The 144,179-nt window shown below is 53.1% G+C and overlaps 1 protein-coding gene across 1 annotated transcript; it reads right to left on the reverse strand.

Moving 5' to 3' along the window:
* Positions 1 to 31,439: 31,439 nt before the first annotated feature.
* On the reverse strand, positions 31,440 to 99,514 carry LOC147095447 (uncharacterized). The gene is made up of 9 exons (XM_085973639.1): positions 99,409 to 99,514; positions 47,150 to 47,252; positions 43,910 to 44,021; positions 42,784 to 42,865; positions 39,538 to 39,604; positions 38,833 to 38,923; positions 38,722 to 38,728; positions 37,634 to 37,770; positions 31,440 to 31,448 (listed from the first exon to the last, which is right to left on the reverse strand). The coding sequence occupies exons 1-9, from the start codon at positions 99,512 to 99,514 to the stop codon at positions 31,440 to 31,442; spliced, it is 714 nt and encodes a 237-aa protein (XP_085829765.1).
* Between the last annotated feature and the right edge of the window lie 44,665 nt (positions 99,515 to 144,179).

Raw genomic sequence — 144,179 nt, forward strand, 5'->3', positions numbered from 1 at the left:
TTCAATTCAATTCAAATCGCTTTATTGGCATGACAAGTTACATCTTATGTTGCCAAAGCATCAGAAAACATTCATGTTTGTTCACAAAAATACAGATCTATCCATACAGTGTATAAACAGATATATCCCTGAGTGTATAAATATATACTTTCATATAATTTATATATACTCTTTTCTTATATTTACTGGTTGTCCCTCTGTTTATGGCAAGCTGTAACATAGTGTGCTCGCTGACCTCTCACCCCGCCGCCCTCGCAGGCTCCTGCACGGGCAGGCGCTCTGTCTGAGAATGCAGACATCTGTCTCGCTCCTCCAGACAGCCCAGTACCTTGACCCCAAGCGGCTGACTGAGACGGGAGCAGGAAAGGGGGTTGTGTGACGGTTTCACCTGCTGACAGGAGATCGTTGCTTCTCAGCCCAGAGAAGGCTGAGGCAGGGGGAGGAGAGAGAAAAACAGAGAGTGAAACGGACAGACAGTAAGAGAGAGACAGACAGAGAGTGAGAGAGGCAGAGAGAGACAGAGTGAGAGAGACACAGAGTGAGAGAGACACAGAGACAGCAAGAGAGACACAGAGACAGTGAGAGTGACACAGAGAGAGAGAGCAACAGAGAGAGCGAGGGAGAGAGTGGAGACAGAGAGGGAGACAGAGAGGGAGACAGAGAGGGAGACAGAGAGAGAGACAGAGAGAGAGACAGAGAGCGAGACAGAGAGCAAGACAGGGAGAGAGACAGAGAGAGAGACAGAGAGAGACACAGAGAGCGAGACAGGGAGAGAGACAGAGAGAGAGACAGAGAGAGAGACAGAGAGCGAGACAGGGAGAGACAGACAGTGAGAGAGACAGAGAGGTAGAGAGAGAAAGGAGAGACAAACAGAGAGAGAGAGAGAGAGAGAAAGACAGAGAGAGAGAGAGAGAGAGAGAGCATGATGGCATAGTGGTTAGCACTGTTGCCTCACAGCGCCAGGGACCCGGGTTCAAATCCGGCCTCGGGTGACTGTCTGTGTGGAGTTTGCACATTCTCCCTGTGTTTGCGTGGGTTTTCTCCGGGTGCTCCGGTTTCCTCCCACAGTCCAAAGATGTATGGGTTAGGTTGATTGGCCATGATAAAAATTGGCCCTTAGATTTAGGGGGGATTAAATACGCGGGGTTACGGGGCTTGGGTGGGATGGCTGTCGGTGTAGGGACCGGGTGCTAGGGTTTGGATGATCAGCCATGATCTCGTTGAATGGCGAAGCAGGCTCGAAGGGCCGAATGGCCTACTCCTGCTCCTATCTTCTATGTTTCTATGTAAGAGAGACAGCGAGAGTGAGAGACAGAGAGAGACAGCGAGAGTGCGAGACAGACAGAGAGCGAGCGAGACAGACAGAGAGCGAGCGAGACAGACAGAGAGCGAGCGAGACAGAGAGCGAGCGAGACAGACAGAGAGCAAGCGCGAAAGACAGAGAGCGAGCGAGACAGAGAGCAAGCGAGACAGACAGTCAGAGAGCGAGCGAGACAAAGAGTGAGATAAGGGAGCGAGAGACAGAGAGAGACAGACAGAGAGAGAGACTGAGACAGAGAGAGAGATTCAGTGGCCGATACTGAGATGCCACCTCAGGCTCATGTTTAGCACCCACAGGTCCCAGCATGCACCAGCACCGCCCACTCGGTATTCGGCTTCGAGCAGACGTCAGAGTCCACAGATATCATCATCCAGCTATAAATAAACCCTAACGCTCCCTCAGTACTGCCCCTCCGACAGTGCAGCGCTCCCTCAGTACTGCCCCTCCGACAGTGCAGTGCTCCCTCAGTACTGCCCCTCCGACAGTGCATCGCTCCCGCAGTACTGCCCCTCCGACAGTGAAGCGCTCCCTCAGTACAGCCCCTCCGACAGTGCAGCGCTCCCTCAGTACTGCCCCTCCGACAGTGAAGCGCTCCCTCAGTACAGCCCCTCCGACAGTGCAGCGTTCCCTCAGTACTGCCCCTCCGCCCCTCCGACAGTGCAGTGATCCGTCAGTATTGCCCCTCTGACAGTGCAGCGCTCCCGCTGTACTGCCCCTCCGACAGTGCAGTGCTCCCTCAGCACTGCCCCTCCGACAGTGCAGGGCTCCATCAGCACTGCCCCTCCGACAGTGCAGTGCTCGCTCGTTATTGCCCCTCCGACAGTGCAGTGCTCCCTCAGTCCTGCCCCTCCGACAGTGCAGCGCTCCCTCAGTACTGCCCCTCCGACAGTGCAGCGCTCCCTCAGTACTGCCCCTCCGACAGTGCAGTGCTCCCTCAGTACTGCCCCTCCGACAGTGCATCGCTCCCGCAGTACTGCCCCTCCGACAGTGAAGCGCTCCCTCAGTACAGCCCCTCCGACAGTGCAGCGCTCCCTCAGTACTGCCCCTCTGACAGTGAAGCGCTCCCTCAGTACAGCCCCTCCGACAGTGCAGCGTTCCCTCAGTACTGCCCCTCCGCCCCTCCGACAGTGCAGTGATCCATCAGTATTGCTCCTCCGACAGTGCAGTGCTCCCTCAGTACTGCCCCTCCGACAGCGCAGTGCTCCCTCAGTACTGCCCCTCCGACAGTGCAGTGCTCGCTCGTTATTGCCCCTCCGACAGTGCAGTGCTCCCTCAGTCCTGCCCCTCCGACAGTGCAGCGCTCACTCAGTACTGCCCCTCCGACAGTGCAGCGCTCCCTCAGTACTGCCCCTCCGACAGTGCATTGCTCCCTCAGCACTGCCCCTCCGACAGTGCAGCGCTACCTCAGTAATACCCCTCCGACAGTGCGGCGCTCCCTCAGTACTGCCCCTCTGACGGAGCGACGCTCCTTCAGTACTGACCCTCCGATAGTGCGGCGCTCCCTCGGTACTGCCCCTCCAACAGTGCAGTGCTGCCTTAATACTGACCCTCCGAAATTGCAGAGCTCCTTCAGTACTGACCCTCCGACAGTGCAGCGGTCCCTCAGTACTGACCCTCCGACAGTGCAGCGGTCCCTCAGTACTGCCCCTCCGACAGTGCAGCGCTCCCTCAGTACTGACCCACTGACATTGCAGCACTCCCTCAGTACTGCCCCACTGACATTGCAGCACTCCCTCAGTGCTGACCCACTGACAGTGCAGCAGTCCCTCAGTACTGCCCCTTCGACATTGTAGCTCTCTCTCAGAACTGACCCTCTGACAGTGCAGCGCTCCCTCAATACTGCCCCTCCGACAGTGCTGCATTCCCTCAGTACTGCCCCATCGACAGTGCAGCGCTCCCTCAGTGCTGACCCTCCGACAGTGCAGCGCTCCCTCAGTACTGCCCCTCCGACAGTGCAGCATTCCCTCTGTACTGCCCCTCCGACAGTGCAGCATTCCCTCTGTACTGCCCCTCTGACAGTGCAGCGCTCCCTCAGTACTGACCCTCCAACAGTGCAGCATTCCCTCAATACTGCCCCTCCGACAGTGCAGCATTCCCTCAGTACTGACCCTCCGACAGTGCAGCATTCCCTCAGTACTGCCAATCCGGCAGTGCGGAGCTCCCTCAGCACTGACCCTCTGACAGTGCGGCGCTCCCTCAGTGCTGACCCTCCGACAGTGCAGCACTCCCTCTTTACTGCCCCGCCGACATTGCAGCAGTCCCTCAGTATGCCCCGTCCGGCAGTGAGGCGCTCCCTCAGTATGGTAACCGTGGCGTGTCGGTGTGAATTATCGGGCGCGAGTCTTTGGAGTGTGTGTGGGGCTCGAACCCACATCCTTCTGACCCTGAAGCGAGAGAGACTGAGACCCACTGAGCCACTGCTGTCACAGGGTTAATCCAACAATAGCTCATCTGCAGTCATTCGGTAGAATTCTATTTTAAATTGTCGATTTTATTTTAATTTGCCGTTCAGCCCCTCGAGCCTGTTACACAGGAACAGGAAGAGGAGATTTCGCCCCTCGAACCTGTTACACAGGAACAGGACGAGGCCGTTCAGCCCCTCGAGCCTGTTACACAGGAACAGGAGGAGGCGATTCAGCCCCTCGAGCCTGTTACACAGGAACAGGAGGAGGCGCTTCCGCCCCTCGAGCCTGTTACACAGGAACAGGAGGAGGCCGTTCAGCCCCTCGAGCCTGTTACACAGGAACAGGAGGAGGCCGTTCAGCCCCTCGAGCCTGTTACACAGGAACAGAAGGAGGCCGTTCAGCCCCTCGAGCCTGTTAGACAGGATCAGGAGGAGGCCGTTCAGCCCCTCGAATCTGTGACACATGAACAGGAGGAGGCCGTTCAGCCCCTCGAGCCGGTTACACAGGCACAGGAGGCCGTTCAGTCCCTCGAGCCTGTTTCACAGGAACAGGAGGAGGCCGTTCAGCTCCTCAAGCCCGTTACACAGGAACAGAAGGAGACCGTTCAGCCCCTCGAGCCTGTGACACATGAACAGGAGGAGGCCGTTTAGCCCCTCGAGTCCATTACACATGAACAGGAGGAGGCCGTTCAGCCCCTCGAGCCTGTTACACAGGAACAGGAGGAGGCCGTTCAGCCCCTCGAGCCTGTTACACAGGAACAGGAGGAGGCCGTTCAGCCCCTCGAGCCTGTTGCACAGGAACAGGAGGAGGCCGTTCAGCCCCTCGAGCCTGTTACACAGGAACAGGAGCAGGCCGTTCAGCCCCTCGAGCCTGTTACACAGGAACAGGAGGAGGCCGTTCAGCCCCTCGAGCCTGTTGCACAGGAACAGGAGGAGGCTGTTCAGCCTCTCGAGCCTGTTACACAGGAACAGGAGGAGGCCGTTCAGCCCCTCGAGCCTGTTACATTAGGAACAGGAGGAAGCAATTCAGCCTCTCCAGCCCATTCGACACTGAGGTGATCCGGGGTTGATTCTCTCCTAGGCGGACCAATTCAGAGCTATAACCTGGGGCTGCTGTCAGTCCGTCACCTCCCACTCGCTGACCTCTCACCCCGCCGCCCTCGCAGTCTCCTGCATGGGCAGGCGTGCTGTCTGAGAATGCAGACGTCTGCCTCGCTCCTCCAGACAGCCCAGTACCTTGACCCCAAGCGACTGACTGAGGCGGGAGCAGGAAATGGGGTTGTGTGACGGTTTCACCTGCTGACAGGAGCTCGTTGCTTCTCAGCCCAGAGATGGGCTGAGGCAGGGGGAGGTGTCAGACATGCAGCTATCTCCCCTACCCCCGCCCAACTGTTTCCAAAGTCCAGACCCGTCGAACAGACAACACAAAACCCCAGGGTTCAAGAGTAACTTCCTCTCCTTAAAATCAGCAAGAGGTGTATATGATACTCCAGATAGGATCTCAGCATAAACAGGTTTATTCCCTTACTTTAAGACCAAGCGATAATAAGCCAATCCACATACATACTAACACCAGCGAGTGGTCAGTTCGCCAATGCCCAGACACCCGCCTTTAACTCCCCAAAACCTGTCCACCATCTACAAGGCACAAGTCAGGAGTGCGATGGAATACTCTCCACTTGCCTGGATGAGTGCAGCTCCAACAACACTCAAGAAGCTCGACACCATCCAGGACAAAGCAGCCCGCTTGATCAGCACCCCGTCCACCACCTTAAACATTCCCTCCCTCCACCACCGGCGTACCGTGGCTGCAGTGTGTACCATCTACAAGATGCACTGCAGCAACTCACCAAGGCTTCTTCGGCAACACCTCCCAAACCCGCGACCTCTTCCACCTAGAAGGACAAGGGCAGCAGGCGCATGGGAACACCACCACCTCCAAGTTCCCCTCCAAGTCACACACCATCCTGACTTGGAAGTATATCATCAATCCTTCATCGTCGCTGGGTCAAAATCCTGGAACTCCCTCCCTAACAGCACTGTGGGAGCTCCTTCACCACACGGACTGCAGTGGTTCAAGGAGGTGGCTCACCACCACCTTCTCAAGGGCAATTCGGGATGGGCAATAAATGCCGGCCTTGCCAGCGACGCCCACATCCCAGGAATGAGAACTGGTAGCTGACCATAAGAACATAAGAAACAGGAGCAGGAGTCGGCCAATCGGCCCCTCGAGCCTGCTCCGCCATTCAATCCGATCATGGCTGATCCAATCTCGGCCTCAACACCACTTTCCCGCTCTCTCCCCAAACCCCTCGACTCCCCTGTAGTTCAAATGTCTGTCAATCTCCGCCTTGAATATATCCACTGACCGTCCGCCTCCACACCTCTCTGGGGCAGAGAATTCCAAAGATTCACGACCCTCTGAGACAAGAAATTCCTCCTCATCTCCGTCTTAAATGGGCAACCCCTTATTCTGAAACTATGCCCCCTAGTTCTAGATACCCCCACTAGGGGAAACATCCTCTCAGCATCTACCCTGTCAATCCCCCTCAGAATCTTATGGCCTAGAAATTCAGTTGCTTGCGCCACCAGTTTGCGCCCAAAGAGGCCACTCAGAGGCTTTAGCGCCACTGGCCGCAACCACCGCGATATTTAGCGGGGCGCTAATGCCGGCGTTAGCCTGTAGCGCTGCGCCGCCACCGATGACGTCATAGGTGTGCGCAACGCCCCGCTACCGCCCCGAACGCCATATTAGGTCCCGGCCGCCTCTTCCGCGCGAGACGCAAATAGCGACCGGTACACGGGGCCAACCTGTGGCGGTAGTGGGGCAAGTTAAGGTGGAGGTGCGGCCGGCCGCTTTTTCGGCGGCCGCCTGCCCGCACCTCCGTCACCGGCCTCCTACACCCCCCCACCCCCGCGGCATTGCCGGCTGTTTCCCGAGAGCCCGGCACTTCTCCTTGGTGCCGGGCTCATTTGCCGGCACTCGCGAGCGGGGATCGTGCTGTTGCAGGCACCTCCCCCTTAACAGTGGGAGGAAGGCCTGCAGTACCGCAGTGTGCCATGCTGCAGCGGGTGGCACTGCGGCACTTTGCGCGCCGATATTCAGTTTCAGCGCCCCAAGCGGGGCGCGGGAAGCCTTGTATAGCGGCCGGCTTCCATTTGGGGCGCAGAAACTGAATATCCCGCTGGCGCAAGTGGCTCCGCGCGCAGCGGTAATTCCGGCGCCCAGGCGAGCTTGGCGCCCCAAGTGAATTTTTAGCCCGAAATGTTTCAATAAGATCACTTCTCATTCTTCTAATCTCCTATGAGTATAGGCCCAACCTGCTCAACCTTTCGTCTTACGTCAACCCCTTCATCTCCGGAATCAACCTTTTCTGAACTGCCTCCAATGCAAGTATATCCTTCCTTAAATATGGAGACCAAAACTGTGCGCAGTACTCCAGGTGCGGTCTCACCAACGCCCTGTACAGTTGCAGCAAGACTTCCCTACTCCTATACTCCATCCCCCTTTGCAATAAAGGCCAATGTTCCATTCGCCTTCCTAATTACTTGCTGTACCTACATGCTAACTTTGTCTTTCATGTACTGGGACCCCCAGATCCCTCTGTACCGCAGCATTCTGTAGTCTCTCTCCATTTAAATAATAATTTGCTTTTTCATTCTTCCTACCAAAGTCGATAATCTCTCATTTTCCCACATTATACTTCATCTGCCAAATTTTGGCCCACTCACTTAGCCTGTCTATATCAATTTGCAAACTGCAGCCCCGAGTGTCTTCAAACAGCACCTTATATACCCAACACCTGGCCACCCTCCCACTGCAGACGTGTCCAAAACTATGTGAGCAATGGTCAGTAGTTGTTTTCTCGTCACCTTATCAGTAGTCAGTCAGTCAGTGGGCTGCAAGGTCTGAGGATGTTCCTGTTTTTGCGATGGTTCCACAGTTCAATAGCTCGTCTTTACCGGAAGAGAGAGTGAGAGAGAGACAGAGACAGACAGGGAGAGGGAGAGAGTGAGAGAGAGACAGAGGGAGAGAGACAGAGCGAAAGAGAGAGAGAGACAGAGAGAGAGAGAGACAGGGAGAGACAGAGACAGACAGGGGAAGAGAGAGTGAGAGTGAGAGAGACAGAGTGAGAGAGAGACAGAGACAGCGTGTGAGAGAGAGTGAGAGAGAGACAGAGACAGACAGGGAGAGAGAGAGTGAGAGAGAGAGACAGAGAGAAGAGAGACAGAGACAGAGAGAGAGAGAGAGTGAGAGAGAGACAGGGAGAGACAGAGACAGACAGGGGAAGAGAGAGTGAGAGTGAGAGAGAGACAGAGACAGCGTGAGAGAGAGGGACAGAGTGAGAGAGACAGACAGGGAGAGAGAAAGAGACAGTGATAGAGAGATACAGAAAGAGAGAGAGAGATAGTGAGACAGAGAGAGAGAGAGAGAGAGACAGAGTGAGAGAGAGAGATAGAGAGAGAGAGACAGATAGGGGGAGAGAGAGAGAGTGAGAGAGAGAGAGACAGAGTGAGAGAGAGAGACAGATAGGGGGAGAGAGAGTGAGTGAGAGAGAGAGAGACAGAGTGAGAGAGAGAGACAGATAGGGGAGAGAGAGTGAGTGAGAGAGAGAGAGACAGAGTGAGAGAGAGAGACAGAGAGAGAGACAGATAGGGGGAGAGAGGGGGAGTGAGAGAGAGAAAGACAGAGTGAGAGAGAGAGACAGAGACAGACAGGGAGAAAGAGAGAGACAGACAGAGAGACAGCGAGAGAGAGAGAGAGACAGAGAGAGACAGAAAGAGAGAGAGAGAGAGTGACAGGGAGAGAGACACAGAGAGACAGACAGACAGAGAGAGACAGAGACAGAGAGAGAGAGAGAGAGAGACAGAGCGAAAGAGAGAGAGAGACAGAGGGAGAGAGAGAGAAAGAGAGAGACTGAGGGAGAGAGACAGAGAGAGAGAGAGAGAGACTGAGGGAGAGAGACAGAGAGAGTGAGACAGAGGGAGAAAGACACTGAGGGAGAGAGACAGAGAGAGAGAGACAGAGACAGAGACAGAGAGACACACAGAGAGACAGACAGAGAGAGAGAGACAGAGACAGACAGAGAGAGAGAGAGAGAGACAGAGAGGGAGAGAGAGATAGAGACAGAGAGGGAGAGAGACAGAGAGAGAGAGAGAGAGATTCAGTGGCCAATACTGAGACGCCACCTCAGGCTCCTGTTTAGCACCCACAGGTCCCAGCATGCACCAGCCCGCCCACTCAGCATTCGGCTTCGAGCAGACGTCAGAGTCCACAGACACTATCGCCCAGCTATAAATAAACTCCAGCGCTTCCTCAGTATTGCCCCTCCGACAGTGCAAAGCTACCTCAGTACTGCCACTCCGACAGTGCAGTGCTCCCTCGGTACTGCCCCGCCAACAGTGCTGCACTCCCTCAGGACTGCCCCTCCTACAGTGCAGTGCTCCCTCAGTACGGCCCCTCTGACAGTGCGGCGCTCCCTCAGTATTGCCCCTATGGCAGTGCAGCTCTCCCTCAGTACTACCCCTTCGACAGTGCGGCGCTCCCTCGCTACTGCACCTCCGACAGTGCGGCGCTCCGTCAGTACTGCCCCTCCAACAGTGCAGCGTACCCTCAGTACTGACCCTCCGACACTGCAGCGCTCCCTCAGTACTGCTCGTCTGACAGTGCGGCGCACCCTCAGTACTTCCCCTCTGACAGAGCGGGGCTCCTTCAGTACTGACCCTCCGAGAGTGCAGCACTCCCTCATTACTGCCCCTCCGACAGTGCAGCATTCACTCAGTACTGCCTCTTCGACAGTGCAGCGCTCCCTCAGTACTGCTCCTCCGACAGTACAGGGCTCCCTCAGCACTGCCCCTCCGACAGTGTAGCGCTCCCTCAGTACTGCCCCTCGACAGTGCAGCGCTCCCTCAGTACAGCCCCTCCGACAATGTGGCGCTCCCTCAGTACTGACCCTTCGACAGTGCAGTGCTCCCTCAGTACTGACCCTCCGACAGTGCAGTGCTCCCTCAGTACTGCCCCTTTGAGAGTGCAGCGCTCCCTCAGTACTGCCCCTCCGACAGAGCGGCGCTCCCTCAGTTCTGACCCTCCAACAGTGCAGCGCTCCCTCAGTGCTGCCCCTCAGACAGAGCAGCACTCCCTCAGTACTGCCCCTCCGACAGTGCAGCGCTCCCTCAGTACTGACCCTCCGACAGTGCAGCATTCCCTCGGTACTGCCCCTCTGACAGTGCAGCGCTCCCTCAGTCATAACCCTCCGACAGTGCGGCGCTCCCTCAGTACTGCCCCTCCGACAGAGCGACGCTCCTTCAGTACTGACCCTCCGAAAGTGCAGCGCTCCCTCGGTACTGCCCCTCCAACAGTGCAGTGCTTCCTTAATACTGACCCTCCGAAATTGCAGAGCTCCTTCAGTACTGCCCCTCCAACAGTGCAGCGGTCCCACAGTACTGCCCCTCCAACAGTGCAGCGCTCCCTCAGTACTGACCCACTGACATTGCAGCACTCCCTCAGTACTGCCCCACTGACATTGCAGCACTCCCTCAGTACTGACCCACTGACAGTGCAGCACTCCCTCAGTACTGCTCCTTCGACGTTGTAGCTCTCCCTCAGAACTGACCCTCTGACAGTGCAGCGCTCCCTCAATAATGCCCCTCCGACAGTGCAGCATTCCCTCAGAACTGACCCTCCAACAGTGCAGCGCTCCCTCAGTACTGCCCCTCCGACAGTGCAGCATTCCCTTAGTACTGCCCCTCCGACAGTGCAGCGCTCCCTCAGTACTGACCCTCCGACAGTGCGGCCCTCCCTCAGTACTGACCTTCCGACAGTGCAGCATTCCCTCTGTACTGCCCCTCCGACAGTGCGGCGCTCCCTCAGTACTGACCCTCCAACAGTGCAGCATTCCCTCAATACTGCCCCTCCGACAGTGCAGCATTCCCTCAGTACTGCCCCTCCGACAGTGCGGCGCTCCCTCAGTACTGACCCTCCGACAGTGCAGCACTCCCTCTTTACTGCCCCGCCGACATTGCGGCAGTCCCTCAGTATGCACCGACCGACAGTGAGGCGCTCCCTCAGTACTGCCCCGCCGACAGTGCGGCGCTCCCTCAGTATGCACCGTCCGACAGTGAGGCGCTCCCTCAGTATGGTAACCGTGGCGTGTCGGTGTGAATTATAGGGCGCGAGTCTTTGGAGTGTGTGTGGGGCTCGAACCCACATCCTTCTGACCCTGAAGCGAGAGAGACTGAGACCCACTGTGCCACTGCTGACACAGGGTTAATCCAACAATAGCTCATCTGCAGTCATTAGGTAGAATTCTATTTTAAATTGTCGATTCTCTTCCAACACCTTCTCGCTAAACCGAGGCAAATAATTTTGACCATATCTCCATCGGGCTATTTTGGTTCGAGCCTGCTCCGCCATTCAGCTCCTCGAGCCTGTTACACAGGAACAGGAGGAGGCCGTTCAGCCCCTCGAGCCTGTTACACAGGAACAGGAGGAGGCGATTCCGCCCCTCGAGCCTGTTACACAGGAACAGGAGGAGGCCGTTCAGCCCCTCGAGCCTGTTACACAGGAACAGGAGGAGGCAATTCAGCCCCTCGAGCCTGTTACACAGGAACAGGAGGAGGCGATTCAACCCCTCGAGCCTGTTACACAGGAACAGGAGGAGGCCGTTCAGTCCCTCGAGCCTGTTACACAGGAACAGAAGGAGGCCGTTCAGCCCCTCGAGCCTGTTACACAGGAACAGAAGGAGGCCGTTCAGCCCCTCGAGCCTGTTAGACAGGAACAGGAGGAGGCCTTTCAGCCCCTCGAATCTGTGACACATGAACAGGAGGAGGCCGTTCAGCCCCTCGAGCCGGTTACACAGGCACAGGAGGCCGTTCAGTCCCTCGAGCCTGTTTCACAGGAACAGGAGGAGGCCGTTCAGCTCCTCAAGCCCGTTACACAGGAACAGAAGGAGACCGTTCAGCCCCTCGAGCCTGTGACACATGAACAGGAGGAGGCCGTTTAGCCCCTCGAGTCCATTACACATGAACAGGAGGAGGCCGTTCAGCCCCTCGAGCCTGTTACACAGGAACAGGAGGAGGCCGTTCAGCCCCTCGAGCCTGTTACACAGGAACAGGAGGAGGCCGTTCAGCCCCTCGAGCCTGTTACACAGGAACAGGAGGAGGCCGTTCAGCCCCTCGAGCCTGTTGCACAGGAACAGGAGGAGGCTGTTCAGCCCCTCGAGCCTGTTACACAGGAACAGGAGGAGGCCGTTCAGCCCCTCGAGCCTGTTACATTAGGAACAGGAGGAAGCAATTCAGCCTCTCCAGCCCATTCGACACTGAGGTGATCCGGGGTTGATTCTCTCCTAGGCGGACCAATTCAGAGCTATAACCTGGGGCTGCTGTCAGTCCGTCACCTCCCGCTCGCTGACCTCTCACCCCGCCGCCCTCGCAGGCTCCTGCATGGGCAGGCGTGCTGTCTGAGAATGCAGACGTCTGCCTCGCTCCTCCAGACAGCCCAGTACCTTGACCCCAAGCGACTGACTGAGGCGGGAGCAGGAAATGGGGTTGTGTGACGGTTTCACCTGCTGACAGGAGCTCGTTGCTTCTCAGCCCAGAGACGGGCTGAGGCAGGGGGAGGTGTCAGACATGCAGCTATCTCCCCTACCCCCGCCCAACTGTTTCCAAAGTCCAGACCCGTCGAACAGACAACACAAAACCCCAGGGTTCAAGAGTAACTTCCTCTCCTTAAAATCAGCAAGAGGTGTATATGATACTCCAGATAGGATCTCAGCATAAACAGGTTTATTCCCTTACTTTAAGACCAAGCGATAATAAGCCAATCCACATACATACTAACACCAGCGAGTGGTCAGTTCGCCAATGCCCAGACACCCGCCTTTAACTCCCCAAAACCTGTCCACCATCTACACGGCACAAGTCAGGAGTTTGCTGGAATACTCTCCACTTGCCTGGATGAGTGCAGCTCCAACAACACTCAAGAAGCTCGACACCACCCAGGACAAAGCAGCCCGCTTGATCAGCACCCCGTCCACCACCTTAAACATTCACTCCCTCCACCACCGGCGTACTGTGGCTGCAGTGTGTACCATCTACAAGATACACTGCAGCAACTCGCCAAGGCTTCTTCAGCAGCACCTCCCAAACCCGCGACCTCTTCCACCTAGAAGGACAAGGGCAGCAGGCGCATGGGAACACCACCACCTCCAAGTTCCCCTCCAAGTCACACACCATCCTGACTTGGGAGTATATCGCCAATCCTTCATCGTCGCTGGGTCAAAATCCTGGAACTCCCTCCCTAACAGCACCGTGGGAGCACCTTCACCACACGGACTGCAGTGGTTCAAGGAGGTGGCTCACCACCACCTTCTCAAGGGCAATTCGGGATGGGCAATAAATGCCGGCCTTGCCAGCGACGCCCACATCCCAGGAATGAGAACTGGTAGCTGACCATAAGAACATAAGAAATAGGAGCAGGAGTCGGCCAATCGGCCCCTCGAGCCTGCTCCGCCATTCAATCCGATCATGGCTGATCCAATCGTGGCCTCAACACCACTTTCCCGCTCTCTCCCCACACCCCTCGACTCCCCTGTCGCTCAAATGTCTGTCAATCTCCGCCTTGAATATATTCAATGACTCCGCCTCCACACCTCTCTGGGGCAGAGAATTCCAAAGATTCACGACCCTCTGAGGGAAGAAATTCCTCCTCATCTCCGTCTTAAATGGGTGCCCCCTTATTCTGAGACTATGCCCCCTAGTTCTAGATACCCCCACTAGGGGAAACAACCTCTCTGCATCTACCCTGTCAATCCCCCTCAGAATCTTATGTTTCAATAAGATCACCTCTCATTCTTCTAAACTCCAATGAGTATAGGCCCAACCTGCTCAACCTTTCATCATACGTCAACCCCTTCATCCCAGGAATCAACCTCGTGAACCTTCTCTGAACTGCCTCCAATGCAAGTATGTCCCTCCTTAAATAAGGAGACTAAAACTGTACGCAATACTCCAGGTGTGCTCTCACTTGCAGTTGCATCAAAACTTCCCTACTCCTATACTCCATCCCCCTTTGCAATAAAGGCCAATGTTCCATTCGCCTTCCTAATTACTTGCTGTACCTGCATGCTAACTTTGTGTTTCATGTACTGGGACCCCCAGATCCCTCTGTACCGCAGCATTCTGTAGTCTCACACAGAAATCACAGAAACCCCACAGTGCAGATAGAGGCCATTTCGGCCCATCGAGCCTGCACCGACACACATCCCACCCTATCCCCGTAGCCCCACGTATTTAATCCCCTAACACTAAGGGTCAATTTATCATAGCCAATCAACCTAACCCGCACATCTTTGGACTATGGGAGGAAACCGGAGCACCCGGAGAAAACCCACGCAAACACGGGGAGAATGTGCAAACTCCACACAGACAGTCGCCCGAGGCCGGATTCGAACCCCGGTCTCTGGCGCTGTGAGGCAACAGTGCTAACCACTATGCCACCGTGCTGCCCACCGTCTCTCTCCACTTAGATAATAATTTGCTTTTTCATTCTTCCTTCCAAAATGGATAACCTCACATTTTCCCACATTATACTTCATCTGCCAAATTTTGGCCCACTCACTTAGCCTGTCTATATCAATTTGCAAACTGCAGCCCCGAGTGTCTTCAAACAGCACCTTATATACCCAACACCTGGCCACCCTCCCACTGCAGACGTGTCCAAAACTATGTGAGCAATGGTCAGTAGTTGTTTTCTCGTCATCTTATCAGTAGTCAGTCAGTCAGTGGGCCGCAAGGTCTGAGGATGTTCCTGTTTTTGCGATGGTTCCACAGTTCAATAGCTCATCTTTACAGGGAGAGAGAGTGAGAGAGAGACAGAGACAGACAGAGACAGAGACAGACAGGGAGAGAGAGAGAGTGAGAGAGAGACAGAGGGAGAGAGAGACAGGGAGAGACAGAGACAGACAGGGGAAGAGAGAGTGAGAGTGAGAGAGACAGAGTGAGAGAGAGACAGAGACAGCGTGTGAGAGAGAGTGAGAGAGAGACAGATACAGACAGGGAGAGAGAGAGTGAGAGAGAGACAGAGGGAGAGAGACAGAGACAGACAGGGAGAAAGAGAGAGTGAGAGAGAGACAGAGAGAAGAGAGACAGAGACAGAGAGAGAGAGAGAGTGATAGCGTGTGAGAGAGAGTGAGAGAGAGACAGAGACAGCGTGAGAGAGAGGGACAGAGTGACAGAGACAGACAGGGAGAGAGAAAGACACAGTGATAGAGAGATACAGAAAGAGAGAGAGAGAGAGACAGTGAGACAGAGAGAGAGAGAGAGAGACAGAGTGAGAGAGAGAGACAGAGAGAGAGAGAGAGAGATAGGGGGAGAGAGAGTGAGTGAGAGAGAGAGAGACAGAGTGAGAGAGAGAGACAGATAGGGGGAGAGAGAGTGAGTGAGAGAGAGAGAGACAGAGTGAGAGAGAGAAACAGAGAGAGAGTGACAGATAGGGGGAGAGAGAGTGAGTGAGAGAGAGAAAGACAGAGTGAGAGAGACAGACAGAGAGACAGTGAGAGAGAGAGAGAGACAGAGAGAGACAGAGAGAGAGAGAGAGAGAGTGACAGGGAGAGAGACAGAGAGAGACAGACAGACAGAGAGAGACAGAGACAGAGAGAGAGAAAGAGAGAGAGAGACAGAGAGAAAGAGAGAGAGAGACAGAGGGAGAGAGAGAGAAAGAGAGAGACTGAGGGAGAGAGACAGAGAGAGAGAGAGAGGGAGACTGAGGGAGAGAGACAGAGAGAGAGACAGAGAGAGAGAGAGAGAGACACTGAGGGAGAGAGACAGAGAGAGAGAGACAGAGAGAGAGAGAGAGACACTGAGGGAGAGAGACAGAGAGAGAGAGAGAGACAGAGACAGAGAGAGAGAGACAGAGAGAGAGACAGAGTGAGAGAGAGAGAGAGGGATAGACAGAGAGAGAGAGAGACAGAAAGAGAGAGACAGACAGAGAGAGAGAGAGACAGAGACAGACAGACAGAGAGAGAGAGAGACAGAGAGGGAGTGAGAGATAGAGACAGAGAGGGAGAGAGACAGAGAGTGAGAGAGAGAGATTCAGTGGCCGATACTGAGACGCCACCTCAGGCTCCTGTTTAGCACCCACAGGTCCCAGCATGCACCAGCCCGCCCACTCAGCATTCGGCTTCGAGCAGACGTCAGAGTCCACAGACACTATCGCCCAGCTATAAATAAACCCCAGCGCTCCCTCAGTACGGCCCCTCCGACAGTGCCAAACTACCTCAGTACTGCCCCTCTGACAGTGCAGAGTTTCCTCAGTGTTGCCCATCCGACAGTGCAGCGCTCCCTCAGTACTGCCCCTCCGACAGTGCAGTGCTCCCTCGGTACTGCCCCACCAACAGTGCTGCACTCCCTCAGGACTGACCCTCCTACAGTGCAGCGCTCCCTTAGTATGGCCCCTCTGACAGTGCGGCGCTCCCTCAGTATTGCCCCTATGGCAGTGCAGCTCTCCCTCAGTACTGCCCCTCCGACAGTGCAGCGCTCCCTCATTACTGCTCCTCTGACAGTGCGGCGCACCCTCAGTACTGCCCCTCCGACAGTGCAGAACTCCCTCAGTACTGCCCCTCCGACAGTGCAGCACTCCCTCAGTACTAACCCTGTGACAGTGCGGTGCTCCCTCAGTACAGCCCCTCCGACAGTGCAGCACTCCCTCAGTACTGCTCCTCTGACAGTGCGGCGTTCACTCAGTACTGCCGCTCCGACACTGCAGCGCTCCCTCAGTGCTGCCCCTCCAACAGGGCAGCGCTGCCTCAGTATTGCCCCTAGGGCAGTGCAGGGCTCCCTAAGTACTGCCCCTAAGGCAGTGCAGGGCTCCCTCAGTACTGCCCCTCCGACAGTGCAGCTCTCCCTCAGTTCTGCCCCTCCGACAGTGCAGCGCTCCCTCAGTACTGCCCCTCCGACAGTGCAGCACTTCCTCAGTACTGCCCCTCTGACAGTGCAGCACCCCCTCAGTACTGCCCCTCCGACAGTGCAGTGTTCCCTCAGTACTGACCCTCCGACACTGCAGCGCTCCCTCAGTACAGCCCCTCCGACAGTGCAGCGCTCCCTCAGTACAGCCCCTCCGACAGTGCAGTGCTCCCTAATTGCTGCTCCTCTAGCGCTGCGGCGCACCCTCAGTACTACCCCTCCGACAGTGCAGAACTCCGTCAGTACTGCCCCTCCGACAGTGCAGAACTCCGTCAGTACTGCCCCTCCGACAGTGCAGTACTCCCTCCGTACTGACCCTCTGACAGTGCGGCGCTCCCTCAGTTCTGCCCCTCCGACATTGCCGAGCTCCCTCATTACTGCCCCTCCGACAGTGCAGCACTCCTTCAGTACTGCCCCTCCGACAGTGCAGCGCTCCCTCAGTACTGCCCCTCTGACAGTGCAGCGCTCCCTCAGAACGGCCCCTCCGAGAGTGCTGCGCTCCCTCAGTACTGCCCTTCCCACAGTGCAGCGTGCCCTCAGTACGGCCCTTCTGACAGTGCAGCATTCCCTCAGTACGGCCCCTCTGACAGTACAGCATTCCCTCACTACTGCCACTCCGACAGTTCAGCACTCCCTCAGAACTGCCCCTCCGACACTGCGGCGCTCCCTCAGTACTGTCCCTCCGACATTGCCGCACTCCCTCAGTACTGCTCCTCTGACATTGCGGTTCACCCACAGTACTGCCCCTCCGACAGTGCAGCACTCCCTCATTACTGCCCCTCCGACAGTGCAGAACTCCCTCAGTACTGCCCCTCCAACAGTGCAGCACACCCTCAGTACTAACCCTGTGACAGTGCGGTGCTCCCTCAGTACTGCCCCTCCGACAGAGCGGCGTTCACTCAGTACTGCCCCTAAGGCAGTGTGGCGTTCCTTCAGTAAAGCCCCTCCGACTGTGCAACTCTCCCTCAGTTCTGCCCCTCTGACAGTGCAGCGCTCCCTCAGTACTGCCCCTCAGAGAGTGCAGCGCTCCCTCAGTACTGCCCCTGCATCAGTGCAGCGCTCCCTCAGTACTGCCCCTAAGGCAGTGTGGCGCTCCCTCAGTAAAACCCCTCTGACTCTGCAGCTCTCCCTCAGTTCTGCCCCTCCAACAGTGCAGCGCTCCCTCAGTACTGCCCCTCTGACTGTGCAGCGCTCCCTCAGTATTGCAACACCGACAGTGCAGCGCTCCCTCAGTACTGACCCACTGACAGTGTGGCGCTCCCTCAGTACTGACCCTCAGACAATGCAGCGCTCCATCAGTACTGCCCCTCCGAGAGTGCTGCGCTCCCTCAGTACTGCCCCTCTGACAGTGCAGAACTCCCTCGGTACTAACCCTGTGACAGTGCAGTGCTCCCTCAGCACTACACATCCGACAGTGCAGCGCTCCCTCAGTACTGCCTCTCCGACAGTGCAGCGCTCCCTCAGTACTGCTCCTCTGACAGTGCAGCACTCCCTCAGTGCTGCCCTTCCGACAGTGCAGTACTCCCTCCAAACTGACCCTCTGACAGTGCGGCGCTCCCTCAGTTCTGCCCCTCCGACATTGCTGAGCTCCCTCATTACTGCCCCTCTGACAGTGCAGCACTCCTTCAGTACTGCCCCTCCGACAGTGCAGCACTCCTTCAGTACTGCCCCTCCGACACTGCAGCGTTCCCTCAGTGCTGCCCCTCTAACAGGGTTGGGCTCCCTCAGTATTGTCCCTGCGGTAGTGCAGGGCTCCCTCAGTACTGCCCCTAATACAGTGCGGCGCTCCCTCAGTAGTGCCCCTCCGACAGTGCAGCTCTCCCTCAGTTCTGCCCCTCCAACAGTGCGGCGTTCCCTCAGTACTGCTCCTCCGACAGTGCAGCTCTCCCTCAGTACTGACCCTCTGACAGTGCAGCGCTCCCTCAGTACGGCCCCGAGAGTGCTGCGCTCCCTCAGTACTGCCCTTCCCACAGTGCAGCGTTCCCTCAGTACTGCCCCTCTGACAGTACAGCATTCCCTCAGTACTGCCCCTCCGACAGTTCAGCACTCCCTCAGTACTGACCCTCCGACACTGCGACGCTCCCTCAGTACAGCCCCTCCGACAGTGCAGCGCTCACTCATTACTGCTCCTCTGACATTGAGGCACTCCCACAGTACTGTCCCTCCGAGAGTGCAGCGCTCCCTCAGTACTGCCCCTCCGTCAGTGCAGCGCTCCCTCAGTACGGCCCCTCCGACAGTGCAGCACTTCCTCAGTACTGCCCCTCCGACAGTGCGGCGTTCACTCAGTACTGTCCCTAAGGCAGTGCCGCGCTCCCTCAGTAAAGTCCCTCTGACTGTGCAGCGCTCCCTCAGTTCTGCCCCGCCGACAGTGCAGCGCTCCCTCAGGACTGCCCCTCCGAGAGTGTAGCGCTCTCTCAGTACTGCCCCTCCGAGATTGCAGCGCTCCCTTAGTACTGCCCCTCTGACTGTGCAGCACTCCCTCAGTACTGCAACACCAACAGTGCAGCGCTCTGTCAGTACTGACCCACTGACAGTGTGGCGCTCCCTCAGTACTGACCCACTGACAGTGTGGCGCTCCCTCAGTTCTGCCCCGCCGACAGTGCAGCGCTCCCTCAGTACTGCCCCTCCGAGATTGCAGCGCTCCCTCAGTACTGCCCCTCTGACTGTGCAGCGCTCTCTCAATACTGCAACACCAACAGTGCAGCGCTCCCTCAGTACTGACCCACTGACAGTGTGGCGCTCCCTCAGTACTGACCCTCAGACAGTGCGGTGTTCCCTCAGTACTGCGCCTCCGAGAGTGCAGCGCTCCCTCAGTACTGCCCCTCCGACAGTGCAGAACTCCGTCAGTACTGCCCCTCCGACAGTGCAGCGCTCCCTCAGTACAGCACCTCCGACAGTGCAGGGCTCCCTCAGTACTGCCCCTCCGACAGTGCAGAACTCCGTCAGTACTGCCCCTCCGACAGTGCAGCGCTCCCTCAGTACAGCACCTCCGACAGTGCAGGGCTCCCTCAGTACAGCACCTCCGACAGTGCAGCGCTCCCTCAGTACAGCACCTCCGACAGTGCAGCGCTCCGTCAGTACTGCCCCTCCGACATTACGGCGTTCACTCAGCCGCTCCGACACTGCAGCCTTTCCTCAGTGCTGCCCCTCCAACAGGGCAGGGCTCCCTCAGTACTGCCCCTCCGACAGTGCAGCGCTCATCAGTACTGACCCACTGACATTGTGGCGCTCCCTCAGTACTGATCCTCAGACAGTGCGGTGTTCCCTCAGTACTGCCACTCCGAGAGTGCCGCGCTCCCTCAGTACTGCCCTTCCGACAGGCAGAACTCCGTCAGTACTGCCCCTCCGAGAGTGCAGCGCTCCCTCAGTACTAACCCTGTGACAGTGCGGCGCTCCCTCAGTACAGCCCCTCTGACAGTGCAGTGCTCCCTCAGTACTACACATCCGACAGTGCAGCGCTCCCTCAGTACTGCCTCTCCGACAGTGCAGCGCTCCCTCAGTACTGCTCCTCTGACAGTGCAGCACTCCCTCAGTGCTGCCCTTCCGACAGTGCAGTACTCCCTCCAAACTGACCCTCTGACAGTACAGCACCTCCGACAGTGCAGCGCTCCCTCAGTACAGCACCTCCGACAGTGCAGCGCTCCGTCAGTACTGCCCCTCCGACATTACGGCGTTCACTCAGCCGCTCCGACACTGCAGCCTTCCCTCTAACAGGGCCGGGCTCCCTCAGTATTGTCCCTGCGGTAGTGCAGGGCTCCCTCAGTACTGCCCCTAATACAGTGCGGCGCTCCCTCAGTAGTGCCCCTCCGACAGTGCAGCTCTCCCTCAGTTCTGCCCCTCCAACAGTGCGGCGTTCCCTCAGTACTGCTCCTCCGACAGTGCAGCTCTCCCTCAGTACTGACCCTCTGACAGTGCAGCGCTCCCTCAGTACGGCCCCGAGAGTGCTGTGCTCCCTCAGCACTGCCCTTCCCACAGTGCAGCGTTCCCTCAGTACTGCCCTTCCCACAGTGCAGCGTTCCCTCAGTACTGCCCCTCTGACAGTACAGCATTCCCTCAGTACTGCCCCTCCGACAGTTCAGCACTCCCTCAGTACTAACCCTGTGACAGTGCGGCGCTTGCTCAGTACAGCACCTCCGACAGTGCAGCGCTCCCTCAGTACTGCTCCTCTGACAGTGCAGCACTCCCTCCATACTGACCCTATGACAGTGCGGCGCTCCCTCACTTCTGCCCCTCCGACATTGCCGAGCTCCCTCAATACTGCCCCTCCGACAGTGCAGCACTCCCTCAGTACTGCCCCTCCGACAGTGTAGCTCTCCCTCAGTACTGCCCCTCCGAAAGTGCAGCACTCCCTCAGTACTATCCCTCTGACAGTGCAGCGCTCCCTCAGTACGGCCCCTCCGAGAGTGCTGCGCTCCCTCAGTACTGCCCTTCCCACAGTGCAGCGTTCCCTCAGTACTGCCCCTCTGACAGTGCAGCGCTCCCTCAGTACTGCCCCTCCGAGAGTGCAGCGCTCCCTCAGTACAGCACCTCCGACAGTGCAGCGCTCCGTCAGTACTGCCCCTCCGACATTGCGGCGTTCACTCAGCCGCTCCGACACTGCAGCCTTTCCTCAGTGCTGCCCCTCCAACAGGGCAGGGCTCCCTTAGTACTGCCCCTCCGACAGTGCAGCGCTCATCAGTACTGACACACTGACATTGTGGCGCTCCCTCAGTACTGATCCTCAGACAGTGCGGTGTTCCCTCAGTACTGCCACTCCGAGAGTGCCGCGCTCCCTCAGTACTGCCCTTCCGACAGGCAGAACTCCCTCAGTACTGCCCCTCCGAGAGTGCAGCACTCCCTCAGTACTAACCCTGTGACAGTGCGGCGCTTGCTCAGTACAGCACCTCCGACAGTGCAGCGCTCCCTCAGTACTGACCCTATGACAGTGCGGCGCTCCCTCAGTTCTGCCCCTCCGACATTGCCGAGCTCCCTCAATACTGCCCCTCCGACAGTGGAGCACTCCCTCAGTACTGCCCCTCCGACAGTGTAGCTCTCCCTCAGTACTGCCCCTCCGAAAGTGCAGCGCTCCCTCAGTACTGCCCCTCTGACAGTGCAGCGCTCCCTCAGTACGGCCCCTCCGAGAGTGCTGCGCTCCCTCAGTACTGCCCTTCCCACAGTGCAGCATTCCCTCAGTACTGCCCCTCCGACAGTGCAGCACTTCCTCAGTACTGCCCCTCCGACAGTGCGACCTTCACTCAGTACTGCCCCTAAGGCAGTGCGGCGCTACCTCAGTAAAGCCCCTCCGACTGTGCAGCACTCCCTCAGTTCTGCCACTCCGACAGTGCAGCGCTCCCTCAGTACTGCCCCTCCGAGAGTGTAGCGCTCCCTCAGTACTGCCCATCTGACAGTGCAGCGCTCCCTCAGTACGAACCCTCCGATAGTGCTGCGCTCCCTCAGCACTGCCCTTCCCACAGTGCAGTGTTCCTTCAGTACTGCCCCTCTGACAGTGCAGCGTTCCCTCAGTACTGTCCCTCCAACTGTGCAGCACTCCCTCAGTACTGCCCCTCTGACAGTGCAGCGCTCCCTCAGTACAGCCCCTTCGACATTGCGGCATTCACTCTGTACTGCCGCTCCGACAGTGCAGCGCTCCCTCAGTACAGCCCCTCCAACAGTGCAGCGCTCCCTCAGAACTAAACCTCCAACAGTGCAGCGCTCCCTCAGTACTGCTCCTCCGTCTTTGCGGCGCTGCCTCATTACTGCCCCTCTGACAGTGCAGCGCTCCCTCAGTACTGCCTCTCCGACAGTGCAGCACTCCCTCAGTACTGACCCTCCGACAGTGCGGCGCCCCCTCAGTACTGACCCTCCGACAGTAAAGCACTCCCTCAGTACTGCACCTCTGACAGTGCAGCACTCCCTCAGTACTGACCCCCCGACAGTGCGGCGCTCCCTCAGTACTGACCCTCCGACAGTGCAGCGCTCCCTCAGTAGTGACCCTCCGACAGTGCAGCGCTCCCTCATTACTGCCCCTCTGACAGTGCAGCGCTCCCTCTGTACTGCTGCTGTGACATTGCAGCGCTCCCTCAATTCTGCCCCTCCAACAGTGCGGCGTTGACTCAGTACTGACCCTCTGACAGTGAGGCGCCCCCACAGTACTGACCCTCCGACAGTAAAGCACTCCCTCAGTACTGCACCTCTGACAGGGCAGCGCTCCCTCAGTACTGCCCCTCCGATAGTGCGGCGCTCCCTAAATACTGCCCCACGGACAGTGCTGCGCTCTCTCAGTACTGCCCCTCCGACAGTGCAGCGCTCCCTCAGTTCTGCCCCTCCGACAGTGCAGCGCTCCCTCAGTTCTCCCCCTCGGACAGTGCGGCGTTCACTCAGTACTGACCCTCCGACAGTGCAGTGCTTCCTAAATACTGCCCCTCCGACAGTGATGCGTTCCCTCAGTACTGCCCCACTGACAGTGCAGCGCTCCCTCAGTACTGCCCCTCCGACAGTGCGGCACTCCCTCAGTACTGCCCCTCCAACTGTGCGGCGCTCCCTGAGTACCGCCCCTCCGACAGTGCAGCGCACCCTCAGTAGCGACACTCCGATAGTGCAGAGCTCCCTCTGTACTACCCCTTCGACAGTGCAGCGCTCCCTCAGTAGTGCCCCTCCGACAGTGCGGCGCTCCCTCAGTACTGCCCCTCCGACAGAGCAGTGCTCCCTCTGTACTGCCCCTCCGACAGAGCAGCACTCCCTCAGTACTGACCCTGTGACAGGGCGGCGCTCCCTCAGTACAGTTCCCCCGACAGTGTGGCACTCCCTCAGTACCACCCCCTCCAACAGTGCAGCGCTCCCTCAGTACAGCCCCTCCGACGGTGCGGCGTTCACTCCGTACTGCCGCTCCGACAATGCAGCGTTCCCTCAGTACTGACCCTCTGACAGTGCAGTGCTCCCTCAATTCTGCCCCTCCGACAGTGCGGCATTCACTCAGTACTGCCCCTCCGACAGTGCAGTGCTCCCACAGTACTGCTCCTCTGACAGGGCAGTGCTCCCTCAGTACATCCCCTCCGACAGTGCGGCGCTCCCTAAATACTGCCCCTCCGACAGTGCTGCGCTCTCTTAGTAAAGCACCTCCGACAGTGCGGTGCTCCATCAGTACTGCCACTCTGACAGTGTACTGCTCCCTCAGTACTGACACTCCGACCGTGTAGCGCTCCCTCGGTACTGCCCCTCCGACAGTGCTGCGCTCTCTCAGTAATGCACCTCCGACAGTGCGGCGCTCCATCAGTACTGCCTCTCCGACAGTTTACTGCTCCCTCAGTACTGACCCTCGGACCGTGTAGTTCTCCCTCGGTACTGCCCGTCCGACAGTGCGGTACTCCCTCAATACTGCCCCTTTGACAGTGCGGCTTTCACTCAGTACTGCCCATCTGACAGTGCAGTGCTCCCTCAGTACTGCCCCTCCGACACTGCAGCGCTCCCTCAGTACTGCCCCTCCAACAGTGCGGTGCTCCCTCAGTACTGCCCCTCCAACAGTGCAGTGCTCCCTCTGTACTGCACCTCCGACACTGCAGCGCTCCCTCAGTACTGCCCCTCCAACAGTGCAGTGCTCCCTCTGTACTGCACCTCCGACACTGCAGCGCTCCCTCAGTACTGCACCTCCGACAGTGCGGCGCTCCCACAGTACTGCCCCACTGACAGTGCAGCGTGAGCTCAGTACTGACCATCCAACAATGCAGCGTTCCCTCAGTAATGACCCACTGACAATGTGGCGCTCCCTCAGTACTGACCCTCAGACAGTGCGATGCTCCCTCAGTACTGCCACTCCGACAGTGCAGCGCTCCCTCAGTTCTGCACTTCCGACAGTGCGGTGCTCCCGCTGTACTGCCCCTCCGACAGTGCAGCGCTCCCTCAGTACTAACCATCCGACAGTGCGGCGCTCCCTCATTACTGCCCCTCGGACAGCGCAGTGATCCCTTAGTACTGCCACTCCGACAGTGAGGCGTTCCATTAGTACTGCCCCTCCGACAGTGCAGCACTCCCTCAGTACCTACCCTCCGACAGTGCAGTGCTCCCTCAGTACTGCCCCTCCGACACTGCGGTGCTCCCTCAGTACTGCCCCTCCAAAAGTGCAGTACTCCCTCAGTACTCCCCCTCCGACAGTGCAGCGCTCCCTATGTACTGCCCCTCCGACAGTGCGGCGTTCGCTCAGTACTGCTCCTCCGACAGTGCAGCACTCCCTCAGTCCCGTCCTTCCGACAGTGCAGGGCTCCCTCAATACTACACATCCGACAGTGCAGCACTCCCTCAGTACTGACCCACTGACAGTGTGGCGCTCCCTCAGTACTGCCGCTCTGAATGTGCAGCGCTCCCTCAGTACTGCAACACCGACAGTGCAGCGCTCCCTCAGTACTGCACCTCCGACAGTGCGGCGCTCCCACAGTACTGCCCCACTGACAGTGCAACGCTTCCTCAGTACTGACCGTCCGACAGTGCAGCGTTCCCTCAGTACTGCATCTCTGACAGTACAGTGTTCCTTCAGTAGTGACCCTCTGACAGTGCAGCGCTCCCTCAATAATGACCCACTGTCAAAGTGGCGCTCCCTCAGTACTGACCCTCAGACAGTGCGGCGCTCCCTCAGTACTGCCACTCCGACAGTACTGCGCTCCCTCAGTACTGCACTTTCGACAGTGCGGTGCTCCCGCTGTACTGCCCCTCTGACAGTACAGTTCTCCCTCAGTACTAACCCTCCGAAATTGCAGCGATCCCTCAGTACTGCCCCTCCGACAGTGCAGCGCTCCCTCAGTACTGCCCCTCGGACAGTGCAGCTCTCCCTCAGTACTGCCCCTCCGAAAATGCAGCACTCCCTCAGTACTGCCCCTCCGACATTGCAGCACTCCCTCAGTACTGCCCCTCCAACAGTGCGGCGCTCCCTCATTACAGCCTTTCCAACAGTGCAGCGATCCCTCACTACTGCCACTCCGACTGTACAGCACTCCCTCAGTACCGACACTCCGTCAGTGCAGTACTCCCTGAGTACTGCCCCTCCGACAATGAGGCGTTCCATCAGTACTGCCCCTCCGACAGTGCAGCACTCCCTCAGTACCTACCCTCGACAGTGCAGGGCTCCCTCAGTACAGCCCCTCCAAATGTGCAGTGCTCCCTCAGTACTGCCCCTCTGACAGTGCAGTTCTCCCTCAGTACTGCCCCTCCGACAGTGCAGCGCTCCCTCAGTACTGCCCCTCCGACAGTGCGACATTCGAGTGTAACATATCCAAGTTTGCCAACGATACAAAGATGGGAGGGAAAGCAGTGAGTGAGGAGAACATAAAAAACCTGCAAAAGGACAGACAGGCTAAGTGAGTGGGCAAAAAATATATCTTTCTCTCAGCCTCTGGAGCAACTGTACGCATGCTTTTTTCATGTGTAAGTTGTAAGGACTTAACCTCACTGAAAGCATGAATGAAACCGGCGAATTTTACCGCGCACGCGCTGCCTGTGCAGTCGCACGCGCTGTGCCTCTGAACCCCTTCGTTCAGAGGACAGGAAATGCCAGTTTTCTCCGCATGCGCTGTGCATGCTGAAAACCGGCATTTCCTCCGGCCAGATGCGTGAGTATCCTGACCGTACTCACGCGTTTGGAACGGAATTAATGGGCCAATGTTGGAAAGTGTGAGGTTATGCACTTTGGCAGAAAAAAATCAAAAAGCAAGTTATTATCTAAATGGAGAGAAACTGCAAAGTGCTACAGTACAAAGGGACCTGGGGGTCCTGGTGCATGAAACACAAAAAGTTAGTATGCAGGTGCAGCAGGTGATCAGGAAGGCCAATGGAATCTTGGCTTTTATTGCAAGGGGGATGGAGTATAAAAACAGGGAAGTCTTGCTGCAGTTATACAGGGTATTGGTGAGGCCAGACCTGGATACTGCGTGTAGTTTTGGTTTCCATATTTAAGAAAAGCTATACTTGCTCTCGAGGCGGTTCAGAGAAGGTTCACTCGGTTGATTCCGGAGATGAGGGGGTTGACGTTTGAGGAAAGGTTGAGTAGGTTGGGCCTCTACTCATTGGAATTCAGAAGAATGAGAGGCGATCTTATCGAAACATATAAGATTGTGAGGGGGCTTGATCGGGTGGATGCGGTGAGGATGTTTCCACTGATGGGTGAGACTAGAACTAGGGGGCATAATCTTAGAATAAGGGGCTGCACTTTCAAAACTGAGATGAGGAGAAACTTCTTCACTCAGAGGGTAGTAAATCTATGGAATTTGCTACCTCAGAGAGCTATGGAAGCTGCAACATTAAATACATTTAAAACAGAGATAGTTTTCTAGCTGATAAGGGAATTAGGGGTTACGGGGAGAGGGCAGGGAAGTGGACGTTGTCGTGTATTGATTGCGAGTTTGACACCAGTCAATACGGTAATGTAATGTGCGAGTTTAACACCAGTTAATAGGGTAATGTAACGTGCATTGCATTATGGGAATTACCCGGGAAAGCTGCAGTCAGCCATTTTACCAATAAAGTAAAGATCACAGAAGCCTGTCTGCCTGACTCTGATTTAATTCGACGTATCTACATGCTTGATTGAATGCATTAAAGCATAGATACAACATTGGCGACGAGGATAACGAACAGGAATCATTTTAAATAGGTAGTTGCCCAAGTTTTAGTTAGCTAGGATGGAGAAGACCGGCATTCAAAATTTTGCATGCTTCACCAAGCCAGCCACGTTGGGTCCAAGATGGACGAGGTGGTTAACGTCTTTTGAGCTTCATGCTGATGGGAAAGGACTCATTATCGACGATACCTCTACAAGTGCCACAAAGCAGAGGAGAAGAGCTCTGCTTCTACACCTAGCAGGACCAGATGTCCAGGATATCTTTTCGACTCTACCGGACACAGGAGAGCCAGCAGACTACACGGCGGTGGTTAGTGCTTTGAATCACTACTTCGTGCCCCAGGTCAACGCAGCATTTACTGACAGACTTTTCATAAGTTGTCCCAGAAGGTAGTTGAGACTGTGCAACAATTTGCTACTCACTTGCGGCAGGCTGCTAAAGACTGTGCTTTTGGGGGGGATGCGGATAATCAAATAAGAGACGCTATCCTGAGTAGGTGCACGTCAGCCTATGTGCGGAGGAAATTGCTAGAGGAAGGGTATGGTCTAACGCTCGCCCGCACGTTACAATTGGCCTCACAATGTGGAAACGTCGAGGAGCAGATGTCAGCCATGTCATGTACAGAGAAGGCGGAGACAGATACTGTTCGTCGTGTTACACAGAAAAGAGGGTGTTATGCAAAAAGCTCGACAGAGAAACCAAAGGGAAATGGCGATAGGAACGAAAGGAAATGTTACAGATGTGGACACACAGACCACATGGGCAGAGATCCGAAATGCACAGCACGCGGGCAAACGTGTCATAAGTGCAAGGGAAAGGATCATTTCTCCAAAGTATGCCGCACAAAGGGTACAAAGAAACACAGTGTGAACAATGTAGAGGAACAAAATGACTTTGCATTGGCTGTTACTGGAAATAACGTGACAGAGAGACTTACCTTTTGTGTGGGGGGAGTAAACCTGAGAATATTAATTGATTCGGGTGCAACTAGTAATGTGATAGATGAGAATACATGGGAAGGATTAAAGTCAGAACACATTAAGTGTCAGTCACATGTCCCTAAGACAGAGAGAAAGTTATTCTCTTATGCTTCTAGCCGACCACTGTCAGTTAAAGGTATATTCATATGTGGGATTACAATAGGTAAGAGAACTGAGCAGGTGGAGTTCATTGTGGTTAAAGGCCATGGAGAGCCGTTGCTAGGAAGGGAGACAGCCATGAAACTGGGGGTTTTAAAAATAGGCGCAGATGTCTCAGCTGTGGTAGATGTAAGACAGCTACTAGAACAGCGGTATCCAAAGGTATTCCAGGGAGTAGGAAGGCTGAACACAAAACAGATCAGTTTGTATATCAACCCACAAGTGAAGCCTGTGGCCCAGCCACTCAGGCGTATACCATTCAACTTAAGGGGGGCAGTAGAGGCCAAAATAAAACAATTGAGGGACATGGACATTATCGAACCTGTAACTGGGCCCACTGTAAGATTCGAAATTTTCAGTAATTAATCACGCAAGAAAATAGGGTTAATAAGACAGTTTATTGACCAAAAGAAGCTTGTACAGAAAAACCTTTGATAAAAGGGCATACAAAATGGCCGCCGGACCTCGTGATCAGTTTCTGGAACCATTTGATTTCTGTTACTGCAAGCCAGACAGGCTTGTGGATTGAGGACAGTAAGCCCGCGAAAGCCAGTATCGGGAAACCGAAACTCATGGAACTGAGCATACATACTAATCAGATTCTAAGTACAGGACAGTTTTGGGTAACAGGATGAGGCCCATCAAGAAATGGGCGGACAATTCAATGAACACTTAAACCCATTTACTGTACAAAGGAAAACCGTTTAACAGCCATCGAGGGCAATCTCCAGATCGATCAATATACGAACCGAGTTACGGTGACAAAGTAAAAGACATTATCGACCAGGAAGGCCAGTTAAGCTATCACCGGCTCCCGTTACAAAGACAAAGCGCCCCTGCAGAGATTTCTGCCCGCCAAAAATATTACAAAGACTGGACTATGATTTGGCGGGAGATAAGACTGTCCCAAAAAGGTATAACTGTGGATTGAAAAAGTCCATCAGTATGTAAAAGGCGACGCTTCACTTTGGTTTTTCATTTCTTCAACGTTATGCGAAAGGCCTCACTTCACGCTTCGCTTCGGAACTTCTACGACTCTTCGGTTAAGGCAGCACTTCGGTTTCGGGACGTGGTCGGTGTTCGGCCAGGCAAGGCTCAGCCACGACGGGAAGACGACGAGGGTGGCCCGGGTACTTTTGTTGGGAGATCATCGACGACCCAGGCCGAAGAAGAAGACACCCTCAGAAGGATAATCATTATGACTGTATAAAAGAAGACACTCAGGGCCTAGCACTCCAGTGCCTCAACATCCCATTCGGTAACGGACCTTCCATGTGCATCCATTTCTACAACATCACATCGGTAGCAGAGTCTCCATGTGCATCCAGTTCTTCGGCAGCCTTTCAGTAAAGGTAACACAGGTTTAACGGATTTCATCCATGACGAGCGCTCATCAAGGCTGTATCTGCTGCTTCACCGCGTAAGAAAAACAAACTGCGCCAGAAGTTTCCAAATCCACGTGACGACGGAAAGCTGTGCCAAAAAGGCTGCGAACCCCCTTTTCGCGAATCTGAAAGTGGTGAGCATGATCCCGAGTTCCTCAAGTCGAAACTTAGTTTAGGTCTAGGGGAGGGGGTTAAGGGTAATCGTAATGTGTTTCCCCTTTTACGATGTGCCGTGTGTTCCCCATTTCCATAGAGTTAAGTTTATAGATATGTGTATGCTCGTAGTTACTTTAATCTGTGCTTATGACATGTATTTTATAATGCTGCAAACTGTTTAATAATAAAAGCATCCATTTCGTGCTATTCAACCTGGTCTATTGAGTTTTTCTCTGCACTACAGTTCCCTGCACCTAAGTCCAAGGTCTAGAACCGTAGGGAAGAGTGGGTCGAACCACTCAAGGGTAATTATTGCACGAAGCCTGGTAGGAGACCAGAACGAGCAAGAGAAACCCCCGACACCACCCCATGGGTAAATCCTGTGGTTATTATACCAAAAGCGGATAAGGATGTAAGGTTATGCCTAGACATGAGACAAGCAAACCAGGCAATAGTGAGGGAACGATATCCAATCCCCACCGTTGATGAGATACTCCAAGGTGTGAACGGCTCGACGGTGTTTAGTAAGCTAGACCTGAAATGGGGTTATCACCAGTTAGAACTGACCCCTGAGTCACGAGAAATCACAACGTTTGCAGTACATAACGGAATGTACAGGTACAAGAGGCTGATATTCGGTGTATCTTCAGCTAGTGAGCAATATCAGCACGAGATCGCTAATGCCTTAGCTGGAATAGAGGGTGTTGAAAACATCTCGGACGACATTATCGTGCATGCACACGACCAGGAAACGCACGACAGACGCCTGCACGCTGTCATGACCAGACTAATGGAAAGTGGACTGACACTAAACTCAGAGAAGTGCCAATTCAACATGGATCAATTGGTTTTCATGGGAATCCTGTTGTCTGAAAAGGGCATCGGACCAACAGCAGGGAGAGTGCGAGCGGTGGCAGAAGCTCGGGAACCAGAGAATGCTACAGAGGTGAGGAGTTTCTTGGGACTCGTTGGGTACAGTAGCAGATTCATCCCGCGGTTTGCAACGCTATCAGAGCCACTGTGACGCCTGATGAGAAAAGACACACCATTTAAATTTGGATCACAACAGAGACAGTCATTCAGTCCACTCAAGGAAGAGTTGGAGCCGGCACTTTAGCATATTTTGATAAGGACGCACCAACCAAGGTGATAGCAGATGCCAGTCCTGTAGGTTTAGGCGCAGTACTAGTTCAGGACCAACAGGGACAAGAGGTGCCAATATGCTATGTAAGTCGTAGTTTAACAGACTGTGAGAGGAAATACTCTCAAACAGAGAGCGAGGCCTTAGCTCTTGTATAGGCTTGTGAGAGGCTGCATCCATATGTGTATGGCCGAAAATTTAACTTGGTAACTGACCATAAGCCATTGCAAGTGATATACGGCCCACACTCTAAACCCTGTGCCCATATAGCGAGATGGGTACTTAGATTACAGCCGTATGATTTTAAGGTGATACACATTCCAGGCAAGCAAAACATTGCAGACCCACTGTCACGATTGCTGGGTGAGACAGCGAAACAGGAGAGACATTCTCATGGCTCAGATGAATATGTGAGATTTGTAGCTGTGAGTGCGACACCAAAAGCACTCACTACTAGAGAGGTGGAGGAAGCCTCTGCTACCAGCCCAGAGCTGATTGAGGTACGGAAGGCAATCACAAACGGACATTTTGAGAACTGTAAAGCTTATGCAGCAATTGCAAACGAGCTGTGTGTAGTGGGGTACCTAGTTCTTCGGGGAACACGCATCGTGCTACCCACAGTGTTACACACACGAGCCCTGGTGTTAGCACATGAAGGACACTTGGGAATAGTTGGAACAAAGCAACATCTCAGAACCAAGGTTTGGTGGCCTGGCATGGACAAGGCAGCTGAAAAACACCGTAAAGCGTGCCACGGCTGTCAGATAGTAGCCAGACCCGACCCACCTGAACCGTTGACACCAACACCATTACCGGAGGGCCCCTGGCAGGATGTAGCTATAGATTTACTGGGACCCTTGCCATCCAACCACTCCATTCTTGTGGTAGTTGATTATTATAGTCGCTACTATGAATACGACATCATGACCTCCACAACAACAGAGAAGGTTATTGATAGTTTAGAGTCAATCTTCAGCCGTCATGGTTTGCCAATCACCTGCAAATCTGATAATGGTCCCCAATTCAGATCTGAATTATACAAAGAATACTGTGAAAACAACGGGATCAAACACCTGAAAAGGACAGCAAAATGGGCTCAGGCTAACGGAGAAGTCGAGCGCCAGAATGCATCGCTGATGAAGAGAATCAGAATTGCTCAGTCAGAAGGACTAGATTGGAAACGTGAACTTCGAAAATATGTGACTGTATACAGGAGCATTGACCATGCCACGACAGGAAAGAGCCCGGCAGAGCTGCTCTTTAAACGGATAATGAGAGGAAAGCTGCCAGACATCACAGAGTCGCGCGCAGACATGGAAGGACGTGACCGGGACGTAGAACAAAAAGGCAAGTCCAAACTGTACACAGATGAACAGCGGAGATCACAATACTCAGAGGTGGAAGTTGGTGACACGGTGCTGGTACGGCAGTGATATGCCATCAATGACTCGAAGACAAAGATTCAACTGAAGGCTTTTAATCACTAAGAACATTGCAGCATTACAGGTCTTCCCACATCGGGTTCGTCTGGTAGGAATGACTCATACAGCTTTTGAGACCTTTATATGGCAAAAGACAGGGGCGTAGCCAATACACACAATAGGAACAAAAGGGGGCGGTTCACACAATACAAGCAGGTAAAATACAAGCAGGTCTGATGAAGGCATATTTCATCACATTCACCCCTTCTACAGATTTAGTCTGTCCGGGGGTGTGATAGTCCTTCCTGAACGTTGCAACAGTACCTCGGGTTCTGACCGGGAGTCCGTGGTGCCCTCCTGGGCATACCCATGTGCTGGGGGTGTTGCAGGTTCTTCTGGGGGTGGTGGTGATGGGTCGTCGTCGTCGCTTCCTGCCGAGGCGAGGTCCTTTATGGACACGGTGTCTTCACGCCCGTCGGCATGCTTGACGTACGCGTACTGTGGGTTTGCATGGAGTAGGTGTACTGCCTCAACGATGGGATCCGTTTTGTGGCCCCTCACATGCTTCCGTAACAGGACTGTCCCTGGGGAGGAGAGCCACGAGGGTGGGGATACTCTTGAGGTTGATTTGCGGGGAAAAACAAACATCTTCTCGTGAGGAGTGGCGTTAGCAGCAGTACACAGTAGCGACCTTATCGAGTGGAGTACGTCTGGGAGGACCTCCTGCCAGCGGGAGGTGGGGAGGCCTTTAGACCTTAGTGCTAAGGTGACCGCCTTCCACACTGTCGCGTTCTCCCTCTCCACTTGCCCATTACCCCGGGGGTTATAACTAGTGGTCCGACTCATGGCTATCCCCTTTGACAGCAGGTATTGGCGCAGTTCATTGCTCATGAATGACGCCCCCCTGTCAGTGTGGATGTAGTAGGCATGCCGAACGTGCAAAACAGGTTGCCGAGGCACTTGATGACCATGGCACTGGTCATATCTGGGCAGGGGTAGGCGAATGGGAAGCGGGAGTACTCAAGAAAGTACACATTGCGGTCGGTGGAGGGGAGTGGTCCCTTGAAATTTAAGCTCAGGCGCTCGAATGGCCGTGTAGCTTTGATCAGGTGGGCTCGGTCGGGCCTGATAAAACGGGGCTTGCATTCCGCACAAGTGCAGCAGTCCCTGGTCGTAGACCGGACCTCCTCGATGGAATAGGGCAGGTTACGGGATTTTATAAAGTGGAATAGCCAGGTGACCCCCGGGTGGCAGAGGCCATTGTGGAGGCCCTGTAGCCTGTCCCCCTGGATGCTGGCACACATCCCTCGTGATAGGGCGTCGGGGGATTCGTTGAGGGCCCCCGGCCTATATATAATGTCGTACTCAAACGTGGAGAGTTCGATCCGCCACCTGAGAATTTTGTCGTTCTTGATCTTCCCCCTCTGTTTGTTGTTAAACATGAAGGCTACCGGCCGCTGGTCGGTAAGCAGGGTGAAGCGTTTGCCGGCTAGGTAGTGCCTCCAGTGCCGCACTGCCTCCACTATGGCCTGGGCCTCCTTCTCTACAGAGGAGTGCCTGATCTCGGGCCCTTGGAGGGTTCTTGAGAAAAAGGCTACGGGCCGCCCATCCTGGTTGAGGGTGGCTGCTAAAGCGAAGTCGGACGCATCGCTTTCGACCTGGAAAGGGATGTTTTCGTCCACTGCCCGCAGCGCGGCCTTCTCAATGTCATGTTTAATGCTGTTGAAGGCGGCGTGGGCCTCGGCCGTGAGCGGGAAGGACGTTGATTTCAGGAGGGGACGGGCCTTGTCGGAATAATTGGGGACCCATTGGGCGTAATAGGAGAAGAACCCCAGGCACCTTTTCAGGGCCTTGGGAGTGTTTGGTAGGGGTAGCTCCCGTAGGGGGCGCAATCGGTCGGGGTCCGGACCGATTTCCCCGTTTTCCACCACGCAGCCCAGGATACAGAGGCGCGTGGTGCTAAAGACACACTTATCCTCGTTGTAGGTGAGATTGAGTTTGAGGGCGGTTTTCAGAAATCTCGCGAGGTTCAAGTCGTGGTCTTGCTGGTCGTGGCCGCAGATGGTGACGTTGTCTAGGTATGGGTAGGTGGCTGTTAACTGGTTCTCATCGACCATGCGGTCCATCTCCCGCTGGAAGACCGAGACCCCGTTCGTTACCCCAAAGGGGACTCTGAGGAAGTGGTAGAGACGTCCGTTCGCATCGAAGGCGGTGTATGGATGGTCTTCCAGCCTAATGGGGAGCTGGTGGTATGCCGATTTTATGTCGATGGTGGAAAACACCCGGTATTGCGCGATTTGGTTAACCATATCCGCTATGCGGGGCAGAGGGTAGGCATCTAGCTGGGTGTATAGATTAACCGTCTGGCTATAATCTATCACCATCCGCTTCTTTTCGCTACCCTTAACTACTACTACCTGGGCGCGCCACGGGCTGGTACTGCATTCGATGATACCCTCCCGCTTGAGTCTTTCTACTTCCGACGCAATGAACCGTCTGTCCTCCCAGCTGTACCGCCTACTCTTGGTCGCTATGGGTCGACAGTTGGGTGCGAGGTTGGCGAACAGAGAGGGCGGCTTGACCTTCAGGGTAGCCAGACCGCACACTGTGAGGGGCGGCTGGGACCCACCGTAGGTAAGCGTGATACTTTGGTGGTGGCACTGGAAGTCCAGACGCAAGATCACGCTCACACAGAGATCTGGCATTATCAATAGTTTAAAATCTCTGCAATCATTGCCTTTTACCGACAACATAACCGCGCAGAAACCTGTAATTTTTGAGGTATGAGTCTTATCGGCCATGGCGATTTTGCCCTGTGTGGGGACTATAGTTAGTGAAAGTCGTTTTACCAGGCTAGGATGAATAAAGCTTTCGGTGCTCTCGCAGTCAATCAAGCATTTAACCTTGTTCCCGTTTACCTCTATGTCCATCATCGATTTAGACAACGGATGCGGCCTGGATTGATCCACTGTGATCGAGGCCACCAGTGGGTCCTGGAGGTCCGTGTAGTCGGGGCAAGATAGTGGACTCCATGAGGGTGGACAAGATGGCTTCCAAGATGGCCGCTCCCACGGCGCGCACGCGGCGGTGGTGGAGTTGGAGGCGGGGTTCCCTCTGCAGACTTTGCTGAAATGTCCTTTCTTCCCGCATTTAAAACAGGTGGTGCCCTTCGCTGGGCACAGATGCCTGGAGTGTTTGTCCTGACCGCAGAAGTAGCATTTCGGGCCCCGATGCATCGCGGCAGTAGTGGGGCTCCTGGGTGGAGGCTGGGGCTCCGATGGTGCTGGGCTGGCCTGAGACCTGGGAGGTGAAGATGGCTTCCAAGATGGCGGCCCCCACGGCGCGCACGAGGCGGAGTGGGCCGCGTGGCCTGGGGAACAGGATTCAGAGTTCTTCTGGGCCATATCCAGCGATCGCGCTATATCTATAGCCTGTTTTAAGTCCAGTCCCTCCTTTTCAAACAGTTTCTGCCGAATATAATTTGAACTGAGGCCCGCAATAAGGGAGTCTCGAATCAGCTCCTCCGTGTACACGATGGCAGACATGGCCTTACAGTTACAGTCTCTGCCCAGTACTTTTAGGCTTAGTATAAAGTCCTCTAGTGACTCACCATGCCGCTGCATGCGAGTAGTCAGAAGATGCCTGGCGTACACCTTGTTTATTGGCCGCACGTAGTGGGCCTTCAGAATGGTGCAGGCATCCCCGTAGCTGGTGGCATCGTGGATGAGAGGGTAGACCCGATGGCTCACCCAGTTTCACAGGATTCCCAGTTTCATGTCTCCGGTAGCGGTTCCGGCTGCTATGGTGGTGGATGAGTTTGCAATGAAAAATTCGAAGCATTGGAACCAGTGTCTGAACTGTGTGGCTGCGTCTGAGGCATGGGGGTCCAGATCCAAGCGCTCTGGTTTCAGGAGTCGATCCATCTTGGTGTTTTAGTGATTAAAATTGATATGTCATCAATGACTCAAAGACAAGGATTCAACTGAAGGCTTTTAATCACTAAGAACATTGCAGCATTACAGGTCTTCCCACATCGGGTTCGTCTGGTAGGAATGACTCATACAGCTTTTGAGACCTTTATATGGCAAAAGACAGGGGCGTAGCCAATACACACAATAGGAACAAAAGGGTGTGGTTCACACAATACAAGCAGGTAAAACACATGGGCTGATGAAGGCATATATTTCATCACAGGCAGGACAAAGTGGACAAGTTCACCACTCCTTTTAATGCCACACCACACAAAGTTTTGAGTAAAACAGGGAGTGAAGTAATAGTGGAATCTCCAGAAGGAGCACGCTACTCGAGAAACACTACGTTTGTGAAGAAATGCAGAACCAATGGACCAAAGGAGACACTCCATGAGCAGGAGGAAACACAAGGGATTGAGGACAGTATAGTAGACCCTGACACACATACCACTGTGACACAGGCAATACCCACTGACATCAACATGTCAGACATACCCAATACAGCCAGACCTCAAAGGGTTAAAAGAAAACCCCAAAGACTGTCCGATTATATCACAACATAAACTGTGCAAGAACTGCATGGGTGATGTTAAATGTTTAAATGTGGGAATTATTTAGTTGTGTGGTAAGACACAAGTTTGTAAAAAGTTTATAAATCAAATAAGTTATGCAGTGTTATTGTAAGCAACTGTTTGTAAACTGCAAGTTTGTTTCCAAGGAAAAGGGGGATGTCGTGTATTGATTGCGAGTTTGACACCAGTCAATACGGTAATGTAATGTGTGAGTTTAACACCAGTCAATACGGTAATGTAATGTGCATTGCATTATGGGAATTACCCGGGAAAGCTGCAGTACTGCTCGACTGACAGTGCAGGGCTCCCTCAGTACTGCTTGACTGACAGGGCGGCGCTCCTTCAGTACTGCCCCTTCGACAGGGCAGTGCTCCCTTAGTACTGACAATCCGACAGTGCAGCGCTCCCTCATTACTGCCCCTCCGACAGTACAGCACTCCCTCATTACCGACACTCCGACAGTGCAGGGCTGCCTTAATACAGGCCATCCGACAGTGCAGCGCTCCCTCAGTATTGCCCCTCTGAGAGTGCGGTGCTCCCTCAGTAATGTCCCTCCGACAGTGCAGCGCTCCCTCAGTACTGCCCCTCCTAGAGTGCAGTGCTCCCTGAGTACTGCCCCTCCGACAGTGCAGCGCTCCCTCAGTACTGATCCTCCGACAGTCCGGCGCTCCCTGAGTACTGCCCCTCCGACAATGCGGCGCTCCCTCAGTACTGCCCCTCCAAAAGTGCAGCACTCCCTCACTACTGCCCTCCGACAGTGTAGTGCTCCCTCAGTACTGCCCATCCGACAGTGAGGCCTTCCTTCAGTACTGCCCCTCCGACAATGCAGCACTCCCTCAGTACTGACCGTCCGACAGTACAGGGCTCCCTCAATACTGCACTTCCAAAAGTGCGGTGCTCCCGCTGTACTGCCCCTCTGACAGTGCAGCGATCCCTCAGTACTGCCCCTGCGACAGTGCAGCGCTCCCTCGGTACCGCCCCTCCGACAGTGCAGCGATCACTCAGTACTGCCACTGCGACAGTACAGCACTCCCTCAGTACCGACACTCCGACAGTGCAGGGCTCCCTCAGTACTGCCCCTCCGACAGTGCGGCACTCCCTCAGTACCACCACTCCGACAGTGCAGCGCTCCCTCATTACTGCCCCTCCGACAGTGCAGCACTCCCACAGTAATGTCCCTCCGACAGTGCAGCACTCCCTCATTACCGACCCTCCGACAGTGCAGGGCTGCCTTAATACAGCCCCTCCGACAGTGGAGCGCTCCCTCAGTACTGCCCCTTCAAAAGTGCAGTGCTCCCTCAGTGCTGCCCCTCCGACAGTGCGGCGTTTCCTCAGTACTGCCCCTCTGACACTGCGGCGCTCCCTCAGTACTGCCCCTCTGAAAGTGCAGCACTCCCTCAGTATTGCCCCTCCGACAGTGCAGTGCTCCCTCAGTCATGCCCCTCCGACAGTGCAGCGCTCCCTCAGTACTGCTCCTCTGACAGTGCGGCGTTCCTTCAGTACTGCCCTTCCGACAGTGCAGCACTCCCTCAGTACCTATCCTCCGACAGTACAGCGTTCCCTCAGTAGTGACCCTCAGACAGTGCGGCGCTCACTCAGTACTGCCCCTCCAACAGTATAGTGCTCCTTCAGCACTGCACTTCCGACAGTGCGGTGCTCCCGCTGTACTGCCCCTCTGACAGTACAGCGCTCCCTCAGTACTAACCCTCCGACAGTGCAGCGATCCCTCAGTACTGGCGCTCCGACAGTGTAGCGCTCCCTCAGTACTGCCCCTCTGACAGTGTAGCGCTCCCTCAGTACTGCCCCTCCGACAGTGTAGCGCTCCCTCAGTACTGCCCCTCCGACAGTGTAGCGCTCCCTCAGCACTGCACTTCGGACAGTGCGGTGTTCCCGCTGTACTGCCCCTCTGACAGGACAGCGCTCCCTCAGTACTGCCCCTCTGACAGTGCGGCGCCCCTCAGTACTGCCCTTCCGACAGAGCAGCGCTCCCTCAGTACTGCAACTCCGACAGGGCGGCGCTCCCACAGTAATGCCCCACTGACAGTGCAGAGCTACCTCAGTATTGACCATCTGACAGTGCAGCGTTCCCTCAGTACTGCCCCTCTGACAGTACAGCGTTCCCTCAGTAGTGACCCTCTCACAGTGTGGCGCTCCCTCAGACAGTGTGGCGCTCCCTTAGTACTGCCCCTCTGACAGTGCAGCGCTCCCTCTGTGCTGCACTTCCGATAGTGCGGTGCTCCCGTTGTACTGCCCCTCCGACAGTGCAGCACTCCCTCAGTACCGACACTCCGACAGTGCAAGGGCTCCCTCATTACTGCCACTCTAACAGTGCGGCGCTCCCTTAGTACAGTCCCTCCGACAGTAAGGTGTTCACTCAATAATGCCGCTCCGACACAGAAGCGCTCCCTCATTTCAGCCCCTCTGACATTGCGGCGCTCCCTCAGTACTGACCACCCAACAGTTTTAAGCTCCCTCAGTACTGACCCTCCCACAGTGCGGCGCTCCCTCAGTACTGACACTCCGACAGTGCGGCGCTCCCTCAGTACTGCCCCTCTTACAGTGCAGCACTCCCTCAGTACTGACCCTCCAACAGAATAGCTCTCCCATTATTGACATTCCAACAGTGCAGCATTCCTTCAGAACTGCCCCTCTGACAGGGCAGTGCTCCCTTAGTACTGACAATCCGATAGTGCAGCGCTCCCTCAGTACTGACCCTCTGACAGTGCGCGCACCCTCAGTACAGCCCTCCGACAGTGTGACGCTCCCTCAGTACTGCCCCTCTGACAGGGTGGCACTAACTCAGTACCTACCCTCCGACAGTGTTGCTTTCCCTCAGTACTGCCCCTCTGACAGTACAGCGCTCCCTCAGTACCTACCCTCCGACAGTGCAGCGCTCCCTCAGTACTGACCCTCTGACAGCGCCGCGTTCCCTCAGTACTGACCTTCTGACAGTGCGGTGCCCCTCAGTACTGCCCCTCCAACAGTGCGGCGCTCCCACAGTACGGCCCCTCTGAGAGTGCAACGCTCCCTCAGTACAGCCCTCCAGCAGTGCAGCATTCACTCAGTACTGCCGATCTGACAGTGCAGCGCTCCCTCAGTTCAGCCCCTCCGACAGTGCGGTGCTCCCTCAGTAGTGCCCCTCCGACAGTGCAGTGCTGCATCAATACTGCCTCTCTAAAGTGCAGTGCTCCCTCAGTACTAACCCTCCGACAGTGCAGCGCTCCCTCAGTTCTGCCCCTCCGACAGGGCAGCGCTCCCTCAGTACTGACCCTCCCACAGTGCAGCGCTCCCTTAGAGCTGTCCCCCCTACAGGGCAGCGCTCCCTCAGTACTGACTGTCCGACAGTGCAGTGCTCCCACAGTACTGTCACTCTGACATTGCAGCGCTCCCTCAGTTCTGCCCCTCTGACAGGGCAGCGCTCCCTCCGTACTGACCCTCCCACAGTGCAGCGCTCCCTTAGAGCTGTCCCCCCTACAGTGCAGCGCACCCTCAGTACTGCACCTCCGACAGTGGGGCGCTCCATCAGTTCTGTCCCTCCGACAGTGTAGTGCTCCCTAAGTACTGTCCCTCTGACAGGGCTGTGCTGGTGCAGTACTGAGCCTCCGAAAGTGCAGTGCTTCCTCAGTACTGCCCCGACAACAGTGCAGCGCTCCCCCAATACTGCACCTCTGACAGGGCAGCGCTCCCTCAGTCCTGTCCCTCCGACAGTGCAGCACTCCCTCAGTACTGACCCAGCAACAGTGTATCGCCCCCTCAGTACTGACCATCTGAACGTGCAGGACTCCCACAGTACTGCCGCTCCGACAGGGCAGCACTCCCTCAGTACTGCCCTCCGACAGTGCAGCGCTCCCTCAGTACCGCCCCTCCGACAGTGCAGCGCTCCCTCAGTACTGCCCCTCCGACAGTGCAGTGCTCCCTCGGTACTGTCCCTCTGAATGTGCAGCGCTCCCTCAATACTGACCTTCCGACAGTGCAGTGCTCACTCAGTACTGCCTCTCCGAAAGTGTGGCGATCTCTCAGTACTGTCCCTCCGACAGTGCGGTGCTCCCCTAGTACTGCCAGTCCGATAGTGCAGCATTCCCTCAGTACCGACCCTCCGACAGTGCAGGGCTCCTTCAGTACAGCCCCTCCGACAGTGCAGTGCTCCCTCAGCTCTGTCCCTCTGACAGTGCAGCGCTCCCTCAATACTGACCTTCCGACAGTGCAGTGCTCCCTCAGTACTGCCCCTCTGACAGTGCGGAGCTCCCTCAGTACTGACCATCCGACAGTGCAGCATTCCCTCAGTACTGAACCTCCGACAGTGCAGTACTCCTTCAGTTTTGTCCCTCCAACAGTGCACTGCTCCCTCATTACTGCCCCTCTGATGGTGCAGCTCTCAATCAGTACTGCCCCTCTGAAAGCGCAGTGCTCCCTCAGTACTAACCCACTGACAGTGCAGCTCTCCGTCATTACTGCCCCTCCGAAAGCGCAGCGCTCCCTCAGTACAGCCCCTCCGACAGTGCAGCTCCCCCTCAGTACGGTCACTTCGACAGTGCAGTGCTCCCTCAGTACTGCCCCTCCGACAGTGTAGCGCTCCTTCAGTGCTGCCCCTCTGACAGTGCAGCGGTCCCACTGTAATGCCCCTCTGACAGGACAGTGCTCCCTCATTACTGATCTTCCGACAGTGCAGTGCTCCCTCTGTACTGCCCATCTGACAGGGCAGTGCTCCTTCAGTACTGCCCCTCCGACATTGCGGCGCTCCCTCAGTACTGATCTTCTGACAGTGCAGTGTTCCCTCAGTACTGCTCGACTGACAGCGCAGCGCTCCCTCAGTACTGCCCCTCCGACAGGGCAGTGCTCCCTTAGTACCGACAATCCGACAGTTCAGCGTTCCCTCAGTAGTGATCCTCTGACAGTGTGGCGCTCCCTCAGGCAGTGTGGCGCTCCCTCAGTACTGCCCCTCTGACAGTGCAGCACTCCCTCTGTGCTGCACTTCCGACAGTGCGGTGCTCCCGTTGTACTGCCCCTCCGACAGTGCAGAACTCCCTCAGTACCGACACTCCGACAGTGAAATGGCTCCTTCATTACTGCCGCTCTGACAGTGCGGCACTCCATTAGTACAGCCCCTCTGACAGTAAGGTGTTCACTCAGTAATGCCGCTCCGACACTGAAGCGCTCCCTCAGTTCAGCCACTCCGACATTGCGGCACTCCCTCAGTACTGATCTTCCAACAGTGCAGTGCTCCCTCAGTACTGCCCATCTGACAGGGCAGCGCTCCCTCAGTACTGAGACTCCGACAGTGCAGCGCTCTCTCAGTATTGCTCCACCGCCAGTGCAGCGCTCCCTCAGTACTGCCCCACCAGCAGTGCAGCACTCCCTCAGTACCGACTCTCCGACAGTGCAGCTCTCGCTCAGTACTGATCCTCCGACAGTGCAGCGCTCCCTCAGTACTGACCCTCCGACAGTGCGTCGTTCACTCAGTACTTTCCCCCCCTACAGTGCAGCGCTCCCTCAATACTGCACCTCCGACAGTGCGGCGTTCCATCAGTTCTGTCCCTCCGACAGTGTAGTGCTCCTTCAGTACTACCCCTCTGACAGTGCCGCGTTCCCTCATTACTGACACTCTGACAGTGTCGCGTACCCTCATTGCTGACACTGACAGTGCGGCGCCCCTCAGTACTGCCCCTCCGCCAGTGCGGCATTCACTCAGTACTGCCGCTCTGACAGTGCAGCGCTCCCTCAGTTCAGCACCTCCAACAGTGCAGCGCTCCCTCAGTAATGACCCTCCGACAGTGCGGTGCTCCCTCAGTAGTGCCCCTCCGACAGTGCAGCGCTCCATCAGTACTGCCCCTCCGACAGTGCGGCGCTAACTCAGTACCTACACTCCGACAGTGCAGCTTTCCCTCAGTACTGCCCCTCTGTCAGTACAGTGCTCCCTCAGTACTGACACTCTGACAGTGCAGCGCTCCCTCAGTACTGACCCTCCGACAGTGTCGCGTTCCCTCATTACTGATAATCTGACAGTGCGGCGCCCCTCAGGACTGCCCCTCCGACAGTGCGGCATTCACTCAGTACTGCCGCTCTGACAGTGCAGCGCTCCCTCAGTTCAGTCCCTCCGACAGTGCGGTTCTCCCTCAGTAGTGCCCCTCCGACAGTGCAACGCTCCATCAGTACTGCCTCTCTAAAGTGCAGTGCTCCCACAGGACTGCCCCTCTGACAGTGCAGTGCTCCCTCAGTACTGAGTGTCCGACAGTGCGGTGATCCCTCAGTACTGACCCTCCGACAGTGCAGCGCTCCCTCAGTACTGACTGTCCGACAGTGCAGCGCTCCCTCAGTACTGACTGTCCGACAGTGCAGCGCTCCCACAGTACTGTTTCTCTGACATTGTAGCGCTCCCTCAGTTCTGCCCCTCTGACAGTGCAGTGCTCCATTAGTGCTGTCCCCCCAACAGTGCAGCGCACCCTCAGTACTGCACCTCCGACAGTGGGGCGCTCCATCAGTTCTGTTCCTCCGACAGTGTAGTGCTCCCTAAGTACTGTCCCTCTGACAGGGCTGTGCTGATGCAGTACTGAGCCTCCGAAAGTGCAGTGCTTCCTCAGTACTGCCCCTACGACAGTGCGGCGCTCCCGCAGTACTGCCTATCTAACAGGGCAGCGCTCCCTCAGTCCTGTCCCTCTGAAAGTGCAGCACTCCCTCAGTACTGACGCTGTGACAGCGCGGCGCTCCCTCAGTACTGCCCTCCGACAGTGCAGCGCTCCCTCAGTACCGCCCCTCCGACAGTGCAGCGTTCCCTCAGTCCTGTCCCTCCCACAGTGCAGTGCTCCCTCAGTACTGCTGCTCCGACAGTGCAGTGGTCCCTCAATACTGCCCTTCCGACAGTGCGGCACTCCCTCAGTAATGCCCCTCCGACAGTACAGCACTCCCTCAGTAATGCCCCTCCGACAGTACAGCACTCCCTCAGTACTGCCCCTCCAACAGTGCAGCGCTCCCTCAGTACTGCCCCGCTGACATTGCGGCGCTCCCTCAGTACTGCCACCCCACAGTGCGGCGTTCACTCAGTAATGTCCCTCCGACAATGCAGTGCTCCCTCAGTACTGCCCCTCCGAAAGTGCAGCACTCCCTCATTACTGACCCTGTGACAGTGATGTGCTCCCAATTTACTGCCTCTCTGACAGTGTAGCGCTCCCTCAGTACTGAACTTCTGACAGTGCAGCGCTCCCTCAGTACTGACCCTCCGACAGTGCAGTGCTCCCTCAGTAGTGCCCACCCACAGCGCGGTGCTCCATCAGTAATCCCCTCCGACAGTGCAGTGCTCCCTCACTACGGACCATCCGACAGTATAGCTCTCCCAGTACTGACATTCCGACAGTGCAGCTCTCCCTCAGTATTGCCACTCCGACAGTGTGGCGCTCCCTCAGTGCTGCCCCTCCGACGGTGCAGCTCTCACTCAGTACTGCCCCTCCGACAGTGCTGCGCTCCCTCAGTACTGCCCCTCCGACAGTGCAGCTCTCCCTCAGTACTGCCCCTCCGACAGTGCAGCTCTCCCTCAGTACTGCCCCTCTGACAGTGCAGCTCTCCCTCATTACTGCCCATCCAACAGTGCAACGCTCCTTCAGTACTGCATCTCCGACAGTGCAGTGCTCCCTCAGTACTGCCACCCCACAGTGCGGCGTTCACTCAGTAATGCCCCTCCGACAATGCAGCGCTCCCTCAGTACTGCCCCTCCGAAAGTGCAGCACTCTCTCAGTACTGACCCTGTGACAGTGCTGCGCCCCCTCAGTACTGCCCCTCCGACAGTGTTGTGCTCCCAAATTACTGCCCCTCTGACAGTGTAGCGCTCCCTCAGTACTGACCTTCTGACAGGGCAGCGATCCTTCAGGACGGCCTGTCTGACAGTGCAGTGCTCCCTCCGTACTGACCCTCCGACAGTGCTGCGCTCTCACAGTACTGCCCCTCCGACACTGCAGCGCATCCTCAATACAGCCCCTCCGACAGTGCGACGCTCCCTCAGTACAGCACCTCCGACAGTGCGGTGCTCCATCATTACTGCCCCTCCGACAGTGCAGTGCTCCCTCAGTACTGACCCTCCGGCAGTGTAGTTCCCCTCAGTACTGCCCCTCTGACAGTGCAGCGCTGCCTCAGTACTGACCCTCTGACAGCGCACTGCTCCCTCAGTACTGACCCACTGACAGTGCGGTGCTGCCGCAGTACTGACCCTTTGACAGTGCAGCGCTTCCTCACTACTGCCCCTCCGACAGTGCGGCGCATCCTCAATACAGCCCCTCCAACAGTGCGACGATCCCTCAGTACTTCACCTCCGACAGTGCGGTGCTCCATCATTACTGCCCCTCCGACAGTGCAGTGCTCCCTCAGTACTGACCCTCTGACAGTGTAGCTCGCCTCAGTACTGAACCTCCGACAGTGCAGCGCTCTCTCAGTAGTGCCCCTCCGACAATGTGGCGCTCCCTCTGTACTGACCCTCCGACACTGCGGCACTTGCTCAGTAAGGTACCTCCGATAGTGCAGCACTCCCTCAGTACTGCTCCTCAGTCAGTGAATGGCTCCCACAATACTGCCCCTCCGACAGTGCAGTGCTTCCTCAGTACTGCCCCTCCAACCGTGCAGCGCTTCCTCAGTACTGCCCCTCTGAATTTGCAGCGCTCGCTCAGTACTGATCTTTCGACAGTGCAGTGCTCACTCAGTACTGCCCCTCTGACAGTGCACCGCTCCCTCAGTACTGCCCCTCTGGCAGTGCGGCGCTCCCTCAGTACTGCCCCTCTGGCAGTGCGGCGCTCCCTCAGTACTGCCCCTCCGACAGTGCAGCGTTCCATCCATACTGACCGTGTGACAGTGCAGCCCTCCCTCAGTACTGCCCCTCCGACAGTGCAGCACTCCCTCAGTACTGACCCTGTGACAGCGCGGCGATCCCTCAGTTCAACCCTTCCAACAGTACGACGCTCTCTCTGTACTACCCCATCGACAGCGCAGCGCACCCTCTGTACTGCCACTCCAACAGTGCAGTGCTCCATCAGTACTGCCCCTCCGACAGTGCAGCAGTCCCTCAGTACTGCCTCTCCGACAGTGCAGCGCTCCCTCAGCACTGCCCCTCCGACAGTGCAGCGCTCCCTCAGTACTGACCCTATGAGAGTGCAGCGCTCCCTCAGTACTGACCCTATGACAGTGCAGTGCTCCCTCAGTCGTGCCCACCCACAGTGCGGCGCTCCCTCAGTGCTGCCCCTCCGCCATTGCAGCGCTCCCTCAGTACTGACCCTCCGACAGTGCAGCGTTTCCTCAGTACTGACCCACCGGCAGTGCAGCGTTCCCACAGTACTGTCCCTCCGACAGTGCAGCACTCCCACAGTACTGCTCCTCTGATGTAGCAGCACTCCCTTAGTACTGCCCCTCCGACAGTACAGGGTTCCCTCAGTATTGCCCATCTGTCAGTGCAGCTCTCCCTCAGTACCACCCCTCCGACATTGCAGCGCTCCCTCAGCACTGCCCCTCCGACATTGGAGGGCTCCTTCAGTATTACCCCAGCGACAGTGCAGCGCTCCCTCAGTACTGCCCCTCCAAGAGTGCAGCACTCCCTCAGAACCGGCCCTCCGACAGTGCAGGGCTCCGTCAGTACTGCTCCTCCGACAGTGCTGCGCTCCCTCAGTACTGCGCCTCCGACAGTGGAGCTCTCCCGCAGTACTGCCCCCCGACACTGCAGCGCTCCCTCAGTACAGCCCCTCAGACAGGGCAGCGCTCCCTCAGTACAGCCCCACCGACAGTGCAGCGCTCCCTCAGTACTAACCCTCCGACAGTGCAGCGCTCCTTCAGTACTGCACCTCCGACAGTGCAGCACTCCCTCAGTACCGAGACTCCAACAGTGCAGGGCTCCCTCAGTATTGCCCCAACGAGAGTGCAGAGCTCCCTCAGTACTGCCCCGGCAACAGTGCAGCACTCCCTCAGTACCGACCCTCCGACAGTGCAGGGTTCCCTCAGTACTGCCCCTCCGACAGTGCAGTGCTCCCTCAGTACTGCCCCTCTGACAGTGCAGCGCTCCCTCAGTACTGTACCTGCGACAGTGCAGTGCTCCCTCAGCACTGCCCCTCTGACAATGCACTGCTCCCACAGTACTGCCCCTTCGACAGTGCGGCTCTCCCTCAGTACTGACCCTCCGACAGTGCGGCACTCCCTCAGGACTGACCCTCCGACAGTGCAGTGCTCCCTCAGTACTGCCCCTCTGACAGTGCGCCGTTCCACCAGTACTGTCACTCCGACAGTGCAGCACTCCCTCCGTACCGCTCCTCTGACATAGCAGCGATCCTTAGTACTGTCCCTCCGATAGTACAAGGTTCCCTCAGTACTGCCCCTCCGACGGTGCAGCTCTCACACAGCACTGCCCCTCCGACAGTGCTGCGCTCCCTCAGTACTGCCCCTCCGTCATTGTGGCCCTCCCTTAGTGATATGCCATCAATGACTCAAAGACAAGGATTCAACTGAAGGCTTTTAATCACTAAGAACATAGCAGCATAGCAGGTCTTCCCACATTGGGTTCGTCTGGTCGTGAATGACTCATACAGCTCCTGAGACCTTTATATGGCAAAAGACAGGGGCGTAGCCAATACACACAATAGGAACAAAAGGGTGTGGTTCACACAATACAAGCAGGTGAAACACATGGGCTGATGAAGGCATATTTCATCACATTCACCCCTTCTACAGATTTAGTCTGTCCGGGGGTGTGATAGTCCTTCCTGAACGTTGCAACAGTACCTCGGGTTCCGACCGGGAGTCCGTGGTGCCCTCCTGGGCATACCCATGTGCTGGGGGTGTTGCAGGTTCTTCTGGGGGTGGTGGTGATGGGTCGTCGTCGTCGCTTCCTGCCAAGGCGAGGTCCTTTATGGACACGGTGTCTTCACGCCCATCGGCGTGCTTGACGTACGCGTACTGTGGGTTTGCGTGGAGTAGGTGTACTGCCTCCACGAGGGGATCCATTTTGTGGCCCCTCACATGCTTCCGTAACAGGACTGTCCCTGGGGTGGAGAGCCACGAGGGTGGGGATACTCCTGAGGTTGATTTGCGGGGAAAAACAAACATCTTCTCGTGAGGAGTGGCGTTAGCAGCAGTACACAGTAGCGACCTTATCGAGTGGAGTACGTCTGGGAGGACCTGCTGCCAGCGGGAGGTGGGGAGGCCTTTAGATCTTAGTGCTAAGGTGACCGCCTTCCACACTGTCGCGTTCTCCCTCTCCACTTGCCCATTACCCCGGGGGTTATAACTAGTGGTCCGACTCGTGGCTATCCCCTTCGACAGCAGGTATTGGTGCAATTCAACGCTCATGAACGACGCCCCCCTGTCAGTGTGGATGTAGTTAGGCATGCCGAACGTGCAAAACAGGTTGCCGAGGCACTTGATGACCGTGGCACTGGTCATATCTGGGCAGGGGTAGGCGAATGGGAAGCGGGAGTACTCATCCACAATGTTGAGAAAGTACACATTGCGGTCGGTGGAGGGGAGTGGTCCCTTGAAATCTAAGCTCAGGCGCTCAAATGGCCGTGTAGCTTTGATCAGGTGGGCTCGGTCGGGTCTGAAAAAACGGGGCTTGCATTCCGCACAGGTGCGGCAGTCCCTGGTCATAGACCGGACCTCCTCGATGGAATAGGGCAGGTTACGGGATTTTATAAAGTGGAATAGCCGGGTGACCCCCGGGTGGCAGAGGCCATTGTGGAGGCCCTGTAGCCTGTCCCCCTGGATGCTGGCACACATCCCTCGTGATAGGGCGTCGGGGGATTCATTGAGGGCCCCCGGCCTATATATTATGTCGTAGTCAAACGTGGAGAGTTCGATCCGCCACCTGAGAATTTTGTCATTCTTGATCTTCCCCCTCTGTTTGTTGTTAAACATGAAGGCTACCGACCGCTGGTTGGTAAGCAGGGTGAAGCGTTGGCTGGCTAGGTAGTGCCTCCAGTGCCGCACTGCCTCCACTATGGCCTGGGCCTCCTTCTCTACTGAGGAGTGCCTGATCTCGGGCCCTTGGAGGGTTCTTGAGAAAAAGGCTACGGGCCGCCCATCCTGGTTGAGGGTGGCTGCTAAGGCGAAGTCAGACGCATCGCTTTCGACCTGGAAAGGGATGTTTTCGTCCACTGCCCACAGCGCGGCCTTCTCAATGTCGTGTTTAATGCTGTTGAAGGCGGCGTGGGCCTCGGCCGTGAGCGGGAAGGACGTTGATTTCAGGAGGGGACGGGCCTTGTCGGAATAATTGGGGACCCATTGGGCGTAATAGGAGAAGAACCCCAGGCACCTTTTCAGGGCCTTGGGAGTATTTGGTAGGGGTAGCTCCCGTAGGGGGCGCAATCGGTCGGGGTCCGGACCGATTTCCCCATTTTCCACCACGCAGCCCAGGATACAGAGGCGCGTGGTGCTAAAGACACACTTATCCTCGTTGTAGGTGAGATTGAGTCTGAGGGCGGTTTTCAGAAATCTCGCGAGGTTCGAGTCGTGGTCTTGCTGGTCGTGGCCGCAGATGGTGACGTTGTCTAGGTATGGGTAGGTGGCTGTTAACTGGTTCTCATCGACCATGCGGTCCATCTCCCGCTGGAAGACCGAGACCCCGTTCGTTACCCCAAAGGGGACTCTGAGGAAGTGGTAGAGACGTCCGTTCGCCTCGAAGGCGGTGTATGGACGGTCCTCCGGCCTAATGGGGAGCTGGTGGTATGCCGATTTTAGGTCGATGGTGGAAAACACCCGGTATTGCGCGATTTGGTTAACCATATCCGCTATGCGGGGCAGAGGGTAGGCGTCTAGCTGGGTGTATAGATTAACCGTCTGGCTATAATCTATCACCATCCGCTTCTTTTTGCTACCCTTAACTACTACTACTTGGGCACGCCACGGGCTGGTACTGCATTCGATGATACCCTCCCGCTTGAGTCTTTCTACTTCCGACGCAATGAACCGTCTGTCCTCCCAGCTGCACCGCCTACTCTTGGTCGCTATGGGTTGACAGTTGGGTGCGAGGTTGGCGAACAGAGAGGGCAGCTTGACCTTCAGGGTAGCCAGACTGCACACTGTGAGTGGCGGCTGGGACCCACCGTAGGTAAGCGTGATACTTTGGTGGTGGCACTGGAAGTCCAGACGCAAGATCACGCTCACACAGAGATCTGGCATTATCAATAGTTTAAAATCTCTGCAATCATTGCCTTTTACCGACAACATAACCGCGCAGAAACCTGTAATTTTTGAGGTATGAGTCTTATCGGCCATGGCGATTTTGCCCTGTGTGGGGACTATCGTCAGAGAAAGTCGTTTTACCAGGCTAGGATGAATAAAGCTTTCGGTGCTCCCGCAGTCAATCAAGCATTTAACCTTGTTCCCGATTACCTCTATGTCCATCATCGATTTAGACAACGGATGCGGCCTGGATTGATCCACTGTGATCGAGGCCACCAGTGGGTCCTGGAGGTCCGTGTAGTCGGGGCAAGATGGTGGACTCCATGAGGGTGGACAAGATGGCTTCCAAGATGGCCGCTCCCACGGCGCGCATGCGGCAGTGGTGGAATTGGAGGCGGGGTTCCCTCTGCAGACTTTGCTGAAGTGTCCTTTCTTCCCGCATTTAGAACAGGTGGTGCCCTTCGCTGGGCACAGATGCCTGGAGTGTTTGTCCTGACCGCAGAAGTAGCATTTCGGGCCCCGATGCATCGCGGCAGTAGTGGGGCTCCTGGGTGGAGGCTGGGGCTCCGATGGTGCTGGGCTGGCCTGAGACCTGGGAGGTGAAGATGGCTTCCAAGATGGCGGCCCCCACGGCGCGCACGAGGCGGAGTGGGCCGCGTGGCCTGGGGAACAGGATTCAGAGTTCCTCTGGGCCATATCCAGCGATCGCGCTATATCTATAGCCTGTTTTAAGTCCAGTCCCTCCTTTTCAAACAGTTTCTGCCGAATATAATTTGAACTGAGGCCCGCAATAAGGGAGTCTCGAATCAGCTCCTCCGTGTACACGATGGCAGACACGGCCTTACAGTTACAGTCTCTGCCCAGTACTTTTAGGTTTAGTATAAAGTCCTCTAATGACTCACCATGCCGCTGCGTGCGAGTAGTCAGAAGATGCCTGGCGTACACCTCGTTTATTGGCCGCACGTAGTGGGCCTTCAGAATGGTGCAGGCATCCCCGTAGCTGGTGGCATCTTGGATGAGAGGGGAGACCCGATGGCTCACCCAGTTTCGCAGGATTCCCAGTTTCATGTCTCCGGTGGCGGTTTCGGCTGCGGCTATGGCAGTGGATGAGTTTGCAATGAAAAATTCGAAGCATTGGAACCAGTGTCTGAACTGTGTGGCTGCGTCTGCGGCATGGGGATCCAGATCCAAGCGCTCTGGTTTCAGGAGTCGATCCATCTTGGTGTTTTAGTGATTAAAATTGATATGCCATCAATGACTCAAAGACAAGGATTCAACTGAAGGCTTTTAATCACTAAGAACATGGCAGCATAGCAGGTCTTCCCACATCGGGATCGTCTGGTAGTGAATGACTCATACAGCTCCTGAGACCTTTATATGGCAAAAGACAGGGGCGTAGCCAATACACACAATAGGAACAAAAGGGTGTGGTTCACACAATACAAGCAGGCAAAATACAAGCAGGTCTGATGAAGGCATATTTCATCACACTCAGTACCACCCCTCCGGCAGTGCAGCACACCCTCAGTACCAAGACTCCGACAGTGCAGTGCTCCCTCAGTACTGACCCTCCGGCAGTGTAGTTCCCCTCAGTACTGCCCCTCTGACAGTGCAGCGCTCCCTCAGTACTGACCCTCTGACAGCGCACTGCTCCCGCAGTACTGACCCTTTGACAGTGCAGCGCTCCCTCACTACTGCCCCTCCGACAGTGCGGCGCATCCTCAATACAGCCCCTCCGACAGCGCGACGACCCCTCAGTACTTCTCCTCCGACAGTGCGGTGCTCCATCATTACTGCCCCTCCGACAGTGCAGTGCTACCTCAGTACTGAACCTCCGACAGTGCAGCGCTCTCTCAGTAGTGCCCCTCCGACAATGTGGCGCTCCCTCTGTACTGACCCTCTGACACTGCGGCGCTTGCTCAGTAAGTTACATCCGACAGTGCAGCACTCCCTCAGTACTGCTCCTCAGTCAGTGAAGGGCTCCCACAATACTGCCCCTCCGACAGTGCAGTGCTCACTCAGTACTGCCCCTACAACAGTGCACCGCTCCCTCAGTACTGCTGCTCCGACAGTGTAGTGCTCCCTCAGTACTGCCCCTCCGACAGTGCAGTGCTCCCTCAGTACTGCCCCTCTGGCAGTGCGGCCCTCCCTCAGTTCTGCCCCTCCGACAGTGCAGCATTCCCTCAGTACTGACCCTGTGACAGTGCGGCGATCCCTCAGTACACCCTTCCGACAGTGTGGCGCTCCCTCTGTACTACCCCATCGACAGTGCAGTGCACCCTCTGTACTGCCACTCCAAGAGTGCAGCGCACCCTCTGTACTGCCCCTCCAACAGTGCAGCATTCCCTCAGTACTGCCTCTCCGACAGTGCAGCGCTCCCTCAGTACTGCCTCTCCGACAGTGCAGCGCTCCCTCAGTACTGCCTCTCCGACTTTGCAGCGCTCCCTCAGTACTGCCCCTCCGACATTGCAGGGCTCCTTCAATATTGCCCCAGCGACAGTGCAGCGCTCCCTCAGTACTGCCCCTCCAAGAGTGCAGCACTCCCTCAGAACCGACCCTCCGACGATGCAGGGTTCCGTCAGTACTGCTCCTCTGACAGTGCTGCGCTCCCTCAGTACTGCGCCTCCGACAGTGCAGCTCTCCCTCAGTACTGCCCCCCGACACTGCAGCGCTCCCTCAGTACAGCCCCTCAGACAGGGCAGCGCTCCCTCAGTACAGCCCCACCGACAGTGCAGCGCTCCATCAGTACTAACCCTTCGACAGTGCAGCGCTCCTTCAGTACTGCACCTCCGACAGTGCAGCACTCCCTCAGTACCGAGACTCCAACAGTGCAGGGCTCCCTCAGTATTGCCTCAACGACAGTGCAGCACTCCCTCAGTCCAGCCCCGGCGACAGTGCAGCACTCCCTCAGTACCGACCCTCCGACATTGCAGGGTTCCCTCAGTACTGCCCCTCCGACAGTGCAGTGCTCCCTCAGTACTGAACCTCCGACAGTGCAGTGCTCCCTCAGTACTGCCCCTCTGACAGTGCGCCATTCCACCAGTACTGCCCCTCTGAAACTGCGGCGCTCCCTCAGTACTTTCTCTCCGACAGTGCAGCACTCCCTCCGTACCGCTCCTCTGACATAGCAGCGATCCTTAGTACTGTCCCTCCGATAGTACAGGGTTCCCTCAGTACTGACCCTCCGACGGTGCAGCTCTCACACAGCGCTGCCCCTCTGACAGTGCAGCGCTCCCTCAGTACTGCCCCTCCGACAGTGCGGCCGTCCCTCAGTACCACCCCTCCGACAGTGCAGCTCTCCCTCAGTACCACCCCTCCGACAGTGCAGCGCTCCCTCAATACTGCCCCTCCGACAGTGCGGCGCTCCCTCAGTACTGCCCCTCCGACAATGCAGCACACACTCAGTACCAAGACTCCGACAGTGCGGCGCTCCCTCAGTACTGCCCCTCTGACAGTGCAGTGGTCCCTCAATACTGCCCCGCCGACAGTGCGGCGCTCCCTCAGTACTGCCCCTCCGACAGTGCAGTGGTCCCTCAATACTGCCGCTCTGACAGTGCGACGCTCCCTCAGTACTGCCACCCCACAGTGCGGCGTTCACTCAGCAATGCCCCTCCGAAAATGCAGCGCTCCCTCAGTACTGCCCCTCCGAAAGTGCAGCACTCTCTCAGTACTGACCCTGTGACAGTGTTGTGCTCCCAAATTACTGCCCCTCTGACAGTGTAGTGCTCCCTCAGTGCTGACCTTCTGACAGTGCAGTGCTCCCTCAGTACTGCCCATCTGACAGGGCAGCGATCCTTCAGGACTGCCTGTCTGACAGTGCAGTGCTCCCTCAGTACTGGCCCTCCAACAGTGCTGCACTCCCACAGTACTGCCCCTCAGACACTGCAGCGCATCCTCAATACTGCCCCTCTGACAGTGCGACGCTCCCACAGTATTGCACCTTCGACAGTGCGGTGCTCCATCATTACTGCCCCTCCGACAGTGCAGCGCTCCCTCAGTACTGACCCTCCGGCAGTGTAGTTCCCCTCAGTACTGCCCCTCTGACAGTGCAGCGCTCCCTCAGTACTGACCCTCTGACAGCGCACTGCTCCCTCAGTACTGACCCACTGACAGTGCGGCGCTGCCGCAGTACTGACCCTTTGACAGTGCAGCGCTCCCTCACTACTGCCTCTCCGACAATGCGGCGCATCCTCAATACAGCCCCTCCGACAGTGCGACAATCCCTCAGTACTTCACCTCCGACAGTGCGGTGCTCCATCATTACTGCCCCTCCGACAGTGCAGTGCTCCCTCAGTACTGACCCTCTGACAGTGTAGCTCCCCTCAGTACTGAACCTCCAACAGTGCAGCGCTCTCTCAGTAGTGCCCCTCCGACAATGTGGCGCTCCCTCTGTACTGACCCTCCGACACTGCGGCGCTTGCTCAGTAAGGTACCTCCGACAGTGCAGCACTCCCTCAGTACTGCTCCTCAGTCAGTGAAGGGCTCCTACAATAGTGCCCCTCCGACATAGCAGTGCTTCCTCAGTACTGCCCCTCCAACCGTGCAGCGCTTCCTCAGTACTGCCCCTCTGAATGTGCAGCGCTCGCTCAGTAATGACCTTTCGACAGTGCAGTGCTCACTCAGTACTGCCCCTCCGACAGTGCTGCACTCCCTCAGTACTGCCCCTCCGTCAGTGCAGTGCTCCCTCAGTACTTCCCCTCTGGCAGTGCGGCCGTCCCTCAGTACTGCCCCTCCGACAGTGCAGCGTTCCCTCAGTACTGACCCTCCGACAGTGCAGCGTTCCCTCAGTACTGCCCCTCCGACAGTGCAGCGTTCCCACAATACTGTCCCTCCGACAGTGCAGCGCTCCCTCAGTACTGACCCTCCGACAGTGCAGCGTTCCCACAATACTGTCCCTCCGACAGTGCAGCGCTCCCTCAGTACTGACCCTCCGACAGTGCAGCGTTCCCTCAGTACTGACCCTCCGACAGTGCAGCGTTCCCTCAGTACTGACCCTCCGACAGTGCAGCGCTCCCTCAGTACTGACCCTCCGACAGTGCAGCGCTCCCTGAGTACTGTCCCTCCGACAGTGCAGCGCTCCCTCAGTACTGACCCTCCGACAGTGCAGCGTTCCCACAATACTGTCCCTCCGACAGTGTGGTGCTCCCTCAGTACTGACCCTCCGACAGTGCAGCGCTCCCTCAGTACTGACCCTCCGACAGTGCAGCGCTCCCTCAGTACTGACCCTCCGACAGTGCAGCGTTCCCTCAGTACTGCCCCTCCGACAGTGCAGCGCTCCCTCAGTACTGCCCCTCCGACAGTGCAGCGCTCCCTCAGTACTGACCCTCCGACAGTGCAGCGTTCCCTCAGTACTGACCCGCCGGCAGTGCAGCGTTCCCACAATACTGTCCCTCCGACAGTGCAGCACTCCCACAGTACTGCTCCTCTGACCCAGCAGCACTCCCTTAGTACTGCCCCTCCGACAGTACAGGGTTCCCTCAGTACTGCCCATCTGATAGTGCAGCTCTCCCTCAGTACCACCCCTCCGACATTGCAGGGCTCCTTCAGTATTGCCCCAGCGACAGTGCAGCGCTCCCTCAGTACTGCGCCTCCGACAGTGCAGCTCTCCCTCAGTACTGCCCCTCCAACAGTGCAGCGCTCCCTCAGTACTGCCCCTCCGACAGTGCAGCACTCCCTCAGTACTGCCCCTCCAACAGTGCAGCGCTCCCTCAGTACTACCACCTCACTTTGCGGCATTCACTCAGTAATGACACTCTGACAATGCAGTGCTCCCTCAGTACTGCCGCTCCGACAGTGCAGCGCTCCCACAGTACTGCCTCTCCGACAATGCAGCACTCCCTCAGTACTGACCCTGTGACAGTGCTGCGCCCCTCAGTACTGCCCCTCTGACAGTGAGGTGCTCCCAATTTACTGCCCCTCTGACAGTGCAGCGCTCCCTGAGTACTGACCTTCCGACAGTGCAGTGCTCCCTCAGTACTGCCCATCTGACAGTGCAGTGCCCCCTCAGTACAGCACTCCGACATAGCAGCGTTCCCTCTGTATTGAACCTCCGACAGTGCAGTGCTCCCTCAGTACTGCCCCTCTGAGAGTGGACTGCTCCCTCAGTACTGCCCCTCCCACAGTGTGGCGCTCCCTCTATACTGACCCTCCGACAGTCAGCGTTCCCTCAGTACTGCCCCTCCGACAGTGCGCCGTTCCCCCAGCACTGCCCCTCCGACAGTGCGCCGTTCCCCCAGTACTGCCCCTCCGACATTGCGGCGCTTGCTCAGTAAGGTCCCTCTGACAGTGCAGCACTCCCTCAGTACTGCTCCTATGAGAGTGCAGCGCTGCCTTAGTATTGCCCCTCCGACAGTAAAGGTTTCCCTCAGTACTGCCCCTCCGACAGTGCAGCTCTCACTCAGTACTGCCCCTCCGACAGTGCTGCGCTCCCTCAGTACTGCCCCTCCGACAGTGCGGGCCTCCTTCAATTATGCACCTCTCACAGTGCAGCGGTCTCACTATACTGCCCCTGACAGGACATCGCTCCCTCAGTACTGCCCATCCGACAGTGCGGTGCTCCCAATGTACAGCCTCTCTGACAGTGCTGCGCTCCCTCTGTGCTGATCTTCTGACAGTGCAGTGCTCCCTCAGTACTGCCCATCTGACAGGGCAGCGCTCTTTCAGTACTGCCCCTCTGACATTGCGGCGCTCCCTCAGTACTGCCCCTCCAACAGTGCAGCACGCCCTCAGTACCGAGACTCCGTCAGTGCAGGGCTCTCTCAGTATTGCCCCACCGACAGTGCAGCGCTCCTTCAGTACTGCCCTCCTGACAGTGCAGGGCTCCCTCAGTACTGCCCCTCCGACAATGCAGAGCTCCCTCAGTACTGCCCCTCCGACAGTGCGTCGTTCCCCCAGTACTGCCCCTCCGACAGTGCGTCGTTCCCCCAGTACTGCCCCTCCGACATTGTGGCGCTCGCTCAGTAAGGTCCCTCCGACAGTGCAGCAATCCCTCAGTACTGCTCCTGTGACAATGCAGCGCTACCTTAGTACTGCCCCTCCGACAGTAAAAGTTTCCCTCAGTACAGCCCCTCCGACAGTGCAGCGCTCACTCAGTACTGCCCCTCCGACAGTGCTGCGCTCCCTCAGTACTGCCCCTCTGACAGTGCGGCGCTCCTTCAATTATGCACGTCTCACAGTGCAGCGGACCCACTATACTGCCCCTCTGACAGGACATCGCTCCCTCAGTACTGCCCATCCGACAGTGCGGTGCTCCCAATGTACAGCCTCTCTGACAGTGCTGCGCTCCCTCAGTACTGCCCATCTGACGGGACAGCGCTCCCTCAGTAATGCCCCTCCAACAGTGCAGCACTCCCTCAGTACTGCTCCTCAGTCAGTGAAGGGCTCCTACAATACTGTCCCTCCAACCGTGCAGCGCTTCCTCAGTACTGCCCCTCTGAATGTGCAGCGCTCGCTCAGTAATGACCTTTCGACAGTGCAGTGCTCACTCAGTACTGCCCCTCCGACAGTGCTGCACTCCCTCAGTACTGCCCCTCCGTCAGTGCAGTGCTCCCTCAGTACTGCCCCTCTGGCAGTGCGGCCGTCCCTCAGTACTGCCCCTCCGACAGTGCAGCGTTCCCTCAGTACTGACCCTCCGACAGTGCAGCGTTCCTTCAGTACTGACCCGCCGGCAGTGCAGCGTTCTCACAATACTGTCCCTCCGAAAGTGCAGCACTCCCACAGTACTGCTCCTCTGACCCAGCAGCACTCCCTTAGTACTGCCCCTCCGACAGTACAGGGTTCCCTCAGTACTGCCCATCTGACAGTGCAGCTCTCCCTCAGTACCACCCCTCCGACATTGCAGGGCTCCTTCAGTATTGCCCCAGCGACAGTGCAGCGCTCCCTCAGTACTGCGCCTCCGACAGTGCAGCTCTCCCTCAGTACTGCCCCTCCAACAGTGCAGCGCTCCCTCAGTACTGCCCCTCCGACAGTGCAGCACTCCCTCAGTACTGCCCCTCCAACAGTGCAGCGCTCCCTCAGTACTACCACCTCACAGTGCGGCATTCACTCAGTAATGACACTCTGACAATGCAGTGCTCCCTCAGTACTGACCCTGTGACAGTGCTGCGCCCCTCAGTACTGCCCCTCTGACAGTGAGGTGCTCCCAATTTACTGCCCCTCTGACAGTGCAGCGCTCCCTGAGTACTGACCTTCCGACAGTGCAGTGCTCCCTCAGTACTGCCCATCTGACAGTGCAGTGCCCCCTCAGTACAGCACTCCGACATAGCAGCGTTCCCTCTGTATTGAACCTCCGACAGTGCAGTGCTCCCTCAGTACTGCCCCTCTGAGAGTGGACTGCTCCCTCAGTACTGCCCCTCCCACAGTGTGGCGCTCCCTCTGTACTGACCCTCCGACAGTCAGCGTTCCCTCAGTACTGCCCCTCCGACAGTGCGCCGTTCCCCCAGCACTGCCCCTCCGACAGTGCGCCGTTCCCCCAGTACTGCCCCTCCGACATTGCGGCGCTTGCTCAGTAAGGTCCCTCTGACAGTGCAGCACTCCCTCAGTACTGCTCCTATGAGAGTGCAGCGCTGCCTTAGTATTGCCCCTCCGACAGTAAAGGTTTCCCTCAGTACTGCCCCTCCGACAGTGCAGCTCTCACTCAGTACTGCCCCTCCGACAGTGCTGCGCTCCCTCAGTACTGCCCCTCCGACAGTGCGGGCCTCCTTCAATTATGCACCTCTCACAGTGCAGCGGTCTCACTATACTGCCCCTGACAGGACATCGCTCCCTCAGTACTGCCCATCCGACAGTGCGGTGCTCCCAATGTACAGCCTCTCTGACAGTGCTGCGCTCCCTCTGTGCTGATCTTCTGACAGTGCAGTGCTCCCTCAGTACTGCCCATCTGACAGGGCAGCGCTCTTTCAGTACTGCCCCTCCGACATTGCGGCGCTCCCTCAGTACTGCCCCTCCAACAGTGCAGCACGCCCTCAGTACCGAGACTCCGTCAGTGCAGGGCTCTCTCAGTATTGCCCCACCGACAGTGCAGCGCTCCTTCAGTACTGCCCTCCTGACAGTGCAGGGCTCCCTCAGTACTGCCCCTCCGACAATGCAGCATTCCCTCAGTACTGACCCTGTGACAGTGCGGCGATCCCTCAGTACACCCTTCCGACAGTGTGGCGCTCCCTCTGTACTACCCCATCGACAGTGCAGTGCACCCTCTGTACTGCCACTCCAAGAGTGCAGCGCACCCTCTGTACTGCCCCTCCAACAGTGCAGCATTCCCTCAGTACTGCCTCTCCGACAGTGCAGCGCTCCCTCAGTACTGCCTCTCCGACAGTGCAGCGCTCCCTCAGTACTGCCTCTCCGACTTTGCAGCGCTCCCTCAGTACTGCCCCTCCGACATTGCAGGGCTCCTTCAATATTGCCCCAGCGACAGTGCAGCGCTCCCTCAGTACTGCCCCTCCAAGAGTGCAGCACTCCCTCAGAACCGACCCTCCGACGATGCAGGGTTCCGTCAGTACTGCTCCTCTGACAGTGCTGCGCTCCCTCAGTACTGCGCCTCCGACAGTGCAGCTCTCCCTCAGTACTGCCCCCCGACACTGCAGCGCTCCCTCAGTACAGCCCCTCAGACAGGGCAGCGCTCCCTCAGTACAGCCCCACCGACAGTGCAGCGCTCCATCAGTACTAACCCTTCGACAGTGCAGCGCTCCTTCAGTACTGCACCTCCGACAGTGCAGCACTCCCTCAGTACCGAGACTCCAACAGTGCAGGGCTCCCTCAGTATTGCCTCAACGACAGTGCAGCACTCCCTCAGTCCAGCCCCGGCGACAGTGCAGCACTCCCTCAGTACCGACCCTCCGACATTGCAGGGTTCCCTCAGTACTGCCCCTCCGACAGTGCAGTGCTCCCTCAGTACTGAACCTCCGACAGTGCAGTGCTCCCTCAGTACTGCCCCTCTGACAGTGCGCCATTCCACCAGTACTGCCCCTCTGAAACTGCGGCGCTCCCTCAGTACTTTCTCTCCGACAGTGCAGCACTCCCTCCGTACCGCTCCTCTGACATAGCAGCGATCCTTAGTACTGTCCCTCCGATAGTACAGGGTTCCCTCAGTACTGACCCTCCGACGGTGCAGCTCTCACACAGCGCTGCCCCTCTGACAGTGCAGCGCTCCCTCAGTACTGCCCCTCCGACAGTGCGGCCGTCCCTCAGTACCACCCCTCCGACAGTGCAGCTCTCCCTCAGTACCACCCCTCCGACAGTGCAGCGCTCCCTCAATACTGCCCCTCCGACAGTGCGGCGCTCCCTCAGTACTGCCCCTCCGACAATGCAGCACACACTCAGTACCAAGACTCCGACAGTGCGGCGCTCCCTCAGTACTGCCCCTCTGACAGTGCAGTGGTCCCTCAATACTGCCCCGCCGACAGTGCGGCGCTCCCTCAGTACTGCCCCTCCGACAGTGCAGTGGTCCCTCAATACTGCCGCTCTGACAGTGCGACGCTCCCTCAGTACTGCCACCCCACAGTGCGGCGTTCACTCAGCAATGCCCCTCCGAAAATGCAGCGCTCCCTCAGTACTGCCCCTCCGAAAGTGCAGCACTCTCTCAGTACTGACCCTGTGACAGTGTTGTGCTCCCAAATTACTGCCCCTCTGACAGTGTAGTGCTCCCTCAGTGCTGACCTTCTGACAGTGCAGTGCTCCCTCAGTACTGCCCATCTGACAGGGCAGCGATCCTTCAGGACTGCCTGTCTGACAGTGCAGTGCTCCCTCAGTACTGGCCCTCCAACAGTGCTGCACTCCCACAGTACTGCCCCTCAGACACTGCAGCGCATCCTCAATACTGCCCCTCTGACAGTGCGACGCTCCCACAGTATTGCACCTTCGACAGTGCGGTGCTCCATCATTACTGCCCCTCCGACAGTGCAGCGCTCCCTCAGTACTGACCCTCCGGCAGTGTAGTTCCCCTCAGTACTGCCCCTCTGACAGTGCAGCGCTCCCTCAGTACTGACCCTCTGACAGCGCACTGCTCCCTCAGTACTGACCCACTGACAGTGCGGCGCTGCCGCAGTACTGACCCTTTGACAGTGCAGCGCTCCCTCACTACTGCCTCTCCGACAATGCGGCGCATCCTCAATACAGCCCCTCCGACAGTGCGACAATCCCTCAGTACTTCACCTCCGACAGTGCGGTGCTCCATCATTACTGCCCCTCCGACAGTGCAGTGCTCCCTCAGTACTGACCCTCTGACAGTGTAGCTCCCCTCAGTACTGAACCTCCAACAGTGCAGCGCTCTCTCAGTAGTGCCCCTCCGACAATGTGGCGCTCCCTCTGTACTGACCCTCCGACACTGCGGCGCTTGCTCAGTAAGGTACCTCCGACAGTGCAGCACTCCCTCAGTACTGCTCCTCAGTCAGTGAAGGGCTCCTACAATAGTGCCCCTCCGACATAGCAGTGCTTCCTCAGTACTGCCCCTCCAACCGTGCAGCGCTTCCTCAGTACTGCCCCTCTGAATGTGCAGCGCTCGCTCAGTAATGACCTTTCGACAGTGCAGTGCTCACTCAGTACTGCCCCTCCGACAGTGCTGCACTCCCTCAGTACTGCCCCTCCGTCAGTGCAGTGCTCCCTCAGTACTTCCCCTCTGGCAGTGCGGCCGTCCCTCAGTAATGCCCCTCCGACAGTGCAGCGTTCCCTCAGTACTGACCCTCCGACAGTGCAGCGTTCCCTCAGTACTGCCCCTCCGACAGTGCAGCGTTCCCACAATACTGTCCCTCCGACAGTGCAGCGCTCCCTCAGTACTGACCCTCCGACAGTGCAGCGTTCCCACAATACTGTCCCTCCGACAGTGCAGCGCTCCCTCAGTACTGACCCTCCGACAGTGCAGCGTTCCCTCAGTACTGACCCGCCGGCAGTGCAGCGTTCCCACAATACTGTCCCTCCGACAGTGCAGCACTCCCACAGTACTGCTCCTCTGACCCAGCAGCACTCCCTTAGTACTGCCCCTCCGACAGTACAGGGTTCCCTCAGTACTGCCCATCTGATAGTGCAGCTCTCCCTCAGTACCACCCCTCCGACATTGCAGGGCTCCTTCAGTATTGCCCCAGCGACAGTGCAGCGCTCCCTCAGTACTGCGCCTCCGACAGTGCAGCTCTCCCTCAGTACTGCCCCTCCAACAGTGCAGCGCTCCCTCAGTACTGCCCCTCCGACAGTGCAGCACTCCCTCAGTACTGCCCCTCCAACAGTGCAGCGCTCCCTCAGTACTACCACCTCACTTTGCGGCATTCACTCAGTAATGACACTCTGACAATGCAGTGCTCCCTCAGTACTGCCGCTCCGACAGTGCAGCGCTCCCACAGTACTGCCTCTCCGACAATGCAGCACTCCCTCAGTACTGACCCTGTGACAGTGCTGCGCCCCTCAGTACTGCCCCTCTGACAGTGAGGTGCTCCCAATTTACTGCCCCTCTGACAGTGCAGCGCTCCCTGAGTACTGACCTTCCGACAGTGCAGTGCTCCCTCAGTACTGCCCATCTGACAGTGCAGTGCCCCCTCAGTACAGCACTCCGACATAGCAGCGTTCCCTCTGTATTGAACCTCCGACAGTGCAGTGCTCCCTCAGTACTGCCCCTCTGAGAGTGGACTGCTCCCTCAGTACTGCCCCTCCCACAGTGTGGCGCTCCCTCTATACTGACCCTCCGACAGTCAGCGTTCCCTCAGTACTGCCCCTCCGACAGTGCGCCGTTCCCCCAGCACTGCCCCTCCGACAGTGCGCCGTTCCCCCAGTACTGCCCCTCCGACATTGCGGCGCTTGCTCAGTAAGGTCCCTCTGACAGTGCAGCACTCCCTCAGTACTGCTCCTATGAGAGTGCAGCGCTGCCTTAGTATTGCCCCTCCGACAGTAAAGGTTTCCCTCAGTACTGCCCCTCCGACAGTGCAGCTCTCACTCAGTACTGTCCCTCCGACAGTGCTGCGCTCCCTCAGTACTGCCCCTCCGACAGTGCGGGCCTCCTTCAATTATGCACCTCTCACAGTGCAGCGGTCTCACTATACTGCCCCTGACAGGACATCGCTCCCTCAGTACTGCCCATCCGACAGTGCGGTGCTCCCAATGTACAGCCTCTCTGACAGTGCTGCGCTCCCTCTGTGCTGATCTTCTGACAGTGCAGTGCTCCCTCAGTACTGCCCATCTGACAGGGCAGCGCTCTTTCAGTACTGCCCCTCTGACATTGCGGCGCTCCCTCAGTACTGCCCCTCCAACAGTGCAGCACGCCCTCAGTACCGAGACTCCGTCAGTGCAGGGCTCTCTCAGTATTGCCCCACCGACAGTGCAGCGCTCCTTCAGTACTGCCCTCCTGACAGTGCAGGGCTCCCTCAGTACTGCCCCTCCGACAATGCAGAGCTCCCTCAGTACTGCCCCTCCGACAGTGCGTCGTTCCCCCAGTACTGCCCCTCCGACAGTGCGTCGTTCCCCCAGTACTGCCCCTCCGACATTGTGGCGCTCGCTCAGTAAGGTCCCTCCGACAGTGCAGCAATCCCTCAGTACTGCTCCTGTGACAATGCAGCGCTACCTTAGTACTGCCCCTCCGACAGTAAAAGTTTCCCTCAGTACAGCCCCTCCGACAGTGCAGCGCTCACTCAGTACTGCCCCTCCGACAGTGCTGCGCTCCCTCAGTACTGCCCCTCTGACAGTGCGGCGCTCCTTCAATTATGCACGTCTCACAGTGCAGCGGACCCACTATACTGCCCCTCTGACAGGACATCGCTCCCTCAGTACTGCCCATCCGACAGTGCGGTGCTCCCAATGTACAGCCTCTCTGACAGTGCTGCGCTCCCTCAGTACTGCCCATCTGACGGGACAGCGCTCCCTCAGTAATGCCCCTCCAACAGTGCAGCACTCCCTCAGTACTGCTCCTCAGTCAGTGAAGGGCTCCTACAATACTGTCCCTCCAACCGTGCAGCGCTTCCTCAGTACTGCCCCTCTGAATGTGCAGCGCTCGCTCAGTAATGACCTTTCGACAGTGCAGTGCTCACTCAGTACTGCCCCTCCGACAGTGCTGCACTCCCTCAGTACTGCCCCTCCGTCAGTGCAGTGCTCCCTCAGTACTGCCCCTCTGGCAGTGCGGCCGTCCCTCAGTACTGCCCCTCCGACAGTGCAGCGTTCCCTCAGTACTGACCCTCCGACAGTGCAGCGTTCCTTCAGTACTGACCCGCCGGCAGTGCAGCGTTCTCACAATACTGTCCCTCCGAAAGTGCAGCACTCCCACAGTACTGCTCCTCTGACCCAGCAGCACTCCCTTAGTACTGCCCCTCCGACAGTACAGGGTTCCCTCAGTACTGCCCATCTGACAGTGCAGCTCTCCCTCAGTACCACCCCTCCGACATTGCAGGGCTCCTTCAGTATTGCCCCAGCGACAGTGCAGCGCTCCCTCAGTACTGCGCCTCCGACAGTGCAGCTCTCCCTCAGTACTGCCCCTCCAACAGTGCAGCGCTCCCTCAGTACTGCCCCTCCGACAGTGCAGCACTCCCTCAGTACTGCCCCTCCAACAGTGCAGCGCTCCCTCAGTACTACCACCTCACAGTGCGGCATTCACTCAGTAATGACACTCTGACAATGCAGTGCTCCCTCAGTACTGCCGCTCCGACAGTGCAGCGCTCCCACAGTACTGCCCCTCCGACAATGCAGCACTCCCTCAGTACTGACCCTGTGACAGTGCTGCGCCCCTCAGTACTGCCCCTCTGACAGTGAGGTGCTCCCAATTTACTGCCCCTCTGACAGTGCAGCGCTCCCTGAGTACTGACCTTCCGACAGTGCAGTGCTCCCTCAGTACTGCCCATCTGACAGTGCAGTGCCCCCTCAGTACAGCACTCCGACATAGCAGCGTTCCCTCTGTATTGAACCTCCGACAGTGCAGTGCTCCCTCAGTACTGCCCCTCTGAGAGTGGACTGCTCCCTCAGTACTGCCCCTCCCACAGTGTGGCGCTCCCTCTGTACTGACCCTCCGACAGTCAGCGTTCCCTCAGTACTGCCCCTCCGACAGTGCGCCGTTCCCCCAGCACTGCCCCTCCGACAGTGCGCCGTTCCCCCAGTACTGCCCCTCCGACATTGCGGCGCTTGCTCAGTAAGGTCCCTCTGACAGTGCAGCACTCCCTCAGTACTGCTCCTATGAGAGTGCAGCGCTGCCTTAGTATTGCCCCTCCGACAGTAAAGGTTTCCCTCAGTACTGCCCCTCCGACAGTGCAGCTCTCACTCAGTACTGCCCCTCCGACAGTGCTGCGCTCCCTCAGTACTGCCCCTCCGACAGTGCGGGCCTCCTTCAATTATGCACCTCTCACAGTGCAGCGGTCTCACTATACTGCCCCTGACAGGACATCGCTCCCTCAGTACTGCCCATCCGACAGTGCGGTGCTCCCAATGTACAGCCTCTCTGACAGTGCTGCGCTCCCTCTGTGCTGATCTTCTGACAGTGCAGTGCTCCCTCAGTACTGCCCATCTGACAGGGCAGCGCTCTTTCAGTACTGCCCCTCCGACATTGCGGCGCTCCCTCAGTACTGCCCCTCCAACAGTGCAGCACGCCCTCAGTACCGAGACTCCGTCAGTGCAGGGCTCTCTCAGTATTGCCCCACCGACAGTGCAGCGCTCCTTCAGTACTGCCCTCCTGACAGTGCAGGGCTCCCTCAGTACTGCCCCTCCGACAATGCAGAGCTCCCTCAGTACTGCCCCTCCGACAGTGCGTCGTTCCCCCAGTACTGCCCCTCCGACAGTGCGTCGTTCCCCCAGTACTGCCCCTCCGACATTGTGGCGCTCGCTCAGTAAGGTCCCTCCGACAGTGCAGCAATCCCTCAGTACTGCTCCTGTGACAATGCAGCGCTACCTTAGTACTGCCCCTCCGACAGTGCGTCGTTCCCCCAGTACTGCCCCTCCGACATTGTGGCGCTCGCTCAGTAAGGTCCCTCCGACAGTGCAGCAATCCCTCAGTACTGCTCCTGTGACAATGCAGCGCTACCTTAGTACTGCCCCTCCGACAGTAAAAGTTTCCCTCAGTACAGCCCCTCCGACAGTGCAGCGCTCACTCAGTACTGCCCCTCCGACAGTGCTGCGCTCCCTCAGTACTGCCCCTCTGACAGTGCGGCGCTCCTTCAATTATGCACGTCTCACAGTGCAGCGGACCCACTATACTGCCCCTCTGACAGGACATCGCTCCCTCAGTACTGCCCATCCGACAGTGCGGTGCTCCCAATGTACAGCCTCCCTGACAGTGCTGCGCTCCCTCAGTACTGCCCATCTGACAGGACAGCGCTCCCTCAGTAATGCCCCTCCAACAGTGCAGCACTCCCTCAGTACCGAGACTCCGACAGTGCAGGGCTCTCTCAGTATTGCCCCACCGACAGTGCAGTGCTCCCTCATTACTGCCCTCCTGACAGTGCAGCACTCCCTCAGTACTGCCCCTCCGACAATGCAGAGCTCCCTCAGTACTGCGCCTCCGACAGGATAGTTCTCCCTCAGAACTGCCCCTCCGACAGTGCTGCGCTCCCTCAGTACTGCCCCTCTGACAGTGCAGCACTCCCTCAGTACTGCCCCTCCGACAATGCAGTGCTCCCACAGTACTGCACCTCCGACAGTGCAGCATTCCCTCAGTACTGACCCTGTGACAGTACGGCGCCCCCTCAGTACTGCCCATCCGACAGTGAGGTGCTCCCAATTTACTGCCCCTCTGATAGTGCTGCGCTCCCACAGTGCTGCCCTTCCGACAGAGCAGCGCTTCCTCAATACAGCCCCTCCGACATTGCAGCTCTCCCTCAGTACCACCCCTCCGACAGTGCAGCGCTCCCTCAATACTGCCCCTCCGACAGTGCGGCGCTCCCTCAGTACTGCCCCTCCGACAATGCAGCACACACTCAGTACCAAGACTCCGACAGTGCGGCGCTCCCTCAGTACTGCCCCTCTGACAGTGCAGTGGTCCCTCAATACTGCCCCGCCGACAGTGCGGCGCTCCCTCAGTACTGCCCCTCCGACAGTGCAGTGGTCCCTCAATACTGCCCCTCTGACAGTGCGACGCTCCCTCAGTACTGCCACCCCACAGTGCGGCGTTCACTCAGCAATGCCCCTCCGACAATGCAGCGCTCCCTCAGTACTGCCTCTCCGAAAGTGCAGCACTCTCTCAGTACTGACCCTGTGACAGTGTTGTGCTCCCAAATTACTGCCCCTCTGACAGTGTAGTGCTCCCTCAGTGCTGACCTTCTGACAGTGCAGTGCTCCCTCAGTACTGCCCATCTGACAGGGCAGCGATCCTTCAGGACTGCCTGTCTGACAGTGCAGTGCTCCCTCAGTACTGGCCCTCCAACAGTGCTGCGCTCCCACAGTACTGCACCTCAGACACTGCAGCGCATCCTCAATAATGCCCCTCCGACAGTGCGACGCTCCCACAGTATTGCACCTTCGACAGTGCGGTGCTCCATCATTACTGCCCCTCCGACAGTGCGGCCGTCCCTCAGTACTGCCCCTCCGACAGTGCAGCGTTCCCTCAGTACTGACCCTCCGTCAGTGCAGCGTTCCCTCAGTACTGACCCGCCGGCAGTGCAGCGCTCCCTCAGTACTGCCCCTCTGACCCAGCAGCACTCCCTTAGTACTGCCCCTCCGACAGTACAGGGTTCCCTCAGTACTGCCCATCTGACAGTGCAGCTCTCCCTCAGTACCACCCCTCCGACATTGCAGGGCTCCTTCAGTATTGCCCCAGCGACAGTGCAGCGCTCCCTCAGTACTGCGCCTCCGACAGTGCAGCTCTCCCTCAGTACTGCCCCTCCAACAGTGCAGCGCTCCCTCAGTACTGCCCCTCCGACAGTGCAGCACTCCCTCAGTACTGCCCCTCCAACAGTGCAGCGCTCCCTCAGTACTACCACCTCACAGTGCGGCATTCACTCAGTAATGACACTCTGACAATGCAGTGCTCCCTCAGTACTGCCACTCCGACAGTGCAGCGCTCCCACAGTACTGCCCCTCCGACAATGCAGCACTCCCTCAGTACTGACCCTGTGACAGTGCTGCGCCCCTCAGTACTGCCCCTCCGACAGTGAGGTGCTCCCAATTTACTGCCCCTCTGACAGTGCAGCGCTCCCTGAGTACTGACCTTCCGACAGTGCAGTGCTCCCTCAGTACTGCCCATCTGACAGTGCAGTGCCCCCTCAGTACAGCACTCCGACATAGCAGCGTTCCCTCTGTATTGAACCTCCGACAGTGCAGTGCTCCCTCAGTACTGCCCCTCTGAGAGTGGACTGCTCCCTCAGTACTGCCCCTCCCACAGTGTGGCGCTCCCTCTGTACTGACCCTCCGACAGTCAGCGTTCCCTCAGTACTGCCCCTCCGACAGTGCGCCGTTCCCCCAGCACTGCCCCTCCGACAGTGTGCCGTTCCCCCAGTACTGCCCCTCCGACATTGCGGCGCTTGCTCAGTAAGGTCCCTCTGACAGTGCAGCACTCCCTCAGTACTGCTCCTATGAGAGTGCAGCGCTGCCTTAGTATTGCCCCTCCGACAGTAAAGGTTTCCCTCAGTACTGCCCCTCCGACAGTGCAGCTCTCACTCAGTACTGCCCCTCCGACAGTGCTGCGCTCCCTCAGTACTGCCCCTCCGACAGTGCGGGCCTCCTTCAATTATGCACCTCTCACAGTGCAGCGGTCTCACTATACTGCCCCTGACAGGACATCGCTCCCTCAGTACTGCCCATCCGACAGTGCGGTGCTCCCAATGTACAGCCTCTCTGACAGTGCTGCGCTCCCTCTGTGCTGATCTTCTGACAGTGCAGTGCTCCCTCAGTACTGCCCATCTGACAGGGCAGCGCTCTTTCAGTACTGCCCCTCCGACATTGCGGCGCTCCCTCAGTACTGCCCCTCCAACAGTGCAGCACGCCCTCAGTACCGAGACTCCGTCAGTGCAGGGCTCTCTCAGTATTGCCCCACCGACAGTGCAGCGCTCCTTCAGTACTGCCCTCCTGACAGTGCAGCGCTCCTTCAGTACTGCCCCTCCAACAGAGCAGCACTCCCTCAGTACAGACCCTCCGACAGTGCAGGGCTCCCTCAGTACTGCCCCTCCGACAATGCAGAGCTCCCTCAGTACTGCCCCTCCGACAGTGCGTCGTTCCCCCAGTACTGCCCCTCCGACAGTGCGTCGTTCCCCCAGTACTGCCCCTCCGACATTGTGGCGCTCGCTCAGTAAGGTCCCTCCGACAGTGCAGCAATCCCTCAGTACTGCTCCTGTGACAATGCAGCGCTACCTTGGTACTGCCCCTCCGACAGTAAAAGTTTCCCTCAGTACAGCCCCTCCGACAGTGCAGCGCTCACTCAGTACTGCCCCTTCGACAGTGCTGCGCTCCCTCAGTACTGCCCCTCTGACAGTGCGGCGCTCCTTCAATTATGCACGTCTCACAGTGCAGCGGACCCACTATACTGCCCCTCTGACAGGACATCGCTCCCTCAGTACTGCCCATCCGACAGTGCGGTGCTCCCAATGTACAGCCTCTCTGACAGTGCTGCGCTCCCTCAGTACTGCCCATCTGACAGGACAGCGCTCCCTCAGTAATGCCCCTCCAACAGTGCAGCACTCCCTCAGTACCGAGACTCCAACAGTGCAGGGCTCTCTCAGTATTGCCCCACCGTCAGTGCAGTGCTCCCTCATTACTGCCCTCCTGACAGTGCAGCACTCCCTCAGTACTGCCCCTCCGACAATGCAGAGCTCCCTCAGTACTGCGCCTCCGACAGGATAGTTCTCCCTCAGAACTGCCCCTCCGACAGTGCTGCGCTCCCTCAGTACTGCCCCTCCGACAGTGCAGCACTCCCTCAGTACTGCCCCTCCGACAATGCAGTGCTCCCACAGTACTGCACCTCCGACAGTGCAGCATTCCCTCAGTACTGACCCTGTGACAGTACGGCGCCCCCTCAGTACTGCCCATCCGACAGTGAGGTGCTCCCAATTTACTGCCCCTCTGACAGTGCTGCGCTCCCACAGTGCTGCCCTTCCGACAGAGCAGCGCTTCCTCAATACAGCCCCTCCGACATTGCAGCTCTCCCTCAGTACCACCCCTCCGACAGTGCAGCGCTCCCTCAATACTGCCCCTCCGACAGTGCGGCGCTCCCTCAGTACTGCCCCTCCGACAATGCAGCACACACTCAGTACCAAGACTCCGACAGTGCGGCGCTCCCTCAGTACTGCCCCTCTGACAGTGCAGTGGTCCCTCAATACTGCCCCGCCGACAGTGCGGCGCTCCCTCAGTACTGCCCCTCCGACAGTGCAGTGGTCCCTCGTTACTGCCCCTCTGACAGTGCGACGCTCCCTCAGTACTGCCACCCCACAGTGCGGCGTTCACTCAGCAATGCCCCTCCGACAATGCAGCGCTCCCTCAGTACTGCCTCTCCGAAAGTGCAGCACTCTCTCAGTACTGACCCTGTGACAGTGTTGTGCTCCCAAATTACTGCCCCTCTGACAGTGTAGTGCTCCCTCAGTGCTGACCTTCTGACAGTGCAGTGCTCCCTCAGTACTGCCCATCTGACAGGGCAGCGATCCTTCAGGACTGCCTGTCTGACAGTGCAGTGCTCCCTCAGTACTGGCCCTCCAACAGTGCTGCGCTCCCACAGTACTGCACCTCAGACACTGCAGCGCATCCTCAATACTGCCCCTCCGACAGTGCGACGCTCCCACAGTATTGCACCTTCGACAGTGCGGTGCTCCATCATTACTGCCCCTCCGACAGTGCGGCCGTCCCTCAGTACTGACCCTCCGGCAGTGCAGCGTTCCCTCAGTACTGACCCTCCGACAGTGCAGCGTTCCCTCAGTACTGACCCTCCGACAGTGCAGCGTTCCCTCAGTACTGACCCTCCGTCAGTGCAGCGTTCCCACAATACTGTCCCTCCGACAGTGCAGCACTCCCACAGTACTGCTCCTCTGACCCAGCAGCACTCCCTTAGTACTGCCCCTCCGACAGTACAGGGTTCCCTCAGTACTGCCCATCTGATAGTGCAGCTCTCCCTCAGTACCACCCCTCCGACATTGCAGGGCTCCTTCAGTATTGCCCCAGCGACAGTGCAGCGCTCCCTCAGTACTGCGCCTCCGACAGTGTAGCTCTCCCTCAGTACTGCCCCTCCAACAGTGCAGCGCTCCCTCAGTACTGCCCCTCCGACAGTGCAGCACTCCCTCAGTACTGCCCCTCCAACAGTGCAGCGCTCCCTCAGTACTACCACCTCACAGTGCGGCATTCACTCAGTAATGACACTCTGACAATGCAGTGCTCCCTCAGTTCTGCCACTCCGACAGTGCAGCGCTCCCTCAGTACTGCCCCTCCGACAATGCAGCACTCCCTCAGTACTGACCCTGTGACAGTGCTGCGCCCCTCAGTACTGCCCCTCCGACAGTGAGGTGCTCCCAATTTACTGCCCCTCTGACAGTGCAGCGCTCCCTGAGTACTGACCTTCCGACAGTGCAGTGCTCCCTCAGTACTGCCCATCTGACAGTGCAGTGCCCCCTCAGTACAGCACTCCGACATAGCAGCGTTCCCTCTGTATTGAACCTCCGACAGTGCAGTGCTCCCTCAGTACTGCCCCTCTGAGAGTGGACTGCTCCCTCAGTACTGCCCCTCCCACAGTGTGGCGCTCCCTCTGTACTGACCCTCCGACAGTCAGCGTTCCCTCAGTACTGCCCCTCCGACAGTGCGCCGTTCCCCCAGCACTGCCCCTCCGACAGTGCGCCGTTCCCCCAGTACTGCCCCTCCGACATTGCGGCACTTGCTCAGTAAGGTCCCTCTGACAGTGCAGCACTCCCTCAGTACTGCTCCTATGAGAGTGCAGCGCTGCCTTAGTATTGCCCCTCCGACAGTAAAGGTTTCCCTCAGTACTGCCCCTCCGACAGTGCAGCTCTCACTCAGTACTGCCCCTCCGACAGTGCTGCGCTCCCTCAGTACTGCCCCTCCGACAGTGCGGGCCTCCTTCAATTATGCACCTCTCACAGTGCAGCGGTCTCACTATACTGCCCCTGACAGGACATCGCTCCCTCAGTACTGCCCATCCGACAGTGCGGTGCTCCCAATGTACAGCCTCTCTGACAGTGCTGCGCTCCCTCTGTGCTGATCTTCTGACAGTGCAGTGCTCCCTCAGTACTGCCCATCTGACAGGGCAGCGCTCTTTCAGTACTGCCCCTCCGACATTGCGGCGCTCCCTCAGTACTGCCCCTCCAACAGTGCAGCACGCCCTCAGTACCGAGACTCCGTCAGTGCAGGGCTCTCTCAGTATTGCCCCACCGACAGTGCAGCGCTCCTTCAGTACTGCCCTCCTGACAGTGCAGCGCTCCTTCAGTACTGCCCCTCCAACAGTGCAGCACTCCCTCAGTACAGACCCTCCGACAGTGCAGGGCTCCCTCAGTACTGCCCCTCCGACAATGCAGAGCTCCCTCAGTACTGCCCCTCCGACAATGCAGAGCTCCCTCAGTACTGCCCCTCCGACAGTGCGTCGTTCCCCCAGTACTGCCCCTCCGACAGTGCGTCGTTCCCCCAGTACTGCCCCTCCGACATTGTGGCGCTCGCTCAGTAAGGTCCCTCCGACAGTGCAGCAATCCCTCAGTACTGCTCCTGTGACAATGCAGCGCTACCTTAGTACTGCCCCTCCGACAGTAAAAGTTTCCCTCAGTACAGCCCCTCCGACAGTGCAGCGCTCACTCAGTACTGCCCCTCCGACAGTGCTGCGCTCCCTCAGTACTGCCCCTCTGACAGTGTGGCGCTCCTTCAATTATGCACGTCTCACAGTGCAGCGGACCCACTATACTGCCCCTCTGACAGGACATCGCTCCCTCAGTACTGCCCATCCGACAGTGCGGTGCTCCCAATGTACAGCCTCTCTGACAGTGCTGCGCTCCCTCAGTACTGCCCATCTGACAGGACAGCGCTCCCTCAGTAATGCCCCTCCAACAGTGCAGCATTCCCTCAGTACCGAGACTCCGACAGTGCAGGGCTCTCTCAGTATTGCCCCACCGTCAGTGCAGTGCTCCCTCATTACTGCCCTCCTGACAGTGCAGCACTCCCTCAGTACTGCCCATCTGACAGTGCAGCTCTCCCTCAGTACCACCCCTCCGACATTGCAGGGCTCCTTCAGTATTGCCCCAGCGACAGTGCAGCGCTCCCTCAGTACTGCGCCTCCGACAGTGTAGCTCTCCCTCAGTACTGCCCCTCCAACAGTGCAGCGCTCCCTCAGTACTGCCCCTCCGACAGTGCAGCACTCCCTCAGTACTGCCCCTCCAACAGTGCAGCGCTCCCTCAGTACTACCACCTCACAGTGCGGCATTCACTCAGTAATGACACTCTGACAATGCAGTGCTCCCTCAGTACTGCCACTCCGACAGTGCAGCGCTCCCACAGTACTGCCCCTCCGACAATGCAGCACTCCCTCAGTACTGACCCTGTGACAGTGCTGCGCCCCTCAGTACTGCCCCTCCGACAGTGAGGTGCTCCCAATTTACTGCCCCTCTGACAGTGCAGCGCTCCCTGAGTACTGACCTTCCGACAGTGCAGTGCTCCCTCAGTACTGCCCATCTGACAGTGCAGTGCCCCCTCAGTACAGCACTCCGACATAGCAGCGTTCCCTCTGTATTGAACCTCCGACAGTGCAGTGCTCCCTCAGTACTGCCCCTCTGAGAGTGGACTGCTCCCTCAGTACTGCCCCTCCCACAGTGTGGCGCTCCCTCTGTACTGACCCTCCGACAGTCAGCGTTCCCTCAGTACTGCCCCTCCGACAGTGCGCCGTTCCCCCAGCACTGCCCCTCCGACAATGCAGAGCTCCCTCAGTACTGCGCCTCCGACAGGATAGTTCTCCCTCAGAACTGCCCCTCCGACAGTGCTGCGCTCCCTCAGTACTGCCCCTCCGACAGTGCAGCACTCCCTCAGTACTGCCCCTCCGACAATGCAGTGCTCCCACAGTACTGCACCTCCGACAGTGCAGCATTCCCTCAGTACTGACCCTGTGACAGTACGGCGCCCCCTCAGTACTGCCCATCCGACAGTGAGGTGCTCCCAATTTACTGCCCCTCTGACAGTGCTGCGCTCCCACAGTGCTGCCCTTCCGACAGAGCAGCGCTTCCTCAATACAGCCCCTCCGACATTGCAGCGCTCCCACAGTACTGCCCCTCCGACAGTGCAGTGCTCCCTCGGTACTGAAACTCCGTCAGTGTAGCTCCCCCTCAGTACGGCCCCCCTGACAATGCAGCGCTCCCTCAGTACTGACACTCTGACAGTGCACCACTCCCTTAGCACTGACCCACTGACAATGCGGCACTGCCGCAGTACTGCCCCTCCGACAGTGCGGCATTCACTCAGTACTGCCGCTGCGACACTGCAGCGCTCCCTCAGTTCTGCCCCTCCCACAGTGCAGCGCTCCCACAATACTGGCCCTCCGACAGTGTGGCGCTCCCTCAGTACTGACCCTCCGACAGTGCGGTGCTCCCTCAGTACTGCCCTTCCGACAGTGCTGCGTTCCCTCAGTACTGCCGCTCCGACAGTGCGGCGCTCCATCGGTACTGCCTCTCCGAAAGTGCAGTGCTCCCTCAGTACTGACCCTCGGACAGTGCGGCGCTCCTTCAATTATGCACCTCTCACAGTGCAGCGGTCCCACTATACTGCCCCTCTGACAGGACATCGCTCCCTCAATACTGCCCATCCGACAGTGCGGTGCTCCCAATTTACAGCCTCTCTGACAGTGCTGCGCTCCCTCATTGCTGATCTTCCGACAGTGCAGTGCTGCCTCAGTACTGCCCATCTGACAGGGCAGTGCTCCTTCAGTACTGCCCCTCCGACATTGTGGCGCTCCCTCAGTACCACCCCTCTGACTGTGCAGCGCTCACTCAGTACTGCTCCTCCAACAGGGCAGCACTCCCTCAGTACCGAGACTCCGACAGTGCAGGGCTCTCTCAGTATTGCCCCACCGACAGTGCAGCGCTCCCTCAGTACTGCCCTCCTGACAGTGCAGCGCTCCCTCAGTACAGACCCTCCGACAGTGCAGGGCTCCCTCAGTACTGCCCCTCCGACAATGCAGATCTCCCTCAGTACTGCGCCTCCGACAGTATAGTTCTCCCTCAGAACTGCCCCTCCGACAGTGCTGCGCTCCCTCAGTACTGCCCCTCCGACAGTGCAGCGCTCCCTCAGTACTGCCCCTTCGACAATGCAGCGCTCCCACAGTACTGCCCCTCCGACAGTGCAGCATTCCCTCAGTACTGACCCTGTGACAGTGCGGCGCCCCCTCAGTACTGCCCCTCCGACTGTGAGGTGCTCCCAATTTACTGCCCCTCTGACAGGGCAGCGCTCCTTCAGTACTGCCTGTCTGACAGTGCAGTGCCCCCTCAGTACTGACCCTCCGACAGTGCTGCACTCCCACAGTACTGCCCCTCCGACAGCACAGCGCTTCCTCAATACACCCCCTCCGACATTGCAGTGCTCCCTCAGTACTGAACCTCCGACAGTGTAGCTCCCCCTCAGTATGGCCCTTTGACAATGCAGCGCTCCCTCAGTACTGTCACTCTGACAGTGCACCGCTCCCTTAGCACTGACCCACTGACAGTGCGGCGCTGCCGCAGTACTGCCCCTCCTGTAATGTATGTACCTTTAAGAGAGGAACTATCTTTTACAGCCCCTGTATACTGCAGTACCAGCAGTGACCACACCTGTATATAACACTGAGCGGTAATTTGTACAGTTAGTTCCAGTATACCCTACGTTCAGTAAACACCTGTTACACCGTTCTCCTGCAGTCCGTGTTTTATTTATACGCGGACATAACAGTGGCGACGAGCAGGTTCGAACTGACCTGCAGTTCTGCATCACCTCACGGGGATTCATTCATGAAGAACAGCATCTTGGAGGTCGAAGCCAGAGAAACGGGCGTCGACCGCGGGCAACTGCCCAGTGATCCAGCGGAGCTTAGAGAATCGCGGGGGAGACTGTCGAGAGCCGTGCTTGGTTCTCCAGTCGAGGTGGTCCAGCAAATCGGGCTGGTAACAGGTAGTGCGCTGACCCTTCCCGGACTGCGGCGGGCTAGAGCTCGACCGAGCGGCACAGTAAGAGGGCCGAGCAGCGTCGACGGGGGAAGAAAGAGAGAGAGGGTGGAGCGCACAGGGCGCAGCCGGTGTTCAGGAGCCGGGCAGCGTTGCAGAGAGAAAGAGAGAGAGACGCGCAGAGTGCAGCGTTGAAGAGAGAAAAGGAGAAGCACGCGAAATCCACAGGGCGCCGCCATTACCATAAGAAACGCTAGGAGCAGCGTTGGCAGCAGCGGGGGAAGAAGGATAAACGCGGGAGGCGCCATCTTAAACCATTGGGGAAGAAGGAAAAGCGCGGGAGGCGCCATTTTAAACCACACCCAAGATGCCGAAGAGTGGCAGTATCACTGCTTTCGACAACGAAGTAAAAGACTGGGCTACGTATGTTGAGAGGATTGAAGTGCACTGCAAGGTAAATGAGGTGTCCGATGAAAAGAAGGCGTCGGTATTGTTGAATTTGATGGGCGCAAGAACGTACGGCCTGTTACGGAATTTAATAACCCCAGCTAAACCAATGGAGAAAAGTTTTGAGGATATTGTCACTATATTACAGGAACATCTAAACCCTACACCGCTGCTGATAGCAGAAAGATTCAAGTTCCATAAAAGAAACCAGCACAAAGACAAAAGTAATGCTGATTATCTCACGGAACTACGCAAATTATCGAAACACTGCCAGTTTGGAGCAGGACTGGCAGATACCTTAAGGGATAAGTTTGTCTGCGGGCTCCAGAGTGAAGGAACCCAGAAATGACTCCTATCAGAAAAGGACCTTACGCTGGAAAAGGCTTTCAGTGTTGCGGTATCCTATGAAGCAGCAGCACGGGGCACTGCAGAAATACAACAGAAACCGCAAGAATATAGCACCAATGAAATGGCATATGGAGCAGAGAAGTGCTATCGCTGCGGCAGAACAACCCATGACCAGAAGGATTGTTGGTTTAAGGACAAAGTGTGCAGACAGTGTGGAAAAGTAGGACACATAGCACGAGTCTGCAGGTCGGGAAAGAAAACCAACACCAAAAGAACTACTAAGAAAAGTACAAGAAAGTACAGAAGATGACGGACAGTAGTTCAGAAGATCAGAAGAGTGATAACGACTCCGAAAGCAAGAGATTAAGTTGTCTGAAGTTACACAATGTGATCGCAAAGGAGGATCACCGAACCATTTGGGTCACTGTCATGATAGCAGGGTCCCAGGTAAAGATGGAATTGGACACAGGATCAGCCCTGACAGTCATGAATTGACAAGACTATGAGCAGCTATTCTCACACATACCCTTGAGAGACACAAAAATTATTTTGAAGACGTATACGGGGCAAAAAGTCTACCCCAAAGGAAAAATAAGGGTGGCCGTTAAGTATAACGGTAAGGAAACACAGAAACTAGATCTGTATATATTACAAGATGGAGGACCACCATTACTGGGACGTGAATGGATCCGGAAAATACAATTGGATTGGCATTCCATTTAGGCACTGACTGTGGCTGACAAAAAGGATGACAACGTCACACCTGGGCGACTGTCAAAGATCCTAACTAACGTGAAAGAAGTGTTCCAGCAGGGACTTGGAACACTAAAAGGCATAACTGCAGCAATCAAGATTGAAGAGAACGCAAACCCAAAGTTTTTTAAGGCCAGACCGGTACCTTATGCGATCCGCCCAGCCATCGAAGCAGAGCTGGAGAGTCTGGAATGGTCAGGTGTACTGTCCAAGGTGGACTGGAGCGAGTGGGCCACACCCATCATTCCTGTAATGAAAAAGTCATTGAGCAGCACGCCTGGGGAGCCAAAGAAGGTTCGCATCTGTGGGGACTTTAAGGTAACTGTGAACCCGGTCCTTCACACCGTACAACATCCACTTCCGCGGATTGATGATATTTTCGCCTCACTATCTGGAGGGAAACGCTTCACTAAAATTGATCTGGCCCAAGCGTATCTACAAATGGAGGTAGAAGAAGCATCAAAAAAATACCTCACAATCAACACTCATAAAGGTCTCTACCAATACAACCGGCTGGTGTTCGGGGTAGCATCAGCTCCGGCTATTTGGCAGAGGGCAATGGAGCAAGTCCTGCAAGGGATTCCAGGAACCCAATGTTATTTGGACGACATCCTGGTTACAGGCGAAAATGACAGTGATCACCTTGCCAACCTCGAGCAGGTGCTCACTAGACTACAGGAATATGGGCTCCGAGCCAACCGCCCCAAATGCGAGTTTTTCAGGAAGCAAGTCTCGTATTATGGCCACGTGATTGATGAAGAGGGGTTACATAAGTCCCCAGACAAGATTGAGGCAGTAGTCAAGGCTCCAGCACCGGAAAATGTGTCACAACTGAGGTCGTTCCTCGGGCTGGTAAACTACTACCATAAGTTCTTGCCAAATTTGTCTACAATACTACACCCACTGAACGCCCTGCTGCAAACTGGAGTACCATGGAAATGGAGTGATGAGTGTAGGCGTGCTTTCCAGAAAAGCAAAACCCTAATCACTTCGAAGGAAATATTGGCCCATTACAATCCAACATTACCAATTCGGTTGGCATGTGATGTGTCACCCTACGGCATTGGAGCGGTGCTGTCGCACAAATTCCTTGACGGCTCAGAGAGGGCAATAGCCTTTGCGTCACGTTCATTAACCTCAGCCAAGCGTAACTACGCCCAGATCGACAGGGAGGCCCTCAGCCTGGTGTGGGGGGTGAAGAAGTTCAATCACTATCTGCACGGGCAGAAATTCACCTTGCTGACTGATCACCAGCCTCTTGTTTCCATCTTTAACCCAAAGAAGGGCGTTCCGGTGATGACTGCACAACGGCTGCAAAGATGGTCCCTTTTTCTAGGGGCACATCAATACGAAATTGAGTATAAGGGCACGAAACAGCAGGAAACGCTGATGGGCTATCACGCCTGCCACTGCCTACGGTGGAGGAAGCATCTGCAGTGGATCCTGTCGAAATATTCCATTCAACTAGTCAAATACCTACCGGTAACAAACGCACGTATTGAGAAGGAAACCCAAAATGACCCGGCACTTTCTCGGGTATATGATTTGACGGTGAAGGGATGGCCAGCACATGGCGACTCACTGTTGCCAGCATTCTCGACAAGGCGAGAACAGCTGTCAGTGTGCCGGGGGACCTTGATGTGTGGATCCCGAGTGGTAATTCCACCCAAGTTGAGAGATAGAGTGCTCAATGAGCTTCATGAGGGTCATCTGGGAGGGGTAAAAATGAAGAGCCTAGCCAGGGCGTTTGTGTGGTGGCCGGGAATCGATAAAGAGATCGAGGACTTGACCAAGAGCTGTGCAGGATGCCAGAAAGTCCAAAATGCATCACCGCAGGCCCCTCTACACCCATGGGAGTGGCCCTCATCTCCATGGCAACGGGTGCACATTGATTTTGCTGGTTCAAATATGGACTCAATGTTTCTAATAGCCGTGGATGCACACTCGAAATAGCCAGAGGTCATCAAAATGTCCTCCACCACCACGGAGAAAACTATTGCAGTCCTACGGACCATGTTTGCCAGGAATGGCTTGCCAGAGCAGATTTGCTCCGATAATGGACCACAGTTTGTGCCGAGGATTTCCGGAGGTTCTTAAGAAATAATGGGGTAAAGCACTACACATCCGCCCCGTATCATCCAGCCACAAATGGATTGGCTGAGAGGTTCGTACAAACCTTTAAAAAAGCAATAAAGGCGATGTATAACAACAACATTCCACTGCAACACAAGGTGGACAATTTCCTGTTTGCCTACAGGAATGCAACACATGCAGTCACCAACCAGGCCCCAGCCATGATGTTCTTTAACCGAAGGTTAAGATCTCGCCTGGATATGCTCAGACCAAACATTAGACGAGATGTTGAGAATAAGCTATTTCAGCACATCAATGAGAAGCCGACAAGGAGCTTCAAGGTAGGGCAACCAGTCTTGGCCCGTGACTACCGAGCAGACAAATGGCAGCCAGGAACGATATGCACACGGCAGGGACCACTAATGTACACAGTGGACGTTGGTGAGAGCATAATGAGACGGCAGGCTGACCAGATTCTAGAGTCACAGGACCAATCAACCCCATGCCACGCCCATACGTACCTGGCGATGAACCCAAAGTACAGGTTGCATCTACCTCAGAAACAGTAGCATCGGAAGCTGATGAACCAACCAATGATAAGGGGCCAGAATCGCCTCCGCCGAAAGAGCAAGACACTTGGGAAAGACGCTATCCAGAAAGGATTAGGAAGCCTCCCCAAAGACTGAATTTATAAGAGATTATTTTCAGCTAATGTACATTGTACAAAATTGTAATTGTAATTAGTTATAATTTAATTGTTAAATAAATGTTATGGTACTGTTTATCTAAAAGGGGAGGAATTGTAATGTATGTACCTTTAAGAGAGGAACTATCTTTTACAGCCCCTGTATACTGCAGTACCAGCAGTGACCACACCTGTATATAACACTGAGTAGTAATTTGTAGTTAGTTCCAGTATACCCTACATTCAGTAAACACCTGTTACACCGTTCTCCTGCAGTCCGTGTTTAATTTATACGCGGACATAACACCTCTGACAGTGCGGCGTTCACTCAGTACAGCTGCTGCGACACTGCAGCGCGCCCTCAGTTCTGCCCCTCACACAGTGCAGCGCTCCCACAATACTGGTCCTCCGACAGTGTGGCGCTCCCTCAGTACTGATCCTCCAACAGTGCGGTGCTCCATCGGTACTGCCTCTCCGACAGTGCAGCGCTCCCTCAGTACTGACCCTCCGAGAGTGCAGCTCTCCCAGTACTGACCTTCCGACAGTGCAGCACTCCCTCAGAATTGCCTCTCCGAAAGTTTGGCGCTCCTTCAGTACTGCCCCTCCGACAGTGTGGCGTTCACTCAGTACTGCCCCTCTGACATTGCAGCGCTCCCTCAGTACTGACTGTCTGACAGTGCAGCCCTCCCTCAGTACTGCCCCTCTGACAGGGCAGCGCTCTTCCAGTACTGCCCCTCCGACAGTGCAGCGCTCCATCAGTAATGCACCTCCAACAGTGCGGCGCTCCATCATTACTGCCCCTCCGACAGTGTAGTGCTCCCTCAGTACTGCCCCTCTGACAGTGCAGCGCTTACTCAGTACTGCCCCTCGGACAGGGCTACGCTCATTCAGTACTGACCCTCCGACAGTGCGCTGTTCACTCAGTACTGCCGCTCCGACACTGCAGCGCTCCCTCAATTCTGCCCATTTGACAGTGCAGCGCTCCCACAGTACTGCCCCTCCTACAGTGCGGTGCTCCCTCAGTACTGACCATCCGACAGTGCGGTGCTCCCTCAGTACTGCCCCTTGGACAGTGCGACGCTCCATCAGTACTGCCTCTCCGATAATGCAGTGCTCCCTCAGTACTGACCCTCCGACAGTGCAGCTCTCCCAGTACTGACATTCCGACAGTGCAGCACTCCCTCAGTATTGCCGATCCGACAGTGTTGCACTCGCTCAGTACTGCCCCTCCGACAGTGCGGCATTCACTCAGTACTGCCCCTCCGACAGTGTTGCGCTCCCTCAGTACTGCCCCTCCGACAGTGCAGTGCCCCCTCAGTACTGCCCGTCCGACAGTGCAGCGCTCCCTCAGTACTGCACCTCCGACAGTGAGGTGCTCCATCATTACTGATCCTCCGACAGTGTAGTGCTCCCTTAGTACTGGCCCTCTGACAGGGCTGCGCTGCTTCAGCACTGAACCTCTGACAGTGCAGCGCTTCCTCAATACAACCCATTTGACAGTGCGATGCTCCCTCAGTACTTACCCTCTGACGGTGCAGAGCTCCCTCAGTACTGACCCTCTAACAGTGCAGCACTCCCTCAGTACAGCCCCTCTGACGCTGAAGAGCTCCCTCAGTACTGTCCCTCTGAATGTGCAGCACACGCTCAGTACTGAACTTCTGACAATGCAGCGCTCCATCAGTACTGTTGCTCCAACAGTGTAGTGCTCCCTCAGTACTGACCCTTCTACAGTGCAGTGCTCCCTCAGTACTGAACCTCCGACAGTGCAGTGCTCCCTCAGTACTGCCCCTCAGGCACTGCGGCGCTCCCTCAGTACTGCCCCTCCGACAGTGCAGCTCCCACTCAGTACTGCCCCTCCGACTGTGCAGCACTCCCTCACTACTGCCCCTCCGACAGTGCAGTGTTCCCTCAGTACTGCGCCTCCGACAGTGCAGCTCTCCCTCAGTACTGCCCCTCCGACAGTGCAGCTCTCCCTCAGTACTGCCCCTCCAACAGAGCAGTGCTCCCTCAGTACTGCACCTCTGACAGCGCAGCGCTCCGTCAGTACTGCCACCCCACAGTGAGGCGTTCACTCAGTACTACCGCACCGACAATGCAGCGCTCCCACAGTACTGCCCCTCCAACAGTGCAGCACACCCTCAGTACTGCCGCTCTGACAATGCAGCGCTCCCACAGTACTGACACTGTGACAGTGCGGCACCCCCTCAGTACTGCCCCTCCGAAAGTGAGGTGCTCCCAACATACTGCCATTCTGACAGTGCAGCGCTCCCTCAGTACTGAAGTTCCGAAAGTGCAGTGCTCCCTCAGTACTGCCCATCTGACAGGGCAGCGCTCCTTCAGTACTGCCTGTCCGACAGTGCAGCGCTCCCTCAGTTCTGCCCTTCTGACAGTGCAGCGCTCCCTCAGTACTGACCCACTCACTGTGCAGCGCTCCATCATTACTGCCCCTCCGACAGTGTAGCGCTCCCTCAGTACTGCTCCTCCGACAGTGCAGCGCTCCCTCAGTACTGCCCCTCTGACAGTGCAGTGCTCCCTCAGTACTGCCCTTCTGACAGTGTAGCACTCCCTCAGCACTACCCCCTGACAGTGCGGTGCTCCCACTGTACTGCCGCTCTGACAGTGTAGCGCTCCCTCAGTACTGAACTTCCGACAGTGCAGCGTTCCCTCAGTACTGCCCATCTGACAGGGCAGCGCTCCTTCAGTACTGAGCCTCCAACAGTGCAGCGCCTCCACAATAAATCCCCTCTGACAGGGCAGCGCTCCCTCACTACTGACGCTCTGACAGTGCAGCGTTCCCTCAGTACTGCCCCTCTGTCAGTGCAGCGCTCCCTCAGTACTGCCCCTCCAACAGTGCAGCGCTCCCTCAGTACTGCCCCTCTGACAGTGCAGTGCTCCCTCAGTACTGCCCTTCTGACAGTGTAGCACTCCCTCAGCACTACCCCTCTGACAGTGCGGTGCTCCCACTGTACTGCCGCTCTGACAGTGTAGCGCTCCCTCAGTACTGAACTTCCGACAGTGTAGCGCTCCCTCAGTACTGCTCCTCCGACAGTGCAGCGCTCCCTCAGTACTGCCCCTCCAACAGTGCGGTGCTCCCTCAGTACTGCCCCTCTGACAGTATAATGCTCCCTCAGTACTGACCCTCCGACAGTGCGGCACTGCCTCAGTACCGACCCTTCGACAGTGCAGCGCTCCTCAGTACTGACTCTCCGACAGTGCAGCGTTCCCTCAGTACTGCCCCTCTGACAGGGCAGCGCTCCCACAGTGCTGCCCCTCCGACAGTGCGGCGTTCACTCAGTACTGCTGCTCCGACACTGCAGCGCTCCCTCAGTTCAGCCCTTCCGACAGTGCAGCGCTCCCTCAGTACTGCCCCTCCGACAGTGCGGCGCTCCCTCAGTACTGCCCCTCCGACAATGCAACGCTCCATCAATTCTCCCCCTCTGACGGTGTAGAGCTCCCTCAGTACTGACCCTCTTACAGGGCAGCGCTCCCTCAGTGCTGACCCTCCATCAGTGCAGCGCACCCTCAGTACTGCACCACCGACTGTGCGCCACTTCCACAGTACTGCCCCTCCAACAGTGTAGCTCCCCCTCAGTGCTGCCCCTCCGACAGTGCGGCGCTTCCACAGTGCTGCCCCTCCGACAGTGTAGCTCCCCCTCAGTACTGCCCATCTGACAGTGTGGCGCCCCCTCAGTACTGACCCTCTGACATCGCAGCGCTCCCTCAGTACTGCCCCTCTGACAGTGCAGCGCTGCCCCTCAGTGCTGCCCCTCCGACAGTGTAGCTCCCCCTCAGTGCTGCCCCTCCAACAGTGCAGCGCTCCATCATTACTGACCCTCTTGTAGTGATCAATACCATGTCATTCTGTGGTGGACACTAGGTGGAGCAGTAGAGCTGTATATAGCTGTATGTATAAAACTACACTACCCAGCTATACATACATTAAGACTACATTACCCATGAGGCTAGGCTACCCACAAGGCAACAGTCAAGATGGCAGCCTGCACACAGGAGCATAATGCTGCATCTCTACAGATACTGTACCAAGTCCACATGGCTCAATAAAGTAACTAGCAAAAGCTAGCTGTGTTCATAATAAGAATGTCTATTTATTAATGAACATAACACCTCTGACAGCACAGCGCTCCCTCAGTACTGACCCTCTGACAGTGCAGCGCTCCCTCAGTACTGCCCCTAAGGCAGTGCAACACTCCCTCAGTACTGCCCCTCCGACAGAATAGCTCCCCCTCAGTGCTGCCCCTCCGTCAGTGTAGCGCTCCCACAGTACTGCCCCTCTGACAGGACAGCGCTCCCTCAGTACTGCCCCTCCGACTGTGCGGTGCTCCCATTGTACTGCCCCTCTGACAGTGTAGCGCTCTCTCAGTGCTGACCTTCCGACAGTGCAGCATTTCATCGGTACTACCCATCTGTTAGGGCAACGCTCCTTCAATACTGCCCCTCCAACAGTGCAGTGCTCTCTGATAGGGTTGTAGGGCTTGGAGGGGGATACATAGATAGTTAGGGTTGTAGGGCTGGAGGTGTTTACAGAAATAGGGAAGGGTTGTAAGGCTGGAGTGGGTTACAGAGATTGGGACGGTTGTAGGGGCTGGAGGTGGTTAGAGTTTGGGAAGGTTGTAGGGCTGGTGGAGGGTACAGAGAAAGGGAGGAATTTGGGGGATGGAGGAGGATACAGGGGTCTTGGATGGTTGTTGGGGCTGGAGGAGGAAGGGTTGTAGGGGCTATTTTTTCTCCTTGACCAGTCTCTTCCCATCTACGTCCGTGACTCTTCTGACGCCCTCCGCCTCTTTAACAGTTTCCAGTTTCCTGGCCCCAACCGCCTCTACACCTCCATCCCCCACCAGGATGGCCTGAGGGCACTCCGCTTCTTCCTTGAACAGAGGCCCAACCAGTCCCCATCCACCACCACCCTCCTCCGCCTAGCTGAACTTGTTCTCACGTTGAACAACTTCTCCTTTGACTCCATTCACTTCCTCCAAATCAAAGCTGTTGCTATAGGAACCCGCATGGGTCCTAGCTATGCCTGCCTTTTCGTGGGATATGTGGAACATTCTTTGTTCCAATCCTACTCGGGTCCCCTCCCTCACCTCTTTTTCCGGTACATTGATGACTGTATCGGTGCCGTTTCCTGCTCTCGCCCTAAACTAGAAAATTTCATTCACTTTGCGTCCAATTTCCACCCTTTCCTCACCTTCACATGGTCCATCTCTGACTCTTCCCTTCCCTTCCTTGACTTCTCCGTCACCATCTCTGGGGATAGGTTATTGACTAACATCCACTACAAGCCCACCGACTCCCACAGCTACCTGGACTACACTTCCTCCCACCCCGCTTCCTGTAAGGACTCTATTCCATTCTCCCAGTTTCTCCGTCTCCGCCGCATCTGTTCTGACGATACCACCTTCCATACTAGTGCTTCCGACATGTCTTCCTTTTTCCTCAACCGAGGATTCCCCTCTACTGTGGTTGACACGGCCCTTGACCGTGTCCGTTCTATCTCCCGCACTTCTGCCCTCACCCCTGCCCCTCCCTCCTGGAACCACGATAGGGTTCCCCTTGTCCTCACCTTTCACCCCACCAGCCTCCACATTCAACGGATCATCCTCCACCATTTCCGCCACCTCCAACGTGATCCCACCACCAAACACATCTTCCCCTCACCTCCCCTGTCAGCATTCCGTAAGGACCGCTCCCTTCGAGACACCCTAGTCCACTCCTCTATCACCCTAACACGCCTTCCCCTTCGCCCGGCACCTTCCCGTGCAAGCACAGGAGATGCAACACATCCTTTTATACCTCCCCCCTTCCCACTGTCCAGGGCCCCAAACACCCCTTCCAGGTGAAACAGCGATTTACTTGTACTTCTTGCAATTTAATATACTGTATTCGCTGCTCACGATGTGGTCTCCTCTACATTGGGGAGATCAAACCGCTTTGCGGAACACCTCCGTTCAGTCCGTAAGGGTGACACCAAGCTTCCGGTCGCCTGTCACTTTAATTCTCCACTTCACTCCCACTCTGATCTCTCTGCCCTTGGCCTATTACATTGTTCCACTGAAGCGCAACATAAGCTCGAGGAACATCACCTCACCTTTCGATTAGGCACTTTACAGCCCTCTGGACTCAACATAGAGTTCAACAATTTCAGATCATAACCTCGGCCCCTATCACATATATATTTTTTATCCACACCTTTTGTTTGTGTCTGTTCTTCTCTCCCACATGGCAGCTGTCCTTCACTCTGCCAGCGCAATTTACACGTCATCTAGAGCCATCCTTTGTTTCTTAACCTGCCCCATTACCATCTCCTTTTGCCTTGAATGTCTCTTAATGTCTCTTACCCTCTCCTGCTTTCCATCCTATCACAGACCTTCCCTTTTGTTCTTTCATCCCCTCCCCCCTTTCCCAGCTCCTAAACTTGCTTAAAAACTGTGGTGTATGTAACTTGTTCCACCTTAAGAGAACTTAAACCTGTTCCACCTTAAGAGATGTACTACTTTCTCTGGCTGCTGTATACGGTAATACCGGTGGTGACCACACCGGTATATAAGTGCTGTGTAGTAATTTGCTGGGTAGTACAGCCCTAACCTCCGAATAGTAAAGACCTATTGAAAAGTTATTCTTGTAGTCTGTGTCAGTAATTGACCTTAAATATAACTGGACACACACAGACTTAACAGTGGCGATGAGTCCAATCTTACCCTGCGGCAGTTTACATCCACGGCAGCTTCGTCCTCAGAACGGGCGTCGAGAAGAGGCATCCACCCTCATCATCCTGCTGAACAGCACGTCGCGCGGGAGGCATCGAGGACCCGGAGTGAAGAAGAGAAATTCTGAACTCGAAGCCCCCATCAGCGGCAGACAGCTATGTTCCTTCTACCACGGTGGTGGGTAAGCCAATCAGCGAAAGTCGGCCGCGTTGGCTGTAGCGAAGGGGAGGGAAGACGGAGGAAAGAGGGCGGTGAAATCGACCGCGGCCGGTGAAAAGGGCCGGGCCGCATTCGGGCCGGAAGGCGCAGCGACTGGGGCAGCTGAAGGCGCGAGAGCCGCGGTGAATTCGAACGCAGCGGGTGCACATAACCGGGCTGCAAGAAGGGCTGCGAGGCGCGACGGCAGGGAAGCGCAAATGCCCATGGGAACCGCGGTGGAGTAGAAGCAGCGTCGGGGGAGTTGTTAACCACTGGGGAGGCGAGACCGGCAGCAGCACAGCAATCGCCATTGCAGCCAGCGGGTGAAGAAGACGAGCGTGGGAAAAGAGCCGGCATTTTGGAAAAAAAAAAATTGCAAAGATGCCTAAACATGGGAACATTAATACTTTTGATAGCGACATCGAAGATTGGACCACGTATGTAGAATGCATAGAAGTTTATTGTAGAGCAAATAAGATACCAGATGGGGAGAAAGCACCAACCTTATTAAACTTAATGGGTGCGAAGACATACGGGCAATTGAAACACCTTCTATCACCAGAGAAACCGGCGGATAAGACTTTCGCGGATATTGTTACCGTCCTGAAAAATCATTTAAGCCCCACGCCGCTGATGCTAGCGGAACGATTTAAGTTTTACAGCAGAAAGCAGCGGAAAGATGAAAGCAATGCTGAATTTTTAATTGAATTGCATAAGCTAGCAAAGTACTGTCAGTTTGGAACAGGACTAACAGATGCGCTAAGAGATAAATTTGTGTGTGGATTGTTAAAAGAAGAGACACAAAAGCGACTGCTTGAGGAGAACGAGCTGACGCTTGATAAAGCTGTCGTTATGGCAGCATCGCACGAAGCTGCAGCGAGAGGCATGGCGGTAATGCAGCTACGGTCACCGGAACTCAGCACAAATAAAATGGTCTTGGGTACAGTAAAATGTTATCGTTGTGGAAAGACAACGCACGATCAGAACCAGTGCTGGTTCAAAAATAAAGAATGCAGAAAATGTGGCAGGCTTGGTCACATAGCTAAAGTATGCCGGTCAGGAGAGAAGACCAGCAACAAAAAGTCACCGCAGGGAAAGTACAGAAAGGTACACAAGGTGACAGAGAACAGTTCGAATGAACAGAAGTCAGATCCAGACGCCAGCAGTAATGAACTGGGTAGCTTAAGAGTACACAACGTTGGTAAGGAAGCAGACCTCCAGACAATTTGGGTCACACTTCAGATAGCAGGAGTCCAAGTGAAGATGGAATTGGACGCTGGATCGGCATTGACGGTCATGAATAAGAAAGATTACAAAAGGTTATTCCAACATATTCCCCTACGGGATACGGAGATTGTATTGAAAACATACACGGGGCAAAGAGTATACCCCATCGGGAAGATAGAGGTAAAGGTGGTCCACAAGGGCAAAGAAAGCCGAGGAATGGACTTATATGTGCTACCTGAAGGAGGTCCACCACTACTGGGACGGGAGTGGATTAGAAAAATGAATATGGACTGGCATTCCTTAAAAGCACTAACGGTAGATGCCAGGGAAACAGACGTCAAACCTAAACGATTGTCCAGAATATTGGACGATGCTAAAGAGGTGTTCCAACAGGGACTGGGAACACTGAGAGGAATTACGGCAAACATCAAGATTGAAGAACATGCACAGCCAAAATTTTTCAAAGCCAGACCGGTACCCTATGCGATACGACCTGCTGTGGAAGCGGAGCTGGAAGGGCTAGAACGTTCAGGTGTACTGTCTAAGGTAGACTGGAGTGAGTGGGCCCCGCCCATTGTTCCCGTGATGACACGTCTTTCGAGCAACAAGCCGGAAGAACCAGGGAAGGTTCGCATCTGTGGAGATTTCAAGATCACCATTAATCCGGTGCTTCACACGGTGCAGTATCCGCTTCCGCGGATTGAGGATATCTTCGCTTCATTGTCGGGCGGGAAACACTTCACCAAGATAGACCTGGCGCAGGCGTACTTACAGATGGAAGTTGAGGAAGAGTCACGCCAGTATCTCACGATCAACACGCATAGAGGCTTGTACCGGTATAATAGACTGGTTTTTGGAGTGGCATCGGCTCCAGCAATTTGGCAGAGGGCCATGGAGCAGGTATTACAGGGAATTCCAGGCACACAATGTTACCTGGACGATATTCTGATTACAGGAGATGGTGACGAGGAACACCTCGCAAATTTGGAACTGGTGCTCACCAGATTGAAAGAATATGGACTTCGAGTTAATCGGCAGAAATGTGAGTTCTTTCAGAAGCGGATCTCGTACTGTGGCCATGTCGTTGACCAGGAGGGACTTCATAAGTCTCCTGACAAGATCGAAGCGGTTGTGAAGGCTCCCGCTCCGGTTAATGAATCTCAGTTGAGGTCGTTCCTAGGATTGATTAACTATTACCATAAGTTTCTGCCAAATTTATCCACGGTACTGCACCCGCTGAACGCTCTTTTGCAGAAGGGAGTACCATGGGAGTGGAGCGAGGACTGTAAGAAGGCCTTTCGCAAAAGCAAGGAATTGATAACCTCAGAGGAAGTGTTGGCTCACTTCAACCCAACACTGCCTATTCGTTTGGCTTGTGATGCTTCTCCATATGGTATTGGGGCAGTACTCTCACACAAGTTGCCAAATGGCACGGAGAGGCCAGTCGCGTTCGCATCCAGATCATTGACCTCCGCTGAGCACAACTATGCTCAGATAGATAGGGAGGCTCTCAGCCTTGTGTGGGGAGTAAAGAAGTTTAATCATTACCTGCAGGGCCAAAAGTTTACGCTTCTGACAGACCATCAGCCGTTGGTATCCATTTTTAACCCTAAGAAGGGTGTGTCGGTGATGACAGCACAGAGACTCCAGAGATGGTCCCTTTTCCTAGGGGCACATCAATATCAGATAGAATTCAAAGGTACAAAGCAGCATGGTAATGCTGATGGGCTGTCGCGCCTGCCACTACCTGAAGAAGAGGAGACAACGAAGGTTGACCCTGTTGAGTTATTTCACTCGACCATCATCGAGTGTTTACCAGTCACCAATGCAAGTATTGAAAGAGAAACCAGGAACGACCCGACACTGTCCCGAGTCTACGAGGTGACAGTGAAGGGATGGCCAGCACATGGTGATTCTCTGTTACCGGCATTCTCGGCAAGACGAGGCCAGCTGTCCGTCTGTCAAGGAACATTGATGTATGGAACGAGAGTGATTATTCCTCCTAAGTTAAGGGAAAGAGTTCTAAAGTGAGTATAGGAATGGGAAGATAGAACAGATGAATGCGTGGCTAAAGGGATGGTGCAGGGCGGAGGGCTTTAGTTTCCTGGATCACTGGGTCTGCTTCTGGGAAAGGTGGGACTTGTACAAGTCGGACGGTTTACACCTGAACCAGAGGGGAACCAATATATTTGCGGGGAGGTTTGCTAGCACTGCTGGGGGGGGTTTAAACTAACTTGGCAGGGGGATGGGGTATACAGAGTGGAGCTATAGTAGGGGGTGATTTACAGCCAAATACAGAGGAAAAAGCAAGGCAGAGCAAATATGTGAAGGCAAAAGTGAATATGGCAGGGCTGGAAGGCATTTATTTTAATGCAAGGAGTCTTGCAAATAAGGTGGATGAACTGAAGTTGTTGTTGAACACATGGGAGTACGATATTGTTGCTATCACGGAGACATGGTTGAGGGAGGGTCAGGACTGGCAGCTCAATATTCCGGGGTATGGAATCTTCAGGCGAGACAGAGGGGGGTGTAAAAGGGGAGGGGGTGTTGCAATATTAATTAAGGAATCAATTACTGCTGTAAGGAGGGATGATATATTAGCGGGTTCCTCTAATGAGGCCATATGGGTAGAACTTAAAAACAAAAAGGGGGCAAGCACTTTACTGGGAGTGTACTATAGGCCCCCAAACAGTCAGGGGGAGATAGAGGAACAGATATGTAGGCAAATCTCAGAAAAGTGCGAAAATAATAGGGTAATAATAGTGGGGGATTTCAACTTCCCCAATATAAATTGGGATAGTCAGAGTGTGAAAGGCTTAGAGGGTGCAGAATTCTTAAAGTGCATCCAGGAGAGCTTTTTGAGCCAACATGTAGAAAGTCCTAAAAGAGAGGGGGCAGTACTGGACCTAATTCTGGGGAATGTAGCCGGGCAAGTGGTGGAAGTGTCAGTAGGAGAGCATTTTGGCAACAGTGACCATAATTCGGTGAGATTTAAGGTGGTCATGGAAAAAGACAAAGACGGCCCGGAAATAAGGGTTCTAAATTGGGGGAAGGCCGATTTTAATATGATAAGGCAGGATCTGGCCAAAGTGGACTGGGAGCAGCTGCTTATAGGAAAATCCACATCAAAACAGTGGGAGACTTTCAGAAGGGAAATAGAGAGAGTACAACGCCAACATGTTCCTGTAAAGGTCAAGGGGGGGACCAACAAGCAAAGGGAACCTTGGATGACAAGGGATATACAAAAATGCATTAGAAATAAAAGGGTGGCTTTTGGCAGTTACAAAAGACTAAAGACGGAAGAAGCCCTAGAGGAGTATATAAAGTGCAGGGGCATAATTAAAAAAGAAATTAGGAGGGAGAGGAGGGGCCATGAAATAACACTGGCGAGCAAAATAAAGGAAAATCCTAAGATGTTTTATAAGTATATTAAGGGCAAGAGGATAACCAGGGAAAGGGTAGGGCCCATTAGGGACCAAAGTGGCAATCTGTGTGTAGAGCCAGATGATGTAGGCGGGGTTTTAAATGAATTTTTTGCATCTGTGTTCACTATGGAGAGAGACGATGCAGACATAGAAATCGGGCAAGGGGACTGTGACATACTTGAACATATTAGCATCGAGAGGGAGGAGGTGCTAGCGGTTTTAGCAGGCCAAAAAGTGGATAAATCCCCAGGCCCGGACGAGATGTATCCCAGGCTGCTGTGGGAGGCAAAGGAGGAGATTGCAGGGGCTCTGACACAAATTTTCAGAACCTCTCTGGCCACAGGGGATGTACCAGAAGACTGGAGAACAGCTAATGTAGTACCATTATTCAAGAAGGGTAGCAGGGATAAACCAGGGAATTACAGGCCAGTGAGCCTAACATCTGTGGTAGGGAAATTATTGGAAAAAATTCTGAGGGACAAAATTAGTCTCCACTTGGAGAGGCAAGGATTAATCGGGGATAGTCAGCATGGCTTTGTCAAGGGTAAATCATGTCTGACAAATCTGATTGAATTTTTCGAGGGGGTGACGAGGTGGGGTGGATGAGGGAAATGCTGTGGATGTGGTTTACATGGACTTCAGTAAAGCTTTTGACAAAGTCCCGCATAGGAGACTGGTCAAGAAGGTAAGAGCCCATGGGATCCAGGGTGCCTTGGCGCGTTGGATCCTAAACTGGCTGAGTGGCAGGAGGCAGAGGGTGATGGTCGAAGGTTGCTTTTGTGACTGGAAGCCTGTGTCCAGTGGGGTACCTCAGGGATCGGTGCTGGGTCCCTTGCTGTTTGTGATCGACATAAATGATTTGGATGAGAATGTAAAAGGTATGATCAGTAAGTTCGCAGATGACACGAAAATTGGTGGGGTGGTAAATTGCGAGGAGGAAAGCCTCAGGCTACAGGACGATATAAACGGGTTGGTCAGATGGGCGGAAAAGTGGCAAATGGAATTTAACCCTGAAAAGTGCGAGGTGATGCATTTTGGACGGACAAATAAGGCAAGGGAATACACAATGAGTGGTAGGACCCTAGGAAGTACAGAGGGTCAGAGGGACCTTGGTGTACATGTACATAGATCCCTGAAGGCAGCGGAACAGGTAGATAAGGTGGTTAGAAAGGCATATGGGATACTTGCCTTCATTAGCCGAGGCATAGAATATAAGAGCAGGGAGGTTATGATGGAGCTGTACTAAACGCTGGTGAGGCCACAGCTGGAGTACTGTGTGCAGTTCTGGTCGCCTCACTATAGCAAGGATGTGATTGCTTTGGAGAGGGTGCAGAGAAGATTCACCAGGATGTTACCTGGGATGGAGCGCCTCAGCTATGAAGAAAGACTAAACAGGCTGGGGTTGTTTTCCTTGGAGCAAAGAAGGCTGAGGGGGGACCTGATTGAGGTGTACAAAATGATGAGGGGCATAGATAGGGTAGATGAAGAGGAACTTTTCCCCTTAGTAGGGGGGTCAATAACAAGGGGGCATAGATTCAGGGTAAGGGGCAGGAGATTTAGAGGGGATTTGAGGAGGAACTTTTTCACCCAGAGGGTGGTTGGAATCTGGAACTCACTGCCTGAAAGGGTGGTAGAGGCAGGAACCCTCACAACATTCAAGAAGCATTTGGATGAGCACTTGAAATGCCATTGCATACAAGGCTATGGACCAAATGCTGGAAAATGGGATTAGACTGGACAGGGATGGATGGGCGGCGCAGACACGATGGGCTGAATGGCCTCTTTCTGTGCTGTAAAACTCTATGGCCTAGAAATTCGGTTTTGGCGCAGCGAGGGCTTTAGCGCCGGAAGTTAGTGCCGGCGCTAAGTCCCCCTGCGCGCGCCAAAAATTCAGTAGCGCCGCGCCCAAACGGCTGCCGGCGCTACTGAGGGGTCTCAGCGCCTCAAAACTGGCGCCACGCGCCGCATTGCGGCGCTATTCCGGCGCTGCGGCGCCCGCTGCGGTGCGGCAGGCTCGGGAAGTGCAGGCCTCCTCCTTCCGTTAAGGAGGAGCTGCCTGCACCCGGCCGCGGCCCGCGATAATCTTTTTAAAAATGAGCCCGGCACCTCGGACAAGTGCCGGGCTTGCTTCTGTTCCGGGGGGTGGTGGGGGGAAGTCCGGGGAGGGAGCTGCGGCCAGGCGGCCAGCGGGAAAGCGGCCGGCCGCCGCGGGGCCTTTAATGCGCCGGCGCAAAGTTCTGTAAGGCACCTCTGCCAGAACGTTGCTTGCGGCTGCCACGGGCGAGGCGGCCGCAACTCAATTTCCGAGTTCGGGCGGGTTACCATGACAACCGGGACGCTGCGCACACCGATGACGTCATCGGTGCCGGCGCAGCGCTACCGGCCTAACGCCGATTTAGGGCCCCTGTCAATTTCTAAACTGGCCATAACTTCGGCGCTAGGCCCTCTAGCGCCTCAAAAGCGGCGCTAAGGCCAGTGAATTTCTAGGCCTATGACTCTAAAGGAACTGCATGAAGGTCATCTGGGGGGAGTCAAGATGAAAAGCCTTGCTAGGGCTTATGTGTTGTGGCCGGGTATCGACCAACAGATAGAGGAGCTGACGAAAAGCTGCTCAGGGTGCCAAAAAGTGCAAAATGCACCTTCGATTGCACCGCTGCATCCATGGGAATGGCCTTCAGCCCCATGGCAACGTGTACATATTGACTTTGCTGGTCCATTCATGGACTCCATGTTTCTAATTGCGGTGGACGCACATTCTAAATGGCCAGAAGTGATCAAGATGACTACCAGTACTTCAGAAAAGACAATTGCAGTGTTAAGAACGATATTCACAAGGAACGGATTGCCAGAACAAATATGTTCCGACAACGGACCACAGTTCGTGTCAGAAGAATTCCAAAAATTCTTAAAGAAGAATGGGGTGAAACATTATACCTCTGCCCCATATCATCCGGCTACAAATGGGTTGGCCGAGAGATTTGTACAAACATTCAAAAAGGCAATAAAGGCCATGAGCGAAGATCAGATTCCACTACAACATAAGGTGGACAAGTTTCTACTGGCATATCGAAACGCCGCTCATGCAGTGACAAACCAAAGTCCTGCCATGATGTTTTATAACAGGAGGTTGCGGTCCAGGTTGGACTTGTTAAAACCAAATGTGCGGATGGAAGTTGAAAACAAACAGTTCCAGCATATAAATAACAAGACCACTCGGAATTTCGAGGTAGGACAACCAGTGTTGGCCAGGGACTATGGAAACGAGAAATGGCAATCCGGAACAATTCGGGCCAGACAAGGACCCCTGATGTACACGGTAGATGTTGGTAAAAATGTAATACGGCGTCATGCTGACCAACTGGTAGAATCGAGAACAAGGGTCGAACCCATGGTTACGACAGAGACAACCGTGGAAGAAGTTAGTGAACCTGAAGCATCTACCTCGGCAGTGAATGTACCTGATGATGATGTCCAAGACACAAGAGACCAACTAGAGGAGTCACCTCAGCAACAAGAATCAGAGACCCCTGAAAGGCGTTATCCAACTCGAATCAGGAGGCCTCCTGAGAGACTGAACCTTTGAACTGTTTCTACATGAAGTTGTATATGTATATATGTTATTATGTTATTTTAAATGGGGTTATAACTGTTAAGCTAAAAAGGGAGGATTGTGGTGTATGTAACTTGTTCCACCTTAAGAGAACTTAAACCTGTTCCACCTTAAGAGATGTACCACTTTCTCTGGCTGCTGTATACGGTAATACCGGTGGTGACCACACCGGTATATAAGTGCTGTGTAGTAATTTGCTGGGTAGTACAGCCCTAACCTCCGAATAGTAAAGACCTATTGAAAAGTTATTCTTGTAGTCTGTGTCAGTAATTGACCTTAAATATAACTGGACACACACAAACTTAACAAAAACCTGTTCCATTTCCTGCTTTTTTCCAGTTCTGACGGTAGGTCTTCGGCCTGAAACATTAACTCTGTTTCTCTCTTCACAGATGCTGTCTGACCTGTTGAGTATCTCCAGCATTTTCTGTCCTCTTAACCTTCTCTGCTCTAAGGAAAACGACCCCAGCTTCCACAGAACTGAAGTCCTTCATCCCTGGTACCATTCTGGTCAATCTCCTCTACACCCGCTCCAAGGCCTTGACATCCTTCCTAAAGTGCGGTGCCCAGAATTGAACACAATGGCCCAGAAATTCAGGTCGGGGGCTTCCCGCGGGTGTAAGCCCCCAGCCTGCACTTACCTTGCGCGCCGGCAGTTGAGCTGTAGGGCCCCGTGGAATTCCTCTCCGGGGCTTGGCCCAGAGGCCGGCGCGCTGTGCTTGCGTGTCCCGGGGGCATAGTTAGTGCAATACGTCCCCTGGGATCACGTGAGCCATGGGTGGCCAATCGGAGGAGGGAAAAGCCCATTCATAAGATTGACAGGAAGACCTGTCAAAACTTATAAATACTACGGGCCCCAAAATAGTAGTAAAAGTTCAAATATTTTTTTTTTTTAAATCACACTTTTTAAATAAACTATAAATTATGTTAAATAACTATTTTAAACAATAATTTAAATTTTTGAAAAAAATAATTTTATATTCTAACGGGGCTAAAAATAAACTTACCTTGCTTTAAAGTATTTAAAAATAATAAACCTGTGGAAAAAATATTTTTATTTTAATTAATTGACCACTTACATTGCAAAAAGCAGGCCTTACGCCTGCTTTTTAAATGTGTAAATCCTGCAGGCTTACCCTCCCGGGAAAACCTGTAAAAAAAACCTAAGTTCAAAGCGCATGCGCAGCCTCCCCTTCGCGCGCGTTCGGCCTCTGAACTTCTTCGTTCAGAGGATCGGAAGTGCCGGTTTCCCGCGCATGCGCAGTGCATGCAGGAAACCGGCAATTCCACTCGGCCTACGGGTGAGTACTCCGTGCGTACCCACTCGGGGAGAGACGAATTTCTGGGCCGTTACTCCAGCTAAGGCCGAAACCAGTGATTTGCAAATGGCTGGACGGCCTCTTCCTGTTCTAGTGTATTGAAACCACCATGAGCTAATTGAATGGCAGGGGAACATCGACAAGATGCACTGCAACAACTTGCCAAGTCTTTTTCGGCAGCACCTCCCAAACCCGTGACCTCTACCGCCTAGAAGGACAAGGGCAGCAGGCGCATAGGAACACCACCAGCTCCAAGTTCCTCTCCAAGTCACACACCGTCCGGACCTGGAAGTATATCGCCGATCCTTCATCGTCGCTGGGTCAAAATCCTGGAACTCCCTCCCTAACAGCACTGTGAGAGCACCTTCACCACACGGACTGCAGTGGTTCAAGAAGGCGGCTCACCACCACCTTCTCGAGGATAACTAGGGATGGGCAATAAATGCTGGCCTTGCCAGTGACGCCCACGCCTCGTGAATGAATAAAAATGGACAGGCTCGAGGGGCTGAATGGCCTCCTCCGGTTCCTATCCAAGGCAGATAGATAGATTCAAAGAGGGACGGTTGCTCTGAACACATTCTCTGTGCCGACTAACTGTGAAAACAAGTCAATCATTGACAGAATTTGGGTTGATTGATTTTTCCTTCAAAAGTATGTCGTCTCCCCACCCCCTGCTCCCTGACCCCTGACCACATCCTGGGCCCAGATTGGGCCTGGCTCCAAGGCTCTGCGGGTGGCTGCGTGCGAACAGGAAGATGGTGAGGAGCAGGAATGGTTGGTTGGGTTCCAAACTGTAACCATTAACCAAGACAAGGACAACTTGTAGTTATCCAGCGCCTTTAACATAGTAAAACACCCCAAGGCTCCTCACAGGGGCATAAATCAGACAAATATCAGAGAGTGGATAGGAAGGACCTATTTCCCTTATCAGAGAGGTCAATAACCAGAGGGCATAGATTTAAAGTAATTGCCAGAAGGATTAGAGGGGAGTTGAGGAGAACTTTATTCACCCAGAGGGTGGTGGGGGTCTGGAACTCACTGCCTGAAAGGGTTGGAGAGGCAGAAACCCTCATCACATTTAAAAAGTGCTTGGATGTGCGCTTGAAGTGCCGGAACCTAGAGGGCTACGGACCAAGAGCTGGGAAGTGGGATGAGGCTGGATCGCTCTTTGTCGGCTGGCACGGACACGATGGGCCGAATGGCCTCCTTCTGTCCTGTATATTTCGATGATTCTGTGAAATATTTGACACTGAGCCACAAAAGGAGCTATTAGGACAGGTGACCGAAAGCTTGGTCAAAGAGGTTGGTTTTAAGGAGCGTCTTAAAGGAGGAGAGAGAGAGGCAGAGAGGTTTAGGGAGGGAATTCCAGAGCTTGGGGCCCAGGCAGCTGGAGGCGCGGCCGCCAATGGTGGAGCGATGGAAATTGAGGATGGACAAGAGGCCATAATTGGAGGAACGCAGAGATCTCAAGGGTTGGAGGAGGTTACAGAGACAGGGAGGGGGCGAGCCCGTGGAGGGATTTGAAAACAAGGATGATAATGTTAAAATCGAGGTGTTGCCGGACTGCGAGCCAGTGTAGGTCAGCGAGCACAGGGGTGATGGGTGAATGGGACTCGGTGCGAGTTAGGACACGGGGGCAGGAGCTGCTTCGATTGGAGGATGATTACCTGTTACTATGGGGGAAGGGAGCAGGGGTGAGAGGTCAGATGAGTAACGCTCCTGGGTGACAAATGAGAAGAGGCGATAGATGAGAATAAAAGTCAGATCAGTGGCGAGAGAGAGAGAGAGAGAGAGAGACAGAAAGAGAGAGAGAGACAGAGAGAGATATAGCGAGAGAGAGACAGAGAGACAAAGAGAGAGAGGCAGGGAGTCAGAGAGAGAGAGAGGCAGACAGACAGAGAGTGAGAGACAGCGAGAGAGAGAAAAAGAGAGAGTGAGACAGAGAGAGAAAGAGAGAGAAAGAGAGACAGAGAGTGAGACAGAGAGAGACAGAGACAGACAGAGAGCGAGGGAGACAGTTGAGAGTGAGAAAGAGAGAGAAAGAGAGAGAAAGAGAGACAGAGAGCGAGACAGAGAGACAGGGAGAGAGAGAGGGACAGAGCTGCCCTCCGTACGGTGATGGGCAAGGACACCGGTAGACTTGATGCTGCAGTCAGCGAGGTCATACTGAGCGCTCCAGTGGGTCCCCCGTCACCCTGACTAGAGCACACTCAGCCTGAGTACCTGTGCCCGCTCATCTACAATTAGTGGGGCAGGCCCTGTGGGGTGGAAACGGTCATGGGGAAGTACCTGGTGGACACCAGAGCCTCGAGCACGGTGATCCATTCACCCTGGCCCAGCAAACTCCCCTTCAGTTTGATGGGGTTCACCGGGGATGAGCAGGCGGGAGCAGGGTTTACTCCCCTTATCATTAAGCTAGGTTCCCTCACCACTAAATGGGAGCGTGTTCTCATGAAATAGGATCAGCCCGGGTGGGGAGTCCTTGGGTCCGACTTCATGTTGGCCCACAGGGTCATTGTAGATTTTAGGAACCATTGCTTGTGGGGAGCAGTGGGTTCCGATAAGGTTGTAAGGGGGGCTTCTTTTAACTGATTTAAGGTAATTTACCTGGTCAGCCACCTTTGCCTGCACTCTGACCAATTTCCAATAAACCAGTTTTCAAACAGCGGTTTCGAATCGCTGCCCCACCTTCTAGTTCTGACAAGAGGACTTATAATTAATGATATATTAAAACGAACAAGTGGTTTTGATGTGAGAAAGTCAAACTTTTATTAAACTAAAGAAACTACAATAAAATATTAAACCATACCACACGAGCACAGTAATTACAGTAAAATTGCTTAAATGGGGGAAAACAGACAGTAAAAACGAGGGGTAAGTAGCTACAATGTTCATTAAACAATCTTAGCAATATCCCCTTAATTACCATCCCTTAACTCCTTACTAGGTTGTTTTGCTGAGGAGTCAGAAACTCTGCTCACATGTGGTCCAGCGAAGTGACAGAGAGAGAGAGAGAGAGAGAGGCTCACCTGTGATCCCAGGAAGTAAAGAGGGAGTGATAGCTTCTCAGCAGCTATCTTATACACCTTGTGAGCCCCCTCCCCCCTCTGCTGTTTGCCTGTCTGGAAAATTTGCGCCCAAAAAGTTCCAATTCACAAGAGAAAAGCTGTGATTGGCTAACTCAAAGTGGCTGGACTGGGTTAGAGTCTGCACTGTGGGGCCGAAATGATCCCGCCCACATCTGGAGCTCACCTGGGCTAAAACAAAAGGGTATGCAACAGCCCTATTGTCCAGTGCTGGGTGATTTAAAAACCCATTCATTGCTTAAACTGTAGCCTTTCAAAAGTCCATTCCAGGGTTTTAGTCTCTCATTGTGTGTCTGAGTAGTTCTGAATGGCTGTGTCAACATAGCAGTTTCAAATCGATTGTCTTGCGGTCAATTCTCAAGTGGGCAATTGCTTAAGTCAATAAACAAACCTTGCCTCTGAAGAGAAAGGGGAACCTCCCTGTTTTGATTGACAGGTCTTTCACACACACACATTACAAGCTGTACAGGCTTTCCAAACCCCACGGTTCTTGGCCAATGCTTTCTGTGGCCATTTTAAAACCTTTTGTGATTGCCCAAACTCCAGGGAATGATTTTATTAATAAAGTACTGTCTCAAGGTGTGTGAAGAGCTCCTCGCCTCCCGTGTTGTCCATGTTCTTTCCATCTCAGAGCAGTCTTTTTTTTCGGTTGTAGGCACATTTTAAAACATGGTAGACAAGTCACATCACCCAATTCTTCATCCACAATGTGCACCAATCTTTTCAATCTTCAGGGAAAAACAGAGGAAATTTTGCAACCCCTACAAGGCGGATGAGATAGTGGTAATACCCAGAGACAAGGGGGGATGAGGGAGCATCTGCAGCATGAAGCCCCGGGGTAGTTACAACCAAGAGGTTTTGGTCAGTAACATCCCGCTCCAGTGCCAGGCAGAGGTGCGGAGCAATTTAGATGCTTTCGCCACCCACAAGCACGACTGTGGACGGGGTGACTGGGGTAGAGGTTAGAGTAGACGGGGATCCCATGTCTAGGCCTCAAAAACAGTATAGTTTTCCCAGGGAAGCGGAGGCAGACTTGGAGACGGCACTGGGTTCCCTGGTGAAGCAGAGTGTGTTGAGGCTGATTGCCACCCATGTGAACTCTCCCCTTTGGCCGGTCAAGAAACCTGACGGGTCATGGAGAGCCACAGTGGACTATCGGGTCCTCAACAATAATATCCCAGCCTGCGCGTCCACAGTCGCGGCTGTAGCGGACCTAATTGGAAATATTCCAGCCACCGCGACCACCTTCTCGGTGCTGGATGTTTCAAATGGGTTCTGGTCGATTCCCCTTCAATGGGAAGACCAGTATAAGTTCGCCTTTACATTTAAGGGTCAACAGTATACTTGGACGTGTCTCCCCCAGGGGTTTCATAACAGCCTCTCCATCTTCCACCAAAGCCAATGCTAATGCTGTGAAGAATTTTAGCCAGCCCCAGCAGATCGTTCAGTATGTGGACGACATTCTCCTCTTTAGTGATAAGGAGGAGCACAGGCGACTGCTGAGCGAGCTGCTGAAGTTACTCAGGGATGCGGGTTTTAAAGTCAACCCAAAGAAGGCTCAGGTCGGTCAGAAGGAAGTAAAATTTCTCGGGCTGACCGTCCGAGCAGGTGAAAGGGCGATCGATGATGCCCGACGAAAGGCAGTACAGGAGCTCCCAGCCCCCATGACGGTGTCGGGGTGACGTCTTTTCTGGGGCTCACAGGGTACTGCCGGGATTTCATCGAGGGACATGCAGCCACAGTAGCCCCTTTACTTCAGCTCCTCCGCGAGGGAATCGAATGGGAGTGGGGTTCCAACGGCCAGGCCGCATTCACCCAGCTGAAAAGGGACCTCCAAACGGCACCTGAGCTGGGTGGGATTAACCAGGGGGAAGAGTTCCCGCTAGAGGTAGTAACCAGCGGGGACACTAGAGAAGGTCATAAAACTCCCCAGCACCATGAGCGCTCAGCACGCTGAACTGGCGGCCGTGACCTACGTGGTGACTCACTCCAAAGAGTTCCCCCCTCCATATAACATTTGCTTGGATTCAATGTTCACATGCAACTCTTGCACTTAATATTTGGCAATCTGGGCAAGACGAGGGTTTTAATCCGTCGACGGGAGACCCCTGGCCACAGCTTGGTTGCTCCACAAAATCTTAGAGGCCACCAAGAATAGAGGGGATTATTACATCCACAAGGTAAAGGCCCATTCTAAGACAGAGCCCCGTGGGGTGGGGGAACCAGAGGGCAGACAGATGAATAAGCAAAGAACGGAACTAGAGAGGGAACCCTGTGGGATCCAGGGAAAGCGGCCCCAGTAGCAGCCATCCGGAACAGGGGAGGCACACCAGGGATCCCTCTAGCCCCGGACCTTAAACAGGCACAGGCACAGGACCCCATTCTCAAGGCCGTCCTACTAGGTAGGGGGAAGGGGGAGACAATCAAAGGTCCCGTTGGCGCTGCTGACATCAGCGTTAAGGACGGGATGTTGTTTAAGGGGGACCGGTGGGTGGTCCCAGTACAGCATCGGGAGGACTTTCTCCAGCTAGCTCACGGGGATCCTGGGGCGGGACACCCGGGACCAGAGACCACTTGGCAGCGGGTAGAAGAGTTCGCAGCTAAGGGAGGATGTAAGGGGTGTAACATTTGCATATTGATTTATCATTGGCCCGCAGGCATCTGTAAGGAATACCTATTATATTCACATGTGATCACATGCTGAGTTGTCATTGGCCTGCAGGCATCTGTAAGGACTGCTATTGTTTAGAAGACCCAGGGGGTCCTGACTCCATCTTGTCCACACGGTGCTGGATGATTGAGAAAGCTTACAGACCTGATGCTTCATTAAAAGAGTTTAAAATGTAATACTCCGTTGTCCTGCAATTTATTATTTTTGTACAAAGTGTGCAAAACAAGACATGGTGTCTGAAGTGGGATTTGAAATGGACATCGTTGGAGCTCCCTTACCTCGAATGAATTGGGGATCTTTGAACTTACCTAGAGAATGGCGCAAGTTCAAGCAACACGTGGAGTTGATGTTTTCGGGTCCACTGAAAAGCAAAGGGGAGGAAGAAAGATGCAGCTACCTACTCCTGTGGATCGGAGAAAAAGGAAGAGACATTTTTAACACATGGTCTCTCACTGCGGATGAAGCAAAGGTACTGAAAAGTTATTTTGACCATTTTGAAGCATATGTGATGCCGAAGACAAATACGATATTCGCTAGGTACAAGTTTCAGGAGAAAGTACAAGGAGCTAGTGAGTCGTTTGAACAGTTCGTGACTGACTTAAAACTGCTGGTAAAAGACTGTGCATATGCAGATAAAGATGAGATGGTCAGAGATCGCATCGTGTTTGGAATATATTCAGCTAAAGCATGGTGGCATAGTGGTTAGCACTGTTGCCTCACAGCGCCAGGGACCCGGGTTCAAATCCGGCCTCGGGCGACTGTCTGTGTGGAGTTTGCACATTCTCCCCGTGTTTGCGTGGGTTTCCTCCGGGTGCTCCGGTTTCCTCCCACTGTACAAAGATGTGCGGGTTAGGTTGATTGGCTATGATAAATTGACCCTTAGTGTTAGGGGGATTAAATACGTGGGGTTACGGGGATAGGGTGGGATATGTGTTGGTGTAGGGGTTACGGGGATCGGGTGGGATATGTGTCGGTGCAGGCTCGATGGGCCGAAATGGCCTTTATCTGCACTGTGGGGTTTCTGTGATTCTGTGATAAAGTGAGAGATACTTTTAAATGTTGGGTCCGGGCTAACACTGGACAAAGCTTTGGACACAGCTAGATCGCACGAGATAGCCCAAGCACAGTTGAAAACCATAACTGGCGCCACGAGCAGCTCGAGTGAACAGACAGTGCACGCAGATAATAGACACACACCAAAGAACACTGCCCAGAGAGCGTGTTTCAGAACAGAAAGAACAGAGAGAGTTCTAAAAATGGGCGACACAGACATAAAACGCTTCTAAAACTGTGGATATTGTGGAAACAACTGGCATGGAAAAAAGGAATACTGCCCTGCCAAAGGAAGGCAATGTACTAAATGTGGTAAACGGAACCACTTTGCTAAAGTTTGCAAGACTGTTTTCGGAAAAACAGTACACACAGTGAGTGACAGCCAAATGCCAGATAGAGAGCCAAATGCAGAGGAACTGTTTATTGATTCTGTGTCACAGAAAAAACAGATTTCAGAGACTGAGCAAGCTTTTGCCGATATTGAGATAGGAAAACAGGGCAAAGAGCTTAAGTTTAAACTAGACACTGGATCTCAGGTTAACGTAATTCCTCTGAGTGAGTATCACAGCTTGAAGGATGAGTGTGAGCTATAGCCCACCTCACACAGACTGACCGGCGATGGGGGTGAACAGCTCATTGTAAAAGGCACATGCGTGATGAAATGCAAGTACAAAGAAAGTGACATGATGTTGGACTTTTACATTGTTAACACTCAAGCACCTCCAGTGCTAGGTCTAAAGGCATGTTTAGACATGGATCTCGTCAAGCTAGTGCTATCATTGACAGCACCAGTTGAGAAGCAGACAGTCATGGAGGAGTTTGCTGACGTTTTCAAAGGAATCGGACTATTCCCAGGTGAATGCACTATTCACCATGATCCAGCAGCAACCCCTGTGGTTTGCCCACCAAGAAGGATACCCCTTGCTCTATGTAGTCACCTGAAGGAGGAACTGCAGAGCATGGAGAATACAGAAATCATCGTCCAGGAAACAGAACCGACAGAGTGGGTCAACGAGTTAGTAGTGGTTGAGAAACCATGTACATGCAAGCTCATTGTCTGTCTCGACCCCAGAGATTTGAACAAGGCTATCAAGCACCCTCACTACCCTCTACCAATGATAGATGACATCACACCCAAGGTGGTGGGAGCACGTTACTTCAGTGTAATGGACGCACGATCAGGATACTGGACTACCAAGCTCACGGAAGAGTCATCTAAGCTAACAACGTTCAACACACCATTTGGACGCTACCGATTTCTGCGTTTACCATTTGGTCTTATCTCAGCTCAGGATGAATTCCAGCGGAAGATCGATGAAACCTATGAAGGCCTCGACGGATTAGTCGCAATCGTAGATGACATCGTCATCTATGGCAGGAATAGAGAGGATCATGACAGGAACCTCCGTGCGATGCTACAAAGATCACGGGAGAAAGGTATCAGGCTCAACCCTGAGAAAAGCATAATCGGATCCACCGGGATCAGTTATTTCGGGCATCGCCTCTCAACTGATGGCATTAAGCCAGATCCAGAGAAAATCTCCGCCATCAAGAAGATGGAGCCGCCGAAGAACCGCGCAGAGCTAGAGACAGTACTAGGCATGGTTAACTACTTAGCCAAGTTTGCCCCGAGCCTCTCCGAAATCAACGCACCCATGCGTCAGTTGCTCAAACAATCCAATGAGTTCCTGTGTGAAAAACAATATGACACAGCATTTCAGAAAATGAAAGACCTAATCACCAGAGAACCAGGACCAGTTCTTGCCTACTTCGACCCCAACAAAGAGCTCAGACTACAAGTGGACGCGTCAAAGTACGGACTAGGCACAGTATTACTGCAAGAAGGAAAGCCCATCGGCTACGCTTCCAGATCTCTCTCAGACAGTGAAATCAACTATGCTCAAATCGAGAAAGAGCTATATGCAATTCTGTTCGGATATAAGCGTTTCCACCAGTACATCTATGGCCGACAAGTCATTGCGGAATCCGACCACAAGCCCCTCGAGTCAATCATGAAGAAACCACTAGCCGCAGCCCCACCAAGGCTACAGAGAATGATCCTTCAGCTAGAGAAGTATGACTTCACAATCATTCACCGTCCAGGCAAAGACATTCCTGTCACAGACACGCTCTCCAGAAAGTCTCTTAGCATCCAGGACAACAGCCTCAGTGAAGGCATGGATGTGCAGGTGCACATGGTGTACAACAGCTTACCTGTGAGTGACTCAAAACTGAAGGAGATCCGAGCAGGAACAGAGAAAGATGCACAACTCACACTGCTTTGCAAAGTCATACATGAAGGATGGCCTGAGGAAAGGAGAAAATGCCCTCAGAGCATATCTGAATTCTGGAACCACAGAGATGAACTGTCACAAATCAACGGAATCGTCTTCAAAGGGGAGAAAATCATCATTACTACCAGTCTCAGAGAAGAGATGCTGACAAAAATTCGTGCTGGACATATGGGCATGGAAAAATGCAAACAAAGAGCACGTGACATTATGTTTTGGCCCGGAATGTGCAAACACATTGAGGACATTGTCGGAAAATGTTCCATTTGTCTAGAACACCACCCATCAAATGTCAAAGAGCCCATGATATCTCACCGTATCCCAGACAGGCCCTGGCAGGTCACGGCAATGGATCTGTTCACATGGAACAACGAGGACTACATAGTGACTGTTGTTTACTACAGCAGATTTTTTGAATTGGACAAGCTTCACAGTGTTGTGTATGTACCTTTAAGAGAGAACTGCTTTTATGCTGTAGTACCGGCAGTGACCACACCTGTATATAAAGCCATAGCAGGCTTCTGTACTTTCAGTCTTGAGACCACCCTACTCCAGTAAACACCTGTTGTTGTTATTAAGTTACAGCCTCCGTGTAGTTATTGGAAAACATCATACATTACAAATCACGGATTCAACAGTGGCGACGAGGTCGATTTGAATCTACTTGCAACTCTGCATTTCCCTTCAAGGATTCGCTCCGGGAGGACGGTGGAAGAAAGTCGAGGCCAGAAGTACGGGCGTCGACCACGAGCAACCGCCCAGTCATCCGGCAGAGAGTGAACATCGCAGCACGACCCAGCAACAGACTGGCAGCAGGTACAGCGCAGACCCTTCCCAGACAGCGGCGGCTGGAGCCGACCGACGGCATAGAAAAGCCAAGCAGCGTCGACGGGGTAAGAGAGAGGGTGAAGTGCACAGGGCACGGCCGGTGGTTGAAAACCGAGCGGCGTCGAGGAAAAATAAACAGAGAGAGAGAGAGGGTAAAGCAGCAGCCGTGTTCAGGACCGAGCGACGGCAACGGGAAAGGCACAGGAGAACGCGCAGAGCACAACCAGGGCTCAAGGGCTGAACCGCGTCCACGGGGAGAAGCAGGGAGAGCGCGGGAGGTGCCATTGAGACGCGGAGAAGAAGAGAGAGCGCGGGAGATGCCATTTCTTTATAGAAGTCGCAGTGGAGAAGAAGGGCGAGCACGGGAAGGAAGCAAAGCGCGGGAGACACCATTTTGTGCCAGCAGAGAAGAAGGGAGAGCGCGGGAGATGCCATTTTAGACAGTTAAATCACACCCAGGGATGCCGCAGAGTGGCAGTATCACTGCGTTCGACAATGAAGTCGAAGATTGGGCGACATATGTGGAATGCATTGAGGTGTACTGCAGGGCGAATGAAGTGCCAGATGCTAGGAAAGCACTGGTTTTGTTAAATTCCATGGGTGCAAAAACTTATGGCTTACTGCGAAACCAAATAACCCCAGAGAAGCCCATGGATAAGAATTTCGAAAGCATAGTAGAAATCCTACGGGATCACTTAAACCCCGCACCACTGCTGATAGCAGAAAGATTTAAGTTCCACAAAAGGAATCAGCAGAAAGATGAAAGTAATGCTGAGTACTTAGCGGAACAGCGCAAGCTATCGCAACACTGCCAGTTTGGAGGGAGACTAGCAGATACGTTATGGGTTAAGTTTGTGTGTGGGCTTCAAAGTGAAGGAACCCAGAAACGGCTTCTATCAGAAAAGGATCTTATGCTGGACAAGGCTTTCAGCATGGCAGTATCACACGAAGCAGCCGCAAGGGGCGCTGCAGAGATACAACGGAGCCCACAAGAATATGGCACCAATGAAATGTCCTATGGAACAGGGAAGTGTAATCGCTGCGGCAGAACAACACACGACCAGAAGGATTGTTGGTTCAAGGACCAAGTGTGCAGACAGTGTGGAAAAGCAGGACACATAGCAAGAGTCTGCAGGTCTGGGAAGAAAACCAACAGCAAGAAATCTCCACAGGAGAAGTACAAAAAGGTACATAAGGTGATGGACAGTAGTTCAAACGAACAGAAAAGTGATACAGACTCTGGAATCAAGGAGCTGGGTTGTCTGAAACTACATAAGGTAACCAAAATGGAGGATCACCAGACTATCTGGGTTACACTCAAGATAGACGGAGTCCAAGTGAAAATGGAATTGGACACAGCATCAGCCCTAACAGTCATAAACCAAAGGGACTACAAGCGGCTATTTTCACACATACACTTGAAAGCTACAGAGATTGTCTTGAAGACGTACACGGGGCAAAAATCTACCCCAAAGGAAAAATAAGGGTGAAAGTCATAGAGTCATAGAGTAATACAGCACGGATAGAGGCCCTTCGGCCCATCGTGTCCGCGCCGGCCATCAAGCCCTACCTAATCTAATCCCATATTCCAGCATTTGGCCCGTAGCCTTGTATGCTATGGCATTTCAAGTGCACATCCAAATGCTTCTTAAATGTTGTGAGGGTTTCTGCCTCCACAACCCTTTCAGGCAGTGAGTTCCAGACTCCAACCACCCTCTGGGTGAAAAAGTTCTTTCTCAAATCCCCTCTAAACCTCCCGCCCTTTACCTTGAATCTATGCCCCCTAGTTATTGACCCCTCTACTAAGGGAAAAAGCTCCTCAGCATCCATCCTATCTATGCCCCTCATAATTTTGTACACCTCAATCATGTCCCCCCTCAGCCTCCTCTGCTCCAAGGAAAACAAACCCAATCTGCCCAGTCTCTCTTCATAGCTGAAGCGCTCCAGCCCTGGTAACATCCTGGTGAACCTCCTCTGCACCCTCTCTAACACGATCACATCCTTCCTGTAGTGTGGCGACCAGAACTGCACACAGTATTCCAGCTGTGGCCTAACCAGTGTTTTATACAGCTCCATCATAACCTCCTTGCTCTTATATTCAATGCCTCGGCTAATGAAGGCAAGTATCCCATATGCCTTTTTTACCACCTTATCCACCTGTTCCGCCGCCTTCAGGGATCTGTGTACTTGCACACCCAGATCCCTCTGACCCTCCGTCTTGCCTCGGGTCTTTCCTAGGCAAAGTGATATACAAAGGCCAGGAAATACCTAAAATGGACTTATATGTATTGCCAGATGGAGGACCACCACTGCTAGGACGTGAATGGATCCGGAAGATACAATTAGATTGGCATTCCATACAGGCATTGAAGGTGGAGGCCAAAAAGGATGACGACGTCACACCTGGACGACTGTCAAAAATGCTAACTGACGCAAAAGAAGTGTTCCAGGAGGGACTCGGAACACTAAAAGGCGCAACAGCAACAATTAAAATAGAGGAAAATGCAAGCCCAAAGTTTCTTAAGGCCAGACCAGTGCCTTTTGTGATCAGACCAGCCGTCGAAGCAGAGCTGGAAGGGTTGGAACGTTCAGGAGCACTGTCCAAAGTAGACTGGAGCGAGTGGGCTACACCCATCGTTCCTGTAATGAAGAGGTCATTGAGTAATACGCCTGGGGAACCAAAGAAGGTCCGCATCTGTGGGGATTTTACGGTGACAGTGAACACAGTCCTTCACACGGTACAATATCCACTTCCATGAATTGAGGATATTTTCGCCACGTTATCTGGAGGTAAACGCTTCACCAAAATTGATCTAGCCCAGGCGTACTTGCAAATGGAGGTAGAAGAAGCCTCGAAACAATACCTCACGATCAACACTCATAAAGGTCTCTACCAATACAACCGGCTGGTGTTCGGGGTAGCATCGGCTCCGGCTATTTGGCAAAGGGCGATGGATCAAGCCCTGCAAGGGATTCCAGGGACCCAGTGTTATTTGGACGACATCCTGGTCACAGGCAAAATTGACAGTGATCACCTCGCCAACCTGGAGAAGGTGCTCACCAGATTAAAGGAATATGGGCTACGAGCTAATCACCACAAGTGCGAGTTTTTCCAGAAGCAGATCTCATATTGTGGCCACGTTATCGGTGAAGAGGGGTTACATAAGTCCCCTGAAAAGAATGAGGCAGTAGTCAAGGCTCCAGCACCGGAAAATGTGTCACAACTGCGGTCATTCCTCGGGCTGGTAAACTACTACCATAAGTTCTTACCAAATTTGTCTATGGTATCACACCCACTGAACAACCTACTGCAAACAGGGGTGCCATGGAAGTGGAATGACGAACGTAAACGAGCTTTCCAGAAGTGCAAAGAATTGATCACATCAAAACAGGTGTTGGCCCATTACAACCCAGCACTACCAATTTGTTTGCATTTGACGCATCACCCTATGGTATGGGAGCGGTGCTGTCGCACAAATTCCCAGACGGGTTGAAGAGGCCAGTAGCCTTTGCGTCTCGGTCACTAACCTCAGCCGAGTGCAACTACACCCAAATTGACAGGGAGGCCCTCAGCCTAGTATGGGGAGTAAAAAAATTCAACCACTATCTGCATGGGCAGAAGTTCACCTTGCTGACTGACCACCAACCACTTGTCTCCATCTTTAATCCTAAGAAGGGTGTTCCAGTGATGACTGCACAACGGCTACAAAGATGGTCCCTGTTTCTAGGGGTGAATCAATATGAAATAGAATATAAAGGCACGAAACAGCATGGAAACGCTGATGGGCTATCACGCCTGACTGCCTTCTGTGGAGGAAGCACCAGCAGTGGACCATATCGAGATATTTTATTTGTCAATAATTGAACGATTGCCAGTAATGAACGTGGATATAGAGAAGGAGACCTGCAATGATCCGACGCTGTCTCGCTGTATGATTTGATGGTGAGGGGATGGCCAACACATGGCGACTCACTGTTGCAAGCATTCTCATCCAGAAGAGAACAGCTGTCAGTATGCCAGGGGACAGTGATGTGCGGATCCAGAGTGGTGATTCCACCCAAGTTAAGGGAGAGAGTGCAAAATGAGCTTCATGATGGTCATCTGGGAGGAGTGAAAATGAAAAGCCTTGCTAGGGCTTATGTGTGGTGGCCGGGAATCGATCAACAAATCGCGGACCTAACCAAGAGCTGCTCAGGATGCCAGAAGGTCCAAAATGCACCACCACATGCCCCTCTACACCCATGGGAGTGGCCCTCCTCTCCATGGCAATGGGTGCATATTGATTTTGCTGGTCCATTCATGGACTCCATGTTCCTAATAGTAGTGGATGCTCATTCAAAGTGGGCTGAGGTGATAAAAATGTCCTCAACCACTACAGAGAAAACGATTGCAGTCCTACGGACCATATTTGCCAGGAACGGCTTGCCAGAGCAGATTTGCTCTGATAATGGACCACAGTTTGTGTCCGAAGAGTTTCGGAAATTTATGAGAAGGAATGGGGTAAGGCATTACACATCTGCCCCGCATCATCCAGCCACAAATCGATTGGCTGAGAGGTTCGTACAAACCTTTATAAAGGCGATAAAAGCCATGTGTGATGATGAAATTCCACTTCAGCATAAGGTGGACAATTTCTTATTAGCCTACAGAAATGCGACACATGCAGTTACCAACCAAACCCCGGCCATGATGTTCTTTAACCGAAGGTTGAGATCGCGTCTGGATTTGCTCAGGCCAAATGTGCGAAGAAATGTTGAGGATAAACAATTCCAGCACATCAATGAGAAGCCGACAAGGAGCTTCAACATAGGACAACCAGTCTTGGCCCGTGACTACCGAACAGAGAAATGGCAACCTGGAACGATATGTACAAGGCAGGGGCCATTAATGTACACAGTGGATGTCGGGGAGAACATTGTGAGACACCACGTCGATCAGATCTTAACGTCACAGGAACGAGTCAACTCCATGTCTCGGGTACCTGGGGATGAACCCGACATACCGGTAGCATCTACCTCAGAACCAGTAGCAGTGGAAACTGATGAAATAACCGACAAAAAGGGGCCAGAATTGCCTCCGCACCAAGAACAAGAACCTCAGGAAAGGTGCTATCCTGAAAGGATCAGGAAGCCACCCCAAAGACTGAATTTATAAATGGACTATTTTCAGTTAATGTTGCATGTTATAAGTGTTAATTGTTCAATGAATGTTATGGTACTGTTAATCTAAAAGGGGAGGAATTGTTGTGTATGTACCTTTAAGAGAGAACTGCTTTTATGCTGTAGTACCGGCAGTGACCACACCTGTATATAAAGCCGTAGCAGGCTTCTGTACTTTCAGGCTTGAGACCACCCTACTCCAGTAAACACCTGTTGTTGTTATTAAGTTACAGCCTCCGTGTAGTTATTGGAAAACATCATACATTACAAGTCACGGATTCAACACACAGCACCACATCTGCAGCTATGATCCGCAAGCTAAAGCCAGGCATGGCATTGTAGAGACTTTAGTCTCAGACAATGGCCCCCAATACAAATCAAAAGTGTTTGAGTCGTTTGCCAAGGCATGGGATTTCACACATGTCACATCAAGCCCACATTACCCTCAAAGTAATGGCCTTGCTGAAAAAACTGTCCAGATTGCAAAAACACTCACGGACAAAGCCAAAGCTGACAAAAGAGACCCTTACATCAGTCTCCTTGAGTAACGCAACACTCCGGTTGACAACTCTTGATGAGCCGCAGACTTCGCTCATTCCTTCCAAGCACCAACCAGCAGCTGCAGGCAGAGGTCGTCAGCTGCAAGCAAGTGCATGCAAAATGTGTACAAAGACAGCAACACCAATAAAGATACTATGACAGGTCAGCTGGACTACTGCCACCGCTGCACAATGGAGAATCCGTCAGAATCCAGGAGCATGACTACTGGAAGCCAGCAGTCGTCATCCAGCCAGCTGACACTGAGCGATCGTATCACATCCGCACCCCAGAAGGACAGGTGTACCGCCGCAATCACAGGCACCTCCTGAACACCAAGGGATAACACCGTCATTCCGACGAGAGGACCAGTGCAACAGAGTGTGATGAACAGAGCAATACACAAAACACATCATACTTACGTGAACTAAACCTGAACCTGATTTGTTGACCGATTCAGGAGCATGCTCAGTTCCATACCACACAAGGTCGGGACAAGAGGTCAAGCCTAGAGTTATCCTTGACTTGTGAACTGTCAAAGGGTGTAGGCGGATTGCTGCCCTAAAAAAACTGTACATTGTTATTGAAACGTTGAGATGTTTTCAGTGCTAGTTAAATGTTGAGTTCACATTTATGTTGATGCAACTGAGAACATTATGTAGAAGAAAGGTTCCAAAGTAATGCATAATGTAGCGTATGTACCTTTAAGAGAGAACTACTTTTACAGCTCCTGTATACTGTAGTACCGGCAGTGACCACACCTGTATATAAGCCTTGAGCATGCCTCTGTACCCCAGTCTTGAGACTACCCTACTCCAGTAAACACCTGTTGTTTGTTAAGTTACAGCCTCCGTGTAGTTATTGGAAAACATCATACGTTAAGAATCATGGATTCAACAGTGGCGACGAAGTCGATTCGAATCTGCCTACAACTCTACATTTCCCTTCACGGATTCGCTCCGGGAGGACGGTGGAAGAAAGTCGAGGCTAGAAGCACGGGCGTCGACCACGAGCAACTGCCCAGTCATCCGGCAGAGAGTGAACATCGCAGGGGAGGCTGTTGAGAGCCGGGCTTGGTTCCCCAGCCACGACGATCCAGCAACAGACTGGTAACAGGTACAGCACAGACCATTTCCAGACAGCGGCGGCTGGAGCCGACCAACGGCACAGAAAAAGCCGAGCAGCATTGACGGGGTAAGAGAGAGGGTGAAGCGCACAGGGCGCAGCCGGGGGTTGAAAACCGAGTGGCGTCGAGGAAAAACAAACAGAGAGAGAGTGAGGGTAAAGCAGCAGCCGGGTTCAGGACCAAGCGACGGCAACGGGAAAGGCACAGGAGAACGCGCAGAGCACAACCAGGGCTCAAGTGCTGAACTGCGTCCACGGGGAGAAGAAGGGAGAGCGCGGGAGACGCCATTGAGCCGTGGAGAAGAAAGGAAAGCACGGGAGACGCCATTTTGTGCCAGCGGAGAAGAAAGGAGAGCGCGGGAGACGCTATTTTAGACAGTTAAATCACACCCAGGGATGCCGAAGTGTGGCAGTTTCACTGCGTTTGACAATGAAGTCGAAGATTGGGCAACATATGTGGAACGTATTGAGGTGTACTGCAGGGTGAATGAAGTGCCAGATGCTAGGAAAGCACTGGTTTTGTTAAATTTCATGGGTGCAAAAACTTATGGCTTACAGCGAAAACTAATAACCCCAGGGAAGCCCGTGGACAAGAATTTCGAAAGCATAGTAGAAATCCGACGGGACCACTTAAACCCCACACCGCTGCTGATAGCAGAAAGATTTAAGTTCCACAAAAGTAACCAACCTAAAGATGAAAGTAATGCTGAGAACTTAACGGAACTGCGCAAGCCATCGAAACACTGCCAGTTTGGAGTGGGACTAGCAGATACGTTAAGGGACAAGTTTGTGTGTGGGCTTCAAAGTGAAGGAACCCAGAAACGGCTTCTATCAGAAAAGGATCTTACGCTGGACAAGGCTTTCAGCATGGCAGTATCACACGAAGCAGCCGCAAGGGGCGCTGCAGAGATACAACGGAGACCGCAAGAATATGGCACCAATGAAATATCCTATGGAACAGGGAAGTGTTATCGCTGCGGCAGAACAACACACGACCAGAAGGATTGTTGGTTCAAGGACCAAGTGTGCAGACAGTGTGGAAAAGCAGGACACATAGCAAGAGTCTGCAGGTTTGGGAAGAAAACCAACAGCAAGAAATCTCCACAGGAAAAGTACAAAAAGGTACATAAGGTGATGGACAGTAGTTCAGACGAACGGAAAAGTGATACAGACTCCGGAAGCAAGGAGCTGGGTTGTCTGAAGCTACATAAGGTAACCAAAATGGAGGATCACCAGACTATCTGGGTTACACTCAAGATAGACGGAGTCCAAGTGAAAATGGAATTGGACACTGAATCAGCCCTAACAGTCATAAACCAAAGGGACTACAAGCGGCTATTTTCACATATACCCTTGAAAGCTACAGAGATTGTCTTGAAGACGTACATGGGGCAAAAAGTCTACCCCAAAGGAAAAATAAGGGTGAAAGTGATATACAAAGGCCAGGAAATACCTAAAATGGACTTATATGTATTGCCAGATGGAGGACCACCACTGCTAGGACGTGAATGGATCCGGAAGATTCAATTAGATTGGCATCCCATACAGGCATTGAAGGTTGAGGCCAAAAAGGATGACGACGTCACACCTGGACAACTGTCAAAAATGCTAACTGACGCAAAAGAAGTGTTCCAGGAGGGACTTGGAACACTAAAAGGCATAACAGCAACAATTAAAATAGAGGAAAACGCAAGCTCAAAGTTTCTTAAGGCCAGACCAGTGCCTTATGCGATCAGACCAGCCGTCGAAGCAGAGCTGGAAGGGTTGGAACGTTCAGGAGTACTGTCCAAAGTAGACTGGAGCAAGTGGGCTACACCCATCGTTCCGGTAATGAAGAGGTCGTTGAGTAATACGCCTGGGGAACCAAAGAAGGTCCGCATCTGTGGGGATTTTAAGGTGACAGTGAACCCAGCCCTTCACACGGTACAATATCCGCTGCCACGAATTGAGGATATTTTCGCCTCGTTATCTGGAGGTAAACGCTTCACCAAAATTGATCTAGCCCTGGCGTACTTGCAAATGGAGGTAGAAGAAGCCTCGAAACAATACCTCACGATCAACACTCATAAAGGTCTCTACGAATACAACCGGCTGGTGTTCGGGTTAGCATCAGCTCTGGCTATTTGGCAAAGGGCGATGGATCAAGTCCTGCAAGGGATTCCAGGGACCCAGTGTTATTTAGACGACATCCTGGTCACGGGCGAAAATGACAGTGATCACCTCGCCAACTTGGAGAAGGTGCTCACCAGATTAAAGGAATATGGGCTATGAGCTAATCGCCACAATTGCGAGTTTTTCCAGAAGCAGATCTCGTACTGTGGCCATGTTATCGATGAAGAGGGGTTACATAAGCCCCCTGAAAAGATTGAGGCAGTAGTCAAGGCTCCACCACCGGAAAATGTGTCACAACTGAGGTCGTTCCTCGGGCTGGTAAACTACTACCATAAGTTCTGTGGTGATTATTCCTTGATTAGTAAAAGTATTGTGATTCGTTGTTTGTTAACTGCCTTGGGATATGTGTTGTAATCTCATTGGTAGTTGATGATCACATGATGTGTTGTGGCTACCTTAAATTCAGTCCTTTTCTAGCTTTAGTTGGGACTGGATATGGAAAGATATGCTGCTGATTTTAAAGTTAATAAAGCCTAGCTTTGGAAGGCCAATCTATTCTTTATTTCAATTTATTAACTTTATGTTAGAATGGAGCGATATCTTCAACCAGAACGATTCAAGGCTGACCCCAATTCTGCTGGAGTGGATGATAAATGGAAACATTGGTATTGTACATTTAAAAACTTTTTGGGCGTGTTGGATCAAGAGGCTCTAAATGAGCTGAATATGCTGATCAACTACATTGACTCGGATGTATATAAATATATTTTGCACTGTAAAACTTATGAAGAGGCTATTTCTACATTGGAAAAGATTTTTGTTAAACCAAAGAATGAGGTATTTGCACGTCATCTTCTATCTGCCCGTAGGCAGCAGGTGGGAGAATCTTTGGATACTTATTTACAAGCACTTCGGTGCCTTAGTGTTGACTGTAATTATAAGGCTGTGACGGCTGAAGAATATAAGGACGAATCGGTACGGGATGCTTTTATTAATGGATTACTGTCTAGATCAATTCATCAGCGGTTGTTAGAAAATAAGACTCTGGATCTTAAAAGTGTTTTTGACCAAGCTTCTACATTGGATGTGGCTCAGAGAAGTTCGGATTCTTACGCTCTTTTTAATCGGCCTGCGACTATGGTTTCGGCAGTTTCGGATGAAAAGGAATTATGTGGACTTAATGGGAGTGGTTTACTAGATTTTGAAACAGTTTCTACTTCGGCGGCCGTTGCCTCTAGGATTCAGAAGTGTTATTTTTGTGGGAATATCCGGCACCCTCGTCTGAAGTGTCCTGCTCGGGAGGCTGTGTTTAGTAAATGCGGCAAGAGAGGTCATTATGCACGTGTGTGCAAATCATCAGTTCAATTACCTTCCCTTCTCCTGGTGTGGGAGGGTCTTCCTCCACTACCTCTTCTGTGACTATTCAGCCTTTAGATAGGGCGTTTATTGCATCAATTTCTGCTGCATTTGCTCATGGCCTAAACAAAGCTATAGTTACGGCTCAAGTTAATGGGTTGGAAGTGAAGGCCCTTATAGATACGGGCAGTACTGAGAGTTTTATAAGTCTTCAGTTTGCGAAGGAGAAGCATTTGAAAATTTCGCCTGTTACGTATCAGGTGTGTATGGCTCAGACGACCCTTACTTCACAAATAGCTGGTTGTTGCTTTGTGAAAATGGTTCTTCTCGGTAATACGTATACTGATATACGCCTATCTGTTTTGCCTAATCTCTGTGCGGATATTTTGATTGGACATGATGTGCTTCAGTTACACGAGTCTCTTAGTCTTTCATTTGGAGGGACTAAGCCACCTTTATCTATTTGTGGATTAACCTCTTTATCTATTCCTCCATTATCACTTTTTTCCAATTTGATGTCGGATTGTAAGCCAATTGCTACCAAGTCAAGAAGATATAGTAGTCAGGATAGAGAATTTATTAATTCTGAAGTTCAACGTCTCTTATTGGAAGGAATCATTGAACCTAATTGTTCGCCTTGGCGAGCACAGGTAGTTGTCACGACTAATGAGAGACACAAGAAACGAATGGTGATAGACTATTTCCAAACTATTAATAGGTATACTCAATTAGACGCGTACCCTTTGCCTAAGATTGATGAGCTTATCAATAAAGTATCTCAGTATAAAGTTTTAAGCACTATTGATTTAAAGAGTGCTTATCATCAGATTCCTATTGTTAAGAAGGATCAACCATATACGGCCTTTGAGGCTGGTGGAAAGCTGTATCAGTTTTGCCGAATACCATTTGGTGTTACTAATGGTGTTGCTTGTTTTCAACGGGCAATGGATGCTTTTATAAGTGATAACTCCCTCTCTGACACCTTTTCATACTTAGATGACATCACAGTGTGTGGCAAATCAAGGGTGGAGCATGATTCTAATTTAAAAAGATTCCTTCAAGCTGCGGAAAAAGTTGGTTTAACTTTTAACAAAGAGAAATGTATCTTTTCGACTACTGAGGTAAATCTATTGGGGTATATTATTTCGGGAAATAAGATTAAACTAGATCCAGAATGTCTGCGACCATTGATCGATTTACCTTGTCCTACTAATTCTAAGGCTTTGCAACGAGTTGTTGGACTGTTTTCTTATTATTCTAATTGGATTGCAAATTTTTCACGGATGATCCGGCCTCTTATTCGGGTTACGACATATCCTCTATCATGGGAGGCCAGGACATGTTTTGAGAATTTTAAAAAGGATATTTTAGGAGCAGTTGTGCATTCCATTGATGAGCAGGTTCCCTTTGTGATTGAGACGGATGCTTCGGATTTTGCAATTGGGGCTACTTTGAACCAAAATGGAAGACCTGTGGCCTTTTTCTCACGTACTTTGAATAATAGTGAAAAAAGACATTCCTCAATAGAAAAAGAGGCATACGCAATAGTAGAAGCATTGCGTAAATGGAGACATTATTTATCGGGGCGACATTTCACGTTGGTAACTGATCAAAAATCTGTGTCCTTTATGTTTGATGTTAAACATTTTGGAAAGATTAAAAATGATAAAATAATGAGATGGAGGATTGAGTTGGCATGTTGCCATTTTGACATAGTTTATCGTCCGGGGAAGGATAATGTTGCTGCTGATGCACTGTCGAGGGCTTATTGTTCTGTGATTCACGGAGATACGCTTATTAATCTTCACAATGCCTTATGTCATCCTAGGGTTACGAGGATGATACACTTTGTACGCAGTAAGAACTTTTTCAGTTGAAGACGTCAAGCGGATGGCTTCATCATGTTCTATCTGTGCTCGGTGTAAACCGAATTTCTTTAAGCCTCAACGAGCTCATCTTATAAAGGCTACTTCTCCTTTTGAACGTTTGAGTGTCGATTTTAAGGGACCTCTTCCTTCAACTACTCAAAACCGATATATATTTACTGTTGTGGACGAGTTTTCAAGGTTCCCCTTTGCTTTTCCTTGTGCAGATGTATCAGCTGCTACAGTTATTAAATGTTTGACTCAACTTTTTGTCATCTTTGGGATGCCTGCGTATATCCATTCGGATCAGGGAAGTTCTTTTATGTTTTCCCAGTTGAAGGAATACCTTCAGAGTCGGGGAATTTCTACTAGTAGAACTACCCCGTATAATCCCCAGGGTAATGGACAGTGTGAATGATACAATGGGGTGATCTGGAAGGCAGTTATGTTGGCGTTGACATCCCGGAACCTTAAGAATACACAGTGGGAAATGGTGCTGCCTGATGCCCTGCATTCCATTAGATCATTGCTTTCAACGGCTACTAATGTGACCCCCCATGAAAGGCTCTTTAACTATCCGCGGAGATCTACTACGGGATATTCGGTACCTTCATGGCTTACTATGCAGGGACCTGTGTTGCTTCGACGCCATGTTACATTGTCAAAATATGACCCCTTGGTGGAGGAGGTGGAGCTGTTGGAGGCAAATTCCCAATATGCTCATATTCGATTCCAAGATGGGAAAGAAAGTACTGTTTCAATTAAAGACTTGGCTCCTTGTGGGGGCCAGCCCTCTTCTGAGGATATTAATAATGGTCATGATTCGGATAATGTGGATGCTGTTACAGATACTATGAATATTTCCAATCCGATTGCAGATAATCATACTTCTATTAGTCAGCCTTTGATAGATGTTTATGACCGTCCCAGTTCATCTTCTGATGGGATTTCTAATCCGGAAACCGTTGAGAATCGGGATATGGATAGCCTTCCTGTTGAAGATACTTCTGCGCCTTCTGGCGTGGGAGGGCAAGGAATTTCACCAAGGTTAAGAAGGTCAACACGAACAAGATATCCGGTCGACCGATTGAAAATGGACTTTTAAATTGATAGTAATGTTTTAAAACTTGTTGAAATATTATAGTATATTGTTTTAGTTGAGAGATACTTAATACTTATGCGTAATGTTATTATTTGTTGTTGTTCATTTAGTATTGTGTTATGTAAATAGTTTTATTCTTGTGCATAGTTTAGTTGTAAATAATTAATTGTAAATTGTAAAAGTTATTAGGTTGGAGTATATTTTAAAAGGAGGGGTGAATGTGGTGATTATTCCTTGATTAGTAAAAGTATTATGATTCGTTGTTTGTTAACTGCCTTGGGATATGTGTTGTAATCTCATTGGTAGTTGATGATCACATGATGTGTTGTGTCTACCTTAAATTCAGTCCTTTTCTAGCTTTAGTTGGGACTGGATATGGAAAGATATGCTGCTGATTTTAAAGTTAATAAAGCCTAGCTTTGGAAGGCCAATCTATTCTTTATTTCAAGTTCTTACCAAATTTGTCTACGGTATTGCACCCACTGAACACCCTACTGCAAACAGGGGTGCCATGGAAGTGGAATGACGAACTTAAACGAGCTTTCCAGAAGTGCAAAGAATTGATCACATCAAAAGAGGTGTTGGCCCATTTCAACACAGCACTACCAATTCGTTTGGCATCTGATGCATCACCCTATGGTATTGGAGCGGTACTGTCGCACAAATTCCCAGACGGGTTGGAGAGGCCAGTAGCCTTTGCGTCTCGGTCACTAACCTCAGCCGAGCGCAACTACGCCCAGATTGACAGGGAGGCCCTCAGCTTAGTGTGGGGAGTAAAAAAATTCAACCACTATCTGCATGGGCTGAAGTTCACCTTGCTGACTGACCACCAACCACTTGTCTCCATCTTTAATCCTAAGAAGGGCGTTCCAGTGATGACTGCACAATGGTTGCAAAGATGGTCCCTGTTTCTAGGGGCGAATCAATATGAAATAGAATATAAAGGCACGAAACAGCATGGAAACGCTGATGGGCTATCACACCTGCCACTGCCTACTATGGAGGAAGCACCAGCAGTGGACCCTATCGAGATATTTTATTCGTCAATAATTGAACAATTGCCAGTAACAAACGCGAATATAGAGGAGACCCGCAATGATCCAACGCTGTCTCGGGTATATAATTTGACGGTGAGGGGATGGCCAACACATGGCGACTCACTGTTGCCAGCATTCTCATCCAGAAGAGAACAGCTATCAGTATGCCAGGGGACAGTGATGTGTGGATCCAGAGTGGTGATTCCACCCAAGTTAAGGGAGAGAGTGCTAAATGAGCTTCATGAAGGTCATCTGGGAGGAGTGAAAATGAAAAGCCTTGCTAGGGCTTATGTGTGGTGGCCGGGAATCGATCAACAAATTGAGGACCTAACCAAGAGCTGCTCAGGATGCCAGAAGGTCCAAAATGCACCACCACATGCCCCTCTACACCCATGGGAGTGGCCCTCCTCTCCATGGCAACGGGTGCATATTGATTTTGCTGGTCCATTCATGGTCTCAATGGCCTAGAAATTGGGTATAGCCCCACTTGAGGCGTTAGAACTGGCGATGCGCAAAGTTTATAGCCAGACGAAACTTATCGCCGCCTGGCGCGATATTGGGTCGCATCGCCCCCAAAGGGGATTGAGGCGCTAAATCAGCCGTTGCACGGTGCTCTTAAGGCGCAAATGGTCAGGCGCTACTCAATTTCGACGCGGACGGGCGCAGCACAGGTGAACTCAATTATGGGAAAGCACGAGACCTCCAGGCGCCGGCCGGCTCTTAAAGGGGTGGGACAGTCAGCCTGAGCTTCGGCACGCAACGCCCTGTAGGCCTCAGATTCGGCGCTCGCCCTTGTCTGGCGGTAGAAACTTGTTCATCATGGAGAAGGTTAGGCAGAGAGCAGAGCGCTTCAGCACTGAGGCTCTGGACCACTTGCTGGCTGCAGTTGAACACCGTCAAGAGGTCCTGTATCCGGATAATGGCAAGAGGACAAATCAGAAGGCTTATCGACGATCTTGGAGGGAGGTTGCTGTGAGGGTGAACTCCAGCAGCATGGCGACCAGGACCCCTGTTCAGTGCAGGAAGAAATTCAACGACCTCACACAGATCGTTAGGGTAAGTGAAGGTTTACCAAACTTGTGCTTCCCTCCATCTGCAGCTGACTTCGGGCACCCTGCTGCAATGATGCGCCAATGGCCATCTGTCAGTATGCACCCATGGCCCTTTCTGGGCAAACACATGGACAGATGTCTCAAGGCCTCATGTAAGGGCTCTTGCACCATGGTGGGCATGCGATGAGGTCTCAAGGCCTCATGTAAGGGCTCTTGCACCATGGGGGGCATGCGATGAGGTCTCAAGGCATCGTGTAACAGAACCTCCCCTTCTTTCCCCTGCAGTCCAAGCTGGCGATGATTCGAAAGGAGCAGCGTCGAACCGGTGGCGGACCTGCACAAGTGGTCACTCTCACGGATCTGGAGGAGAGAGTGCACCAGATACTTGGAGGACGTCTGTCTGGTCCAGTGACCACTGCATCTGCCGACCCCATTACCGACAGCGAGGGTAAGACTCTCAGCTTTTTCACCTGTTGCCTTCCACTTGGTCCCCCCGCCAGCATGCATCCTCAGTGTGCAGCCATGTCAGAGCCTTGCCGCAATCTGGCATGCCTTTCAGCAAAGCTGTCCTTTTGCTAAAGCCACTCTTCCACCTCCCACTTTCAGATGAAGCAGCACCAACTCGGGCTCAACGCGCTGAAGCTGCCAGTGCCAGTGCCACCGGAGGCGAGGACCAGGAGGAATCCGGACCAGCCGCTGCAGAATCCGGGGAGCTGAGACATCTGCAGACTGGGGATAGTAGTCCCCTGGAGGGGAGGGGGGGTGCTCTGAGGATGAACCAGTTGCCGGACCAAGCGGCATGCAGCCACGCACGGGGGATAGGCAAGTTCGGCCACCGTCTCCCCGGAGGGCAAGGCAGGTCATCATGACTGCTGCACAGAGTGCAGATGAGGTCCATCGCCTGGCTGAGATGAGCAAACAGGCCCGGGTCAGACACACGGAGCTGATGGCTGCAGTGGAGAAGATGCCTGAGTCAATAGATTCATTGGCTAGGAGTATGTTGGACTTCGGGGCAACAATGGAGAGGACTCTCCAGGGCTTTGGGGCAGCAATGGAGAGGACTCTCCAGGTGTTCGGGGAAACTATGGACAGGACTATCCAGGGCTTCGGGGCCACAATGGACAGGACTATCCAGGGTTCGGCCCAACAATGGAGAGGACTGTCCACGGCTTTGAGTCGGCAATGGAAAGGACTGTTCAGGGCTTCGGACAATCCCTGGAAAGGTCTGTGCAGGGCTTGTCTGAGGCAGTGGAGCGGTCGGCACCTGCCTTGTCCGAAGCCATGGGAAGAACTGTCCAGGCCTTCTCCGAAGCACTGGCACCTGGCACACAGGTCCTCACTGTTGCCACGCAGTCACTTGCTGGGCTCCTCCACAGCCAGATTGACGCAACGCAATCTCTCACTGCAGCCACCCTCTCTGCATCAGATAGGATCACCCCGGGCCCTTCCACTCCCGTACAAGGCCAGGAATCAGTGGAGCATGCGATTGTGGCGGATGAGCCGAGCCGCTCCCCTCAGATAGCCAGTGTGTCATCCGACCATGGTGCAGGTGTCCTCTCTCGGCAGGAGAGCATTGCACATGCCAGCGCTGGGACGCCTGCATTGCAGCTGCCACCACCTGCAGGCCACACTGCTTCCAGCCATGGTCACAGCAAGCATCCTGCGTCCGCACCCTCCAAGCACAGAGGTCGGCCAGGCCGTCCCTCAGGGGCTTCTGCGCTTCCAGACAGTCAGCAGGCGTCCCCCAGCCTTGAGGCCGCCACTGGGGTCCAATTACGTAGGAGAAGCAGGGAGGGAAGGGGCCGGGCGCAGAAGAGAAGTCATTCTCCCTCAAGGGGTCAGTTGTACAGGGAGGTGCTGAGACGTTTGTTTGTCCAAATTCAAGGACACCCTCAACTGCTGTTATATTTGCTGAGGTGTGTTGAGTTTTGCGGCTTGGCCGAACAGTTAACAGTTATTTTGAAAGTTATGGTTTGTGCTCACATTACGTTGTTTAGCTGTAATGAAAGACTTTTGTGTCAATAAACAGAAGTTTCAATGTTGCATGGTGCATGTGACTACTTTCAGTGATGCTGGCATTCAGAGGCCCTCAAACATCCAAAGTGCGCATGAGTTAAGACTCTCATCATTCCGCCACAGGGGTGTCGACACGAGTCCAGTGGAGCCTCTGACGTATGGACCTTCCACTTTCAGCAGCCCTTCCATCTTCCTCCTCCTCATACTCCTCCTCCTCCGCCTGCTTGTGCAGGGTCCGAGGGAAGGTAATGAATTGACGCGTTCGCCTATAAAGGGCATCTGTCACTTGCCGGATGCAACAGCGGACTGCAGCCTGAGCGACAATCGCATTGTCCCCAATGGCTGACTGAAAGGATCCGTTGCCATAAAAATGGAGGCCATCAGTCAGTTTAGCCATAACGGACAGAGAGGTTCTGCAGCGTTCACGCGGCTGCAGATGCTGACCAAGCAGGTGGCACAGATCAGTAACAATGTCCTTCCAGATTCGGAGCCTTCGCAAACACTGCTCCTCCGACATGTCAAGGCTTGTCACCTGCTGCCTAAAGACCCTCGCAGCATCCCGGCGGATTGGCCGACCTCCATTGCCCCTCCTCATTCTGGCCAGTCCCGGCCCTCTCTCCCGCCGTCTCTCTGCCCCTTCGCAGTGTTGGGCGATGAGGCCGTCGCCCTCCAACAAGCTCCCATTCCGATGCCAGTTGGTCAAAAGGCTTTTAGGTGTAGTGCTGCAAGTGCTTCGGACAGGGTTGAAGGTCCCAAGTACTGTAAAGCTAAATTCCCAGAACTCCGCTCCACATTGCGATCGCTGCTAGAGAGAGTTGGCGAGCTAATGAGCAGGCTAAGTGGCAGAAGATTCTGCACTAGAGCTGTCCCCTTTAAATAGCGCCACCCTACTCTGAGAAGGGCCTGTTAGCCCTCCCTCGAACTGTCACTAATAGCGCTGGGCGCTAAGGCTCCGGGCGCCACCCAATATGCGCTCAGGTGCTCCTAGAAGGCGTTGCACACTGAAATGACATTGTTAAGTCTGTGGGTTGTATTATAAATAATCACAGACTCCACGGTTAACAAAATAAAACACGTCTTTACTATTCAGAGGCTCGGGCGATTCTGATCTAGTTAACGTATCACAACCCTTATATACTGGTGTGTTCACTATCGGTATTACAGTATACATGAGCCAATAAATAGTGCCACCCTAAAGTAGTGCTCTTAAAGGCGAACGGTCACATTCTATAGTTCCCTTAAAGGTAAACGGTTACATACACAACACTCCTCCCTTCCTAGCTTATTACTTACAGAATCCCATTAAACATACAATCTTCAATTTTATATAAACAGTTTGCAGATATACTCTCGATGGAGTCAACGTCATATAACAATTTACAGATATACTCTCGATGGAGTCAACGTCATATAACTTCATGTTTAACATAACATAATAACATATATAACTTCATGTCAAAACAGATCACAGATTCAGTCTCTGTGGAAAACAGTTCATATTGCTGGAGTGACTCATTCAATAGTCCTTCCATGGATTTAACAGTTTGAACTTCCGAACTGAATTGGCTCCGTTCGGAGGGACCACGTGTGTGATCTGGTAGAGGTAATAATGGTTCAGATGGTCATCTTCTGTTTCGACATTTCCTTTTCTGCTTCTTGGAGACTCTCTGGGCTCCACTGTCAGCTGCCAGCTGCATGCGCAGTTCCTCCTTCTCTTCCTCCTTTTTCCGTAGTAGAGCCACCTTCTCCCGATGTTCCGTAGACTTTCGGTGCTCCTCCATGATTTCTGTATGGTGGGAGTCGAAGTTACAAGTTGGGCAGGACAGGACATAGTAATATTCGGAGTCGTCCGACAGGTCAGCGAGAGGGTCTTCTATGTCCTCCCTACCCAGCTGGACGTCAGCCAGCTTTTGTTCCAAATCCAGACATCTTTCCTGAAGAGACTTCTTCACGTGTTCCGCTTCCTCTAACTTTTTCTGGGCTTTCAGCAAGTTGTTTACTAATGACCTCATTTGTGATTTTAATACTTCAACTTCCTTTGGAGATTGATTGATCGGACTATTCAATCCCTCTACCGGAGCAGTTGTTTCAGCGTTCTGTTGTTCAACCTTGACATGAGTCAGCGTACTTTTGGTATCTAAGGGTTGCTCTGCTGCCATCTTCTCAGTCTGTGTTGCAACCTCGGCTATTTCCATAACTTTTGAGAGCTCCAAACCCTTCTCCTCTGACGATTTAAGCTCATGTTCATGGCCCATTCTTACGGTCTCTGTGTTTCTTACAGTTCCCTTTTCTTCCACTGAAAAGATTTCCAGTCGCATCTGTTCTTCAAGTCGTTGGACCTCGGCCATTGCCGCTTCATATTTATTTGTGTTTCCTTTAATAATTTAACGAGTTCTTGGACATCCTGTATTCCCTGTTCAGGTATGTCTTCCACCACTAATTTTTTTTCTATGGATTGAATCCCTAACGATGAGTCAGCCTTGGCCTGAAGCTCATCAAACATTTCCTGCAGACTTTGTAATTCTTGCTTATGGTCAACCTTTAGTCGTTCATGTTCAACCTTTAGTTGCTCATATGCTTTCACTAACACGAGCTTTTCGGAAGTTGCCAAGTTAACCCCTTCCAGGATTGTAGTCCGAGCCTGTTCATACTGTTCTTTCAACTCGTTACACTCTGCTTGCAACAAGTCGTAGAGGTGAACTGGAATACCATCCTGACTTCCTGAAGATTCCTCTTCCTTTGGATCGTTCTGTGTATATTCTAGTTCCTGAACAGCCTCAGGGAGATGTGATTGGTACTTGGCCACGATGGCTCTATGGTCGCTCTCTGCTTGAGCGCGCTGTCTCTGTTGTCTTTCCAGGGACTCCCATTCGGTGTCCCAGAACTTTTTCATCTTTTCCATCTCTTGTACGAGACGGGCACTCAACTGTTCTAATTGTCGTTGTACTTTGACATAACGTTGAGTTCTAGCCCGGTGTTCCTCCGTAATGCATATGTCTGTAGCTTGAACAGACTCAGAATTCTCTGTCTTTATGCACGCCATCAATTTCCCAACCTTAGTCCGTGAGTTCATGTTAACCTTGTTTTTCATACATAAGCTGGACTTATCGTCTTCCGGCTCGGAGTCTGAGCTGCTTGTCTGCACCGAGTCCTCACTCGTCATTGCTTGTCGGTAGTGCCATTCCATGTCTATTTTCTTGATCCACTCCCGTCCCAGAAGTGGTGGTCCTCCCTCAGGTAGTACGTACAGATACATTCGTGGGTGTTCTTTACCCCTATCTCTCACCTTGACTCGTATTTTTCCCAGGGGGTATACATGATGCCCCGTGTATGTCTGTAATACGAATTTGGTATTTCTTAAGGGTATGTGAGAGAATAGCCGGTGATAGTCCTTTTGGTTGATGACTGATACAGCTGATCCCGTGTCCAGCTCCATTCGTACTTGGACTCCAGCTATTTTTAGTGTGACCCAGATCGTCTGTAGATCAGTTACTTTACCCACATTGTGGATTCTCAGACTATCCAACTCCTGGCTGTTTGGGTCTGAGTCTGAATTTTGTTCGTCTGAACTCTTTTCAGCCACCTGATGCACCTTGTTGTACTTTTCTTGTGGTGGTGGCTTCCTTTGTTTGTTGGTCTTCTTTCCGGACCTGCATACCTTCGCGATGTGACCCAGTTTGCCACATTTCCTGCACTCTTGATTCTTAAACCAGCACTGATTCTGGTCGTGCGTTGTCTTTCCACAACGGTAGCATTTGGAAATGCTTGCAGTCATTTGGTCCACCCCGAGTGCCGCCGCCTTTAGCTGCATTTCCGCCGTTCCTTTCGCTGCGGCTTCGTGTGATGAAGCTATGAGGACAGCCCTGTCCAGTGTGAGGTCATTTTCCTCCAGAAGTCGCTTCTGCGTTCCTTCTTTGGCCAAGCCGCATACGAACTTGTCCCGCAGCGCCTCTGTCAAATTCCCTCCAAACTGGCAGTATTTCGCTAGCTTACGCAGTTCGACTAAGTATTCCGCATTGCTTTCATCTTGCCTCTGGGTTCTGGCGTAAAATTTAAATCGTTCAGCCAGCATCAACGGTGTGGGGTTCAAGTGATCCTTCAGCACTGCTACGATCTCTTCGAAGGTCTGGTCCACTGGTTTAACTGGTGCTATTAGATGTTTCAAAAGCCCGTATGTTTTTGCTCCCATCGAATTTAACAAAGTTATTGCCTTGTCGTCATCCTCAATGTCGTTGGCTACGCAATATATTTCTATGCGTTCCACATACGTGGCCCAGTCTTCTATTTCAGCATTAAAATCATTAATATTTCCTCGCTTAGGCATCTTCTTCTCTTTTCGAGAACAGTACAAGTATTTCTTTACTTATTATTAATTTTCTTCTCTTCTTGAGAACACCACAAGTATTGCTTCACTTATTTCTTGTTTCTGAAAATTCTTATTAATTTTCTAAGATGGCGGTTTCCCGCTTCTGCCTTCTTCCCCAGCGGTTTTCCCGCGAAAAATGGCAGCTTTCCCGCGCTTCTCGCTCTCCCCGCCCACTTCAATGGCGGTTTTCCCGCGCTTCTCGTCGCTCTCCGCCCACTTCAATGGCAGTTTTCACCCGTTCCCCGACGCTGACTTTCAGCCTGACTGCGGCCCTTATCTCCTGTGCGATCGCTGGTGCGCCGCCCGCCCGAAGCGGTTCTTGCTCGCTCCCTCCCGGGCTCTGGCTTACCCGCTCGCGCGTTTCACCGCGGCTCTTATCAGGGATTGCGATCACCCTTATCTCCCGATCGGTGGCCCTGTCTTTGCAGCCAACGCTGCTTGGCTTACCCACGAGGTTATGGAGGCTTCAGGGTCCTAATGCCTGTCGCTTCCAGTCGCTGGAAGCTGTCAGGATTTCTGCTGCCCTTCAGTTTTCAGTGGGGTGTTGAGGATTGAAACCTCTCTTCAACGTCCTGTCTTTGGACGAAGCCGCCGTGGAATAACTGCCGCAGAGTTCGAACCGACTCGTCGCCAATGTTAAGTCTGTGGGTTGTATTATAAATAATCACAGACTCCACGGTTAACAAAATAAAACACGTCTTTACTATTCAGAGGCTCGGGCGATTCTGATCTAGTTAACGTATCACAACCCTTATATACTGGTGTGGTCACTATCGGTATTACAGTATACATGAGCCAATAAATAGTGCCACCCTAAAGTAGTGCTCTTAAAGGCGAACGGTCACATTCTATAGTTCCCTTAAAGGTAAACGGTTACATACACAACCAACAGACATCATGAGCTGCTTGCGCTCGCGGGCGCGCGCAAACACTTAGCGCAGGCGCTAAATGTATAGTCAATATCTGAGTTGGCGCTATCTTCATAGCGCTCGCCCCAACATAGGGCTTCGCCCCAATTCTAGGTCTCTTTAGGCGCTCAGCGCCGGCGCTACCAACCCAATTTCTAGGCCAATGTTCCTAATAGCAGTGGATGCTCATTCGAAGTGGCCTGAGGTGATAAAAATGTCCTCAACCACTACAGTGAAAACAATTGCAGTCCTACGGACTATATTTGCCAGGAACGGCTTGCCAGAGCAGATTTGCTCTGATAATGGACCACAGTTTGTGTCCGAAGACTTTCGGAAATTTATGAGAAGGAATGGGGTAAGGCATTACACATCCGCCCCGTATCATCCAGCCACAAATGGATTGGCTGAGACGTTCGTACAAACCTTTAAAAAGGCGATAAAGGCCATGTGCGACGATGAAATTCCACTACAGCATAAGGTGGCCAATTTCTTATTAGCCTACAGAAACGCGACACATGCAGTTACCAACCAGACCCCGGCCATGATGTTCTTTAACCGAAGGTTGAGATGTCGTCTGGATTTGCTCAGCCCAAATGTGCGAAGAAATGTTGAGGATAAACAATTCCAGCACATCAATGAGAAGCCGACAAGGAGCTTCAATGTAGGACAACCAGTCTTGGCCCGTGACTACCGAACAGAGAAATGGCAACCCGGAACGATATGTACAAGGCAGGGGCCATTAATGTACACAGTGGATGTCGGGGAGAACATTGTGAGGCGCCACGTCGATCAGATCTTAGCGTCACAGGAACGAGCCAACCCCATGTCTCGCGTACCCAGGGATGAACCCGACATACCGGTAGCATCTACCTCAGAACCAGTAGCAGTGGCAACCGATGAACTAACCGAAGAAAAGGGGCCAGAATCGCCTCCGCACCAAGAACAAGAACCTCAGGAAAGGCGCTATCCCGAAAGGATCAGGAAGCCGCCCCAAAGACTGAATCTATAAATGGACTATTGTTGTTTAATGTACATGTTAAAGTGTTAATTGTTATTTGAATATTATGGGTACTGCTAATCTAAAAGGGGAGGAATTGTAGTGTATGTACCTTTAAGAGAGAACTACTTTTACAGCTCCTTTATACTGTAGTACCGGCAGTGACCACACCTGTATATAAGCCTTGAGCATGCCTCTGTACCCCAGTCTTGAGACTACCCTACTCCAGTAAACACCTGTTGTTTGTTAAGTTACAGCCTCCGTGTAGTTATTTGAAAACATCAAACGTTAAGACTCACTGATTCAACACATAATATTTTTCTTTTAAAAGAAAGGGAATGTAACATTTGCATATTGATTTATCATTGGCCCGCAGGCATCTGTAAGGAATACCTATTATATTCACATGTGATCACATGCTGAGTTGTCATTGGCCTGCAGGCATCTGTAAGGACTGCTAGGGGGTCCGGACTCCATCTTGTCCACACGGTGCTGCTGTTTGATCGAGAAAGCTTACAAACCTGATGCTTCATTAAAAGAGTTTAAACTGTAACACTCCATTGTCCTGCAATTTATTATTTTTGTACAAAGTGTGCAAAACAAGACAAGGGGTTTCTGCACACATTGTTTAGTGTGCGCAGCTAACAATCCCGACCCTCAGTGCAGGAAAGCTCCTTTGGGACACACCAGGAGGATAGAGGGACCATGGCGATTGGTGCAGATCGATTTTATTGGGCCCCTACTGAAGAGATCGCAAAGTCTCTGAAGAATGGACTCAGTCAAGAATATTTTTTTGTGGACTTTATGGGATTTTTTTGAGGGTATTTTACCTGTTATGGGATCGCCCTGTGCAGATACGTGAAAGACTGTTTTGTTAAAACTCCAGAGAATGCATGGCAGTTGGCTGTGACAAAAGAACTGTCAGTCATCCAGAATGTATGGGTTCGCCCAACAGTCCTGGAAAAAGGAAGGGGGCCATTGAACTTGATTAGAAAAACCACTCTAATATGCAAAGCATTTCTCACCTCCATCTCAGAAGAGAAGCAGAACAATGAACCCACTGGCCTCAGCCAGCCGAAAAGGAGCCAGTTTTTTTCCAAACACAGACCGAAAGTTATGTCCCAGGCTTAGGGCCATTAATCCAATACTCATGGGTCCGAGGATGACTCATCACTGATTAAGTGCTTAGAAACAATAGGATTTTAAAGATTGGCGGGAAAGATAGGGACTACTATAAAGAAAGATTCTTTACCACCATTCTCTCTCTCTCTCTCGCTCCCTGCTCCAACAAGATCGAACTAACAAGAAGTACCAGAGAAGCCGACCATGTGTGGGGGTAAGCATAGTCTCTCAGAAGTGAAGTTTTTGGGCTATTCTGAGGTGGGAGGTGGGAGCTTCGTTTGGTTCAGCCAGGTGAAGGGGTTTATGCGACTGGGTAATTCGTTGGTAGGGGTGGAATTATAGTCCACCATAACAACAAGGGAATTACTGCTTGTTATAGTCCCCAGTTTTGTACTGTATGTATGTTGATTGTAATCTGGATTTTATTCTCCACAGGGACAGTGATTTCGTTTAGTAGTGCATGTTAGACCAACTAAATATAAGTTTGATTTTTCACCGAAGCATTCCTGTCCGTGACTTATTTCACTTACACTCTGAATAATAATTCCCGGGTATAGAACTTTCATAAGGCGGGGCGATTCGAACCGTCTGTGTAGCAATTGGGCTCGGTTCAAAAACAGCTTACACTACCCACCACAAAATCCGGGAGTAAGTACTGCTTAGTCCTGGTGGATGTGTTCTCCAGGTGGGTGGAAGCTTTTCCTTGCCGGGCAGCTACAGCCCTGGCCACTGCTCGCATACTGGTCAAGGAAGTGTTCTCGAGGTGGGGGCTGCCCCAAGTAGTGGAATCCGACCAGAGGAGCCATTTTATGGGGCAGGTCATGCAAACGACCCTGAAGCTCTTGGGGATAGAAGGGAAGTGGCATGTGGCTCACAACCCCCAGTCATCGGGGGATTGTGGAGCGCATGAACTGGACCCTGAAGGAACGGTTGAGGAAGGAGTTGGGCCAGTTCCCAAAGCCATGGGATGAGGTCCTGCCTCTGACCCTCATGGGGGTCCGGGCCAGCCCTTCCAAGAGCACAGGGTATTCCCCCATATGAGGTAATGACCGGGAGGACCATGCATACCCCAGCCCACGTGTTGGCGCCGGTCCTCACCGAGTCTCAGCTCCAGGAGGTCGACCGGGATAGGTTCGTTCAGAACTTGTACACAACCTTAAAACAGGTCTACGGGCGGGCAGCCCACATCGTGGGGATACAACATCGCCAGACCAAATTGCTGTTAGAGCCTCAACACACACACGAACGGGAGGCAGGGGATCAGGTCATGGTCCGTAACTATGCTCGGGTAGGGGTGTTTGAGCCTTTATACATGGGACCATACGCGATTCTGGACAAAGCCCGTCCTACGGTCTATGCCATAAAACATCCTAGGCGCATGAAGTGGTTCCACATCAATCAGTGCAAGCTGTTTAAGCCCGAGGAGGAAGAATGAGAGGGGATCTCATTGAAACTTATAAAATTCTAACAGGACTAGACAGACTAGACGCAGGAAGGATGTTGCCGATGGTGGGGGAGTCCAGAACCAGGGGTCACAGTCTAAAGATAAGGGGTAAGCCATTTAGGACTGAGATGAGGAATTTCTTCACCCAGAGAGTGGTGAACCTGTGGAATTCTCTGTCACACAAGGCAGTAGAGGCCAATTCATTAAATATATTGAAGAAGGAGTTGGATATATTTCTTAAGGCTAAAGGGATCAAGGGATATGGGGAGAAGACAGGGACAGGGTACTGAGTTTGGATGATCAGCCATGCGGAATGGCGGAACAGGCTCGAGAGGCCGAATGGCCTACTCCTGCTCCTATCTTCTGTTTCTATGAGGAGGGAACCACGCGGGCCGTGCGCCACAGGGGTTCCATTATGAGCTTGATTGAGATGACTCCCTCCCTGGATGTGGGATGAGGGTGACCCGCTAGCGGGCGATCCAGTAGCAGGGGTAGTAAGAAGGGGCAGTCGAGTCCGGCGGCCGAGGGCGCCACCGTACTCGCCCCCAGTCAGCCGAAAGACGTAGGTCGTGGGGCTCTCTCGGGCTGGGGCCAGCGGGCCCAGCTTTGTACATTTTCCGTTCTTTAAGGCTGCGTTTGCGGGTGTTTTTGTTTGTCGCATGTTTTGTTTTGTGACCTGCAGGCAACGAGGGGAGGCAGTTTGAGTTCGGTGGCTGAGACTGCTGCATTATCGGCCCCGGACTTCACAAGCTGTTCCACCGTTGCTATAAATGAGTTGTGCGATGTACTGTCCGATGTACGCATTTTTGGGTGGACCGGCGGGGCCGACCCAGTCTGTTGTATATGTTGCGCAGGTTTTAATGCGTTTACAGGAATGTACAAGGGTGCCCGAAGCCTGGTCGTCTGGTGTAATTAAAATTGGCGGGCGTGGGGGAGGGTTCCCGCTTGAAGTTCATTTCTCAGAAATGCTGTGGGGAGAAACGACTTACCTTTTCCTTGTATTGTTATGAATGTGGTCACCAATTACTCAGGGAGGCAGGTTTTTTTTGTCTCCACATTGTAACAAGTTTTAAACATTTGGGGACATTGTACCTTCAGGGAACTGTTTGGTTGTCCAAGTTTTGGGAACAGTTTGTTTTAGTTTAGGAAACTCCCGGGAAGGTAGTTACGGTTTGGTCTGAAAACATACCGGGGCCTCCATACACACATCGGTTGCGTGATAATTCTGCCGCAGGTTTGGCGGTGTTATTATCACTGGGGGGTGTAGGGTTTGGCCGGTGCCAACATCAGTGAGTGCATGGGCCTATGGGCCTGAAGGATTTTTGGACTTTTACATAGAAACATAGAAGATAGGAGCAGGAGTAGGCCATTCGGCCCCTCGAGCCTGCTCCGCCATTTAATGAGATCATGGCTGATCATCCAAATTTAGTACCCTGTCCCTGCCTTCTCCCCATATCCCTTGATCCCTTCAGCCTTAAGAAATATATCCAACTCCTTCTTGAATATATTTAATGAGTTGGCCTCTACTGCCTTCTGTGGCAGAGAATTCCACAGGTTTACTACTCTCTGGGTGAAGAAATTCCTCCTCATCGCTTACCCCTTATCCTTAGACTGTGACCCCTGGTTCTGGACTCCCCGATCGTCGGGAACATCCTTCCTGCATCTAGTCTGTCTAGTCCTGTTAGAATTTTATAAGTTTCAATGAAATCCCCTCTCATTCTTCTAAACTCTAGCGAATATAAGCCTAATCCACCCAATCTCTCCTCATGGGTCATTCCTGCCATCCCAGGTATCAGTCTGGTGAATCTTCGCTGCACTCTCTCCATGGCAAGAACATCCTTCCTCAGATAAGGCGACCAAAACTGCAAACAATACTCAAGATGAGGTCTCACCAAGGCCCTGTAGAACTGCAGCAAGACATCCTTGCTCCTGTACTCAAACCCTCTCGCTATGAAGGCCAACATACCATTTGCCTTCTTAACCGCCTGCTGCACCTGCATGCTTACCTTCAGCGACTGGTGCACAAGGACACCCAGGTCTCAATGCACTTCCCCTTTTCCCAATCTATTGCCATTCAGATAATAATCTGCCTTCCTGTTTTTGCCACCAAAGTGGATGACCTCGCCACATTTATCCACATTATACTGCATCTGCCATGCAACTGCCCAATCACCCAACTTGTCCAAATCATACTGGAGTTTCTCTGCATCCTCCTCACAGCACACACGCCCACCCAGCTTTGTGTTGTCTGCAAACTTGGAGATATTACATCTAGTTCCCTCGTCTAGATCATTAATATATATTGTGAATAGCTGGGGTCCTAGGACCGATCCCTGCGGTACCCCACTAGTCACTGCCTGCCACTTGGAAAAATACCAGTTTATTCCAACTCTTTGCTTCCTGTCTGCCAACCAGTTCTCTATCCAAGTACCCCCAATCCCATGTGCTTTAACCTTAACATTTAAAATGGATATGTACCCTTTTAAAATTGAGACGTACTTGGGCTGCGTTTTAAAATGGAGTTTGAACTTTTGGACTTTAAAAAGGACTGACTGTTGTTTTCTGTGAAGATAGCAGGAACTGTCTGTCTTTTGGGCTGCCATGGGACCTGTCTCAACGCTGATGTCAGGAAAGGCAGGAGCCTTTTCATATTTGAACTTGTGTGATTTGCAGGAATAAAACCACCTTTTGTCCATGGAGCCGGGATGTCTGGATGGACAATGAGGTTTGCAGGCCAAAAGTATCACCTCTGGACTCTTTCAATGAAGGAGCAGTCAAGAACTTAACAAAGTTAGCACTTCGAGAACTGCTCATCTACAGTAATGGCCTACCATTGTTTTCATCAAGATGACCAATCCAGGACAGAGACGTCACCAGGAAGACCAACTCGTGTCTCTGCAACCATGGTAACCAGGGATTACCCAGTCAGTTTGGTGTATTATATGGGGTATAAATATGCTGAACTTTGGGGTTTCAGGGCTTGCTTTTCTCTACCGTCTGAGACGGGGTTCTCCGCATAAGTATGCGTCCGTCAACTCTCCAGGGACGCCCGAACTGAGTGCCTCACCGTACCACCTGAATGTAACTCTCTAGGCCTCATCGCATGCCTCTGTTAGGCACGGTTTTGTCTCTGGAGTCGAACAGAGCTGGGACCGTGTGAATCAACGACAAGGGCTGGTAATTATATCCAGCATACACCTCTAGAAATCCCCAGGACCGCCCGTGTGTTTTGCTGCTGAGGAATTGCAAGTGTCCAAGACCCAGGCTAACATGTGTGTGTGTGTGTGTCAGGAGGCTTCCAAGTGTGGGTTCTGACCAAACTGGGAGAGGGTTTTTTTCCATTATCTAGGCTTAGATTCTGGGAAGGGGTTGGTTCGGTGTAACCAACAGGGTGGGTATTTTAGTCTAAGGTTATAAGCTAGTGTCCACGGTCACCTACTCGTTCTGCCGTAAGCGAGAGGAGTAGGGATTGTCGTTATGTGAGTGTAATAAAAGGAATCGAACTTTGACCAACCTGAACTGTTTCGCTTTGTTTGAGTCAATTATAATCTATCCATAGTAACTCCTTGGGTCTGAACTTGGGGGTTGTAGGGCTTGTGGTCCGAGGTATAATTCGGAAGACCAACCGGGTGGCATCCGGTCATGGGCAACCCCGCTGGGACACTGCAGATCGGGCATAGGAGCAGACCTATTTGGCCTTGGTCTCTCTCTCTCTGTGTGGGATTACCCGCTAATCGACGGGCTAGGCAGGGGCTATTGGCAAAAGCTCCTGCCGTCCAAGGGAAACAACCCAAACCGGGGAGTTTTTAATGTACGGGTCGACCCAAGGGAGAGTCATAGAAAAACGGGGCACGCAGAAACACCCTACAGACAGAGAGAGAGAAACAGAGAGATAGAGAGAACAGGGATTACAGCAACAACTAGACCTACTCGACAAATACTGCCAAAATTGGGCTCTAACAGTAAATCTAAAGAAAACCAACATCATGATTTTTCAAAAAAGGCCCAGATGTCAGGAAAATAAATACCAATTTACCCTCAGTGATACCACTATAGGACACACTATGAGCTACACCTACCTTGGTCTAACTATTACAGCATCAGGAAGCTTCAGCATAGCAGTGAATGCACTAAAAGAAAAAGCCCGAAGAGCCCTATATGCAATAAAAAGAAAATTCTACAACATCCAAATCCCAATCAAAATCTGGCTCAAAATATTTGACAGCATAATCCTGCCCATTGCACTGTACGGTAGTGAAGTATGGGGCCCGCTAAATCACCAAAGCTACACTAAATGGGAAAAACACACAATAGAAGCCCTACATGCAGAATTCTGCCGAAGCATCCTTCGCACCCAAAGAAAAACGCCAACAAATGCATGCAGAGCCGAACTAGGCAGATACCCACTGATAATAAACATCCAAAAACGAGCACTAAACTTCCTAAATCACCTCAAATCTAGCTCCCCAGACACCCTTCATTTCAAAGCCTTTCAGACCCAAGAGCTAAACCCAGAAAAGAGTCCCCTGAGTCAGCTGCTACTGAAACTAAGTACTCAGCCGGACCCTGACCAGCCCCAGACCAACACAGCCGTCCAAACACCAATCCGAGTGAACCAAATCATTAAACAATGCAAAGAAACCTACCTGGAACATTGGAACAAAATAACCGAAAGCCAAAGCAGATTAGAATGTTACCGGGCCCTAAAAAGAGATTATAAACTGGCAGACTACCTCACGACCATCAGAGACACAAAACAGAGACAGACCCTCACCAGGTACAGACTAAGCGACCACCAACTGGAAATTGAAAAAGGCAGATACAAGAAATCCTGGCAGCCTAGAGAGAATAGAATATGCGATCAATGTCTGGCCGGCGAGGTTGAAACAGAAATGCATTTCCTCCTAAAATGCGAAAAATTCAACACATCAAGAAACATATTATTCAACAAGCTAAGCCAAACAACCCCAGATTTCAAGGAATTGGATGACCTGTCAAAATTGAGATTAGTCCTAGGAGAAGGAGACAGACCATACCTTGGGGCCAAATATGTAACAACATGTCACAACCTGAGGACTGTTTAAAAGTAAGACTGTTTAAAATTAATATTGTTAAAAGTAATATTGTATGTACCCAACAAATGTCAAATCGATTGACACCTACAGAATGTTGGAAAACTGTACCTTTTTGCTATGTAAGCTTTGGCAATATGGTTCTCTGTAAACTTTCATGCCAATAAAGCATTTGAATTGGAATTGGAATTGGATAGAGAGAGATAGAGAGAGAGAGAGAGACAGAGAGAGAGAGAGAGAGACAGAGAGAGAAAGAGAGAGAGAGAGAGAGAGAGTGAGACAGAGAGAGACACACAGAGAGAGACTGAGAGGGAGAGCGACAGAGAGAGACAGAGAGAAAGAGAGAGGGAGAGACAGAGAGAGTGAGACAGAGAGAGAGACACAGAGAGAGATAGAGAGAGAGACAGAGAGAGAGACAGACAGAGAGAAAGAGGGAGAGAGAGAGAGGAAGAAAGAGACAGTCAGAGAGAGAGACAGAGAGAGAAAGAGGGAGAAAGAGAGTGAGACAGAAAGAAAGAGTGAGAGAGATAGAGAAAGAGAGACAGAGAGCAAGAGAGGGAGAGAGCGCCAGAGAAAGAGGCAGGCAGAGAGAGAGAGACAGAGAGAGAGAGAGAGAGAGAGAGAGAGAGAGGCAGAGAGAGAGAGACAGAGGGAGAGAGAGAGAGACAGAGGGAGAGAGACAGCGAGAGAGGCAGGCAGAGAGAGAGAGAGACAGAGAGAGAGAGAGAGACAGAGGGAGAGAGACAGCGAGAGAGGCAGGCAGAGAGAGAGAGAGACAGAGAGAGAGAGAGAGACAGAGGGAGAGAGACAGCGAGAGAGGCAGGCAGAGAGAGAGAGAGACAGAGAGAGAGAGAGAGACAGAGGGAGAGAGACAGCGAGAGAGGCAGGCAGAGAGAGAGAGACAGACAACCAAAAACTCCCATTCCTACTGGGAGAGGAGAGAAGCTGTGTAACACTGGTGGCACACTATGTTACAGCTTGCCATGAACAGAGGGACAACCAATAAACTAAGAAAAGAATATATATAAACAATGCGAATGTATATTTATACACTCAGGGATATACCTGTTTATACACTGTATGAATAGAACTGCGTTTATGTGCTAAACCATAAATGTATTTTGATGCTTTGGCAACATAAGATGTAACTTATCATGCCAATAAAGCGATTTGAATTGTGAATTGTGAATTGTGACAGAGAGAGAGAGAGAGACAGAGGGAGAGAGACAGCGAGAGAGGCAGGCAGAGAGAGAGAGAGACAGAGAGAGAGAGAGAGTGAAAAACCAGCCCCTCAGGCGATCCTGCTGACCGACTCCAACGGAAAGTTTCTGGACCCCCAGAGGCTGTTCCCAGACCATCAAGTCCTGAAAAAATGGTGCAGCAACACAGACCAAGCAATGAAGATCCTGAACAAAGAATCCCTTGGAAGCCCCAAATGGATTGTGATCCACACAGGCACGAACGACCTACGCACCCTACAGGAAGGCACTGCTAGGGCGGTGAGCAGGATGGCGGAAAAGGCCAGCAGGGAATTCCCCGAGGCGCGGATCGTGATCTCCACACTACTGCCCAGAAAGGACACCCCAGCCTATATAATCCACAACACCAACAGGGAGATCGACACGAGATGTTCTGTCCTCCCCAACGTCTCCCTGGCCCATCATCCAAACATCAACACAAGGGACCTCTATGACGAAATACACCTACTCAAACAGCGGATGTGGGTCTTCGCAAGAAACCTCATAAACACTGCCAAAAGACGCAGCCCTCCCACCCCCTCTACCATTGGGAGCCCAAACAGGACCACCAATGTCCCCCACCCCCCATTACAAAACCAACAACAGAACCGTGCTTTTATACCTGACCCAAGACCCCCCTCTAGACCACAGACTGTAGACCAAGAACTGAGAAAGATCATGACGATGCTGAACAGCCTGATAGAAAGCCGGAGAAATTATTAATATTGTTATTTATCATTATCATTATTGATCAGTATTATTACTATTATTAGATAGATATATGTGCATGCCTCATGAAATTTATACTAAATCATCATTTAGCATTATAGAAAATAGTGTTTCCACACTCATCCCACAAAATAGGTCCATTTTATTTCGTTTTATTGAACTATATAAATGCGTTCTTTCCACATAAGCTGCTGGAATATCCAGGGCCTCCGCTCCTCAACTTTTGGGATGAAGAGTACAGACCCTGAATTCCTAAAAGCTATAAAAGACATTGATATAATTGTGTTAACAGAAACATGGTGCCAAAAGGACGTGCCGACCCACTGTCCTCCAATGTACCATGAAATCATTGTGCCCTCAGTAAAAAACACTAAAACACGCAAGGGCAGAACCTCCGGGGGAATATTGGTGTGGTATAAGGGAGAACTGGACAAACACATCTCACCGGTAAAACAGGGAAAATCACACGTATGGCTAAAACTAGATAAAAATATAGGAATAGCAAAAAAAGATGTTTACTTATGTGCGATCAACATACCTCCAATAGAATCGCCATATTTCGAAGAGGAGTTATTTGATACTCTCCACATGGAAATCAGCCATTTCCAGGCCCAAGGAAAGGTGATAATATGTGGGGACCTAAATGCAAGGACCGGTTGTGAACCTGACTTCATAGACCCACAGGGAAACAACCATGTGTTTGGCCAGACCCCTTTAGATGTCACACCAGCCATCGCAAATCGGAACAACCTTGATCGTGAAATAAATAAAAGCGGTAGGGAGGTAGTGCAACTCTGCCGAGCCTTAGGCCTGTACATAGTTAACGGTAGGTTCAGAGGGGACTCCCTAGGGAGACTCACATACTCCTCAACTCTTGGGTCTAGTGTGGTGGACTATACAATCACTGACCTGGACCCCTGCGATATCAACTCATTCACTGTCAGGCAGCAATCCCCCCTCTCAGACCATAACCAAATAAATATGTACCTTAAACTTTCTGCCCAAACTACAGACACAAAAAAGGAACCCAGTAAGCTCCATAAAATAAACCAGACATACAGATGGGCCCCAGACAGTGGAGAAAAATTCATCACAGCACTAAAGTCACCTGATCTCACAAGTAAAATATCAAAATTTAAAGAAAACCCATACGAGATCACCAGAGATGGTGTAAACATGGCCATAGAGGATATAAATATGATCTTCCATGAGGCAGCTGTAAAAGTCGACCTTGTGAAACAGAAGAGGAAGCGTCACAAAAGACAAAATAAAAATAAGAAATGGTTTGACCACGAATGCAAAAATGCCAGAAAAGACCTGAGAAAAATATCAAACCAAAAGCATCGCCAACCAAACAATCCGGACCTACGTACTAGATATAATGAAACCCTCAAAAGATATAAACACACCATTAGGAACAAAACACAAAACTATACCCACAAAATACTCGAAGAAATTGAAAACTCCACCAATCCAAAACAATTCTGGGAAATGTGGAATAACCTGAGTACAACACAATTGCAAGCATTACCAATCCAAGATGGCGACATCTGGAGAACACATTTTGAAAACCTCTACAAAGACATCCCAATAAACGAAACAAACCCAAGTCAACATCAGGTCACAGAAAAACTCCACACATTAGAAGCAACAATTAAAGACAACCAAAACCCTCTAGACTCCCCAATCACATGGAAAGAACTGGCCACAAAAACAAAATCTCTCCACCTAAAGAAAGCCTGTGGCCCAGACAACATCAAAAATGAAATGCTCAAGTTCAGCAATATGGAGATGCAGGGTGCGGTACTCAAATTATTCAACATCATATTACGTTCAGGCTGTTTTCCCGATATCTGGTGCCAAGGACTAATCTCCCCCATATATAAAAGTGGAAACAAATCAGACCCAAATAACTACCGCGGCATCTGTGTCAACAGTTGTCTAGGGAAGTTATTCTGCAGTATTCTAAATAGTAGATTACTTGATTTTCTTAACAAACATAATATCCTCAGAAAAAACCAAATAGGCTTTCTTCCAAAACACCGCACCGCCGACCATATCTATACCCTTCACACCCTCATTGAAAAACATATACACCAAACAAAAAATGGGAAAATATTCGCCTGTTTCATCGACTTCAAGAAAGCCTTTGACTCTATATGGCACGAAGGGCTCTATTATAAACTTCTTCAGTGTGGAATAGGGGGCAAAGTCTATGACCTTATTAAATCAATGTATCTGAAAAACAAATGCGGGGTCAAAATTGGAGACAAACGCACCGATTTCTTCACCCAAAGAGGCGTCCGGCAGGGCTGCAATTTGAGCGCGACCCTGTTCAACATATACATAAATGAATTAGCAGACATGCTGGAGCAAAGCGAGTCACCAGGTCTCCGTCTCCTGGATGGAGAAGTGAAATCCCTGTTCTATGCGGACGACCTGGTTCTGCTGTCTCCCACAGAACAGGGATTACAGCAACAACTAGACCTACTCGACAAATACTGCCAAAATTGGGCTCTAACAGTAAATCTAAAGAAAACCAACATCATGATTTTTCAAAAAAGGCCCAGATGTCAGGAAAACAAATACCAATTTACCCTCAGTGATACCACTATAGGACACACTATGAGCTACACCTACCTTGGTCTAACTATTACAGCATCAGGGAGCTTCAGCATAGCAGTGAATGCACTAAAAGAAAAAGCCCGAAGAGCCCTATATGCAATAAAAAGAAAATTCTACAACATCCAAATCCCAATCAAAATCTGGCTCAAAATATTTGACAGCATAATCCTGCCCATTGCACTGTACGGTAGTGAAGTATGGGGCCCGCTAAATCACCAAAGCTACACTAAATGGGAAAAACACACAATAGAAGCCCTACATGCAGAATTCTGCCGAAGCATCCTTCGCACCCAAAGAAAAACGCCAACAAATGCATGCAGAGCCGAACTAGGCAGATACCCACTGATAATAAACATCCAAAAACGAGCACTAAACTTCCTAAATCACCTCAAATCTAGCTCCCCAGACACCCTTCATTTCAAAGCCTTTCAGACCCAAGAGCTAAACCCAGAAAAGAGTCCCCTGAGTCAGCTGCTACTGAAACTAAGTACTCAGCCGGACCCTGACCAGCCCCAGACCAACACAGCCGTCCAAACACCAATCCGAGTGAACCAAATCATTAAAAAATGCAAAGAAACCTACCTGGAACATTGGAACAAAATAACCGAAAGCCAAAGCAGATTAGAATGTTACCGGGCCCTAAAAAGAGAATATAAACTGGCAGACTACCTCACGACCATCAGAGACACAAAACAGAGACAGACCCTCACCAGGTACAGACTAAGCGACCACCAACTGGAAATTGAAAAAGGCAGATACAAGAAATCCTGGCAGCCTAGAGAGAATAGAATATGCGATCAATGTCTGGCCGGCGAGGTTGAAACAGAGATGCATTTCCTCCTAAAATGCGAAAAATTCAACACATCAAGAAACATATTATTCAACAAGCTAAGCCAAACAACCCCAGATTTCAAGGAATTGGATGACCTGTCAAAATTGAGATTAGTCCTAGGAGAAGGAGACAGACCATACCTTGGGGCCAAATATGTAACAACATGTCACAACCTGAGGACTGTTTAAAATTAAGACTGTTTAAATTTAATATTGAACGTACCAAATGAAGTACAAAGACTGTTTAAAATTAATATTGTTTAAAAGTAATATTGTATGTACCCAACAAATGTCAAATCGATTGACACCTACAGAATGTTGGAAAACTGTACCTTTTTGCTATGTAAGCTTTGGCAATATGGTTCTCAGTAAACTTTCATGCCAATAAAGCATTTGAATTGAAAAATTGAATTGAATTGAGAGACAGAGGGAGAGAGACAGCGAGAGAGGCAGGCAGAGAGAGAGAGAGAGACAGAGGAAGAGAGACAGCGAGAGAGGCAGGCAGAGAGAGAGAGAGTTGCTGTGTAAATTCTGTGTATAAATGAGCTCTTATTCAGAAAGAGGAAGCAGTTTTATT

This window comes from Somniosus microcephalus, unplaced genomic scaffold, assembly GCF_052327205.1.
Source record: "Somniosus microcephalus isolate GS21.2 unplaced genomic scaffold, FLI_Smic_1.0 unresolved_chr1, whole genome shotgun sequence".
Lineage (NCBI taxonomy): Eukaryota > Metazoa > Chordata > Chondrichthyes > Squaliformes > Somniosidae > Somniosus > Somniosus microcephalus.

Coding starts and splice junctions, on each gene's coding strand:
- LOC147095447 (XM_085973639.1), bottom strand. CDS start 99,514: ATGGTTCCTAAAATCTACAATGACCCTGTGGGCCAACATGAAGTCGGA. Junction 42,866..43,909: donor TACTGAGGGAGTGCCGCACT/GTCGGAAGGGCA, acceptor GTACTGATGGAG/CGCTGCACTGTCGGAGGGGC. Junction 38,924..39,537: donor GAGCGCCGCACTGTGGGAGG/GTCAGTACTGAG, acceptor CACTGTCCGAAG/TGCAGTGCTGAGGGAGCGCT.